The 144,179-nt window shown below is 41.2% G+C and overlaps 2 protein-coding genes across 3 annotated transcripts in view; both read left to right on the top strand.

Annotated features, from left to right (window-relative positions):
• LOC112115976 (leptin receptor gene-related protein) overlaps positions 1–3,991 on the top strand; it is a 9,274-nt gene extending 5,283 nt beyond the window's left edge. Inside the window, exons 2-4 of the mRNA XM_026655462.2 lie at positions 1,121–1,196; positions 2,093–2,279; positions 2,930–3,991. Of these exons, the coding sequence (XP_026511247.1) occupies positions 1,121–1,196; positions 2,093–2,279; positions 2,930–3,046 (380 nt within the window). The 3' untranslated portion in view covers positions 3,047–3,991. The remainder of the gene's footprint in view (positions 1–1,120; positions 1,197–2,092; positions 2,280–2,929) is intronic.
• A 46,835-nt stretch (positions 3,992–50,826) lies between these two features.
• LOC113407234 (leptin receptor-like) lies at positions 50,827–109,904 on the top strand. Of its 2 annotated transcripts, none has more exons than XM_026655486.1 (19): positions 50,827–50,909; positions 60,007–60,065; positions 63,774–64,082; positions 65,015–65,138; positions 72,859–73,064; positions 78,210–78,355; positions 79,113–79,257; positions 83,408–83,701; positions 83,880–83,997; positions 90,509–90,708; positions 95,171–95,319; positions 95,604–95,763; positions 95,854–95,936; positions 98,210–98,426; positions 100,034–100,216; positions 101,164–101,259; positions 102,089–102,191; positions 103,420–103,495; positions 104,463–104,991. In XM_026655486.1, exons 2-19 carry the CDS (start codon positions 60,026–60,028, stop codon positions 104,478–104,480), a joined length of 2,667 nt encoding a protein of 888 aa, XP_026511271.1. In that variant the 5' UTR covers positions 50,827–50,909; positions 60,007–60,025; the 3' UTR covers positions 104,481–104,991. The 2 variants fall into 2 exon arrangements, with proteins under 2 accessions (XP_026511271.1, XP_026511270.1); XM_026655485.1 differs by lacking the exons at positions 50,827–50,909; positions 104,463–104,991 and adding exons at positions 52,557–52,570; positions 109,083–109,904.
• The last annotated feature ends 34,275 nt before the right edge of the window (positions 109,905–144,179 follow it).

Raw genomic sequence — 144,179 nt, 5'->3', positions numbered from 1 at the left:
CTCATCACCCCTCGATTCCCTCCCTGCCCAGTCACGATACTCTCCTGAGCCGTGTCACTCTTGATTCCTCCCACCTGGAGCCTGGACACTCCGATTCCTCCTTTGGAGCCACAACATCACCGAGTTCCCGTTCCCTCCTCCCTGAGCCTCGTCGCCTCTCCCTCACTGGGTCGCCCTCCCCCAGTTCCTCCTCACCTCACTCTCCTCCTTGCCCCCTGAGTCTCCCTGACATCCCTGATTCTCCCGTTCCTTCCGTCCTGGACACCCGTCCATTTCTCCCCGCTGTTCCCCCTCGCCTCCGAGTCTGGACACCCCCAGTTCTCCCTTGCGGCCCCCTCGCACACCTCTGATTCTTCCCCACCCTCCCTGTCCTCAAATCTGGTCCCCCTCAGTTCTCTGGATCCTCTGTTTCTCGTTTTGCCCCCAGAGTAGCTTCCCAGCTCCTCCATCCTTCAGCAGGTGTTCCCTGAAGTGGCTGACATCTGTAAAAGTTGTGAATAGTTTTGAAAGGCTTGAGGTGATGTTACAAAAGCCCATATCCTCAAAGATCAGGATCTGATGATACTTTGGCCTTTTTTAGCTTGGGGATAATCAGAGAGACTTGTTGGTTTCATTTTTTGCTTTCCATGCACTCTTAGGGTGCTACAGTGTGTGGATTGCAAACACAGTAGGGAACAGTTTAAAGTCCAATAAAAGCCTTATTTGTGTTACGGTGTGTCTTGATTTCACAATATATAAAAATGCTATTATTAGATTTTAATGAAACTTTAAAAAGAGTAAAAATCCCCTAACTTCTATTTTGAAGCATCAATAAGTTGTTGCTATGGTCATTCAAGGAAGAATATAGTATCAAGAGCAGAAAAGGTGAAGAATAAAAATCAAACGAATGAGGAATGCACTTGTCTGCTACAATGATCATTAGTAACCAAATCACACAATGAATTGAAATAATGAATCACTTTGCATTGCAGCTGCTGATTCAAGTCAAGGCCAGTTTTTACTGACTCTTGGAGAAAGTTTTGCTGTGACAATGTCAGGGTGACTTCCTCTTAAAGTTATAATAATTATTGTTTTGTTTTGAGTTTTCAGCATAACAATCCATTTCTTTGCTCTTGTACAGCCCTTGTTGGTTTATCCTTCAGTGGAGCCATTGGTCTAACGTTTCTTATGTTGGGATGTGCCCTAGAATATTATGGGTAAGAAATAATTCAGTTCAAAAATAAAAATTGACTTTGTTCTAACTTTGTGTTCTTGAACTGCCCATGTCAATACGCATATGCAGTCTAGTTGTATGTCGGTCCCATATAATTTGGAGTATGCACATTTAACCACTGTTTTATTAGCTAAAAGATAAGTTTAGTAGTTGTTAACTAAGAATTGTGGACTCTGATTGGATGGCTTTGTAACCCATTTAGCTTTGCATTTATGATTATTCATATTAAGCCTACTATCCTAGAACACCATTGTAAGGTCCAGAACCAACACATAATTGATGTTTAACTCCTGTAAAAACTGGACTAAAATCATTGTATACTGAATCTCGGTTGGGTAGAAATATAGTATTGTTTAATGAGTCAGTAATTTTAACTTTGTAGAAGTATTTTTGCAGTAGATTTCTCTAGTATTGATTTGATTTTAATCAATATTTTACTGATTTTATTAAAATAGTAATACGGAATTAATGGAGTAGAGGTGAATTTATCTGACATGCACAAGCAGCATTAAAAAAAATACAAATGATATTTAAATTTTCCTAATTCTAAACAACAACCAGATGGTTTATTTTTGAAAAAATATATAAAAATAACTGTAAAATTCACTGAGTTTTAAGATTAACTATTAGATATACACTTTTCCAATAGTGACTGAAGGGCAAAAACATTAAACATGCTTACATATCAATTGTTTTCTGATCATCAAAAGGCTAAAAAGTAGGTTATTTAGTAGAAACATTGGTCCTGATCTTACAAAGACACACACACTTAATTTTGTGCATGTGAAAATCCCTTTGAAATCTATAAAGTTGTCTGTCTGATTTGATTTCAATGTGAAAAGTAACTTTGTTTTCTTTTTGGGGCTTTTTCTCCCACAGTGTGTACTGGCCCCTGTTTGTCTTGATATTTTACATCCTTTGTCCCATTCCTCACTTCATTGCAAAAAGAGTAAGCGATGACACTGATGCAGCTAGCAGTGCCTGCAGGGAATTGGCCTATTTCTTCACAACTGGAATTGTTGTTTCTGCCTTTGGAATGCCTATAATCCTTGCACGTGTTGAAGCGGTACGTTCTGCTGACTTTCTTATTATTCTCATTCTAATGTATTTTGAAATGCTCTGTATGAAGGACACTATATAAAAACAAATTGTTTTAGCAATTGTAGGTTTTTGACAGTAGGCAAAACCAGAAATGCCCACAAGAGGGTACTCTTATCCCTAGCAACATCTCCTAAGAGCAAAATATTTTTAAGACTGGGGCATGGGATTGTTTGGCTACAAAAAGCTATTGCTATTTATTTTTGCAAATTATTGTTCATTGATATTCCTTGCCTTGATTTTATGGAATATCTTCCAATCTGTAATGCATAGAAGCTAGGAGAAAGCATTGAGTTTGAAAGAATTTTCTGTATCCTGTATTATTTGTTCTTTTTGCCAAGATGATTCTGCTTTAAGATAATTATTTAGTTCTGAAAGATAGTGTATTGCAGAAGACTGTCTAATGAAGGGAGAATTTATAAGTATAATACTAGTTACTTCAGTGCTTGCTAATTGAATGCTTGAACTGAATCAATTGTTCGTTGGTCTTTTCTCTTATGCTTTTAGCACCCGTGTGTGATATTTCATTTAGCTTATCTAATGCATGAAAGTAACACAGATCTGTACACGTCATGTAAACCAAATAAGGATTTTTTTTCTTCTCATCTTGTATTTCAGATCAAGTGGGGAGCCTGTGGTCTTGTGCTAGCTGGCAATGCAGTCATTTTTCTTACCATTTTAGGCTTTTTTCTGGTATTTGGTAGAGGAGATGACTTTAGCTGGGAGCAGTGGTAGGACTTCACTATGATGTTGGTGATATGCAACATACATGTTTATATACTGTATATATGTATGTGTGTATGTTGGAATGTTTGTGCCTGCACATGTAGCCTTATGCTATCCGAACATAATATGCTTTTTTACACTTGTATGTCAGCCAAATTAAGGGGAAAAGAGCCTTCTGACAGCTTTTTAAATAGGTACAGAATAAGCTGAAATCACAATAGCTAAATCTGTCCTTAAATCTTTGTTTACACAGTGTGCACTATTTTATTGATTTTTAGTTTTTAATTTTGATATAATACTATTGGAATGTATGTTGGGAGTCAGCTAACATAGCTGACATTTTTAACAGCATAATCAAAATGGGCCTATATATTGACTGCACAGTTTAGTCTCCTGGTTTCGCTAACTTGATTAACTTCTGTTTTGTGACTAGAATGGAACAAATATTTGCCTTTGTATTCAAATAATTGTAATTTTCAGTAGCTTGTTCTCTCAGTTTAAAAAAAAAAAACCCATTGAATACCTATAATAGCTGCTGCCAAGTATCTCTTGTTCAATCCACAATAAAGGGAGAGTGAGAAGTATTGGATGTTCTAGGAGGCTATGTTCTAATTTCTCTGCATTCTCAGGCTCACCTTTGTATTAATGGCCCATAGTGCACTACCAGAACCACATCTGGTCTTGGATCTCACTACAACAGGTAAAGGGAAAGGAGATTCAACAAACACCCTCCCCTACACTCCTATTCAGCATTCAACAAATAAAAAAGGAAAATATTCTGTTTTCATCCCACTCTAGTTGTAACCGTGGGTGTATGTTGGGGGTAATCTGATAACTCCATTTTAATGTCTTACCGTGTTATAAACTGACATTACTTCTTACCGTATATACTTGTTCATAAGCTGAATTTTTTTAGTAAAAAAGGGAAGCATCAGAGACGGGGGTCGGCTTATGAATGGGTATAGAGAGGTACAGCCCCTCCCCCCAACAGAGGGAGCAAGGAGAGGCAGCACAGCCAGCAGAGACAGAAGGGAAGAGGCGGGGCCAGAGTCTCTCCGCTTCTGGCCACGCTGCTCTCCCCCCAGCCTCTGAAGCAACTTCAGCTCCGGGGCTGGCAGGCTGCAATCGTGTCACTTGGCCCCACCCCCCAGAGCAGGCTGTGGCCATGCCGCCCGGTCCGCCAGAGCACGCTGCGGCCGTGCCACCTGGCCCAGCCCACTGGAACATGCTGCGGCCGCACCGCCCGGTCTGGCCCACTGGAGCAGGCTGCGGCTATGCTGCCCAGCCTGCCGGAGCAGCTCCAGCCAGGCCAGAGACATCCTCCCCTGGCCTTCCCCAGATAAGGTGGGAAGGGATGGAATGGGGAGAGTGTGGGGGTCCCAGGTTAGGGGTGGGGTCATGTGCGGGGTGGTCACAGGTTACTCCCCTGACTCCCAGCTTCTCCCCACCCCCCAAAAAAATTTCCCCACCAGTTGCTGTCCCAGCCCGTCAGGGTAAGTAGCTGACGCGCCTGGACACTGTTTACTTAGGTTTACCTCCGTGCCTGCGGACGCTCGAGGTAAACAAACCATCTCGGACCACCAGCGGCTTATCCCGATGGCCCGGGAGCCAAAGTTCACTGACCCCTGAATTATAGGGTCGGCTTATGAACGGGTTATAAAAATTTTCCGTTTTTACTTATCCATCTTGGGGGGGGTCAGCTTATAAAGGAACCGGCTTATGATAGAGTATATACGGTATGTATAGTTTCCCCACCAAAGAAATATTTCAAACTGCTGTCAAAGTTTATAATCAGAATGCTTTGAACACCTCTGTTGTGTTGTGAGTCAAATGCCTGAATTACAAAGAAATGAAATGTTCCAGTTAGACATCTTTAATACAGCAGATGCTACAGGATTCGGCATTGCCTCAGGTCTTGTCAGTTTTTTAAAAATACTTTTACTCACACCCTTACTTTCAACTCTTGTAAGAAAAAATGGTAATATTCAAACAGTACAATATTTTTAAATGTCATTATTCTAATAAACATTCATATAATCACACTATTATTATATTAGCACATTTTACTACTATGAGATAGTGAATCCTTCAGATTGTGAAGGAAGCATTTAATTTTGTAGAGGTTCATTCTGGCATGACCTTAACTTTAGAGGCATATGTAATACATTTCAGTACACCTGAAAAGGAGCAAGGAACCAGTAACTCTAATTTATTTTGTCATAGAAAAATAGGTGCATCAAATTATGACATTTGCAATTAGAAGAAACTGAATATTTAGATTGGATAGATATTTTAACCACTAATTTTGTGGAATAGCAATTTGAGAAGAAACAGTTTTCATGCTTGCATATTTTCAGCTTATTCATTCGTAACTGAATGTTTCCAGGCTGTGATGATCTGGAGAATAAAATACCATGAATAAATATGTAACAGCCATGAAGAGAATTGATGTGATGCTATCTCCCCTAACCTAGAAAAATATCTGCACAAGCATTGATGTCCAAAGTAACTTTTCACAATTGACATCCTGTGGATTTCCACACAAATAAAGGCTTGAAAAGTAATTACTGCTATGTCAGTACTCTGAGACTGTGGACTTTGGTTTATCCTTCTTATCAGTGAAAAAAATGTAAACTGAAAATATTTTTGAAACACAAATAATGCAATGTACTCAAATTTCACTTTGCTGATAGGAATATGTTGCTTATCATATATTTTGCATAGGTATAGTTTTAAATTTTTTTAGGCACAAAACCGTTATTTTATTTTCCAAGTTGAGACTGCACTATATTGATGTGATGAAAGTTTCCACAGCACTGACGATTAGATGCAACATTTGCTATTTGCTGCATTTTCAGATTGAAGGAAACTGAAAATCATTGAGTGTATCTAAAACACAATTTTTCTTGTTAGTTTTCCTGGCCTCTTTAAAATGATCATTGCGAGGCTTCACTGTAGGACATTTAGCAGAAGAATATGATGTCAAACATCAGCAAACATTCTTGTGTTTTTGTTCATGACTTTCACAATCAAGGCCACTATCCTTATGGGTAAAATTTGTTGCACCATGCTGATTTTAGTGTAGAATGTTATAATTGTAAACTATTACTCAGGGAAGTTACGTGCTCAGATTACGAGTTGAGCTGTTTGAGGAAAATTCACTTTGGTTTATCTGTTTTGCCTGGATTTTGAAGAAGTAATTTTTTGTATTACAGATTGCTGTTCTTTAACTCCACCATTTAGTTGAGTGAAAAATAAGAAAAGGATAGTTTAAAGTACAAGTGATGTCGGTTTCTGCAGATAACTAAGCTTGTGGGTTGCCCCATTAAATTTAATGGAACTAATGTGAGTAAATGATTGGTCCCTCGTGATTTAAATGAATGTTTCATATTTCACTCTTTGGACTTGATACACAGAAATGAAAAGGATGTACTAAACACATTTCTAAGTTACCACTCCAGAGTTTTCTTTAAGGTGGTGGTGATTTTTTTCTTTTACTCAGAAAGGGGGGTTTGTTGTATGGGCAGGTGCTCTATGGAAATAGAGATTGTGAGACATTAACTGTCGATATCCCCTTCTTAATCAGCATGAGAAACAATCTTTTAAAAAGAAAACAAGCCTCCTACTGAGGCTGCTCTAATGCTTTGAAGACTTTTTGTGTTGCACCTAGATGCCATCGGGGTGGGTTCATTACAAATCAGTAGATAGCTGTTGGGTGGAGACAGTAAACATTTTTTTCTGAAAAATTGCTACATACCCTAATTCTCACTGTCGGTTTCCATGCAATTATCATCATAGTTTTTCCTTTTTTAAAAGCAGTTGAAATAATAAAGTCAATAAAGAGTTTAAATCTCAGAATTCTCTTCTGGCCTCCTTAAATCTAAATTTGCTTGAATTAATCTTTAGTTAAATTATCAGCAGTAGGAAGAAATAGCCTTCAGTTTATTTGTCAAGAGCTGTGCCCATTCACAAGAGTCTGGTACACTGACAGCCACTACTAGGCATAAGAGCATCCATTTATTGCAGTCTCCTTATAATGTTTTTTCTTATATGCTAGTGAACATATATGCAAAGTGCCTTAGCCTCAAGATTTATTGTAGGTTTGAGAAGGCATAGACATAAAAACACTATTTTGCAATCGGATTGAAAAACTATCATCACATAATATATATCTTTACTGTTGACTAATAGCCTTTTCTGTATTTCAAAATACAGTACAACTTTTGTAACGTTTGTAAAATATTTCTTTTCCATAATTGCCAGGTTACTGAAATTATTAATACATTTGTAAATTAAAGCAGTCTCAACTTTTTTCAAGTTGTCTAATAAAACTGCCTAAATGTAGATGACGCTCAAGTTGTCCTGTGTCTGTCTTTTGTTGGTTGTGTTTTGAATTTTTTAAAAAATTCTCTGCCTTTTATTACACCTAATGAAGAGAGAGGCTAAGAAACAAAAGCATAATTAACGTTTTAGAGCAAGGATAATGAGCTGCCTAGATGGTCAGTGCTGATGGGATCAAAGCATGGTGAAACAAGTTTCAAAAACCGTATTCTAATTCAGATAGGAACAGTTCCCATTATCTAGTAAAGGTTCCTGCCTAGATTAGAATATGCGTTTGGAACAGTGTTCTGCCATGCTTGCATTCTGTTGGCACTTGCCACCAAAATTATCTTAAGAACGCTGTTCCACTGCACCTGAGTTTAAACCACGTTCTAGCATGCTTATTAAACCTGGTGAAAATGCGGTGGAGGTGGGCCCTCCTGGAAATTAGTCTTTCCTTTAGTGCTTATCACTAATATAAATTGAGTGCTCTGTAGAAGTGTTTCCTCACATTCTTCTCCTATTGCTCTAGCAGAGGAACAGCTGCATGAGTGGTAGCAAGAATGTTGACTGAGCGCTTGTGTTTTTACCACTGTATCCGCTAACCCCGCTCTCAACAGCTGTGCAACTAGCTTGTTTTGAGCATTGACTTAACTTTCCTCTGCCTCGGTTTCTTCATCCATAAAATGGTAACAATATGGAGCCGGGGTCTACAGAGGCCTAAATTATTTTTTTATAGACCACTTTGTACTCCTAGACTAATTGTCACCACACTTTATGGGACTCTCAAAGGATATACACAGTTCATTATTTAATTCACTAGTGAGTAAGCAATGTGCCTGGGTATATGTTAATACTGAGAGAACATCTGTTTCCCATCAAATGGAAGCTGGTTCCAGATATTCTTTCGGTAGGTTAGTCCATGTTGGCGCTCAACTTCATAACTGCCACTCAAAGCTTGTGTGGAGAACCTTTCACAAGAGGACTCCCCTCCCTTACAGATATTGAACATAAGAATGGTTATATTGAGTCAGATGAGTGGTCCATCTAGCCCGGAATCCTGTCTTCCAACAGTGGCTGGTGCTAAATGCTTCAGAAGGAATGAACAGAAAAGGGCAATTATTGAGTGATCCATCCCCTATTGTCCAGTCCCAGCTTCTGGCAGTCAGAGGTTTTAGGGACACCTAGAGCATGGGTTCCATTCTTGTCCATCTTGGGTAATAACCACTGATAGACTTTTCCTTCGTGAATGTATCAATTTTTTAAAAATCCAGTTATGCTTTTGGCCTTCACAACATCCCCTGGCTCTGAGTTCCATAGTTGACTCTGTGTTGTGTGAACCATGTGAACTTTTGTTTGTTTTAAATCTGCTGCCTATTAATTTCATTGGGTTCTTGTGTTACATGAAGGGGTAGATAACACTTCCTTATTCACTTTCTCCACCCCTTTCGTGATTTTATAGATCTCTATCATATTCCCCTTTTGTTGTCTCTTTTCTAAGATGAACAGTCAGTCTTCTTAATCTCTCCTCAGATGGAAGCTGTTCTATACCTCTAATCATTTTTGTTGCCATTCTCTGTACTTTTTCCAATTCTAATATTTTTTTTTCTTTTTTGAGATTGGACAACCAGACCTACATGCAGTATTCAAGGTGTGGGCGTACCACAAATTGAGATAATGGCATTATATTTCTGACTAATTCTTTTCTATAGCAACAGGAACAGTGTTCAAGTATGACCCTTGATTAACATGAAAGGAACAATGTCATCTCCAATTCAATCTGCCCCCAGTTCTACGGTGGCGAGTAGAGAAAAGACTGGATGGATCAGGATTGGGAAATAGGCTCGGGAGCCTTTCATCTTAGTAGGAACTGGTTCCTCTCTGGGTAAAGTTGGTGAGGCTTTGGAAGGGGATTCAAGCCTTGGACTGCAAGGTTTTAGTTCAAATCCAGAGTCTGGTAGGTAAGAACTAAAAGTATTTGCCAGGTGTCAGTTGTTCAGGGGCCATTGTGTGAAACGAGTTGCTGCGGCCTGACAGTTCCCTACATACAGAAGTCTGCTTCACGGAGCTCCCATGAAAGTTAGCACTCAGTGGGAGCCTTGTTGGCAACCTTAGCAGAATGGCCAAGGACTGAATGGACCATGGATGCTACAACCCTTGACCACCATAGGAGGCTACTGCAGGTCATGGCTGAGGCATATATCTTGGGGGTAATAACTTAGCTTGTGCTGTCCCTGTGATAAATAAGAGAGCTTTAGGCTCCAGCTGCTGTCAGTCCAGCACCTTTTTGCAGCACTAAGTTCACTTGCATTTTTTTTTTTTAAATCCACAAGGCTTGTAAAAAATGAATGTCATTATTAACATAAGTGTAGCTAGGTGTGTCGAACACCATTGTTGTAAGTTCCACGTATGCTGCTCTGCTGCAAAGGGTGGCCATCCATTGCTTATTTTAAGATCCATAATTTATTCAGTGCCAAATGTCTTGTGTCCTGAATCAAATCAGTACAGGTCACACTGCCCCATATTTCAGCAATAATCATACATTGTGATGCAGCTGTATTGTGTAGATGGCACAATTTGGTGGTGTTGCTTAAAAATAAGCTTTCCCTTTATTTTTCACCTATATTTTGTTGAACCCGGGTGGTCAGCCTACTTTAGAGTTAAGGAAAATAAAGGGTTAACATCTAGAAGAGAGATGGATGGCATGCTGGAAGGCAGTTTTTAGGCAGCAAGTATTCTATGACTTTTAGTTCATTAGTCATTTCTTTTTCTAAATATCACTGTATCTGTTTGCTGTTCAGGCTAGAAAAGCTCATTCTTTAGTTTGAAAATGAATCACAGAAACCTGGAATTAACCATTACAGAGTTTTAGCTTCTTAGATATTCACTGAAGCTTTAAAAGGAGCATGAGAGCTTCTTCTGTCAACCTAGCTACTACCTCTTAGTGAGGTGGATTAACTACAGCAACAAGTGGAAAGAGAGGGCGGGCAGTGTGTAAATGTGTTAGCATTTCAACCCTGAGGAACAGGTTTCAAATTGTGGCATGGATCACAAGGGATAAGGAGGCTTCTGATCTCACCCTATTTCCTAGTGATCATTTGTCCACTTTACAGAATGTTACATGTCACTGAACAATCTTACATGACTGACTGCCTCTGAACACAAGAGAGTTAGGCCTAGAATTAGAAGGGTTTTGCAGGCCATGCACTAGGCACAGTAGCAGAGCTGTCTACATGGAAAGTTGAACCAGTTTAATTTAAATAATCTTCTCAGTTGAGATGGTTAAACCAATGCAAATCCATGTGAGACTCTCATTTCAGTTTCAGTGGTTTATTGCAGTTTAGCTTAAACCTGTTCCCAATTGACCTAAATTAAACTGAAGAGAGACACTTTGGAATAAGAGGGGATCCACAGAGGAGTTTGCACTAGTTTAATTATATCCATTTACATTCACAGCTTAGATTACACTAGGAGCAACTTTCCTAAGGCCTGAGAAAATGTTCCTGGTTCCTGCCTCTAAATAGTGCTGTTACTTTCTCAATTTAATGAGCAATAAATTCACACACAGAAGTTAAGCAAACAATCAAAAACAAACACACTAGAGTCAGCCACATACTGTTATTTTTATATTAAACTAAAATGATGTAAAGCTTTATAATGATTCCTAGAAAACTGACCTTAATTGTTTACACAGAATGATTTTAAGATGTGGCATTGTTGGCTCTGTCGTAATTGTTTTTGATCTGTGATACTGCATGAAAAGACTATTTTATTAAGATGGGTTCACACAGGTGCTAGCAGCTCATTGATTAATTTAAATGGCTCTTAAAATATGACAGGTGCTTAATGGGGGTGAGTGATGGGAACAGTGCCTCTTGATAAAATATGAAAAGAAGTGCTGACTGGTGAATTGTGGCTACATTGGAATTTAAGGACCAATTAGGCATAGAAGGAAGTATTTGATGATGATTTTATTCCATAGTTTGTGTCTCTGGTTGCTTTTACCTTCCTGATGAAGTTTGTTTTTAGCCATAGAGCAGGGTAATTGGGAAAGCAGAAAAGAAGGATTTTGAGGGCAAATGTGAGCCTGCTGGAAATCAGATGTTCTAGTCCCACAAGGACGTTTGGATATATTAGAGGTAGAGTGGAAGAGAAAACAATAGTGACTCCAGTATTTCAACAGAAAAGCAGTTTATTACTAGGGCAGAATAGCAATGGAAAAATACCCTTTCAATCTATATATACAGTCAAAGTACTACCTAGAAAACATCCTCTTTGCTTAGATAACACAGCTATCGCCAGTTACAGTCTCCTAGGCTGCAGAGCAGCTTGCTTGGAAGGCTGGTGTATTTTAGCTGCAATCCTGTACCCTTAACTTTCCATCTGACCTACAGAAAGAAAGTGTCTTTACTACAGAAGCTCAGTGTTATTAAATGGTATTCACGCTCTGGGGCAAATAATTCCTTCCACCAAAGGTAGGTTTATAATGCTCCGGAACTCTAGGCTGGCCATCCCTTGCTGCCCCCTACTGAGTCTGATCTGGCATGTTGAAAATGCATCTCTCTTCTTTTTGGCTTCATTCTGCTTAGGGTTCAAGCTACTTCACCATATATCGTGCAGTCTGTAGCCCCTCGTTCTACTTATAGTTGGCTTTCAAGTACCATAGAGTTCAGCCTGATTCCTCTACTGAAATTTCAATACTTCTTTGTAGATTCACTGCAATAGCAGTGGAGTTCTATTTTGTTCTGGACTGGTAAGTGCCCAAATTAATCTCAATCTACTCCCTTGGAGAGCTCAATGCAGCTATAAAGGGACCTAGGTGACAGTCAATGGGCTTTTGGCACCTAAATGCCTAGATCCCTTTTGAAAATGACCCTTAGAGTTTGCAATGCTGAGCACAGCAAATGCCTCAACACCTTTAAAAATCTGGGCCCTAGACTTTTAGGACACAATCATGGTGCTTATTCTGCTATCCTTGGTCCCATTCTAGTAGCTGACCTCTACCTGAAATTGTACATGCAGCAGTTCTCTTGATTATGCATAGATTTTCTTGATTGTGCTTCTACTCCTGTCCTGGCTCCATCCCCGAATCACCTGTAGCTCCTTATTTCTCACAGTTAAAACTTCTTCTGGAGCTATTACTGCTATTTTGGAATCCTCACAGACCAGTTCTAGATTTCCACAAATGTTCTGGACACCAGGTAAAGCTCTTGAAATCCATCTGAGCCCAATGGTTAGTTTCACATAGACTGACTGACCATACCCTGCTACTTTGTTCTATAAGGGCCATCAGTCCTCGTCTTCATGGTCGTAGATGTCTCGCCCGCTTGCTTGCCTTCAGTGTTCAATTGCTTGTTAGGCCATTTGTGAACCTAGGAGGGTAAAACAATTGGGAAAGAGGAAGGGATTATTGGTTCCAACAGAACATTTCTGAGGAGAACATGAGAGAGGTGAGGACTAGGGTTCATTGCCCCTTTATACAGTCTCTGTTATTTTTGATGCTAGGTGTGGCTGGTAGTGCTATTTTATGTACAATACAATCTTGCTAATCTGCACTCTTTCCCCATAATCTTCACACCAAGAATAAGTAGAGTGAAGTCTGAAAAGTAAGAATTAATTGTTTTGTACACTAAGGTTCTGTGTGGTATTTTCACAAATAAGTTAAATGAAACTACAGTGATCCAAGTCCATTTTGTGATGCAGAAGCCTTCATTTTGTTGGCTGTTCATTTACTAACTCACTCATTTGCAATGGCTCTCCTGGTCATTAGTATAAATTACTAAGGTTTTATTGTATTTATTGCAACTACTCAACAACATGTTTTCCTGGGGAATGGTTACAATTAGATGAACTGATTCAGATGTGAAGTAAAAAATGCCAAGCATAAATGGTGGATTCTCCATCACATGAAGTCATTAAATCAGGATTGGACATTGTTCTGAGAGAGATGCTCTAGCTCAAACAGAAGTTACGGGCTTAATGCAGAAATTACTGGGTGAGGTTCTGTGACCTAATATGCAGAAGGACAGATTAAATCATAAGGGTAGGGTCCTTTCTGGCCTTAAAACCTAGGACTATGAACTTTATTTTGTGTTCTCTGGCTTGGATTTCACTTACCACCAACTGAATAAGGTTAGTGTTATTTTTTTGGTCCATATAAATGAATTACTGTGCTTGGGGTTTTGTTTTTCTATTTGAGGAATTGGGGAGAAGTTAAAGGGTATTTATCATGCTACACAAAAGCTTATGCTTGGAGTTAGAGGATTGATTGTGACATTGATATGTTTCAGTTACCCTTTGTTTTGACTTTTTAAACTAGTACTGAAGTTTCCTTATTCATTGAATTCCTGCCTAAGCTTGGTATTTCACAACACAGTAGGAAACTTTATTCCCAGTCCTCCATTTAAAATAACTTTTTTGAAAAGGTCTTGCACAACATAAAAACAGAAGTGGTGGTAGCTGTAATGGTCAAATCCTCAGTGAGAATTTGGCCATTGATTTAAATGAAGGCAGGATTGAGCTGTATGGGCCTGATCCCGTATTGTGCTGTGCACCTTCAGATTGGGCCCTGTGTGTGTGTATTCCTGCTACTGCCTTATAGTGAACGTGTTAAACGTGCCCCCGCGTGACTGCCTTCTAATGGTTGGACTACAGAAGATAGACACACCACAACAACTAATTGGAGAGCCTGGTGGTTTGTAAAATTGAAGTTGCAAAATATTGTGTGTTATATGGTCTTTGTTGCTAGCAAATCAAAGTTACTGTATGACGGGGGTCAGCAACCTTTCACAAGTGGGGTGCTGAGTCTTCATTTATTCACTCTAATTTAAGGTTTTGCATGCCAGTAATACATTTTAACGTTTTTAGAAGGTCACTTTCTATAAATCTATAGTATATAACTAAACTATTGTTGTATGTAAAGTAAATAAGGTTTTTAAAATGTTTAAGAAGCTTCATTTAAAATTAAATTAAAATGCAGAGCTCCCCGGTCCAATGGCCAGGACCCAGGCAGTGTGAGTGCCACTGAAAATCAGCTCGCGTGCCCGCCTTTGGCACACGTGCCATAGGTTGCCTACCCCTGCTGTATGATATGGTACACTCTAATAGATCTTAATATTTAAGCTAATATTAAATTCCGTTCTTTTGCACCTTATTATGTGTCCCCTTTGTCTCTGAAGTTCTGCCATGGAAAAACTCCATCTCTGTTCCATAACTGATAAGCCAGTTCATGACAACTAAAGAGCTGATCTTGGAAAATTCAGGCATCATAGTGTTTAGTGTCTTCAGTAGTGTCAGTGAAATCAATGGGATTACTCAGGGTAGTAAGTATTCTGGCTGGAGGCAAAAGTTTTCAGGATTAGAGCCGCACTTTGATTCTTCAGCCTTAGGTGCTCTATTCTTTGAGGCAATCAGTTATTTAACTGCTCACCTTATTTTTAAACAACATTTTTAGACCAAAATTCTCCACTCCCCAAGCTTAGCTCTGATATTCTGCTTTTCCTACATATGTAAAAATCTTCAGTGGCAGTAATGAGAGATCTGGACATTTTAGGGAGATCAGACTATCATAGGTAACATCCCACAGGTGGGTGTCAGAGAAGGATTTTACCCTTAGTTTGGTTTTAAAGTAGTAAAAACATTTACAGTGTAACTTAATCTGCATTTTACTTTGGAATCAAAGCAAACTGTACAAAAATAAAATATTGATGGCCTGGGGCATACAGTTATGGTATAGTATTGTATTAACATATGTACCCTCAGGCATCTTATTCACCATCCAAAGAAGAAAAGGCTGAACCCTTAATTAATCATTCAAATATGCCCCTATTGGTAATGTCTGCAGATGAGATTAATTTAACCTACAGAGGTTTAGTTAAAAGAATCTTGATATAAAACAATCCCTAAAATGCACTCTGTTTAGTAGTGGTCTGAAAAATGTATGCAGTTAGTTATCCTCTAGCACTTATCCTTTTAACTGAGACCCAGATTTTCAAAGGTGCCTATAGATGCAGATAGGTAACTTGTGGGATATTCAAAAGCACAACTAATTCCATTGAAATCAGTTAAGTGCCTAATTTGTCCTGATGTTTTTGAAAATCCCACTAGGTGCCCATCTGTACCTAAATTGTGTTCTTAAGGCTATTACAGGTAAAACTGTATTCCAGTCAGATTACAGATGTTTAGGTGCTCAATTGCCACCTAGAAGATACATACTGGGAGGCAGGACATATGTCTTCCATCATATCTGAGAGGCTGTTGGACAGGGTGCTCAAGGGCTTCAGACTTCTTTCACATGGTTTATGGTATCAACAAGTTTCCAGTTTGAATGAAAAGGCTGACAAATGGCAATTCAGCTTCAAAAAGAGCTCGTTTACAGATCCCGTACTAATCATTGTGGCTGTCTATGGATTTGACTCGCCTCATGTTTCTAATTTATAACTTGTGTCTAGTAGAGAAAGGACAAGAGTGTTTGCTGTCCCTCAGAAAAAAAGAATGACTTTACCCACATGCATACTCTGAGAAACCCCTGAATGAGGATTCCTCTTGTTCAAATTATTCACAAGAGTATTGTCAAGCTTGAAATGAACAATAGTATTGTCAGTGTTAGGCCTAAAATTTCCAGAAGCTTCACAAAGTGAGCCTTGTAAAATTAGCTTTAAAAAGCAAGCTTTGCAAAAGGAAATAGACTTGCGGTCAAAACACGCTGCAACCAGATAACACATTATGCTGACTCCTATAAAGTGAGATAAGTTGTACCCTCCGGGCACAGCTTGTCTAACCCACATTAACCATATTTAAAACAATTGGCTACAAGGAGATAAGTAAACATAAATTATACAGTAAAAGCGACAGCACAAACCACAATAAGAATTTGGCTTACCCTGATTGGTTGGTCTGTTTTGGAACATGGCCGACAGATAAGATAAAAAGAACGAAGGCACGGGACTGTGTGTGTGTTTTGGTCATAAGGGAAACTTGACCCACACCTCCTGAACCAAAGGGACGTGCACTTCGCGACCATCTGTACCTGGTCAGTGCGGAAAACGGCCGACTGAAGGGTAACGTATTTTTCGGATGAATGCAGGGTAAGGTTATGGAGTAAAGAAGTCTGGGTTGCTCGAGCTGATTTGATCTCAAGTTGTGTTGACACTACAGTATTAAGAATAGTAGTGTCGGGATAATTTGACCTCAGGTTATATCAATACTGCAGTGTTAAAAATAGTAGTAAGTATCTGATGCATAATATTACATGTACTTGTGCTTGCCTTCAGTATAATTTGCCATTTATATTAATCCTTATTTAGTGCTGGTCTTTAATTCTTCTTTTCTTATTTTGTCTGTGTTGCCTTTATAGTCAAAAGTCATTAAAAGCCTTTTTTGAGGAATAATCAGTTGTTTTAGTTTCTCTTATACGGACCCTGCTCAACCTCATTACATCTGTGTTGGGTGGTGGGAAGTAGTGATCACCCAGGGCACCATTGGGGCCCTGATGCGTGTCTCCTTCTTCCTTTATCTCCGCACCTCTAATGAGAGAGATATAGATGCACTGGCAAGTCCAGTTCATCCATTCAAGCTCAATGGACTTTCTTGCTTTTCTTACCCTATTTTTTGCTCATTAGTAGCAAAGACACTATAGGGCAGGTAGGGGCAGGCCATGGCTTTTTGTGTAACTTGCTATGGCTATCTATATATGTAAATGTGTTCCTCTGTTTTTGTTTTTTGCAGGATAATCTCACTTCATTAAAACTCAGGCTTGAATTTTCATTCTGCCATAACTACATTGAATGAGGTTATAAACATCTTGTCTAGATAGATACTTGACCATAGATTCGAGAGAGGCACAAAAGGGCATGTAAAGAAGTTTCTGAATACTAATTGTAATCAATAGCTTTCCTCTAGAATGTTTTGGTTAACTGATGGGTTTAGGTAGCAGGATAAGGCTAATACCCTGGAACAGTGGTTCTCAAACGTTTGTATTGGTGACACCTTTCAAATAGCAAGCCTCTGAGTGTTACACCCTCCCCCCCTTATAAATTAAAAACACTTTTTAATATGTTTAACACCATTATAAATGCTGGATGCAAAACAGGGTTTGGGGTGGAGGCTGACAGCTCATGACCCCCCATGTAATAACCTTGTGACCTCCTGAGAGGTCCCAACCCCCAGTTTGAGAACCCCTGCCCTGGAATGTCATCTTCTGTAGATCATGTGGTGCTCCCTTTTAAAAATGTATTGTGGCCAAGCAGAATCTAACTGGGAACAGATTCAGAGATCAGGCCCTTGTTTTAATTAAAAAAAACAAACTGGAAATGTCCCTCTTTTAATGCATATGATTTTTTTGATAAACTGTGTGAACAGGATATTGTTTAACTTATATTGTACATAAATCCAGATAAGTGGTTGATGAATGAGGCCTTTAATCCCTGTTTATATAAAATGTCCACTACAAATCATATTTCAATATAATTGGCATAGTAAAAGTGTCCAGAATAAGATCACAGATTGATTATCTTGTTCAGTAAAGCCCCTTGAAACTAATGGAAAGACACCTGTTGACTTCAATGAGCTTTCGATCAGATCTTAATAGAAAACTGCTGCCATAATTTTGTACATATAATTCCACTTTTGGGACTAGACAGTACTTAATGTACCAATGTAACATCCAAAATTTATATAATTGCCCAGAAGTCTCTAACAAAATATCCTTCAGGACAGATAATGTCAAGGATGTGTTTGCAGGGGCATAGCCAAACCTGTTCTCACTTCTTCCTTTAATGTGCTCCCTCTGAAACAAACCCTAGTGGGGAAAATATCCTCAAGCTTAAAGAATTCTGTATAATGACTCCAGGATGAGGAAGAAGTCACCTATTATCGTTATTCCACCACTGGAGAACATAGACATACAACAGCATTGGAAACTATATGGATGCTGCCTCTTTTGGTTTTTTTCTGCAGCAAGTAATCAACTTTAAGCCAGTGCAATAGTTGCCCGATATTGAGAGAGTTTGGGCCTAATTCTGCCTTCAGAAGTTACTGAGATGCCACCATATCTCTGAAGGCAGAATTGAAATCAGTGAGGACAAACTGGCAATCTGACACTCATCGACTTTAAGGTCAGAAGGGACCATCATGATCATCTAGTCTGACCTCCTGCACATTACTCTTGGGAGAATTCTGCACCACTACGTGCACACATAATTGATGAGCCATGCAAATTTTAATTTTTTTTCTGCAGAAAAAAGCTTCTGCTGGAAAGTTGCTAGAGTTCTGACTTTTGCTCACCAGAGGGTGCTATGGCAATGGAACAGAGCAGCAGCTCCAGGCCAGCTAGGGAAGAGACAGAGCCTGCCTTCTTCATAGCACCTGTTGGGCTGAGTCAGGAGACGGGATATGGAGAGACAGACAGCATGGGGCTGCTGCGGGGGTCAGACAGAGGCTCATAAGGGCTAGTTGGGGAGGACAGACTGGGGCAGGGGCTGAATGGGAGTGGAGGCGCAGGGCCACATATGGACAGGGGACGGGGTGTCTGGGGGTGGAGGGACATGTGGACAGAGGGTGCAGGGACACATGGGGATGGGCAGATGTGCCTGACTGAATGGGAGAGGCTAGGGGTCAGTCAGGGTCTGCATGGGTGAAGCTCCTTAACAATCCCTACCTGTCTCTCTTTCTCCCCCACCCCAAAAAAACCCCTGTTGCATACTTTTCCCACCCATACCCAACAATCCTCCAAGTTCACACCCAGGCTCCTTCCCAGCAATTACTTCCCTCTCCCTCAGCTCCTCCCCCAAGTCTTTGCACTGCTTCTGAGGGGTGTGGAAAATACATTTTCTGTATTCTAGTTTAAATGAATTATTATTCAGAGTTCTGTATTAATATGCCTGGTAAGAAATCTATTTGTCAAAACATTTCCTGAATCTTTTTTTGTGTGGTCTGTATTGTTACAAACATGCTCACTGACATGTATTGAAATAAATGACCAAAAATAATCAAAACTGGTGTGATTATATTGTGTTATTTTGACAAATAAAATACGCAGAATTTTAAATATTGTGCACAGAATTCATTTTGTTGCAGAATTTAATTGTGTGGCACAGAATTGCCCCAGGAGTAGCACATTGCAGGCACAGAACCTCACCCATCCACTGAGCTATGGTGGTAGGACTCCTCTTGAATAAATTAGGCAACCTGACCTGTGGTGGCCTGAGTCAACTTAATTGAAGTCAGTGGGCTTTGGATTAAGCCCCCCTTACAATATGTGCTAACTACATATGCTAAACAACCTGTTCCACCTTTCATTTTGCTGTGACACGGGGGGTTCTTTTCCCAACCTGCAGAAGAGCTCTATGTGGCTTGAAAGCTTTTGTCTCTCTCATCAATATAAATTGGTCCAATACAAGATATTACCTCACCCACCTTATCTCTCTAATCTCCTGGGACTGACATGGCTACAGCTACACTGCATCCATCTCGTCACTGACTATTTGAGATCATGTGACTAGTAAGGACATCAATGCATCATGAGCGTAGTCCAACTTCAATGCTGATCTTTCCATTGACTTCCAGGCAAGTTGGCTTTAGACCCACCAACACTGATTATATACACGATATAATGGAATCATTTGCCTGCAATATAGAGGGGGGAAAAGGCAGTTACTCAAGTTAAGGTTTCACAGAGGACCACAGAGCAGCGGAGATATAATACTCTACCATCAACAAACCAAGGGGGGGTTATGGCTGTGTTTTCAGAGGCAGGTGTATATGACTTTTTCAAAAGCCTGTTGTCTGTAAGACTAATTTTAGATCCTTTTATTATGGTATTATATGGTATAGAATATGTTCTACATTATACTTAAACAGGCATTTTGGATAACATTTATGATAAGTATTCCCATGTTTAACATTTTCACTACAGTTTTGTTCTTTGTCTGAATGTTTCAAAATACTTTTGTCATCTCTAATTTGGTTTTCTCTGAATTTTTAACTTTTTAAAATGTTCTGTAGTTAATATAAAAACTGGATGAGCTGTTATTTTATATCTCAAAGTACATGGCCTGGCTCTGTGTGTGTGTCTATGTCTAACTTTAGTGTTAGCATGTGATCCAGCTGAAAATACTGGTGTCTTCTGAAACTTTTCAGGCATGGGATTTCTCTTAAATGCATTTATTTTTTGACTTGATGTGACAGAAGGTTTATTTAACTTAGTTCCAACTTCAGCTTCTGTTATATAATGCTGCTGCTGACAAGTGATGGATGAATAAGTAGCTAATAATAATAACTCATGGCTATGCATATTACATTTTCTTCAGTGCCAAGAATAATTAGACTAATAGACAAATCAACAAAAAGTAGACTTTCAGTATCACTTCCCATAGGGAAGTACTGAACTTTCTTATTCTTTGTAAAAGAGTTTAAGTAAGTAAATCAAAGGGCAAAACCCAATGTTTGTTCTTCCATTTGTTCTTCTGACACCTAAATGGACATTTTATTGTATACCTCTCCACTAAGTTATGGTGCCAGGTATTATAAGTTCCTGAAACTAATTTTATTTTCAACATTAAATCTCTTTTGTAATGTGAAGGTAATGAGGAAGTCTGTAGGTAAACTCATTATGAGGATCAGTCAATACATGTTTTCCTGTAGCGTTTCTAGTAATTGAATTAACTCAATAGCATTTCCCTGGCTTTCTGCAAACTTTTAAATTGCAGTAATAGACATTTATTATTATTGTATTTTTACTTAAATAGGATGCATGGGAACAGGTTTTAGGCTATTTTGCTCCCATTTAAACATCTTTGGTTCAGAATTCCCTGCCAGAAATAAACATCTTGAAGTTACTTTCATTAGTTGTGGTTGATAGTTGATTTTTCCCTCCCCCACCCCCCGGCTCCTCCACACACAGTGAGACAGGAGCAGGTGGAATGACAAGTGGCAAAGCAGAAGAAAACCACAGGTAAGTGTTGGTAGAATTATCAGTGGGCAGAATGTAGTTGGCATTAATTTAGGTGCCAATTAGTATCCCAAAAATACCCACTGGTAGCCTGGTTCTCTTAGTCCTTAAGAACAAAGCAGGGGTCAGGAATATTTGCAATTCTCTAGTATCTTTCATCCAAGAATCTCAAACTAACTTACAAATAATGCATTTAAGCCTTTCAACATTCTTGCCCAGCGTCCCAAGCCAGCAATAGCACCTGTGATTCCTGTGTCTGTGTCCCTTGCTTTTATCCACTAGATAATGCTTCCTCTCTGGTTGGGAATGTGATATCTGACTTGATTATTCAGAAATGAAAGGTGAGTTCATAGGTGCTGGAACTAAGGGTGCTGCTGCACCCACTGGCTCAAAGTGGTTTCCATTATATACAGGGTTTACAGTTTGATTCAACTCAGCAACTCCACTGTAAAAATTGTTCCAGCCCCCCGGATTGGGTTTGTACCAATGTGTTTCATTTTCTCATTAGCATTCAACACCATTGATATAACATGACAGAAAGAGGGGGAGGGGAAAGTGATGAGAAGAAATACCTGTGATGTGGTGTGGGTTTTTATTTTAGTGTGTTAATGTAACTGCTACTTTCAGCTTAACAGGCTGAGAGAAGGAGCTCTCCTATTTAAGCCCTGATTCTGCAATTGGCTCTGTTTGGATGAACCCTCACTGAAGTAAATGGGGCTCCATATGAGCTCAGGGATGTCCATGCATATTCAGTTTCAGGACATTAAACGGCAAGCTCTTTGGGGCAGCTATGAGGCTATCTCTGAAGCATCCAGCACACTTGTGGTGTGCTACACGGTATGCCTGGCTTGACTCGAGTAATTCAACAAGGGGTGGGGGTGGGCTTATTTCTTGGGAGACAGGATTAGGGAGGTAAATAGATCAGCAGGCTGGAAATACAATATCTGTGCTAACTAAGATCGGTAAATGGGTCACGTAGGCTATGAGACACACTGCCTGAACTTGCCAAGATAAGGGTAGGGGGGACCCCCGGGAACCATTTACAATGGACAAGATAAGCCTGAAATGTAAAATGAGGTAAAGAGTAAGTCGTGCATAGACATAGCATGCTGTACAGGGATTGGTTCCTACAAAGTAACTAAGCTAGTCACAAAATGTGTAATGCAATGTGTGTGTGTGTGCGCGCACACACACACACACAGGAAGAGGGTTTGTGTAACTCTTTGGATTTATATACCTTGCATCCTCCCCCTATGCTTGAGTCTGATCAACTCAGAGTAGCTTTGCTGTATGCAAAATTAAAATACCTGAATGACAAAATCTGAAGTTGAGCTGAGCTCTTGGGAAGCCAAGTGGAAAGAGGTCTCTGAGGGAATCCCAATATACACAAGGATATTAATAAAGTAGTGACTTGAAAATGAGACTACTAAAATTAACAATGAATAGGGACACTTTCAGTGAACACTTACATTAGTTGCTTTTTTGGTCACCTCTTTCATATACATTGCTATATCTTGTTTGATTAGAACACTCTTCTGGAGCTACACAAGTATCCTCTTTCTAGGATCTATTTATATGTAGCCAAAATGTCCAAAATGACTAGTTCCTAGTGACCTTTTTTAAGTGCCTCAATATTTGGGTGCCCAACCTGAGATACCACAAAGTGGCCAGATTTTCAGAAAGTGACGAGTGCCTGCCCTTTCAAGATGGGCACCCAAAATCACTTGTCCCCTCTGAAAATCTTGGCCATCTACTAATACTCGCACCATGGAATAAATGAGATCAAACTGTATAGTGTTGCTGAATCTTAAAGTTGCCTCTTAAAGTTCTGCTCTCCAGTACACTGTTAGAGTGTCAATCTTTAATATATCTATTTAAATTGTATTTGAAGTAATTTGCTATAAAGCATCATCTAATGAAGCAACAGGACAAAATCCTCCAGAAGCCTATCATAAGATGTATGTTGGAGTAATGCTATATTAAAGATGACCTTTAACTAGAAAAAGACTCATCTCACTTAAATCAAATCAGACTTGCATTTGACACATTTCAAGCAGAGACCTTTTGGTTACAACACCTGATAAATAAAAGGGGATCACGTTATTCAGAGAGAAGAACATCTAAAGGGCAGAACCAAGGACTAGGATCTTTTAAACAAGATCCAAGAACATAGGCTACAGGTGAAATACTGCAATATGTTTTGTAGTTGAATTTTCTCATGCCTTTAATGTGATTTCACGTGGATGGCTCGGATGGATTTGAATGCAGTGTCTACCTTTGCAGGAAAGCCCACGGGAGGAGGGGGAAGTTGTTTGAAATTTAAATTTCACCTCATGGTGTTTGACCTCAGCCAGAAGGGGGGGGGGGTGTGTGTGTGTGTGTGTGTGTGTGTGTGTGTGTGTGTGTGAGAGAGAGAGAGAGAGAGAGAGAGAGACCGTCCTGTGGATTCTTGGGGTTAGTGGGGTTATCCCAACTGACTCCATCATTAACGGCAGGGCAGGAGTACAAAAGAGCTTAAGTCTCTGTGGTGCTCTCTGAACTCCCATTTTCCTCTAGCATCAAGATGCCTTTTGGGAACTATTGACCTCCATGTGTGTGAGAGGCTCAAAGAAGGGAGTTAATATTGCTTGAAGCAGCATTAACTGCCATGTGGGTTTCCTGTTGAAATGGAAGAATACCACCTAGAACCGCTGTTCCCCAGCGCAGTCTGCCTCAGCGTATCAATGCACTACCATATACCTGTGGAGCTTCAACCATACAGTGACGAGTGCGCCTCAGATGAGCTTCCACGTGGCTGGAAGCACGTTCCAGGCACCTTCTTTCTAAATATGCTTCCAGCTTTTTTCTACCTACTTTTTCCTCTCTCCTGTCACAATTTAGGTTGAGAGGAGCATCAAGCCCATGATTATTAAAACAGAATACAGTTGATACAGTACCTAGTGGCATATTGCCTACCATTTGTCTTCAGCACTCCAATTGTACTGTGACGTAAACATATTGGCCAAAATTTTCAAACTTCAGTGCCTAAGGTTAGACACTTAAATTGTTACTTCATGTCCCTGTACCTCTCTTTTCCGCTCTATAAAATGGAGATAATGATACTGACTCCCTCTGTAAAGAACGGTGAGATCTACAGATGAAAAGTGCAGTATAAGAGCTACGTATTACTAGTTACCTGATAGCCTCTTAAAAACCAAGCTATTTAGGTGACTCAATACGGATTTCGTTGTGTCACAGGGTTCACTCACCAGAACAGCACCTTCTGCTGGCTGTCTCAGGGATTAGCTCTCTCAGCCGGAACACCCTCTCCTACCACCTTCTCTGCCAGCAGACCCGCCTCAGTCCAGGAACCTCAGCATCCGCTTCATGACTCAGCCTCTGGTGTCACCATCCACATTTGCTCCCCTTCCAGGGTAGTGGAGATAGATATCTCAGGCCAGTCCTGTCACTTCCCTAGTGGACAGGGGGACCTGGGCCCATCCACGACTCTGGGTTCTGGCCCAGCGACCCTCTGGATAGCAGCCTCCTGCTACCTCTCCTTAACTTCTCCACCAGTGCTGCTTCAGTTCCCTGGGCCACTTCCCTGTGGCCCCAGCACCATCTTCACCCTCTTCTCAGACCCTCCAGCCCACAAGTCCCAGTAGCCAGCCAGGAGCTACCTCTTGCTCCCCAGATCCCTGCCAGCAACTCCTCTGTCCAAGATGCTATCTTCCTACAGCTTGCTAGGAACACAGTTTGCTTTCCTTGAGCTCCCTGCAGCAACTGACCCTGCTCTGCCCTGCAACTCCCTTTTATATGAGTCCTCTGGACTCAGATTGGCTGCTCCCTGTACAGCCTCCCTAGGCTGCTTTTAACCCTTCCTTTTCTGGTGTGGGTTGAACACCCCATTACAAGGTGCCTAATCTTAGGCACCCAATTTTTTAAAATGTTGGTCACTGAACCTTTTATAATTTAATTGTAGGAAATCTCTTCAGCATTTTGTTACTAAGTGCTTTAAATTTGTGGGGAAAAACTCCAAATCTGTACATAAAATGCCATGATCTTGCTCAAAAACATTTGACCTAATTTTAAATAAAGATCTGTTTTCATCATTGCATTGACTCTGGAGCGAGTTACGCAATTATGAAACACAGCTAGAACAAAGTTTGCTCTCTGTACAGTTAGCAGACAATCTATTATAAAGTGGAGCAAAACAGAATGAAGGTCTGATAGACCTCAAGTAAATAGGAGGCTAGAAAGTTGCATTAAAACAGATAACGGTCACTTGAATCACTTGAAAACTACAATGGTTGTTTAACCAGAACTACAAGCCATAGGATAATACTTCAATGTGCTTGGATACTACAGTGATGGAAGCCATGTAAGTAACTGGACAGACGTATGACCTGGCACACGTTCTGTGTAACTTTAAGTAGCATGTACTTCTGGGCGCCATATCAAAAGTGAATTACAAAAAGGGACACATTATTAGCAGTATTAAACTTTGTATTCATTCCAAATAATATGAACCATATTTTTAGCTGGTGATAAAAAAGCAAATGCTCTATGTAACTTTAGTGGCTCCAGTCATAGTTCAGATAAGCATAAACATATTCAGCATGTATATGCACGTTATATAATATATGATCTGTGCAAACCTCTCATCAGTAACGCATTCATCCCAGCCCCATGCCAATAAGAGTTTACATTGCCTAACATATTCCAGTCATGTTGATAAACTCACAAGATTCCCCAAAGAGCTTACAGTCTAATCAGTGTACTTATTTGAACACTGACAATGGGCTCAGTACTGTATGAGCCACAAAAATAAACTACTTTATCTGAAGAGTTTAGCCTTAAAGATACAGGGATAAGAAGATGCTCCAGGACATTTGGAGGGATGGAGTTTAAAAAAAAAAAATCCAAGTTAAGTATTAATTCTGAGCTAATTCTCCTTCCTCTCCACCCCAGCATTACATGAGAGATGATGTTTGATATGGGTAATGTGGAAGAAATGAGTCATCAGAATGGATTTGAATAAGAGAATGGGGAGGGTATCTTATGCACAGGTACACTCTGTGCCTTCTTCCAAAAATAGGAGTGGGAGAAGAGAGAATGTTAAAACTGGCCTTATTGGCAGATCAGAGGGAATGATGCAGGGACGTAAGAGATATGAGCTGAAAGAGATGCTCAGCCAGAGTTGTGCAAGGCCATGAATATGAGGTCTAGAAGTGATGCATTGCACAAATGTTAATTTATCAGTTTAGAATCTAATTCAGCCACAGGTTGTTAGGCTTGATGCAGGAATCACTGGGAAAATTCTGTGGTCTACATTATGAAGGCAATCAGACTAGATGATCATAATGGTCTCTTCTGGCCTTAAAATCTATGAAGCATCAATTGAAAGACTAACCTCAGTCAATGTTCTTTTAACACTATACCTAAGGCTCAGAAATGAAATGATAATGTGATCCTTTCATGCTTCAGACATGTTTAACTGAGTGTCTTCAACCATCTTAGAAGTTCTGGTACTCCTGAATAATCCCATTGATGTACTACTATTACTACTGACGTTATGACCTAATGGAATAGATTAAATCTTCCTTTTTCTATTTTTATTTTTAAAATCATTAAGGACTGCTACTTAGTACTGATTGAAACATCATATTTTATTTTCTAGATCAAAGTCTCTCCTTGTTTATGTTGTAATGAAACAGCACGACACTTTTTAAACAAGAAAATAAGATAAGCACTCAGCTGCTCCTCTCTTTACTACGCTGTCTTCAATAGCCTTGTATTAGCCTGGAATTATTTTCTAGGGTATTGGAACACTTGCTCCTCTAGTTACTACTGTGTGCTTTAGTTTTCCCTTCCTTGTCATTTATTCATGAGTGTACAAAAGGGTAACTCATCTGAATAGGGCTGTACAAGTTGTTCTCAAAGTGAGAAGAGGTTTTCTTGTTTGTCTGATTTACAAAATAGTCACTTTTTGAACAGCCTGTGAAATCTTGTTCTAAAATGGGTCCATTTTCATTCAGAAATGGTACAGTTTCAGGCTCCCACAAAACAAAAAAATGTTTAGTATTTTGTTTGGATGAAGACCAGCTTTCACATCTGGGGTGAAATCCTGTCCTCACTGAAGTCAATGGCAGAGCTCCAATTGACTTCAATGGGACCAGAATTTCACTACTGAAATATTGAATTCACTGATGAGAAACCCAGCAGGTTTGGAAAATTTCACAAGATGCAAAGCTTCAGAGCTCCAGAAAGGCCAGGAATAAAACTGTGACTAGTTCTGCATGACATTTTATAAAATATTCTGTCATTTTCACTCACCTACTAGATGCTATACAAGATGCTTGTGAAACTGAGTTCCTGGGCAACTTTTATAAAGCTCTTTCTGGAGACTGGGTTTTTGTTTTTTTTGGCATAGGAAATAGCATTTACCTTATTTTGGTGCATATTGTTGAGGCTGGATCTTATTCCAGTAGAGGATTATATGGTTAATAGATTCAACAATACTTTTTCCTTTTAAACTCATGAGCAAATTGTACTTTTGACTTAGTTACAGCTAAAAGGAACTTTATGTGACCAGCAATGTTCCTTCTGTGCTACTGAACCATTCATGCGCATTTTCACTATAGTCTGAATAAAGCATACATCAAGAAGGAAAATGGGAGGGAAAAACAACTAGTCCATTGGAGACTGTTCTGTCTGGAGTTACTAATGCTGCTTATCCTCACTCATTCAATTATCTGCCTCTGCTCTCTTATATTGTCCAGTAGCTAATTCCAGGCAGGTAAGTGCATGATCTACAGGCGTTTTTACTGGAATCAGGAAGCCTGGCTAAAACACCAGTAATTTTTTTTACATTATATAAAACTACATCATATTTGTTCTATATTCCTCTTCTTCCCCTCTCCCCCAATATTCCTCTCCTGTTTCTTTTTTTCTCAAGACCTCTTCTTCTGTTCAGAATGGACCACTATAGGGAGCACACATGCTCTATTAAGCGTTGAGCACATTTGTACAAAACAGGAAAGTCTTGAATTATCTTATTCTGTTGCTGTAGCTTGGAAATTTATAAGTGGCATGTGACTCATAAATTGGCCTCGAAGCAGAAAGGGAAGCATTAGGGGAAAACCCTGAAGAAACTGGCCATGTGCATCGTTAGAAACAAGCAGTGGGAATTGGAATTTTAGCTTCCTTTTCTGTTTGGATCCAGATCTGGGTGTGGAGCTGAATAGTTGGTGACATCTTCTGCCATCTAACTCCATTGGTTTCCATGGAGTTAGAACAAGGACGAATCTGACCACGGTATCATCCTAACTTGCGCTGACATCATGACTTAAGCAAAGCAGGCTATATTTTTCCAGCCCTAAATAGGGATGCCAGAGGATAGGAGGCAAATAGACAGATGGACAAGGATCTGCAAGAGCAACACTAAACAACAGTTAAGCAAGGGTGACAGGACGTGCTGCTCTTCGTAGTATTGAGCAAAACAGTGATGACGCAGACTGACAGGTGTTTGGCAGTGTGAATATAATGGACTGATGCAGGTAACTGACAATGGAAAAGTATCCATAAGAGTAAGGGCAAAGGAAAATAGAGGTAGCAAAAGGGACAGTGTGGACCAGAAAGTGCGGAGATCGCATTACAAGTCATCCCATGTTGCTACTGCAATGGAACAGGCATAGAGAGAGTCTATTCTCCCAAAGAAATATTAGTAATCATCATTTTAACATGCTTCCCTCAAGAGAAAACCAAAGCTAGAACTAAAAAGCCATAATATTCCCAACTCCCCCTGAACCTGGTCACACCTACCCCCCCAAACCCCTCTAAGACAGTGGCTCTCAATCTTTCCAGACTACTGTACTCCTTTTAGGAGTCTGATTTGTCTTGTGTACCCCAAGTTGTGCCTCGCTTAAAAACAGCTTGCTTACAAAATCAGACATAAAAATACAAAAGTGTCACAGCACACTATTACTGAAAAATTGCTGACTTTCTCATTTTGACCATATAATTATAAAATAAATTGGAATATACATATTGTACACTATATAGAGCAGTATAAACAATTAATTGTACGAAATATTAGTTTGTACTGTCTTCGCTAGTGCTTTTTATTCCAATATATTGGAATTGGAAAAGATTCAGAAAAGTGCAATAAAAATTATTAGGGATAGGGAACGGCTTCAGTATGAGGAGAGATTAATAAGACTGGGACTTTTCAGCTTGGAAATGAGACGACTAAGGGGGGATATGATAGAGGTCTATAAAATCATGACTGGTGTGGAGGAAGTATTATTTACTCGTTCTCATAACACAGGAACTAGGCGGGGGCAGTGAGTTATATGGGCTCGTGCTCCAGGAATATTCAGGGCCCGGCTCCATTAACGTTTGGGGTCGAGTCTCTCGCCCGGCCCCACCTGCCGCCCCTGCGAGCTTCCCCCAAAGCTTCTCCTGGCCCTGCCTGCTGCCCCGGGCAATTTAAAAGGGCACGGGGGGCCCCGACCACCGCCACCAGCAGCGCAGCAAGGCTAAGGTGGTTTCCTGCCCGGCCTCACTCCGCGCCACTTCCGGAAGCAGCCGGCACGTCCCTGTGGCCCTCGGAGGGGGTGTGTCTCCGTGTGCTGCCCCCGCCCCAAGCGCTGACTCCGCAGCTCCCGTTGGTCAGGAACTGCGGCCAATGGGAGCTGTGGGGGCAGTGCCTGCGGGCAGCAGCACACGGAGACCCCTGGCCTCCCTGCCTAGCAGCCACTGCCAGAGGGGTGTACGGGTCGCTTTCAGGAGCTGCCTGAGGTATGCGCCACAGCCCTCACCATCTCCCGCACCCCAACCTAGCCTATAGACCACACCCAAACTCCCTCCCAGAGCCTGACCCCCGCACCCCAACCCCCGCTGAGATCCCGCACCCAAACTCCCTCCCAGAGCCCACACCCCTCACCCCTCCCATACCCAAACTCCCTCCTAGAGCCCGCACCCCTCCTGCACCCAAACTCCCTCCCAGAGCCTACACCCCACACCCCCTCCTTCACCCCAACCCCCAGCCCAGAGCCTGCACCCAAACTCTCTCCCAGAGCCTTAGGCAGGTGTGTGTGTGTGTGTGTGTGTGTGTGTGGTGGGGGGAGGGGACTTGGACCCATTCTGGGCACCTCCAAAAATTATAGAAACCTGCCACCTCTAGAACTAGGGGTCACCAAATGAGATTAATAGGCAGCAGGTTTAAAACAAACAAAAGGAAATATTTCTTCACACAATGCACAGTCAGTGTGTGGAACTTCTTGCCAGAGGATATTGTGAAGGCCAAGACTATAATAGGGTTCAAGAAAGAACTAGATAAGTTAATGGAGGATAGGTCCATCAATGACTATTAGCCAGGATGGGCAGGGATGGTGTCCCTAGCCTCTGTATGCCAGAAGCTGGGATGAGTGACAGGGGATGGATCACTTGATGATTACCTGTTCTGTTCATTCCCTCTGGGGCACCTGGCATTGGCCACTGTTGGAAGACAGGATACTGGGTTAGATGGACCTTTGGCCTGACCCAGTATGGCCGTTCTTATGTAACCTATTGTAAAATGAGGCAAATATCTAGATGAGTTAATGTACCCCCTGGAAGACCTCTGTGTATTCCCAAGGGTATGTGTGTACCCCTGGTTGAGACCATTGCTCTAAGGGTTAGTCATTTAAAAGAAAAGTAGCCCAAATGTATCTTAAATTGTAATGTGAGTGGTAAAAACCTTAGGGACAAAAATGTCAGTTTTTTGGCTAATAGGTTTGCCTTTAAAACAGTGAAATACAAAGGTTCACATGGCAGATTGGTTTTCTGTATCTCGGAGGCAACGTAAATACAATCTGTGATGTAAATGTTACTATAGTAACTGTTGTTTTTATTTAAAAGGCCCAGTAAAAAGACATATGAAACCCATATAACTTGTTGATGTGTAAATCAAACTGCAAAGCCCATCAGCCAAATGTACTTTTTTGCTCTGCATTGTGGTCACGCTGTAGCTTCCTCGCATGCATGTATTATCCATACTGGAGTATCCGGTCCTTTCTTCCACCCCTGTTATCTATTTTTTTGAGTTGTACATTTCTAATCAGCGGTGCTTGAACAATTTTTATAGTGGAAAGCCATTGAACCAAACTGTAAACCCTGTATACGATGGAAATCACTTCAAGCCGGGGGGTGCAGCAGCACCCCCAGCACCGCCAGTTCCAGCACCTATGTTTCTGCAAAATGGTGAAATGGCCAGTCTTAAGTTCATGGTGACAGTCACCTGGGGCCAGGTTGTGCCCTGGTCCTATGCACCCATGTGGGGGCACAGAAAGGAGCAAGGGTTCCTCCCACAGCTTGTGTCAGGGTTCCCCAGATCACTGCTCTGGGCACGTGGCATGGGGAGGAACAGGGAGGAGGGAGTGTAGGTGCTGTACTAGAGATGTTCACCACATGGAGCAGGAGGGAATATATTGCACCCCATAAATTAATGTCATAAATTCCTCCCTTGCCTTCTATTGACCCAGCAAAGCAGGGGAGAACTGGCAGGCATTGCATTTCTTGAAGCACCAAGCCTTCCTTATGCATCTCATCCTCCTGTGGTAGTGCAATATCATACCACCCCTTACTCAGTACAGTGCCTTAAACAGCACAATCTAGCCCTCCATTTGTACGCATCTCTGCACTGGAACTTTCTACCCTCTCAGATTTCTGGGTGGGGGAGGTTCTATTCTGGCATCATGTGTGCATTGCATGCTTCGTTTTCTGTCATAACTTACGCAACTCTGCACATGTTTTAATGAGAACCTCCATCATGAGTTAAATAATAAATTTGTGCTCAGGCCCTTCTATGTAGAAAACTTTTCCAAGGATTTGTGAGTGTCGAGTGTTTGCCTAATAGACTGAGAAGAACAGGTAAGTGCTAAATTTTTACTTTCCTTGTTGCTTCACTCTTGTATACCATTGTTACTTCTGTGTTGGAAGGTGCTGCTTCTCTGATTAGAAAATCAGTGAGCTGTTAGCATGTGGCCAGGGAGTTTTGGCTGAGATGGAAAGAGACGTGGGAGGCAAACAATAAAATACAACCAGGTTTTGTGTAGCATATTTCCTGTAAGTGACGGGAAGTGTCGCAGGGTGAGCTGGGCTTTTAAGGGGTATGGGGGCAGAGCTCAGCCTCCCTTGTGTCAGGCTTAGTCTACCTCCCCAAGGGATGGGAATGACACTAGAATCAGATGGTGGGAGTATGTGACTAAGAACCAGGCCTGCTGGGAAACAGAAAAAGTAGCCCAAGTTCCTGAGTGAGGGATCAAAAGAGATTCTCTTTAGCACCCAGGTGGAGGGGTTGGGGAATGGATCCTGCCAGAAGCAGGAGCCAGCTAGGAATGCTGGAGTCTGAGAGAAAGGGCTGCTGGGTAAGAAACTCCAGCTAGGAGGACTGCCGAGGACTATGAACCTGGAGGGCGGGCTCTATGGAAGAGGATGCCCTGATAAAGGACTGGAATGCTTTTGAGCCAAGAGGGAGAGCTATCTGGATACTGAAGCCCATTTATAAACTGAAAAGGCAGACTGAGCCCCAGGGAAGAGGGCTGGAAGGCTTTCAGTATTGTATGGTCATAAATCATGCCCAAAAAGGGAATGGTATTGAGAACACCTGTAGTGTGAGGTCTCTTAACTCAGGAAGGAGAAACTGAGGCCGTGGTAGAGTCTGAAACCATACTGGGTAAGGACACTCCCTGTACAGGTTAGTTGTAGAGAGCTATAAATATTAGAAAAAGAAGGAAAATTTAAGAGTTAGAGGCAAGAAATAAAAAAGATATTTTTCTCCAAGATGTGAAATCGGCTAGAAGATAACTGAAGATATTACATATAGCAAGGCTGGCCCTGGTGGCAGGAGCTACAAAGGAAAAAGCTCTTGGATCAGCAATGGCAAGAGTTTGTTATGGGGCAGAGAGAATCTGAGGATCTGCATCCACTGGGAGGGAGAACAAAAGGCAACAGGATGCTATGTTCTTGAAGGAGACTATGAGAAGTAAACAGATGAGTTGTACACAGGACTGCATGTAATGCTTGTGTTCTGATCTAGTGCAAAGAAAAATAAGTTTGACTCCATAGAAGTATAACTGAAAGATAAAGGGTGGATTGACTGTCATGACCAGGATGTGTATTAAAGATTGTAAGGACAAAACACCTAGTACTGTTCACTTCCCTCAAGCTGAGTAGAATCATACTATGAGAATGCCTACAGTCTGAGATCAGTGCCCCCATTGTGATAGGCACTGTACACATGCACTGCAAGAGAAAATTCCTGCCCTGAAGAGATTGCAATCTAAACAGACAAGACTGAGGGAGGGAATATTATGCCTATATTACAGGCAAATAACTGAGGTGCAGAAACTAATTGTGACTTCCCCCAAAGTCACAGCAGGAAGTCTGTGACAGAGCTAGGAACTCAGGCATCCAGTCTCAATCTAGTGCTTTACCCAAAAGAGCATCTTTCCTCAGCATAATATAGTACACTATACATGCAATAACCCACAAAATTGTATATGTTACATATACATTTATAAAGAAGCAAAAGATGTATATTCCGAGTTACTTTGTTTACAATAACTTTTCCAGACATTTAAAAATGTAATATGTTGACTAAATTGCGACATTGACCTGCAGGTACTACATTTTTCTTCTAATGATGATAAGATGACCATATTGGTCCCTTCTGACCTTAAAGTCTATGAGTCTATGAGTAACATCCACTAGCAGGAGTGGGATGCATGCATCCAGAAGAGGATAAATGCTTAAATAAGGAGACTGTCCGGTTTCTGCCTTTTCCGTTTCGTTTCTGCCTTTTTTGTTTCTTTAAACATATAATCCAAAATATACTTATTTACTAAACTTGAAACTAGTTTACCTGGGTACAACTGAAGCGTGGTGGATTAGAAAGCTAAACAACCTAGAGGCTTGATGCTGGCTATTGACTTCAGTTATTAATTTGGGAAGAAAGCATGATGCAAAACTGGGAAATTACAGTAGTACATGAGTCAAACATATTACACTTGTGTCATGAATAGTTATCTAATTCTATGTTATCCTCTGAGATTCCTTATGCGTCTTGAATCATCACTCCATTACTTCATCCTTTATACATATTTTCTTGCCTCAGAAAACGTAAGGTGATATGGCAACAATAGCTTCTATTACAATATGCATTTGTGTATGTATTTAGGGCTCTGTCCTATTATTTTTTTTCTCTGCACGCTAAAAATATCATGTTTGGCTGCACACAGTTCTGCCCAGTGAACATCCCAAAAATATAGCTGTATGTAAATGTCTCGGGGAGAATATTTCTTATATTACAGTGGCAGTTAGTTTGGTTTTTTTCCCCGAGGGGGGGTGGGGGTTTTTTTTTATCAGGCTTTTATTAACACTCTGCCAGATACCTCTTTCTAACCGCGCCCTCTGTTAGTGACTGTATTCAATGTGGAATAATAAGTCAACCTTGGGAGACTGGTATCATGCAGCCGTGTGTGAGGATATATATGCAGTTTCTTAAAACTAGCGAAAAGTCAGATAAGATGAAGGTTGGGGAAGGAAAAGGTTCTTGCAAAAGCTCTGTCCAACATTTCCTCACTGTTTCCTTATGCTCCCCCTGACTGTCTGTATCCACCTGTTGTCTCTTGTATTGTATTTCATGTGTTTGGAGCAGGAACTGTGTTTGTACGGTGCCTGGAACAATGGGCTCCTGGTTCATGCCTGGGACTCCTGGCACTACAATTATTATTACTTATTTGTATAAAAAGGCAGAGTGGAGATCGAGTAGGTTTACCTCATTCTAAGAAAATTCCTTGCTCAGTGCTAGAAGAAAGTGACTTTCAGTAATTCTTTACTCTTGACATGACAGTGAATGTACTTATTTTTTAAATGCTAGCTACAGCAGTAGCCTGCAGGGTAAGGATAGGATGACTGTGTATTGAACCTGCAGGTTGCAATGGGGTATATGCAGTTCCTTTTTACCCCTCAGTTATACAAGGAACAGCATGTGTAGCTTTACCCGGCATTCTGCCAAAGAGGCTGTGATAAATGTGGTGATGCTTAGTAATAAATCTTGATCTAGACCCCAAAATGTGTTTTTTTTTTTTTTTTTTTTGGTAGGATACCTGAGATGGAGGGTTGGAACATCATGGGAAGAAAACAGTTTTATGTTTCCTTACTGTCATATGACTGGGACGTGGGCGATCAGGCCTAGAGGTCAGAGCAGAGTCAGCGGTCAGGAATGGGAGTGGAGGGTCAGAGCCTGGCATAAGGCAAAGCAGGAACAGGGATGGGAATAAGCTGGCCAGGAACAGGAGCTATCTCAGCTATGAGCAAACATTTTGAGCTGCAGCTGCTGGGCTTAAGAGCCTGTTTGCATTTCCAACCATCCAGGTGGTATAGTTAATTAGGTAGCCTTGTAGACCAGCTGTGCTCGGTAGGTGACCTGGAGTATGGATCTACTGCAAGCCCTGATTCCTAACACCCACCATATGTCACAAGACCCTGTGATTGGTCTAACTGCCAAACAATGGACCAACCATCACAGGGGCATTATCTTAGGTGACCAGGCTGCCCAACTGAGAAAAAACAGAGCTGAAAGAAGGCTTCACACGTAGGCCCTGTAACAAAAAAGCATTGAGTGATATGGTGATTGGATTCAGGCACACTGGGCAGGGGAAGGAGGCTTGGAGAAAAGGGAATTTTCCTGTGTGTGGGGGGGAGCAGAGAGGGGTGCATACTCTCTGGAAGGCAAACTGAGACCAGGCTAGGTCCCAAGAACTCCAGCGCTTGCGAAAAGAATGGAGGTGGGCCCTGTTCTGTTCCTTTAACTTGCGGGAAACCCATTTAACTCAGGCTACATCTACACTTAGAGCAGGGTGTGTGATTCCCAGCTCGAACAGACATACTTGTGCTAGTTCCCATAGTGCGCTAGCTCAAACAAGGGTAGCCTCGCTGCGATAGCATGGGCAGTGGTGAGTAGCTACCTGCCCCGTGGACATACCCATGGAGTCCAGGCAGGTTTGTACTCAGGGGGTGGCTAGCCTGTGCTGCCATTCACCACGGCCCAGGGGTGCTAGAACAATTTTTATAGTGGGGGTGCTGAGAGACATTGAACCAAACTGTAAACCCTGTATAGGATGGAAACCACTTCAAGCCAGGGGGTGCGGCAGCTCCCAGCACCTCTAGTTCCAGCACCTATGCCACTGCCCATGCAACCAGGGATGCACTACTATTTTTAGCATGCTGACTCAATGAAAGCTAGCGCAAGTAGGTCTGCGCCAGGTGGGAATCACAGCCCTAGCTCCCAGTGTAGCTGTAGCCTTAGTTTGTAGTGAAGTACAAGGTTAGATGAGCCTAAACATGTGTGTACGTTGGTGGTGGTTCATTTTAAATTTAATTTTTTTTCAGATGCTTTGTTCCATTTGCTAAATAAGCCTAGTTGCTTTAAGAAGGTTCTTTAACACCTTTGTATAGCTCTGGTCACAAGCTCCCACAGGGAAGAGTTGCTCATGTTCCACTGGATCTCCACAGTAATAACCAGTTAGCATAGAGGGGGGTGTTGTATCCAGATCCCAGTCTGAGTGGGAGAATTGTGAAATTCCATCCCAAAGCAGGTCGGGCAGGAGGCCTAGCATCTGATCAGATGTACTCAGAGAGATCAGAATAGAGACAGAGGCGCAAATAGCCCCCATAACCGTGACAAGGGCAGAAGTCATCAGCAGACAGCATAGGAACTGCCTGGATTTTTTTCCTGGAAAATGGGTAGTAGTCCTATCCTAGTATAAATACGTTATGCTGACACTCCTAATGAGCCAGAAGCTGTTGCCTACATGCAGCCTATTCTTTTTCAGTGTTGAAAAATGGGGCAAGGACATGTATGTAAATTTCAGACTCCAAAATAAGATTAACAGAAATCTCAGTCAGTCCAAGAAATAGAACAACAGGGTCCTGATCCTCATTGAGACCTATAGATGCTATTGTAATACAAAGGTGTTTATATAACTATGATGGTCATAACAATTGGATATGGGGAAGTGCACGAGATGTGGCCTACTGGGTCCCTATCTCCCTGCTTCTCCGCACCGGATGTGCGTGCATGCACATATGGGATTTGGGACCATGAATCTACTGGTCATGTCCCTTTCACAACCATGGCCGGCTTAGATTTCCCACCTCCACTCTGAGCAGCACTAAATTGTTCTGGAGCTCTATGCCATGCTGTGTAGAAAGGTACTTAGTTTTTTTGTGCGAGCTCTCTACTTCCCCACACTCCAACCCACATAGCAGGAATAGCATCATCAGGCAAAGCTTTCTGCACCTGGTGTAGCTTATGAGTGCTAAACCGTAATCCAGTCTAAAAGTCACAAGACACATGGATAGCAAATGCGGTGAGGTATGGATATGAGAGAAAGAGCTGCTATCACAGTATTGCCAACTCTTTTGTGGTTTTGTTTTGTATTTTTGTTTCCTTGAAGTCTCAGCTCCTGGGGCTTTTCTCTCTCACCAACAGAAGTGGGTCCAATAAAAGATATTACCTCACTCACCTCGTCTCTCTAATACCCTGGGACCAATACGGCTACACCAATATTGCATATTGCCTTAGTAGACATACCTGTATAAGAGGGGAAAAAGACACCTAGCTATCTGGCTTAAAGGCTGAGAATATATGGATTAATTTAGTGGTGGACAGAGGGGCTAGAGTTTACTAAAGCTACACAATGGGATCTTCTTTCTAGAAGCACTCATTCAGTACCCACAACTCTAGCTGGAGTGAATGGGAGCTGCGGGTGCTCAGCACCTTTGAAAATGAGGCCCTCGATTTTTATTATTTCATAGGTAATATTTTTAGTTATCCAGACCTGATTTTGATCATGGTGTCTATGTGAACTATAGGGCAGGGCAACTTTCTTAAAATTTATTTTAAGAGTTTTGAATCCTTGAGCAGTAAAAATGAAGTAATCAATCACTAGCAGGCCCAATCCTGCTATCACCAAAGTAAAACTTCCATTGACTTCAACAGGAACAGGACTGGATCAGCTCCTTGTAGAATTTGGAGATCTTATTTCAAGCCTGTGTTGTTGAAAAGTTGTTTCTCTTGATAGTGGCGTAATAAGTTTGAGAGTGAGTCAGGGTTTGAAGGTCCCTACTTTGCTGCTAGCATCTCTGTCATTAGTAAACTGTGATTCATTCCTGTATGCCTCCAGGGTGAATCACTGTCAATGAGGGGTAGACAGCTAACGATGAATGATTCTGTCCTAGAAGGTAAACAAATGTGCACTTGGATACCAGCAATTGTTTCTTAAGTTGAAAGTGATATTTTTCATTCTTCTTTAACAAAATGACTCGGTTAGATATCCTTCAGTATAGGTGCGGGGGAGAATCCTGCTCTCAGTTATGAGGCTGTAAATCTGGATTAACTAAGTTGAAGTCAATGGAGTTACACTGGTGTCATTCTGGAGTAAGCGAGGGCAATAGCATTAAGCTATTAAACATTGGCTGCAAACAAAAACATTGTGTGTAAGACATATGACATATTGGCTTTAGGAACCTGGCATGGTACAGTGAGCCAGTTAGAATGAGATGTTCTGCTAACAAACCAAATAACATGATTGGATTTTCCATATAGTTTTCTACTCTTCATGGGTTCAATCTTGCAGTCTTTACTCATTCCTTATTTAGGCAATACTTCCATTGAATCCAATGGGAGTGTTGTCTGAGTAGCAACAATAGTTTTAGGCTGCAAATGTTATAGTGTAATCATTGTATATAGTACACAAATTTTCCATCTGAGGATTTCAAAATGCTTTAAAATATTAGAAAGTAAAGCCACACAACACCTGTGTAGGTAACTAATTACCATCATTTTACAGTTGGTAAAACTGAGGCACAAAAGACCAAAATGGTGCCTATAACTAACGATCTAAAACTTGGCAACTAGGGCCAGTATTTCCGAAGAAGTCCAAGAGTGTTAGGTGCCCAAGTTCCATTGACAGTCAGTGACAGTTGAGCACTTAACTCTCTTGGCTCCTTGGAAAAGCCCCACTCAAAACCCATATTTAAGCATTGAAGCAAGTGCCTCACTTGAAACCAGAGATGCTGAGTGACCACAGTTTCCACTGACTCCAAAGGAATCACTCTCATTGGTGTAAGCAAGAGGAGAATCAGCTCCACTGCATGACTCTGATCAGTCAAACAGTAACTTCAGTGGGACTACTCGTCTGCATAAAAGTTTGCAGGATCAGGGCCCACGTGAGCTTGGAAAACTTTCCTGGGAAGCAACACAGAACTTTGGGTGTTTTGGTTTAAAGTTGAGTTGACATTTGTTTATTGCCACATTCTTACCTATTTTGCCCAATTGGAGCTCCCATTTGCTCTGTACTAATGGGACACATTAATACTCAAGGCTGAGACGTTTTCTCAAAGTTGCCTAAAAGATTTGCATCCATGGGAAATGGGGGTCCAGATCTTCTAGGTGCTCTGAAAAATCTCAGACTAAAACTATTTTTGGTTCTTTTCTGGTTTGTGTAATTCCAGGCTGTCTCATGCATGAAACTAAAGAAGTTTTCAGCAAAAAAAAATGAATTTCTTAGGGAGACTCTCAGCCTATGCCCACCTCCCTGGCAACTGTCAGTAAGGAAGATGAGGATTCTTGTATCCAATATTTTAGTCTCTCTTTTCCCCAAAATAACGAGAGGAGGAAAATTGGAAAAGATCTTAAGAGGAGCTGTGGAAGAAACCGTGGTTGATTCTTCTGTTCCTTTCCTTCCTGTTTCTGTGGATGCCTGGGAGGAAGCTAGGTTTCTTCTCCTGCTAAACTGGATCCTCCTCTTCTCCCCTAGCTCCTATGTGAATAGGGATAAAAGAATCCCCTACCTGAGCTAGAAGTATATCCAAGCCTAAACTCTACTCCTGTTTCTAACGGGAGGCCTAGCCTACACCCGTACCTGGATCTGAATACCACCGCCTCAGCACCTCTCTGTTCAGCAGGCTCAAGAGCTGCTCCCAGTTTCCAACCTCCAGTGTCTAAGTGGGTTGAAAATTAGGGCAAACAAGTTTTCTGGTTAATACATGTTTGTAGAATAGCCTCTAAATATATTTCTCAACACTTTCCATGAGGTGTCAAAAACTCTTTAAGAATACGACTTTGCTAACATAGCAGATCGGATGCTACAGCGCAGATAACCTTTGACAATCAGGTTTCCATTTTTCATTAGATCCTTCTAACCTTTCCTACATAAACCAAGTGATTAGCTTGTCCATATGTGTGGCTGTCTTTGGCCAGAATTTGATGGATTTTTGGAGCAAGGTGACAAGGAGCTTTAAGCCTGTTGAGATGAATATCAAATATATGAATTATAGAAAATAATGGATTTCTTATATGGAAGAAAAAACAGAAATTCCGTTTTGTTGATGCTTTTTAGTTACTTTAAGTTATCTTAACTCTGTAGGTCCCATCAAGATTTACTTGTACAATCTACACACTAAACAGAATAAAATTCCTAGTCAAAAGCCACCACTGTGCATTTAATTTCACAGATATATTTGATAGTGCTAGATCCACTGCCAATTTGCAGATGATACAAAATTACTCAAGATGGTTAAGTCTAAAGCTGACTGCAAAAAGTTGCAAAGGGATCTCACAAAACTGGGTGGCTGGGCTACAAAAGGGCAGATGAAATTCAATGTTGTTTAGTGCAAAGTAATCCACATCTGGAAAACATAATCCTAACTATGCATACAAAATGTTGGGGTCTAAATTAGCTGTTACCGCTCAAGAAAGAGATCTTGGAGTCATCGTGGATAGTTCTCTGAAAACATCTGCTCAATGTTCAGCAGCAGTCAAAAAAGCTAATAGAATGTTAGGAACCATTAAGAAAGGCATAGAGAAGAAGACTGAAAAATATCATAATGCCACTATATAAATCCATGGTTCACCCATATCTTGAATATTGTGTGCAATTCAGGTTGCTCTATCTCAAAAAAGATATACTAGAATTAGAAAAGGTACAGGGAAGGATAACAAAAATGATTAAGGAGATAGCACAGCTTCCATATGAGGAGAGAGTAAAAAAACTGGGATTGGTCAGCTAAGAAAAGAGACAACTAAGGGGGGTTATGATAGAGGTCTTTAAAATCATGAATAGTATGGAGAAAGTGAATATGGAAGTGGTTATTTACCCCCTTCACATAACACAAAAACTAGGAGTCACTTGATGAAATTAATAGGCAGCTGGTTTTAAACAAACAAAAGGAAGTACTTCAAACCGCTTACAGTGAACCTGTGGAACTCATTGCCAGGGGATATTGTGAAGGCCAAACATACAACTGGGTTCAAAAAAGAATTAGATAAGTTCATGGGGAATAGGTCCACCAATGACTATTAGCCAGATGATCAGGGATGAAACCCCATGATCTGGGTGTATCTAAGTCTCCAAGGGCCTTCTGGACTAGACGACAGAGAATGGCTTACTCAAAATTGTCCTGTTCTGTTCATTCCTTCTGAAACATCTGACACTGACCACTGTCAGAAGACTGGAAACTGGGCTAAATGGACCATTGGTCTGATACAATATGTTCTTATCCAGTACATTTAAAAAAAATAAATCTTGCTCAGTTCTACTTTCTTCTGGTTAAAATAGGTGTATTTAGTTTGACTTTGCTCCAAAACAATCTTAGTCTGTGTTTGCATTTTCCCACAGTTGCAACTTGGGGCCAGTTTGTAATACCAAATAAAGACACAGGACTGTAATGTATGTACAGCCTCGAGGAATAATGGAAGATGAATCCCTCAAGAAAGGGCATGCATTTTTGGGCAGAACATGCCTAAACTCCTCCTGCGCTATTTCTAATCTGCACTGGGGATTGCTGACAGCAACTCTGAGGGTTCATGAACATTTAAATAAATGAGTCCAACCCAATTATTTGTCATTGCCTTCAACTCCAAAAATTATCTATCACAAACTGGGTTTCTGATCGTGCTCCCATTGTTAATGTGAAACCTTGATTAGCTGTACAGAATTGCAGGGCCGGCCCACAACATTTTGGCACCTGAGGCGGGGAGCTCAAATGACGCCCCCATGCCCCCTCGCTTGGGCCAAAACTTTGAAAGGTCTCAATTCTGCCTTCTTCCTGTTCTACTCCTCTCATGGTACTGCACCATTAAAGTCATTTGTTCCATATGGCTGTTGTCAGGTGTGCAGTCCAGAATAACAGACCAATATCTTGCTGACTTCAGATCTGCCACAATCTTCTGTTTGACTTTTGTTGCCAGTACCTGTATGATCTCATTTTGAATTGTTTCTCCAAGGTAGTGGTGTGTGTACATTTCTTGGGTAGTGACTCTTCTTAGATGCTCCATCAAACTCAGCCATCAGCTCCACAATTTTAAGGAAGTTTCCATTGTTTGGCACATACAGCTGATCTGAAGTGCCACACGGTGCTAGGTTTTGGGTAGCAAGCATTCTCACAATGGCAATGAGCCTTTTCAGAACATTTTGCCAGTAAAGAGACTCTGATGCAATCTTCTCTTGATGCTGATCATCTATGGTGGCCTTTAACCTTAGTCTCATCTAAAGCTCTTTCCACCTATGGAATGCTCTCTGGTGATTTGCAGCCTTCTCATGGCTAGCCAGATTTTTCCAGTCCTCTGTTCCTGTAGAACCTAATGTGGCTGGAACATTAGACTGGAAGAGTTTGCAACAAAAACAGTATAAAGCATTCTGGGTTTTTGAGTACATAAGCCATGGCCTCTCCACTTTGTCACCATTGAGGATTTCACGCCAATAATGTGTTGGATGGAAACGTCTATTTTCATTGTCTTTGGGGAAAATGAAATTTTTCACTTGCTGTGGCCCATGCAGTACAAGGAAGTCCCTCAGGCTACTACTCAAGTGGGTCCACAGTCCTGGATCATCTAGACTTAAGGAAATAAACTCAGCAGCAGCTGTTTCTTGCGCCTCCACAACACTCTTCTCTGATCTACACTTTTCTTCAGGAATGTGCATGGTTATATCCATTTGAGATGGAGATATGGATGCTGCAGTAGCTGCCAGGTCACCTGCACTCTGACTAACTGGAAGATCAGGCATCTCCTCACCACTCACATCCTCACTGGGGCTGGAAGGCTCACGGTGAACATTTTGTGTCTATGTATCTCAAGAGAGCGCCTTCCTGCTTAGATAAAAAGCTTCCTTTGCTTTCTTTCTTTTTCTGAATGCTGCCCCAGAGGGGCTTTTTCTTCTTTCACTCATGACTGCTGTTCTGTGCCCGCTATAGTGGCTCTCAACACTCAATTGAAGGGGACAAATAAGCAGGCTGGTAGCAGGGCCTGAATGAGGGAAGATATCAGCATCTTAAGGGCCTAACTGGCTCCTACTACTTCAGCTGACTGCCTGTTCTCCTCAAGTGGGTTCAGGGAGGCAGCAGGAAACAGGAAGCTCCCTGAGAAGCTGGTGTTAATCAGTCCAGGCTCCTGGGGGTGCTAGAAAGGTACATAAGAGGTTCCTCCTCCTCTCTCCCCCTGCAGCTCCTGCTGCTTTCTGTTATTCCCTCTCACCTTTTCTCCTGCCTGCCTGTTATGTCTCTTGTGCCCTCCTTCCTCCAGCACAGCACTCCATCTCTGTGCATCTAGAGCAGAGAGAATACATATGCACCAGCAGCAGACACAATTTTCTACACTCTGGATCCTAGTGGAGCCGTCCCCCATCCCCCCCAGAGTCTGGCACCTGAGGCGGCCGCCTCAGTTGGCCTCATGGTAAGGCCAGCCCTGCAGAATTGGGTGCCACACACTGAGTACAAAAAACTTTTATAGCATCAAAATTATCTACTGAATTAAAATAGCCCATAGTAGGAAGTGCCCTTCTTTGCATTTATCATATAATGAAAATGGATGTTTCAGGGGGATCCATTAGATGGTTTGAAAATCCCACCCAACATGAAGCAAAATCATGTAGATGAACATTTCAGAACTAAACAGATTTTTTTTCTAAATAGAATGTTTCATCCCCAGTTTGGAAGCCACTCATGCAATACAGGTAAACTTAAAAAAAAAAATCTTCAAAGCAGTACCCACTGTTTTTCACTGCATACTTGTGCAAAAGAAATATGCAGTTATTAACTGATACAGTAAATTAACTGCAGTTGTAAAACAGAACTAATGAGATTTGGAATTACAACTGCCACTGCAATAAGTTGACTGAAATCCACTAGTATTGATGGTATCCAGTATCAGATGCACAACATAATGATTTGAGATGAAGCACAGGCCTCTTCATTGGAATTGCATTACCTGGCTTGCCTATGTACCCAACTACTTGTGCAGTGAGGGGGAGTAGAAATCATGTCTGGTGTATTTGTTGCACAAGGAATAGTAACAGCACAAGGCAGGATTTCCATTAGCAGAGCATTTCAGGTCAGGGGTTCTCTTCATTGCTCCTTTCAGCAGGTGCCAATTTCTGTCTGGTCATGCTGCTGTTTGCACCTGCTGCCGAGGGCAACATAAATCTGCACTGATTTGGGAGGCTAGAATTCCCCCTTAGTCTTAACCTCTCAAGGCCCTTGTTTGCTATGCACCTCAGAATGTTAGTTGGGCATATTTCCTCAAGTATTCTTGTGTGCCATGGAGTTAGGCTTGCTGGGTGCTGAAATTGCACTCAAGGCTATTTGCAATCAGTTTTGTGGCAGTGGACAATTACTTCAATGGAATTATTCATGGTGAAAAATACTATTCAACATAAGTAAGAATGGCACAATCTGACACTACATTTCCACAGCAAATATTACTACAGCATACCATTAACATAATATCAAGTATCAGGAGTAGGGTGACCAGATGTCCCAATTTTATAGGGACAGTCCCGATATTTGGGGCTTTTGCTTATATAGGTGCCTATTACCTCCCACCCCCGTCCCGATTTTTCACACTTGCTATCTCTTCAGCCTAATCAGGAGGTAGCCGTGTTAGTCTGTATCCACAAAAACAACAAGGAGTCCGGTGGCACCTTAAAGACTAACAGATTTATTTGGGCATAAGCTTTTGTGGTAAACCCACGAAAGCTTATGCCCAAATTAATCTGTTAGTCTTTAAGGTGCCACCGGACTCCTTGTTGTTTTCATTAACATAATATTTCGCTGAATATAGAACTATATTCATACTGCTCTTCCTGAGAAGGTCAGAGAGAACAACATGCCTTTAACTTCTGCTGCTTAATTTTGTGCAGTGCTTAGATACAACGATAGACAGCCATGCTCTCCGATTTCCAAAGGAATTGGTGTAAAGTATGAGATTGTTTGTATGTCACATCATTAAAAATATCATCAAGGTTAAATAGAATAAAGTGCTCTGAGACTTTGCTCTGTTAGTGAACCTTTGCTTAGAGCCAGATATTTCTTGTTCTCAGTCCCTTGTAAAGTGTAAGCGTAAGCCATTGAAGTCTTCTCAATTGCCTTGCAATAACACTTGGAATCTGGTATTTCATAGTGAATTCTTTGATGTGTAACTATTTGAAAGGCTGCTTGAGGCTTGTTCTATTTTATCTAATCTTTCAAGAGAGAGAGTTCAAGACTGAACATGGAGGCTGAGGAAGAACTGGTAAAAATATTTTCAGAAAACTTGTTTTATCTCAGTGTTACGTGGGGAATGATGCCATAGCTTTTCATATAGAAGTTTCAGGCCTTCTTTCTTTATAATTTGCTTCAACTCTTTTTTGGAAATATTATTACATTGCTTTATTCCCCCTGCCCTGTCTTTTTGTGAAAAGCTCTGGATTGTATTTTTACAACAACCATAAATTCTTTGCTGTGCAACTGATGATCTGTTAGTTAGACGTGGAGACTGGGAGCTAGGGGGACTTTGCCCCAACAAGTTAAATATTCTGTTAAGGGAGGGGAATAAGTCTTAAAAATTCCCCTTAGTTTTCACATAAGATGAAGATAAAAATATTTAAGGGCATGGCAGTACAGTGTATGCTGGATGGCAAGATAAAGGTTTCAAAGAAAGGGTAATGGGATATAAATATGTTTATAGAAAATACTATTAAAGTTATTTTAGTTAAAACAATAATGTAAGGGGAACTATAACAATAAAACATATTAAATACTAGAATTCAAGAATACTTTTAAAATAGAATTTTTATTAAGTGACGGTTGGTGACTATTTTAATGAGTACAGAGTCAGATAACACTACTCTGTGTACATGGATCATGAACTATGGAAAGTCAATAAACAAATTAAAATCAGCCAGTAGGTTTGTTTGTTTATATGACTGAAGTGGGCTTGTTTGTACAGTCCGGAGACACTGTGATATTATGTTCAAGCCCACTTACTAAGAAAAGATACACAAAGAGGAGGCTGTAAAATAGCTTGCAGTAGGTGGACAAAATGTGCTTTCCCCTGGCACACTGCTTTTTCTTTTCAACAAGATTACTTTTAAAAATAAAAGCAAAAATAATTTAGCAAAACATTTTTCCACAGCTCACCTCTCGGATTTGCTTCTCTCTATTTACTGCTTCTCTTAACAGTTGTTACATTATGTTTATGCAGAGAAAAAGTACAAGAACAAGCAACATCAAACATTAAAGTTCATATTACTTTGATGTCCCAGGAATAATATAGGTTGCTTTTCTAACAGTGTTGAATCTTTTATTTAATTCTGGTGCTTTGATATTATTGTATCCATTACTTTTGATTGGTATTAAGGTAGTACTACTTACAATATGCTTAGTAGCTGCTTTGCATACACATAGACACAGTTCCTGGTCCAAAGAGTTCACAATCCAAGAAGACAAGCAATAAGTAGGGGAGATGAATAAATATACAATTTAAAAGGTTAACATATAACCCACTATCCCCAACCATACCTCTTACCCAAGAAATTAGCCAGCTAAGAATGGCGATATGCATTATGCGAGAAGTGGCTCTTGAGGAGGAATTTGAAGGAAAGGGTGGTCTAGTTCAGAGAGGGTTTTTTAATATGATATTGGTGACAGGAAGAAGGATTGAAGACAGATGTGAAAAGTGGACAACTGGGAAGTAAAGGCTGGTATCATTGGCAGGAGGTGACATGATAACAGACAAGAGTGGATAGAGGTGGCAAAGTTGTGAAAAACGTAAGGTGAGGACAAGAAGCATAAATATGATGTGGTGAAAAAGGAGGGGTAGTGACTGGATTCAGAGAGAGAGGTGAGATGGAAAGAGTGATTGGCAAGGAAGGAACTTTAGCAGTAGTTGAACAGATTCCAGATATTTTTCCATGGAAGTTGTGGAAAAGGTTTAATGTAATGGAAAAAATACATGTATAAGCATAAAGACCTCAAGTACAATTTCCATACAAGACAGTGGCTTTAGTATTTATCTCAATGAAAATTGCGTTGTGTGATATCTGCCTACTGTTGATTTTTTTATTATTATTTGCCTTCTATGGGGTTTCTTGCTCCTTCCTCTGAGACATCTGGTGCTGACCAGATGAATGAATACTGGACTAGATGAATGATTGGACTAGATGGCCCTTGGGCCTGATCCAGTATGGCAATTCATATGTATGTTCTGATGATATATGGGTTAATAGAATAAATACCTATTTATAAAGGATACTATACGTAAAGACTACATCTTATGGGTAGAAAATAAAATAGAGTTATGTTTGGGTTTTTTTTGTTTTGTTTTGTTTGGTATCTTCATTTACATATCGGAGCTGGGGTTACTAATTGAAGGTGACTTCTAAATATAGCTATATGGCATGTCATTTTGATAAAGTACAGTGTATCTTCCACAGTGTATCATCATTCATTTTAGAACCAGGAACTATATATTGTATAATCTATAGGTTTTCTCCCCCTTTTAAATTTCAGCAAAAGGTGTGGGCATTACAAATTAGAGCATTTATAAAACCTACTATAACCATTCAAGTTAAATTCATAGTTAAATTCAGTTCTGGGTACTGAATTTTCTCTTTGCTACCAGTGGGGTTTCACCAATTTGAAGCAGAGTTGTAAGTAAAAAGAAAAAGAAATGTATGGATTGTTTCCACAAATGTCTGCAATATTATAGCAAATGTTATTAGTTAAGAGGCCGTAAAAGGAGAGATGAAAAAAGTCACTCAGCATCCAGACAGTTCATAGAAATGAGTGTTCTAGAAATTAATGGGAAAAAGTTATCTACATTTTTCAACCTAATGGCTCATTGGCTGAGTTACAGGCTAAACATTATTCTTATTTTTAAAACATTTTCTGTGGTCCAGAGATTAGTTCTAATTGGAAATCTGCTACAAGGGCGTTCTAAAGAACATCAAACCTGTTCTAGGCCCCAGATTTTAGTCCATATCTCTTTTTACATTAGTAATTGGATATTTGTGTATGCTGCCTGGTTAAAATCATTAACCAAAATACTTAAACAGAACATTAGTTTAATTCTTTATAAATGTTACTATGGATTCAGACAGCATTGATTCTTTCCAGCAGATTCTCAATTTAGGTAAAACAGACCCACTCTGCATTAGGAAAAAGATAAGTACTGTCAATACATTTGCTTCCTTATTCATGGTTAACACAGGGAAATACTGCAAAAAAATAATCTATGAATATTTACTCTTTTTTTTTCTTTTTTTAATTGAATTTGCTTTGGCCAAACTCACATTGTGTGGGTTTTTGTCCCTCTTCCTTCTACCCTCTTACTCCCTGCCCAGTCACCCAGTCCGGCATTAATGTCATGAATGTTTGAAGAAAGAGAATTTCAAAGATGAATACACAAACATTTGTGGACGCTTCCCTGTGCAAGCATTTCTGTGCTCATCTGACTGAGGAACAGCATCAATAGCATGTGTCTTAACTGACCAGACACTCTTAAGCAAATGATTACATTTTAAATATTAGTGTTGATCATTCTGAGTACCTTTCCCAGACCTGAAGAAGAGCTCTGTGTAGCTCAAAAGCTTCTCTCTTTCATCAACAGAAGTTGGTCAAATAAAAGATATTACCTCACCTATCTTGTATCCCTAATGTCTTAGGACCATACTACACCTCAACAACTCTGAAAGTATCTATTATTGGCAGTCAACTGTTTGTGATCAATCCTTAAGGAAATAAATATAAAAACAGAAACCTCAAAACCCAAAAATATTACCTTGACTTCATTTATTTGAATTTAAGTGTGGTTTCCTCACAGACATTAAGTGAATTCTAACCTCAGCTCAGGGCCGTAGCAACAAAGAACGTGGCCCCCTCCGAACATATGTCCGGGCGGGGCCCCTTACAATGCAGAAACTGGAATGCTGTATTTATTTTGCCACTTTTAGGGGCCCCCTTCCTTGCGGGCCCCCCTCCGGTCGGAGGGTACGGAGGGCGCTCGCTACGCCTCTGCCTCAGCTAGATAAACTAAAAAACCACAAGTCAGTGGCTCATAGATATTGGCTTGGATAGATGAAGTCAGCAAAAAAAAATCAAAGCCTTTTGCTTTTGCAGTTTTGACATGAAACGTTTCGATTTGTCAATTTGAAGCAACTTTTAATCGTTTTATTGAAATTGAACATTAGTTTGAAATTAAAAAAACCCAAAAGCTCAAAATGAAAAGCTTAATTGGGGTTCAAACTAAATGTTTCATTTGACCCCCAACAATTTTTTTTCTATTTCTCCCCCAGAATTGCCAGCAAGCTGAAAGATCAGTTATTTGCACAGCTCTAGCAAGGGCCTCTAGCCGCTCCCCCAATACCAATCAATAACACCAGTCTGTTAGCTCACTGGCTGACGTCTGGTGAAGATGGAGTTTGGGTTGGGAGGTTATATGCCAGTCACAGGGAGCGGGATTTTGCTGTATTTAGAGGAGACATAATACCTCTCCCGTTTAAAACAAAAGCTCCCTCGTGCCCCCTTTAACAGAGTGGGAAAGGCCCTGACAGCTGCCCAGGGAGCGCTCTGAAGTGGGGTGGCCCAGGGTTAAATGAGGTGCTTGTCTTCAGCCACCTCAGCGTGCCAGGCGGGCCGTGCCCAGCCGGGCGGGCAGTCTGCACGCTGCGGGGGAGAGAGCCGGGCTGGGTGTGACTCTGGCTGGTCCAGGGGCCGGGCTGGGTGTGGTCCGAGCGGGGCAGCCCTGGGACACGGCTGCTGGGTCTGAGCCTGAAGCCGGGGGCGCACAGAGGCAACAGCCAGCCCAGACGCCACCGGCAAGGGGCAGCGTGCGCGCTGGCCCCCCGAAGCAGGCCCGGGCTCGGGGGGTTCACGCTCCGGGCGCCACGTGATGCTCCCTCCAGCGCTTGGCCAGCGGCCGCTTCCTCCCGCCGCGGCAGTGGGAGCTGCAGCCGCAGCTGCTCCCGCTGCCCAGGTGGGGAGAACAGCCGCCGCCTGGCCCCGCCAGCCGCCTCCCTGCTCCTCCTCCCGGCGGCTGGACCCACGCCCCGCTGCAGAGCGTGGACTGAAGGGGCTTTGCCAGCTCGCTCCGCCCGGCAGCAGGCGGGTGGCTGGAGGAGGCGCCCCAGGAGAGATGGTCCCCGCGGGGTGACACGCGTGGAGAGTCCGGGCGGAGGAAGGGGCCGCAACACCGGGCTGAGGCGCCCGACCCCAAGAAGTCTTGACTCGGCACCAGCCCGGCTGAGTGCCCTGGGAAAGGTACGTGCTGGCCCCCGCTTGCTGTGCGCCCTGGCGGGAACGGTGGGCTGGGGAGGGCGAGCCCCACACGGCAGCGGTTCTGCGGGCAGCAGCCGTGTCAGGGGGAGTCCGTGCATTTAACGTGGTGTCTGCATGATGCTTCCCAACCTGGGACCCTGCCCCTTCGCCGGACGAGAGCGAGGTGGGGGGAAGCCATTCATTAAAAGAAGCTTGCTGCTGCTTCCTCAAATGAGGATCCGCCTGGTCAATGAAGCTAGGATTTAGGACCTACTTAACTTCTCCATATTCTAGCAAAACAACCCCCCCTGCAAGTCCCACTTTCTGAGATGGGCAACTTTTGTCCAGCTGTAGGACCGTTGTCAGGCAGGAGCTCCAGGTGATTGAATACTTCATGACAGATGGGACTCGTGAGAAGTGCAACTAAGGATCTGCCTTCTAGCAAACTCTCTACCTCTCTCAGAGAAGTCTGCACCACTATCTGTGTGGGAAAAGGTAGTCAGGGAGTTTGACACAGTCCTTTCAGCCATGCGGTAGCGTGCCCAGCCTGAGACTGAAGTCAGGATTGGGCTTGTTTAAAAATTCTAAGAACTATGATTACAAAAGAGTTGTTGGAAAGTAATATTGTACTTCTTAACCTGAAAATACCCTGCAAATATAGCCAGGTTCAAACCCTGAGTTTACAATAGATAAAGTATAATTTATGGGCACCACAGGTAAGGGTGGCTCTTGTTTATAGACAGAGTAGCTTCTATGTCTGTTTTTTGGCACTACTGGAATATGTGTATATCACAGGAGTTGGAGCTAGGGATGCTGCAACACCCACTGGCTTGAAGAGATTTCCGTTATATACAGTGTTTACAGTTTGGTTTAATTGCTCTCAGCATCCCCACTATAAAAACTGTTCCAGCACCCTGGTGTATAGTCTTAAAAACTATAATGGTATATTATCAGTAGTATGTGATGGTTCTCCTCCAAACTGCCTTCAGCCCCAGTTCTCTTAGCAGCCAATTAATGAAATGATGGAGGAGGAAAACTGAACTGTATTTTTATTTGTTTCACCAAATGTGAATTCAGCTTGCCTCGTTTTAGCTTCATAGCAATGAAAAGTGCAGCTTGGTGTTTGTGGAACAAAGACATTCTGCATTGCACCTTCTTGACCAGTTTGCTATAGACTTTCTTTCATACTTTCTTAAACGTTGGAGTGTGTAAAATGTTAACAAAACAGTCAGGGTCCACTTTGCTATTGAGTTTAATTCCACAAGGAGCCAGATGTTTGCCAACATGTGTTGAGTTCTCCTGGAATTAGTCCCAGCAACAGACGTTAACCAAAGAGATACATTTGAAGTCTGAAGTTGGCTCTCTCTCTCTCTTTCTTTTTATATGGCTTAAAAATACAAATATATGTATAGAGCCCATGATCTTATTTTCTATTTATAATCTATTAGGCTATGTTTTTGATTTTTTTTTTCTGAGTAACAATCTAAGGCAAAAGTAATGTGTTGCTAATATTGTAAAAACCACAGCCAATAAAATGACAGTTTTGAAATAATTTCAAAAGGGTATAAGTAGGACTTTTGAAATGAAAGTGAATAGATCTGCATATTTACTTTTTTGTTTGCAGTGTTGTAGCTGTGTTGGTCCCAAGATATGAGAGAGACAAGGTGGGTGAGGTAATTAATATCTCTTATTGAACCAGCTTCTGTTGGTGGAAGATAAAGATACAAATTTTTCGAGCTTAACAGAGCTCTTCTTCAGGTTTTGAAAAATAACCAGAGTGTCACCAGCTAACTACAAGGTGGGACAGATTGTTAAACATAAGGGAATAACACATGTTGCAGGAAACCACTTAATTTTAAGTGGGCAATTAACACCTCTGCAGTCATAGGAAAAAAGAGCATTAGTATGTTACAAATTGTTGTAATGAGCCATAGAACCAGTGCCTCTACTGAGACCTTGATTTTTAGTATCTATCAGAGTTATGAATTTAAATTCCTATGTTGGTCTTTTGAAGGCGTTGTGCTGATTTCCTTTGAGGACGAGGACTAATAGGTCAGATATGGAGTGATTTGCACTGTGAAAAGCATCCACTCATGGGTGATAGGGTGTCTTTGACTTTTATCATGTTTCTGTGTGAGCTCATTCAAGAGCGTAGGGGTTTGTCTGGTTTCTCCTATATACTTGTTGTTGCAATATTTGATGGACTGGATTAGGTGGTACACATGTGCTAGGCATGTGTAGGACCCATGGATTTTGAAAGGTGTGAGTGTGTGTGGGGGGGTGGTATTGATCACTGTAGCATAAGAGATGTGTCCGCAGGTTTTGCATCTGTTGTTCTGGCAAGGTCTGGTGCCTCTATGAGTTTGTGTGTCCTGGTCTGTGGGGAGCATGCTTCTGATGACGAGATTGGGGGGAGGTTGTTTGCAGGCCAGAAGAGGAGGTTTGGAAAAAATTTCAGGATAAGGCCCCCATCAAATATGGATTGCAATTGTTTGATGAGACCCTGTATGAGTTCCACTGTGGGGTGGTAGGTGACAAGTAGGGGACTGTGGTTGGTGGGGGGTTCTTTTTCTGTATTTTTCTCAGGGTATTCAGGTGGCCTGTTCCATGATGTTTTTTGTTTTTTTTGGTTCCCTAGTGTATTATGGCTAACTCTTCTTGCATCATGTGGGGCTTGCACACTACAAAAAAAAAAGGGGGGGGGGGGGATGGGTATCTGTACAGAAAGACCTTTCTTCTATGAAAATAGACTGTGATTATTTATAAACAAAAATATAAAAATATTTCTTCAGAAATAGCTTGGTCAGAAGTTACTCTGCTGGGAGTCACTATAAGTGTGCCCTGGCTTTTTACATTTGTCAAAAATGTCTGAACTTGGCTGCCTAAAGTTATACAGCTAAATTATTAATTTAGGCATATCCGTAAAGGTGACTTGATTTTTTTCAGTAGTGAACATCCACATCTCCCAGAAAGTCAATGGGAGTTATGCCTCCTCAGCATCTTAGAACAATCAGGCCACCTTGACTGTGGTGCCTAAATTCATATTTAGACCCTTAATTGTAGGCACCCAAATTAGAAAATGTTGGTTCTTGATTATAGAGCTGCGCTGCTCCTCACCTGCTTTTTAGAGGTAACTGACAGTTAGTCTGGGTTATAGGGAAAAGGAATGGAGGTAGTGCCGCTCTTTTAAGATGTACACATTCAGTGCTGTTTGCTCGTTAGTTAGCCACTGAAGAAATTTCTTAACAAAATTGTAATCTAAAAGTGACCTGTCAAATCAATTACAGGAATTGGCCAGAGAGAGCCCTTTATGTGATCCATTGACCTCTTTCTCCCTTAGTATTGATGGGAAAAGTATTGGGGAAAGTAGGAAAGGACCCATATGCAGTTTAGAGATATAAAATTAAAAATATCTGTAAGTATTCCAGTGAGAACTACAACTTATACGTGTGGATTTTTTTTTAAACCTGTTTCTGCATTAGATAGTATGTCAGTCTTCCACGAAGACAGTTAGTGTCTATGGCTAGCATGGTCCAGAAGGCCACAGACTCTTCCCCCCGCCCCCCGGTTCCTGTTAGGTTTAATGTCCAAATCACCAGAAAACAAGTCTCAATGAACATGCAGTAGACAGTTCATTAATCTGTGAATCACTGACACTATAGGAGCCATTAGGGTCCATAATGACAAAACAGTACTTAACATGAAATTTAATCCACTCATTACTGACAAACAAGTTATAAATAGCGCTTATAATGAAAACACTGAGAAATCCTTAACTACCACGTGCAGCTATACAGGAAAGCTTCAAATGTCAAATAGTTACAGCAGCTCTGCATAGAGGGAATAAAGTGAACGCATTCAATAGTGCAGAATAAAGTGCCGAAGGAAACATTTTGTGCCTGCAAAGAACAATAGTTACAATTTTCTCTAGTAGTTCTTTAAAATAACCAATATTTGTGAAACCGCAGTCACTTCAGTGAATTTGCATCATAAGCCGATGTAAACTATCGATTATAGAGAATATTTATTTAAGGCAGAGTAGAAAGTGCAAAAATTCTTTTATCAAATTTTGGCCTGGATTCCAAGGAGTGGAATGTTAAATGAGAGTTATGTTACAGCACTTTAGATGTTTAGGAAATGAGCCGGTGGCCTAATAAATAGGTGGCCTCAGAGAACCCACTACCATGTTTGGGACTAGTTGGAGCTCTTGTTGGCAGTCTTAGAAGAGAGGCTAAGTATTGAATGAACATGTAGGCTGGGTAGCCCTTTAGTTTCTTGAGGTTCAGAACTGAGGCACTTTGGTGAAGTGATGTGGGGTACTTGCTCTGTTGCTGACTGTATAGTACCTAGTGTATGGAGAAATGAAGGACCTTGGTCTTTATGACTAAAATTTTGGCATAATCCATAAGAAAAACTTTCACTAAAAATCAGTTTCACCACTATTTTCCAAAGTATTTCATTTACTCAGAACATATACAAAAATGAATAAATCTAATAAAAATCCAGTGGTTTGATTTTCAGAGGTGCTGACTGACTTCAGCAAGACCTGGGGGTCCTCAACGGGAGCTGCACATACTGAGCACCTTTGAAAATCAAGCCTGCCGCCTCTATGCATAAGCATTATTTCTAGGATGTTCTATGTTTTTTGGGTTTTTTTTTTAAAGTCTATTTAATATTTAAAAGCAGCTGTGGTAGAGTTTTATTTCTGAAGGCAGGGGCTGCTTGTGTGCTCACAGTATTATGTTCCCATTTCTCATTAACTAGCAGCTGTTAGATTTTTTTTTGTAAGCAAATGCAAGAAAACTGAGAAACTTGAAACTTGATATTCAGGTAATTATGTTTCTGCAGGGATCCGCCCTTAGAGATTCTTGGGTCTTCTGAGCCCAGCTTGGTCAATCTTTAGCCAGTTTAAATAAATCACTAGCAAAATAAAGCCCGGATCCTGAAGAACCTGGTCTTAGAAAAGTTGATTATTCTGCCTGTTTCTCTACTCTGGCAAGCCACAGAACATTGCACTTTATAAAGCCCGAGTGCCAACTAATTTATTTGGACAGAGGCCAAGGCTGGAAAATTTCAGCTTGAAAAGTGACTGAAAAGCAGGTGGCTAGACTAGAAATACTTAAAGCACCTTTGTGATAGTAGTCAGTAGTATTCCTGCAGTATCTGGTGCTGCTTTGTCTCTTGGAGATCATGACTTGTAGCATTTGTTGTTGCCGCAGTTGTTTGATTTCCCCCTGCTCCTCTCCGCTAACTAATTGTGGTTAGAATTATGTAAGAGACAATAAAAGATCCAACTTCAGGTCTGTGGCATTAAAAATTACTCTTCATTTCCAAGTAAGGAAGTAACAAACCTGCTTATCTCAGAGTGCTTATATTTTGCTCCCTATCTTCTGTAACTGTTATTAGAAGATTTGCATTTTCCCCCTTAACTCTTGTTAGTCCTCTTCATTTAAAAAAAAAAAGTAATTGTTTACACTAGGGGGGAAAAGGCACTAAACTCGGGGCCCAATCTAACACAACAGGAGCAGCAGCTGCTACCTTACCCTAAGTGTGCCCCTCTATGGAATCCCACAGGGCTCAGTCCTGTCATCCTTTTTTACCCAACCCTTATATCAGAGCTCTGGAGGAGTTCAGTGAATCTGCAGATGACCCCTAGCTCTGTTTGCTTTACAAATGTGCACAGTGCTGTTTCCCAGTTTCTAAATGTTATTGGAACTAAGATAAAGCAGCTGCCCAAACTAAATCCAAGTTAGATGGATGTGATGGTAGTTGGAAAAGGCAAACATTTTAAGGAACTGACTGGAGCTGTGACTTCATTTTCTGTCCAGGGCCTCTGTCCATTGGTGGTCATGTTAGTGCCTGGTCTCAAAGTCCTGTTTGATTAATCACTGGTTACCCAGAATGGAAACAGTGACCAGAAATTCCTTTGTCATCTTCCTCTAACCAGACAAGTATGACTTTTCTTCTTTGTTACGGATCTAGTTGTGGGGATCACCGTCAACCTGCTTAGTGTTCTCCTTAGGTTTTACTGTGAAAGCAACATGGAAGCTGCACCTAGTTCATCAAGCTGTGGTCTATGTACTAAGAGGGACAAATGAGAGCACATATCTCAATGATGCTCCATGATCTACTTTGAAGTAGCACCATGAGAATCGAATGCAACCCAGAGTAGGTGGCACTGATCTTTAAGCCCTTTAATGGGATAGGGCCCAGATATCTGTGTGTCAGCCTCTTCTCTGTGGCAGCTATTATTGATGGCAACTCTGTGACTGACAGTCCTCATGAGGAAACTCTAGGGACTTGGGTCAGGACCTGTTCTCTTGGCCGTGGAATTTCCTACCAGGAGATCAAGATGTGCCAGCGTCAAGATGAGATACTTTTATAGCACAATTGTGATAATACCTATAAAATATGGATAGTAACAATAATTATGTACTTCAGTGCAATATAAGTCTGATTTCCTGATACTGTACAACAAACATAATATATTTTCTGTGCTTCAGGGGCTGTTTTCTCACGCTGAGAAAAAGCTGGCCTACTAACCACAAATTCCTGGTGCATCTGTGAAAGAGGAACCCCCCTTTCCCTTTTGTGATCCAGTTTACACAGAAATATTAGTAGTTAGTGATTATATCATATAAAACATAACACCCCCCTATTTCTATCTGTTAGAAATAAAGAAAAGAATGATTAATTTTCATTCTAGGTCTATGGTAATTCTGGACACGTTTGGAGAAAGAGCTGTAGCTAGTATATTACTTCCAGTATTCATGTTCACCTATTAGAGGATGGACTAGTGGAGGGAAAAGTACTGATAGATAAGTATTCTATGTTAATATGACCCTACATTAACTCTGCAGAGCTATAGGGGAAATCCCACATGAGTCCCCAGAGTAAGCCCAGCTCAGCTGCTTATGGTTTGACAGATTAGAACAACACTATCAACCAGCAGGGTAAATCTTTATCCTAAGTAGAGGCAGTGAAACACTAAATCTAAGAGATCTTGGGCTCTCTTCTTTGATCATTAGGATACAGCCCAAAATGTACCCTGATTTTTCTTTCATCCAGTTTTAAATTGTACATCTTCAGCTCTTGTCACAGATGTAGCTGCAAACCAAAATCCTATGTAGTCAAGGTACTCAGTATAGAAGAAATGGCCCTAGTGGGAAGAGTACTGGCACCACAGACTTAATGAAGGGAGATAATCCTGTTGAAGTGTTCTGAACCTACTGGACTGGAGTCTACTTCTTTTGGGAATTTGATATTTCAAGTGAATCAATTGAACTAAACTTTTCTCAAGGTCAGTAGATGATCAGATCTGGATGGCTGATAAAGCCAGTGACTGATTTGTATTTATAATTTAGGATATAGAACTGAACTCTTGTTGAAGATTGATTGTTGATTATACAGGATAAGTGTGAGTCTGTTGTCTCTTAAGTCTGTAGCAGGAAGCCAGGCAACAGTGGGGGCTGGAGAAAGTTTTACCTTTCCACAGTGAGGCCAAAGAAGACCGATGCTAGCGTTAGCAATGATACTGTTTTTCTTTATTATAATAAAGTTCTTTGTTCCAGGGTGGATTTGATTTAAATCAAATTGATTTAAATCATGATTTAAATTACTAGTCAGGAAGACTCGATTTAATCATGGATTTCTACATAAAAGTGCATTCTTGTTGGTTGTTATAACCTTAATACATATTCTTCACAACTCAGAGATAGATGTAGGTTTCATTTTTAGAAGGTACACACTATACATTTTTAAAGTGATTTATTTTGAAAACTTTTCAGATTAGTTTTAGGGCTATATCAGAAAATGAATGATTGTTTGGTTATTTTACTTACCAAAGGTAATTGAAGCAGATAGTTCACCTCCTAATGACTTCATAAATATCTCCAATTCAACAGGTTAATCATTAATATTTGGAGGATTTTCTTGCCATGCTGTATTAGGAGGAGAAAATCACCAGACAGACATTTAAATTGTTTTATTTAACTAAAACAACATCATTATGTATTCTGGGTTTTTTTTCTTCAACAGGAAACATATAATATTTTAACAAAACAAGCATATGAATTTTTGAATTTTGAATTTAGTTAAACATTCAAGTTTTTTAAAACCTCCCCCTCTCTAACGGAGCGTGCTAACGCTGCCAAACAGCTGTTTGGCAGCAGCCGGGTGGGAAGCGCTGGGAGGTAGGCGGAGGAGCGGGGACACGGCGTGCTCAGGCCGGGAGGAGGAAGTGGGGCGGGGGCTGAGGGGAGCTTGGCTGCTGGTGGGTGTTGAGCACCCACTAATTTTTCCCCTTGGGTGCACCAGCCCCGGAGTACCCACAGAGTTGGCGCCTATGCAATCAAGTTGTATGAGTCTTAAACTGAAAACCCAAGACCTCTGTTGAACAATCCATATCTATGCAAATATAGTAGATATCTCAATCATAATTATAAATGTGTTTTGTAATTGGGTTTTAGTAGAATTTGTGAGACTGCTTGGTTAAAAATCCCAAACTACAGCTATCTTACATAGATACTAATCCATTATGTTTTAATTGTAGTATTTAGCTAAGTTAGCATGTGTATTTAATTGTAGTATTTAGCTAAATTCAAATTACTACTTCGTGGGTGAAAATGGATTGCAGAAATCATGGTGCTCAAATGAGGGCTGTATTTTGGAAATTATTATCTCACAGTCATTTTAATTGTGTGGATTCACAATACCTTGAAGAGGAAGAACAGGAAATAAGCCCCATGTGAGTCAGAAAATACATGAGGACTGAAGAGCGCTTCCTAATTGTAATGGTTAGAGATTGGCTGTTTGATATTTAATCAGTACTCTAAGCAGTGTTACTTTTTTGTTATGATGCTATCCGATCTGTCTTCCTTCCTGTAAAGGAGCAAACATTTATTTAAATAAAGCGCACTATTTTTTAAATTTAAGAATTACACAGACTCCTGATGTTTTCAGGCAATGTATTTTCATAAGTTTTAAAGAATACTCTTTTAGAAGATGCCAAGATCCAAGTAGAATAATAGACATGTACCTCTGACATGGAAATGATCTCTTCAGTCAGTTCTTAATTTGTTAAATTTTGGTTGTTTTTTAGATCCACTGTTCAGAACAAGATGTATTCGCATAAACTTTTGACTGTGTTTCTGCACTTGGGTAAGTTGCCTGAGACAATGATATTGAAACTGTTTAAAAAAAAAAAAATTCTGTAGCCATTGATTTGACGAAGTAAAAGCTTGATCTTGCAAGATGGTCAGTGCCCTCATTTCTCATGAAAATGTGGGCTGCACCGTACCTTACAGACTGGACAATAACTTTCTGATGATAAAACCAATGCAAGCGATAGCTGATCAATATCTAGTTCACAGCCATTTTTTAAAAAAATGTTTGATAGTAAACTTGCAACTGTAATACAGTTAGTTAATGTAGTTAATCAAGACAGGCTAGAACAGTCAGTATAACTAGTATTCATACAGGTTAGAATTTTATGGGCAATCTGGACAATACCAACAACTGAGGGTAAAATCCCGACTACCCTGAAGTCATAACAAAACTCATATTCACTTCAGTGGAGCCAGGATTTTACACAAAGTGTTTATTTTATTAGGTATGTTTTTGCACTAAACCAATCCCCCTGCTTCATATACAAGATTGTTGTAATGAGTGCTCGATTCATGGTAAATATAATAGTTCAAATATGAGGACTTCAGTTTTCCTTTCTAAAATAGAAGAAATAAACAGAGTAGATTAAATCAGACGTGCATAAATTTTGTCAGACCCATTAATGTTGGTATTTTCTCTGTAATTTTTGTTTATTTGGCAAAAGTCCCTCTAAATTTCCAAAGATGTTGATGAAAGATAAACCAGATATTTTAATCTAAGTTTCAAAAGTTGTATCTTTCAGATCTTTGCAGCAATTGTAGGTTTTCTTAGGATTTCTTCATGTCTTTATTCATTCAATATCAAATGGGTCACTACATTGTTGAGACTTAATTAATATAACCTAAAAATTCTCTGCATTTACAGAAGTATCTTTTAACAGGGCAACTGGAGTGCTCAGGGGACTTGCATTGGGAGACAGAGCTGTTTGTCTTTAGCAGGGTGGATTTGATTTAAATCAAATTAATTTAAATCACTAGTCAGGAAGACTCAATTTCATGATGGTTTTCTACATAAAAGTTCATTCTTGTTGGTTGTTATAACCTTAATACATATTCTTCACAACTCAGAAATAGATGTACCTTCTAAAAATGAAACCTACACACTATACATTTTTAAAGTGATTTATTTTGAAAACTTTTCAGATTAGTTTTACAGCTATATCAGAAAATGAATGATTGTTTGGTTATTTCACTTACCAAAGGTAATTGAAGCAGATAGTTCACCTCCCAATGGTTTCATAAATATCTCCTATTCAACAGGTTAATTATTAATATTTGGAGGATTTTCTTGCCATGCTGTTTTAGGAGGAGAAAATCACCAGACAGATATTTTAAATTGTTTTATTTAACTAAAGCCACAACGTTATGTATTCTGGATTTTTTTTCTTCAACAGCAAACATATGATATTTTAACAAAACAAGCATATGTCCCTCGCGTCTCACATTTATCTCCAGACTTCTTCTCCTTGTCCAGATCTATTCCGCCCCCAACAATCTTCTATTCATTGAACTTTTTGAAACTTTGCACTTTTAGAGAGAGGTAAGGGATTGACTCTGTGTACACAAATTTGTAAAGGGACAATAGAGTTGAGGTCTGTTATTTCTCATCTCTATATATTTATTTATTTACTTATTTAAAACATTTTTGCTGTTAACAAGCATGTTACCTCTGGAGACACAAATCCACAGTTTGAGAACTGCAAAACTAAGCATCTCTGATGGTATCTTCTAGACTGAGCACTGAACCCCACTGGGTAGATAGAAATATTATCCTAAATAATCTATACAGAAGCCTGTGGAACCCCATAAAATTGGGTCCCTAATCCATGAACTATTGGAACTCAAAACTTTTCTTAAACATTACATGAATATATTGTCTCATACTATAGAATTAGAATTTATAATCCCTATTCCTTGATGAGATATAATATATCTTAATTAAAACGATCTTTAGATAGGTGTTTTCCTCAAAAAGCATTTTATCAAAAAAAACCCCTGATTTAAATAAAAAAAAATCCAATTATTTTTTAAATCACTGATTTTTTATCCACCCTGGTCTTTAGTCACTGTTAAGTAGGTTTGTGTGTACAACAGCTTTCACTGTTGCTATTTGTGTTTACCTGTTCTGTAAATAAATTCCTATATCAGTGTCAAGTGAATATTTTTAATGCAGCCTACTGATTTATAAAAAAATATTATGTGTTTATTAAGGGATATAAAATATATAATCTTATGCTAAATAATATTATTGCAATTTTATTGTAGCTTATTAATTTCATTTACATTTTAATGAAAAAAATATTATAGTAATGGCAGGCACACTGATCTTATGGGATTTGGTTAGTCATGTGAGAATCTGCAGTGTGATTTGTCCTTCAAAATTAAGCTATGCATGTATAAAACAAACTGAAATCCCCTTTCAGTGCCAGCTGTAAAATGGGTAGCATATTAGCTATATGTCCTGCCCCATAGGAGTCATGTCCCTCATTTTGTTTTCGCATCATGGATTATGCACTAATATTCTGTTCAGTCAACTGAATCCTCTACATGGAGCCAGGAAACCTAATGAAGCTGATGTTTAACGAGGCACAGACTCTGCCTTGTTAAACAAGAGAAAATACCATTGAGGGTTCTGCTGATCAGAAAATGTGTATATCCAAAGAAATTGAACATCTCAGACACAGAAGTAATAACATGAGTTTACTTTTAATCACCTTAGAAACCTATTTTTCACTTTGCATTGGTTTACTATGCTAAAATATTTACATAAATTGAAATCAGATTGTGCCTGTGAAGGCAAAAGACACAAATTCTCTCTCTTGTTTTTGTTATTGTGGGGTCCATTTGCAAGACATTCAGTAAGAATGAATTTGTATGTAATAAACTGTTTAAAATATTCATACATTTTCTAGGCATTACACTAAAAACAAGGACACATACAAATCAGTTACGTGCATTTCAATAACTAAAGCTATTTTAATTCAAAGAGGCCTATTTATCATTATCAGAAGTATTATTAGCCCACTTCAAGCTCTGATCTATGAACAGTAGCCATGTAGTGTAATAAGTGTGCTCCTACATTGTATAGGGTTTTATTTTCAAGGCATCTAAGTTTGATAGAAAATATCACCTTTTACTAGATCTCATTTTGTAGAAAATGCTTCTTTTGGGCCTATTTACCTAACTGGCCATGTATTATTGTAAAACACATTAATTAGTAGGGTTGCCAACTTTCTAATCGAACAAAACTGAACAGCCCTGCCCTGAGGCCCCTTCCCTGAGGCCCTGCGCCCTGCTCACTCCATCCCCCCCCGTCGCTTGCTTTTCCCCACCCTCACTCTCTTTCACCAGGCTGGAGCAGAGAGTTGGGGTGCGGGAGGGGGTGAGGGCTCTGGCTGGAGGTGCAGGCTCTGGGGTGGGGCCAGAAATGAGGGGTTCAGGGTGTGGGGGGGCCTCTGGGCTGGGGTAGGGGGTTGGGGTGTGGGAAGGGTGAGGGCTCCGGCTGGGGTGCAGGCTCTGGGGTGGGGCCAGAAATGAGGAGTTCAGGGTGTGGGGGGGCCTCTGGGTTGGGGTAGGGGGTTGTGATTGGCACTTCTTGTCCAATATTTCTAATCACACTTGTTTCTTTAGAACAGCATCTGCTCTGTTTTCATTGTTCCAAGTAGTGTAACTCATTTCCTTCATTCTTTCTTTGTATTTCCAGATTTTATTCGAATGGCAGTTGCTCACTGTATGGTACATCAGATTCCAGCATCGAGCTTTATGCTGCCTTGCATGTCACCGAATGAGACTTCTGTCATTCCTTTGACTGCTGGTGTTGTAGCGAGCGGTCCTGGGTTGCACGGAGAGCATGGAACTGCTGAAACCAACTCTCTGGTGCTGGTGGCTGAAGAGAGTTTCCTCTGTTGCCTTTGGGGTGAAACACATGCAAATTGTTCTTTGTACACAGCAGGCATGGAAACAAAAAAATTTACGTCCTCAGAAATAAGTAGCTTAGCTCCTCAGCAAACAGGTAGGTTTGTAGTGTAGTTATTTAAAGTGACTTAGTAATGGACATCACGTTTTCTTTGTTTTTCAAATATTTTCCTAATACTATTATTTGTTTCCATTTGTGCCTGGATTGTGCGGGGTACTGTACAAACATAAATGAAGGCAAAATTCCTGCCCTGGAGAGCTTGCCATGTAGAAAGGCAGACAAAAGGTAAGGGAAAGGGGAACAACATGCAAATGAGGTAGAAGTGGTGAACGGCCACATCTTAATAATATAAATCCATGTTGTTAGCCATATAGGTAACTATCCTCAGTTGCCCCCTCCCCCTTACCTTTACCACTTATTAGTCAGCTAACTCCTTGTGAGCATCATGGTAGAATTAGGTCGTCAGAGGAATGTTGAAAAAATATATATAAATTGTAGATAAGGATGTAGACATTTTTAATGGATTTTTAGCTTGAGAGAGCAACGCTTGTCCCCACCTCCATCACCCACAGTGACTTTATCTTGCATCCTGACATTTGAAATGTGGTTGGTTATTCCTCCCGCCCCCGGCGCACAATGTACCTGGTGGGAGAAAAAAGTCAATATCTTTGTGTGAAATCCTGATCCTACTGAAGGCCATGCCAAAAGTCCCATTGTCTTAAGTATGGTCAGGATTTTACCCTGTATTTCTAGCACTGCCTCATATGTCAGGTGGTCTTTTCAAGAAGTAATCCGAATAATTGTATTGCTTTCTAATGCTGCATAGAGGTTGTAGTCATGAACTGTCGCAAAAAGATTAAAGAATATCAGAAACTTAACACACCCCATTTGCCCCTAGATGACCTCCTGAGGTCCCTTCCAGCCCTGATATTCTATGATTCTAAGACTTACTGGTACATTTTATTTTATTTCTTTAAATGTCTTTGGTTTCAATGTGGTTCAGAAAATGTTTACCTTTTTAAATTTAGATTTAAGCTGGAACATTCAATGTTGGACTAAAGGAGACCTAGAACTGTTCGTTTGTATCCTGAAATTGTCTAACAAGAAGTCGTACTTGAATGGAGAATTTAAGATTAATCTTTTATATGTTCTGTAAGTAAAATATATCGGAAGCTTCCCATTTATATGGATATCCTAAAGCACCAGTAAAGGTCCTATGGGTTTGTTGTCTTACAGTAGTATTTGTGATCTGAAACACAGTTATAGTATTAGTCAGTACAAGTGGATAATATACTACATACCCATTTGTTCTTAATTCCATACAGTCCTATCAAAATGTGGTCTAAAAATATCAGTCAGGTATATGTTCAGGGCTTGAATGGTTAACACAGGGTATTTCCTGTCCTTTCTGTCCTTTTCTCATATTTATTAAACTGCTTATTTTATTTTAACTAAGTCAAAGGCGTCCTCAATCAATATGCGACCCATAATTTTTTAAGGTTCAATGCTTGATTTTTAGCTCTGCCTGCTTGTGTTTTTGCCTCTTATCATATTCTTTCCTTAAGACATTTATTCTTCTTTGTCATTTTTAATACCATACCTAATATAAAAACTAGAATTTTTGATGCAGAGTTAACCACTCTGTAACCCTCTTACAGACACACAAGAAGTCACCACTGTTCCAAACATGCTTTTGGAGGGTAAAATATGTTCATCACCTAGAGCTTTGGTGTCTCTTTTTAATATATTTAAACTAAATGAATAAATCAGTGATTTAAATGTGAATGTTAGGCTACACTTCAAGAACACACTGATCTCTATAGGCTACTGCTGGATTGAATGGCATACATCTCTTATGCACTTTTGAGTTTCTGCATTCCCTTTTCATTTAATATTTTCAGACAGTTAGTACTCATGTAAGGAACCATGTTCTCATCTGGAAGTCCACCTGCTTCTGCTCTCTTGAGGTAGGGGAGTCTCCACTAACAATGGAGAGGAAGGATGGTCTTGTGGCTAATAGACTTGGACTCAGAAGTTCTGGGTTCAGTTCCTTTCTCTACCACAGACTTCCTATGTGATGTTGGGCAAATCCTTTAATCTCTCTGTGCCTCAGTTCCCCATCTGTAAAATGGGGATAATAGCACTTCCCTCCCACCCCTTGTTGTATCTGTTTAGATTGTAAGCTCTTTGGTGTAGAGACTGTCTCTTATTACATCCTAGTGGGATCTGACTCTTAATTGGGTCTCATATGGATACTATATTATAAATAGATCAAATAGACCCACAAAAGCTTATGCTCCAAAACGTCTGTTAGTCTATAAGGTGCCACAGGACTCTGTCGCTTTTTACAGATCCAGACTAACACAGCTACCCCTCTGATACTTGACTCTATGCTTTCTGTGTCTCAAGTACCATTACATCTAAAAATAGTTCCCACTTTTGTTCTTTTCCAACCAGGGTTCATCACTAAATAGAAAAATCTTAGCTGATGGAGATAGTTGAGTAGACTAGGCATGCCTAGCCCCCCTGGAAACACAGATTCAAATCCCAGCTGAGCTGAAAAGGCTCACCAAGGCAGATATGTTCAGAACTATAAATTCACTCTGTGCATTTTTCAAATAAGAGCTTAAAAACAGAGGCCCTGGATGACTAAAGGCCTCATGACACTCCCGTCCCCTTTTTAAGAATAGAAGGTTTTCCCTGGTGCTCATGGCTAAAATTTGGTCTCCTGCTGCTGCCATGTTGCATACTGTGTGCTGTTAGGCTCTCTCTTACCACCCACAGATGGGTGCATGTCAGTGGTGGTGTATTCTAATAGCTTGTGAAGTATTCTGGGATCAGCCAGTAGTAGTAGTCTACAGATAGGACATTTCTTCTCAAAGATATAAGATGGTCTATTTCTGCCAGTAATCGAGAGTTCTCTGCTAGCCGTGCCTCTCTGAAAAAAATCATCCGTGAAATGGGTGCACAGGCACAGCACTGCTTTGTGATAGGGGTGTGCTTCCACATCTGAAAGAGGAGAAAAATAAACAACTCTCTTACACCTTGTTAGTGAAAGTGATGAGTCATATAAGAGGTAGAAAATGAGGTGAGAAGAGCTGCAAAGACATCAAGACACAGTGGGAGCAAGGAGACACATACTGGAGCACCCCAGAAAAACCAAGAGCAATTCAGAAGGCTTCAAGTGCTTGATGAACTGATTTTTTGGGGCGGGGGGAGGCCAGAGGAATCTGCAGAAGAAACTCTCAAAGGGGCCAAGAAGACCTGACAGCCTATGGAGTATCCTGTGGAGCTTTGAGAGAGGCTAGAAAGATGAGACTTCTGTGTTTTGTTTTTTCCCCCTCTTAGTTTTGCAAAGTACAAAAGCATTTTGCATCCTTTTGCAGATTCATCCTGCAGTGCAGGAAAACATGGATTTTCTGATATTTTGCAAGGATCTAAAGTTTTATTCCAGTTTCTAGACGAAGCTCTTCCCTGTCTGGGAAATTTAGCAGTGTGTTAACAACTGCCTTGAGCTGCACCATTACCCAAGTTTGAGGTCTCTGTATGCTCTGCTCTCTTCAGTATCATTTTCTCTGGCACGTCAAAAAATTACTGTAATTCTTACCCTGAAAGAAATTTGTCAGCTTTCTACTCCAGATTCCCTGAGTAAGTTGATTTACACATCTCCTCCAAATTATCGACTTACTTACTGCTAATGCGTTCATTCTCCTCTCCAAAGACTATCAGTAGTATTTTTGCTATTGTTTTTGCCATTATAGAGCAAACTTATTTAACATTCCTCATGTGGTGGTAGTATTTTTTTTTTCTCCCAGGAGTGAAGGTCAATTATAGTTTTCTTTAGCAAAGCCTGATGTTCCGAAGGAATAACTGACTTGTTTATTTCATGGTTTGGTAAAGGGGTAGCTTCCCCTGTTGGCTCACTGCCTTTCGCATGCAGGCCAGAATAGTTTGAAAACAATCCCAGTTTTAAAAGTATGTTTTCATGGCATTTGTTTCTCTCTGGGAGGCCTCAATTCAGAAACAAGTGCCAATATTCTCATATTTAGGCCGTACAAGCAATGAAAATAATGGCCTTGTTTTGTTATAGGCTCCTCAATGGTTCACATATGGCCTTTGACAGCTCAAGTGTTTCAGCATTAAAAAAAGGATTTTTGATTCACCCACCCCCAAGTATTACAGGCTTGGTCTGACGTCATTAACAAAAAGTACGTCATGCTGTCCATTACAGAGCAGGTCTGAAGAATAGACGTCAGTCAAATAGGACTCTGAAAATATACTTCAGAAAAGATGCTAGTAACAAGCGGGCTACCAAGATGGAGATGAAATCATTGTCAGAGAGCTGCCTCTACCTTTTATGATACAACTTCCTTGGAAGGAGAGACCTATTTAATCCTGTAGCTTTCATAAAATCTTAAAAATGGAGGGCTGGAAGTGACCTTGAGCGGTCCTCTAGTCCAGCTCCCCTGTGCTGAGGCAGGACCAGGAAAACCTAGACTATCCCAGACAGGTGTTTGTCTAACTTGTTCTTGAAAACATCCAATCATAGGGATTCCACAACCTCCCTTGGAAGCCTATTCCAGATTTTAACTCTTTGTATAGTTAGGTTTTCCTTAATATCTAACCTAAATCTCCCTTGCTATGGATTGAGCCAATTACTTTTTGTGGATATGGAAAATAAATTATCACCGTCCTCTTAACAGTCTTCAAATATGTAATCAGGTTCCCCCTTATTCATCTTTTCCCAAGACTAAACATGCCCAGTTTTTTAAATTTTTCCTCAGAGATCAGCTTTTCTAAATCTTTTATCATTTTTGTTGCTCTCCTTTGAACTTTCTCGAGTTGTCCACATCTTTCCTAAAGAATGGAACCCAGAACTGGGCAAGGTACTCCAGGTGAGGCCTCATCAGAGCCAAGTAGAAAGGGACAGTTATCTCCCATGTCTTACAGTTGCGAAAAAGACTAATATTCTGGGACATAATGAAAGAAGTGTCATATGTATCGCATTGGTGACTCATTCAATTTATGATCCACTATAACTCCCAGATCCTCTTCCGCCTTGCCAGTTATTCTCCATTTTGTAGTTGTGCATTTGACTTTTCAAAGGGAGGGATAGCTCAGTGGTTTGAGCATTAGCCTACTAAACCCAGGGTTGTGAGTTCAATCCTTGAGGGGGCCACTTAGGGATCTGGGGCAAAAAGTCAGTATTTGGTCTTGCTAGTGAAGGCAGGGGGCTGGACTCGATGACCTTACAGGGTCCCTTCCAGTTCTATGAGATAGGTATATCTCCATATATTTATTTATATTTATTTCCTAAGTGAAGTACTTTGCACTTGTCTTTATCAAATTTAATCTTGTTGAATTCAGATCAATTCTCCAATTTGTCAAGGTTGTTTTGCAATCTCTCCCAGGGTGGTGTCCTCCACAAATTTTGTAAAGCATTTTACTCTCTCCTGCACCATTATCCAAGTCATCCAGATTGTAAAGGGCTGAACCTTGCTTAGTCTCCCTCCATGCTGCTCTTCATCAGCAAGTCGGCAACACAGCACTTGGGTTTCTACTCTGCTGTTGGCTCCAGGCCATAGCTGTTCTTTGAACAATCTGAACATAAGAACGGCCATACTGGGTCAGACCAAAGGTCCATCTAGCCTAGTATCCGATCTTCCAACAGTGGCCAATGCCAGGTGCTTCAGAGGGAATGAACAGAACAGGTAACCATCAAGTGATCCATCCTCTGTTGCCCATTCCCAGCTTCTGGTTCTGAGATTGCACCAGCCTAGTTCCTTTAATACCCTAGGATCAATTTCTTCAGGCTCTGCTGACTTGAATACATCTAATTTCTCTAAATATTTTTTTAATCTGTTCTTTTCCCTATTCTGGCTTGTGTTCCTTCCTCCTTGATGTTAATATTATTGTGTAACTATCTGGTCACAATTAACCTTTTTTAGTGGAGATTATAGCAAAATAGGCATTAAATGCCTCTGCCTTCTTGATGCCATCTCTGGTTAGCTCTCCTTCCCTGCTAAGTAGTGGGTCTGTACTTTCTCTTGCTCCTAACATATTTATAGAACCTCTTCTTATTGCCTTTCTCCTGCCAGGTGGAACTCATTTTGTATCTTACCCTTTCTGTTTTTGTCTCTACATGCTTGTGCTATTTTTTTTGTACTTGTCCTTATGAATTTGTCCATTTTTCCACTCTTTGTAGGATTAACTTTTGATTTTCAGGTAATTAAAGGACTCTGATAGAGCCATAAGACCTCTTACTATTCTTCCTATCTTTTCTTCACATCAGGATAGTTTGCTATTATGCCTTTAATGTTGTCTCCTCAAGACACTGCCAGCTCTCCTGAACTCCCTTTTCCCTTGGATTTTCTTCCAATGGGATCTTACCTACTAGTTCTCTGTTTCTGAGGGTCTGCTTTTTTGAAGTTCGTTGTTCTTATTCTACTGCTCTGACTTTTCCTTTTCCTTAGAATCCTGAAATCATCATTTCAAGGTCACTTTCACCCACATTGCCATTAACCTTCAGATTCACAACCAATTCCTCCCTCTTGTTCAGAATCAGGTCTAAAATAGCTGCCCCCTTGGAAAAGTAAAATAGCAAACTCAATATGTTCAATTAGTTCTTGGAATGTACTGGGGAACAATGTCTTGTTTCAGAAGGTGGAGGAAATTTCCAACAGATATCTGAGTAATAAAAGTGTCCCCATTACAACCATGTCTTGTGTTTTGGATATTTCTGTTCTAATAATGCCTCATCCACCTTCCTCTCCTGATTTGGTGTTCTATAGTAGACCTTTGGCATGACATCACCCCTGTTTTTTCCCCCTTTATTTTCACCCAGGGACTTTCAACTGGTCTGCCTCTCACCTCTTTCTGGACTTCAGAACAAGTGTATATATTCTTGATGTATAAGGCAACAGCACATCCTTTTTTCCTACCCTGTCTTTCCGGAACAAGTTATATTCCTCTATACAAATATCCTGGTCATGCAGTGATGTCAAATAAGTCAGAATTTAGTTTATGGCTAATACTGCCAGTTCTTCCTGTTTATTCCCATACTTACCGCATTTGTGTAGAGACATCACTTCTTCACCCTTTCTCTCAGGGCCCTGTGTTCACTGCTGATATGCTCAAGGTCATAGAAAGGCACTCATTTGTGGTGAATTGTATAACTCACCTGTGGCTTTGTTACTCGTCATGCCATTAAAATAATTGTACTAGACAGTCATGCATTCTGTCTACCACTGAATGTATGCAGTGGTTCACTTGTAAAGTTTCTTCCATTTTAAAAGATACTCTGTTTCAGAGAGATTTCCTACACTTAAAATAGGAATACTGCTGATATTGCTCAAAATGGAAGAAACCTTTGGGCTGATTTCCCCTGTGTAACACTAGTGTAAATTGCAGTTATTAGGGTTACATGAATGTAACATGCAAGGGAGTGGAGAATTAGGTGTTTTAAGTGCAACTTGTGTGTGTGTGTATGTAAATGTATGTATCGAGGGCCTGTGTAGTGATGTGTACATTAGATATATTGACTGCCCTCTCAAGTTTGTAAAATGGGTTGTCTTGATGCCATTTCTTGAAAGTGACTCAAGGAACATTGTTACATATGCTTTAGAAGTGTGATATAATGCCTGTCTGAATCAGGTACTAGTAAGAATTGAATGAGTTTTGACCTAAATTGCAGTGTGACAGCACACATCTCCATTTGTATGCACCATAAGACTTCATATCAACAGTAATATATTGTACAGCTGATATATTTCTATATGCCCTAAATATTGCATATGTTTCCTTTAAAAAAATTCTGAAAGCATAAATGTATTCTTCCAACACTGGAAAAATTGATCCAACTATTTTTGTTAAATAAACATCTTTATTTCTTGTTAGCAGTTCAAGTGCTTTCTGTTGAAAATTTTGGAAGGTTTTATTAAACCATATATTTTTTGTAATAAGACTATCTTCATTTGTATGCTAATCTCTAAAGGAAAGTATTCCAACATGTGAAAAATTCATGAAAACAAATCTGGAGAGTTCAGCCAGAAGTAGTCTCTTGGGCTGCACTTCAGTTTAGAAAGAAACAAAACAGAATACTAAAGAGTTAGTTACTAAATACTTTCCACGAGCCAGTCCAAAGCAATAGTACTATTAATGCCTGGGATTAAATGAGATTTGCTTTGCTAAGAAAAAGTCAAATTATCTACGAAATAAACATGGTATGCCTTCAAAGTAAACAATGCTTCATCATCTTGGAAGTAATCACGTAAAGTTAGATTTTTAGAGTACATTCTTTGTGATTTGTATATACAATATTTATCAGTTATAATCGAGTGTAGTTGATAAGTAATTTAGAAACATATCCTAAGCATGGACCAAATTCTGCAGCTTGTTGCGCACACAAAATTCTGGTTTTGCCTGAATAACTTCAGGATTTTTTTATTATTATAACACTTAACGATAAATTTTGGAAGAGATATAAAAATTCATGTTTAATCAGCATCTGACTATTAGGGATTGGGATGAGACCTTCATGAGTGACAGATTATCCCACAGCTGCCAAATGGAGGGTTTCTTAAACCTTCCTCTGATGTAGCTGGTTCTGGCCATTGTCAGAGACAGGATACTGGAGTAGATGGTCTGACCCAGTCTGGCAATTCTGATGTTCTTGGATCAGGCCTCAGAAATATCTTTCATTAGGCTCCTTCTCCGCCCCCAAAGGTACACAGACTGATCTGTCTCTTGTGCTTTGCTGTTTTCAGTACTATTTCTACTGTTTAATCCAAAGTGGTGAATCTAATGGAATATGCAGAAGATTGTCCAGGACATGATGCTTTTTAAATATTGATCTATTTTTTTTCCAATATAGATCAGAGTTGTCATTGGAAGACATGTCTACAGGTTCTCTAAAAGGCAATTTCATGGTTACTCCCTGCAACTGCAATGGGTCTGACAAGTACGAATGTCACATACCTTCACTGAAACTCAACTACACTTATATTACATGGTTAAACATCATAAATGGGGTAACACTTCTTCAGTCACCTTTAATGTCAGTCAGACCCATAAATATTGGTAAGTTTTCAATTTATTGTACACCTTTTTTATAGAAAGCAATAACAGGAAGTCCTTATTTTGTGACTAGTCAGTTTTTGCAAGGACTTCAGCTGTAGCTATGTTAATTCTTCAGGGTAACTTCTGCAGGCTGATGTGTATCTCCCTCCCCCTTCCCCCCCACCCCCAGCCTTCCTAGTCTCTGCCCTTCTTCAGTGCAAATCTATGTAGAAGGAGGAACAATGTCTTGGGGCACCTGAGCATTCACTTTGAATGCAGGAAGGTAGATCAATATGTGGAGAACAATGGTCTGGTTCATAATTATTACCTAATTTGTAACAGAAAATAAACTTTTTGCTATTTGCTGTAAAAATAAACCTGCAAATTCTCATCAGCAGTATTTGCATATACTCTCTCACTCTCATTTTGACACTTCCTTCATTAAAGGTACAACTTCTGCATTTTTAAAAGTGGAAGATTTATTTCTGCTATTTCACCAGCCTATCAGCTCAGTGAAATCAGATGACAGATACATTTGATGTTACTTTGTTGCCATCCAGTCTGCATAATTAATGGTTGATAAATATTTTCTGACTAGTTGGGACGTTTTTAGCTATAATGAAAAACTGTTTGTTTTTTTCTTATTAATGTTACTTTTTGGAAAGCAGAATTAAAAACCTTTTGGATGAACACTTCATCTTAGTTGCAAATGAAATTAATATTTTTGGAGATGAGGTGATTATATTGATGATTACATACTGATTTCATTTGAATTATGTCAATAGGATCAATTTAAGTTTCACAGCTGCATCTGCCAATATTAAAGGTGACCACAGATATAATTCATGAAATCTGTTCTAAGCAATAAGTAAGGTCAGAAGGTCATTTTTGAAATGTATAATTTTTAATAATAATATGTTCTGCCATTAGTGAGCTTGATAAAAGGAATAATGAGTTTTAAAATAAAAAGATGAATATTAGCTAAGTGAGTTGTTTGCTTTGCACACACAAGCCATAGCAACAGAATACATGGCAACAAAATGAGAAAACATTGTCTACCCATGCAGCCACTTAGATTACAATATGGTAATGTTCAGTCTTTTAAAAAGAGTGCTTCTGTACTACCATAAAGAAATTGTCATCAAAATGGCAGAATAAAGTTTTTAAAAGCAATGGACCACATCCTGAATCCTTCACTCTTGCCCGTCTCCACTGAAGCTAGTCAAAGTGTGGACTGAATTAGAGCTGCCACACACAGATCGCGAAATTTGGCCCTAACTATTTAGTTTACACTGACTCAAATATTGATACATTTGGGCTAGGTACTGATAATGTCATCAAAGCTAAGTAGTTCCTTACTCCTTGAATACTCCTATTGATTTCAGTGAGACCACTTGTAGCATAAGCAGATCAGAAAATGACCCCCTTGTATTTAAGGACCCAAGTCTGTAATCTGATGCATGCAGGTGGACTCCTGTTTTTGACCAGAGCTCCATTAAAATCAAAGAGGCTGCATGTGGGCTCAGGGGGTCTGCGCATGCAGATCGAATTGCAGGATGCAGTATTGCCTTTAATATGGCCTTCTGAAGCACTGACTACAAAACTCAGAAGTTCCTCATTTCCAGGTTACAGACACAGGCTTGGCTGTTTACTCTAAACTGAAAAATACCATTTGTGATGGGTTCCCTCCGATGTGCCGCCTGAAACTGAGGTACCACTGAGCCCGCCTGACCCACCAGCCTGGGTTCCCTTTACACTGTACTGCTGTGCAGCCTGCCAAGCCCTCCCCCAGGCTTCAGCCTGCACTTTACCAGCACACATACAGGTAGGGACACACCCAGGTGCAGAAACACCCAGACGCTGAAATCAGCTCTGCATGGGAAGGCTCAGCTAAGGAACTGCCCTGTGCACACCCCCTCTCTAGAGGGTAAGCCCAAAATTATACTGTCTTGCACTGCACAGAGATCTGTACAGCGTAAGCTCATGAAATTTGCCCCCCTCCCTCAATGTGAAGAGGAATATACATAGCTTTCAGCCCCAAGTATGATTTCCATACACTGGTTTTAGACAAAACAAAAATAAGTTTATTAACTACAAAAGATAGATTTTAAGTTCTTATAAGGGATAGCAAAGCAGATTACCTAGCAAATAAAACAAACACGCAATCTAATAGGGTTACCATCCGTCCGGGTTTCCCCGGACATGTCCGGCTTTTGGGTCTTTAAATAGCCGTCCGGGGGGGAATTTGTAAAAAGCTAAAAATGTCTGGGATTTCCCCCCGGACGGCTATCTAAAGACCCAAAAGCGGCTGACAGGGCAGCCGCGCCGGATTGAGCCGCTCACTTGGGGCCGCTCCGGCAGCAAAAGCCCCTCCCCCGCTTCCCCCTCCCTCCCCTGCAGCTTCAGCACGCCGGTAGCAAAACGGGAGCAGGAGCTGTTTGTGCTGCTACAGCCCAGAAAGCCACCCCCCTGCCCATGGCAGCCGGCCCTGATTGGCCAGCCCCGCTCCCTCCCCCGCGCTGGGGGCGAGTCAAGAAACAGGGAGCAGGAGGGTTGGATGGGGTGGGGGTTCTGGGGGGACCTGTCAGGGGGCAGGGGTGTGAAGAGGGATTGGGGCAGTCAGGGGACAGGGAGCAGGGGAAGGGTTGGATGGGTCAGGGGTTCTGGGGGGACCTGTCAGGGGGCAGGGGTGTGGAGAGGGATTGGGGCAGTCAGGGGACAGGGAGCAGGGGGAGGGTTGGATGGGTCAGGGGTTCTGGGGGTGGCCTGTCAGGGGGCAGGGGTGTGGAGAGGGATGCGGCAGTCAGGGGACAGGGAGGGTTAGATGGGTTGGAGGTTCGTGGGGGGGGGGCAGTCAGGGAACAGGCAGCGGTTGGATAGGCGTGGGAGTCCCGGGGATCTGGCGGGGGCAGGGGTGTGGATAGGAGTCAGAACAGTCAGGGGACAGGTAGGGTGGGGGGGGTCTCAGGAGGGGGCAGTTGGGGACAAAGATAAGGGAGGCTTAGATAAGGGGTGGGGTCCCGGGGGGTGATTAGGGGCAGGGGTCCCGGGAAGGGGCGATCAGGGGACAAGGAGCAGGGAGGGTTGGATGGGTTGGGGGTTCTGTAGGGGGCAGTCAGGGGGGCGGGAATTGGGACGGAGTGGCTAGGGGGCGGGGCTACACCCCCCCCTCCCCCGGAGTGTCCTCTTTTTTGAAAGTTCAAATATGGTAACCCTAAATCTAAGATCAATGTACTAAAGAAATTGGATATAAATAACAAATTCTCACCCTAAATTTTGTTTTAGGCAGATTGCAGAGATTCTTGAAAGCAAGCTGCTCTTACTTGCAGTTTAAAACTCTAGATATTCCTTTTACAGGCTAGAAAACCCTCTACCCTGAGTTCAGCCCATCTCCCCTAGTTCAGTCTTTTGTTTCTCAGGTGTTTTCCAGCAGGCTTCTTTCTTGGGCGGGGAGTCAGTGAAGAACAAACAATGATTATGTCACTCCCCTGCCTTAAATAGCTTTTACATGTGGCGGGAACCCTTTGTCTCCCAGTTTGTTCCCATGCCCGGTCAGTGGGAAAACACTGGTATTCCAAAATGAAGTCCAGTATTCAGTGACTTGGTCATATGTCTCTGTAGGGCCATAGCAGCCATGACTCGGAGGCTGTTAGTAGCATCCTTTGGAAGGCTTTCAGGTGGGAGATTAGCATCTTCAAAGACCTATTGTTTTCTCTAATGGCCCTTCCCAGCCAGCCATCTAGACTGATTGCATTCTGTCTAGGGGCTGTTCCCCAGGGGTAAACACATTTGTAATAGATGCATAGACAATACTCCTAACTTCAGATACCAAAATGATACATGCATACAAGTAGGATAATCAGATTCAGTAAATCATAACCTTTCCAATGATATCTCGCATGCCTTATCTTGCGCAAAATACATCATAATTATTCCATACTCATACGATGATAATATTACCACAAAGAATATGGGGCATAATGCCACACCATTTATTAAAGGCGTTTATCCTGAGTGAGAGAACCTCAATGTTTTCTTAACAAATGTACCCAAAAAGACAGGCCAACCACAGTCATCACTGAACAGCAATAAATAAATTTACTCAGTACCTGGTAAAAGTAGAATCCAAGCTTCTTGATTTTTTACCCAGCATGATTATTATTCATAAGTAGTTGTCCATTTCCTCCCTCTGGAATGTCCTCTTTATCTCTGTTAGAGTCCTGCAAAGCCCTCATTTTCCTTCACTTCATTTCAGCTCTCCTATAAGGCCACCTTTCATAGCCAAAATCCTAGTAATAGTAGAATGGATGGGACTACTTTACAAGCCGGCTCCCATTCAGCAAAACATTTATGCGCGTGTTTGAGTGCTTTGTACAATTGGGACCCTGGATAGCAAGAAGCTGATTCTGGTTTAAGGCAACTACTAGACCAGGAGTGGCAGAACTTACTGACCCTCCGAGCTGCATATGACAATCTTCAGAAATTCGAGAGCTGGGGCACGTCTGCTGGGGCTTGTGCCTTCAGCCCTGATCCCCAGCAGGCAAGCCCTGAGACCCCCAGATCATCTTTCCCCCAGATTTTTGCCAGGGTTTGCTGGCTCTACTCAGTCACATGATGCTGCCAGGTCCCCTCCCTGCATGGCAGCTGCTGGAGCCGGCAAGTTGGAAGCTGCGGTCGTGAGGAGAGGCAGCGGCAAATAGCTGGGAACTGCAGGAACAGCCACTGCTTTTGCTACTGCCTCTCCCCACAGAGTTAAAGCAGTTGTTTGCTGCTGCCTGTCCACTGGAGCTAATACCTTGGAGCTGCAGAGAGGGGCCACTGAGGGTAAGGGTGTGTGACTCAAACTGGTGGGGGCTGAACCTTTAAATTGTGCCTCCCCCCCCCAGCAGGCACCAGTCATCTCCGCAACAACATGACCCAATAGTTAACCATGTTTGCTAAAATACTGCTGGCTATTCCGTTTTAAGAGTAATTTAGGCTTCTATTATTTGCTGTAAGTATATTTAAATCAGAGTAGAGTAACTTCTAAAAACATAAAGCTTAAGGACAAGACTTAAAAGAGAGAGAGGTCACTGATTGAATGGTGGTGAATACAAACATCTCAGCCAGCAATCCTTGACGGTAACTGGAACATAAAATAGAAGCTTGGTTTTAATATTTTTACAGTAAAGCCTGAACCTCCATTGAACCTGCGACTAGAAATGACAGACAAAGGACAGTTAAAGATCTGTTGGTCCAACCCAGTACTAACACCATATCCGCTTCAATATGAAGTGAAGTTTTCTGGGAACGCTACTCAAAACGCCTGGCAGGTGAGTGTACTTGTTCTATTGGTATTATTTTATTTATTTATTTATTTTTATTGAAGATGAAATCATTCTAATGTTGTATTTAAGGAGACTCTGCTGCAACTGTCTGTCTAGATTCCACAGTGGCCGTGGTCTACTCAAAACTTGAGGGAAGAATCAATCTCAGGGCAGCTATTAGTGCTCATTTCGCCAAACCTGCTTGGGTCAACAGCAGACTTTGAATTCAGGATCTATAGCACTGAAATTATTAGCCTTTGCTGAATGAGCAAAAGGACTAAGTTGCTTAGCTGGAAGCAGTAGCAGACTCATAAACCCATATATGGAGCAGCCACGAGAAAGGGACAAAGACCCGCCCCCCTCATAGTATGGGTTTCACCTACAGACCACTAAACCCTGTCAACAGGTAAATCCTGGTCCCACTGAAGTCAATCACAAAGCTCCCATTGGCTTCAGTGGAGCTAGGATTTCTATGTGTGTGTGGTATATAGTTCTATTAACGAATCACTTTTCCCACTGTCACAATGCAGCTATCTCGGGGGTGAAAAGCAGCATCTATTTAACAGCACACAACAAAATACTGTAGCTGTTTTCTGCTGGCGTATGTAACTTCTAACCTACTTGATTTAGATGTGATAAAGTTGAATGCTTTTGAGCAGTCTTACTAACCCTCAAAATAAACAGCTTCTTTCCTTTGATTTCTCTCATTTTTCTGAAGTGGTGCAAAATAATAATGTTAATGGCTTCTGATCTAATTTAACAGGTGGTTGAGATTGTCATAGAAACCTCCCTCATCATAGGCAATATGCTGGTTGGTTCTTCATATTTAGTTCAAGTACGGTGCAAGAGTCTTCATGGTCCAGGATTCTGGAGTGATTGGAGCACACCTTATAATTTAAACACAGAAGGTATGTCCTCTACAATAATTTAAATAGCCATTGTTAGGACTGGAAATAAATGTGTGCATATATTATTTGATATGTATTACACATGGATAAAGCGTCTATATGCATTCTACTACAAAATCCTACAGCACATGTAGGCAACAAAAGTGCATAGTAAATACTATAAATAGTGCAACAAAATTTGGCTACACTTAAAGGTTCCATTGTCATTATGCCAACCCAAAACAGAGTATTCAGAGGAGCCTCCTAGTCTTCAGTGAGGAGCCTTTACTAAGTTTAAGTAATGCAATTTAAACTCAATTTTTTAGCAGACGGTATAAGTAAATCTGTTTCAGAACTGGCACAAACTTGCATGTAAAATTCAAAATTACAGAAGTTTATTACACACATCAATTAAGCGAGTAACTTGAGTTATGAAAGCACAGATTCCTGACATGTTGCATGGTAGTGGCTCCTCTGAGGCCAATCAGATGGGTTGAATCAAAGGGGGTTCCACTGAAAGAAAATACCTTAATGCCTCTTGTATTCTGTTGTTAAAGTCTACAGTGAGAGAGAGAATTTATTTGGCAAGTCATTATCCATTCATCTTGATCGCTCATTTATGTTGCCAGTGTTTCCAAACTCAAATGTTCAAAAATCATGAGTCAGCCTCACCAAAAATCATGAGATCGGCTTTAAAATCTTGAGATTATGTAAAAATAATAGATTTGGTGTTCTTTTTATTTGCCTCTTCTTTTTGAGCCTTTAGGATGCATTGGGGTTACATTTTGAAGCTTTTTCTGCAGCCAGAAGGGCCAGAAACTTTACTTACTGTTTAAGAATGAAGGCAGAAATTAGCAACACTGTATTGTAAATTGTCCTGTGTGGTCAGTCTGGGGATGCTGACAATTTTCTTGCAGTGTGTTTCCCGTTCTTCCCTTATTTTAAAAGGAGATATTTCAACCTGTTTTGCTAAAGTTATCCTCCTAGGAATTATATAAGTGTATGTGTGTGGAAAGAGGGAGACAGAGAAAATCAAGGTCCAGACACCCCAAGGGGAGACAGGGGTCTGAAACCCAGAAAATAAGCACTTGAATCAAATGGTTGTAGCCAATGTTCTTGTGTATACAAAACATGTCAAGTAAGATCTTTTATGAAATCTTGTAATGTCCTGAACTTGATAGTCATTAGGAGATTTGTATACAGGTTCTGGTTCTGAATGCATGCATGTATATATGTGTCGCAAATTGTAATTGTAACGATAGTAACTACAGCATCACCTCCCTGTAGTGTGGTGAGGCAATCTGGCAAGGCCAGGCCAGGTATTTACAGGACACCGGCTCCAAACACCTAGCATTGTCCAGCCCGGAAGAGCCAATGGCAGACCATTAAAGTTAACGGGAAATATTGAAACTGAAAAGAAAACCCACGGCTGGGAAAACCGTGCTTTGTATAACCAGGAATTTCCATAGTCTGAGAACAAGGGGGGGGAAATAACAAACCTGCAAATGCAGTTAAAAGGGAAGGTATTTGGAGTACAGGCTATCTAGAAATAGAGGACTAGAGTCTAAGCAGGGTGCTGTCTGTGAAGCACTGGATCCCTTCTAGGACAGAGGGTACACTTGGAAAATGTTCTGGGGCAATAGGTAACTTGTGTTAGAAAAGGGAATTGAGCTAATGTAAAAGGGTAAAGCCAGAGATTGCGTCTTTGTTTTCTGTGTAACTTGTATGTGTTTGTTTTTCCTCACTATTTTATCTTTGAATCTATGATTTTTCTATTAAATAAAGTTTTTGTTTATTTTTACCTCAAGCAGGTCTCTGTTGTGCCACAGTGTGGAGTGTATGTGCCAAAGTGAACTGATAATTGGGGGCAAGTTTCACCCCTTCAGGGGTGACGAACCAGAGGGGGAAAGTCTGTGTGTCTGGTAGTTAAGAACTCAGGGAGACGGATCTGCAAGGACTCGGGACCAGAAGGGATTGTTGAGGTTACCCTACAAGAATTAAGTAGGCTGGTGGAAGCCAGGGTGGGACCTAATCTTTGTTGGCTGGCTACTGGTGTCCGAATATCTGTGAACGGAGGTTCACGCTCCAACCACTTGCAATAACAGATTGTAACGGACTCAAAAGCAAGGGAGCAAAGTACAAGTTTATTATTTTCTTCTGTTTATTTTGGGTTAAGAGAAATAGAACAAAGAAAGGGGAAAATGAGCCAGTTAGAATCCTTGGACACAATGGATAAAAAGCATCTTGGGAGCTTATGTTAGAAATATGGTTTACCCCACAAGGGGAAATCAGCGGAGGATCTGAAAAACTCACTCATGACGTATTTTGAGCAGAAGGAGAGAGAGGACGCAGGGCTGGGAAACCAGCAAGACTTTACTTCCCTACAGGAGAGGGCCACTCTGGTAGAGCTGACCAATTACCGATCTGCAGAGACAAGGAGGCGTATGAGCACCAGGTGCAGATGGCAGAGCTCAGAATGCCAGAGAAGAAAGCCATCAAAGAGGCAGAGGAGCAGGCCCACCAGAGATGAATGAAGGCGATCCAGGCAGCCCAGGCCAAAGAGGAGACAGTGGAGTGGGCCCATTAGTGTGCTTTCCACTAACACTGGTCAAAATGTTCTAAACTGGGTGCCTCAAATTAAGCACCCAAATAGCTAACCTGATTTTTTCAGAGGGAGTGGTCTTCAAAAAGAGTTGGCATCTTCTGATTATTAGGTCAGTTACTTAGGTGTGTAAATATGGAATTAGGTAGCTAACTTTAGGCACTCACATTTGGAAACTTACACTGTACCTCTATACATGGTGTGTGTGTGTGTGTGTGTGTGTGTGTGTGTGTGTGTACATACGTACATGCCTTCAGAGAGATTGTATGCACAGATAAAAATACAAATATGTACTGTTCATGGAAAACACTGAGATTCAGTAGATATTCTCTCTATTTAATATTCTATTGTAGGATATTAATTGTATTAAACACATTTCAATGGCCAAAAATCATGTTGCGATAAGCATGATGACAACCTTAAAGAAAGTAATTTCTTCTCTGCAGGGAGCTCAAATTTGCCTACTCTCCCAATGGCTAATGTTAGCATTAACCAATGGAAGAACAGTAAAACCAGCAGGATAGTTGGTAGCAATAAAGAGGCTGCTTTGCATTCATGCAAGCACATTAACACTGGGAGTACAAAATGCTGAAACCAGGCAGTTATATTTTTATACAACTGATTAGCATTATGCTCTGATCTGTATTTAATCGGAAAGTCTATGCTGATGACAAAGAGAGAGTGCTTTGCACCACTGTTCTAGAGACTGTATTTTGGAAGCATCTTGGTCCATTATGAGTGTAATTATTCCTTGAGATACTAAGGAGAATTGTTCAGTTGATGCATGTCTTCAGCTTATTATATGCTCTTTGCGTAGGTCCAAATAATGGATGGATTTTTCAAAATAAACTTTAAAATATGAATCTTCTCACCATGATGTATGCATTGTTAACTGAGAGCACATGCACCTTTTGTGGTGTGTGATTGTACAATATATTTTGTATGTGTTTTTGCGTGACAAGCGCTCTATAGATGGGCCTGTTCTATATTGCAAACTCTTGTCACAACACTGAAATTATTACTGTTTTTTCTAAAGTTTGAAAGAACGCCTATTGACAGAGGCTTTTTATGTTCAAATCAACACACTGAAGTATAATGTCTAACTCTTCATGCAGCTTGCGGTTTCCCAGCGTTTCCTTTTCACTTGCCAACACAGTTGCCCATCCAGTTGTACAACTGCATGTTTGTGTATGCAACACAGGTGCACCCTCCTGAAAATGTACTCCATGTGTAAGATTATATAGTATGTTATGTGACCTTGCGTTTGTTCCATCTCATTTATTACATCATGAGTAAGGATATTAAAGGTGAAAGTCCATGCAGATATAAATGTTCAAATAGATATAAATAATGATAAAATAAGTCATGGGGGTCTCTTCTGCTGCTGTCCCTGTACCCATGTAACACTCATTAAATTGTAAGAGTTGGACTCCTGTGTTTAGGAGCAAGATTTTGATAGAAATAAGCATTTTTGATTGTCCTATAATTTTGTAAAGCTACCTTTTTGTGTGAAGTTTCATATCGCTTAAAGATTCTTTTTCTGTTTTTTTCCCCCTTTCCCTGTAACAGATGTCATGTACTTCCCTCCTAAGATACTGACGAGTGTTGGTTCTAATGTTTCCTTTCATTGCCTCTATAATGATAAAAACAAGATGATTTTGTCGAAGAAGATTGTTTGGTGGCTGAATTTAGCAGAAGAAATCCCAGAGAGACAGTATACACTTGTGAATGATCGTGTTAGCAGAGTTACTCTTTTCAACTTGAATGCAACAAAACCTAGAGGAAAATTCTTCTATAATGCATTGTACTGTTGTAATCAAAACAGGGAATGTCATCATCGATATGCTGAATTATATGTAGTAGGTAAGATTCCGGATGACTTCACTTTTTTTATAAACTTCAGTATACTTGATATTTTCAAGTCAGAACATTTCAGTTTATGATTCCAAGAAGGTTTTTGCAGACAACAGTGATTTATAATTTTGTCTCCTTAACAGTTGTATCTTTATTTGTATTAATATTTTTAATGTGTTTTAAATAGATGTCAATATCAATATCACATGTGAAACTGATGGGTACTTAACTAAAATGACTTGCAGATGGTCCGCAAACACAAATACATTGCTTGTGGGGAGTTCTTTACAGTTAAAATACTACAGGTGTGTATAGTTTTTAATGTATTATATTTGTTTGGAAACTGTTACTTTGGAAATATTAATGCAGTAATAGATGCTCCACAGAAGTGAATATAAAATCTGAGCCATTGTGGATCAAACTTTCACCTAGTCTTCCAGCTGGCTTCCAAAATGGAACCCACAGGTTCCAGCAAATCTCACACGTGTGCACAAATTAGGTGATAAGAGCTCAAAGTACCCAGTGTGGGTTGTATTTGCACATTATTCAGCACCTGCAAAACTTGTGGACACAATTTTGGAGGCCAACTTTGAAAATGTGGACAAAACATGTTCAAAACTAAAGCAGAAAATATTACTAAATAACTGTGCTATGAGAGTTTGGTTTGATTCCACAGGCAGCAGGGCTGAGTCCTGGCAGAGCAAACGAATATACCTTTTAAGCCTTCTGTTTTCTTTCAAACTCTGTTCCGGTTTTGCAATACAAATGCCCACCTTGCTTTGCCACAATGGATTTTGATTTGTATGGCTTTTCACAATGGGAAAATTTGCTTGAATCATAATTTGTATGACTGAGTCTAGTTGTTCATGTATATTAAATTACACCCAACTTTACACATACATGGTGATTAAATATATGACGGCAGAATTTGGCTCACTCCAAAAGAAAAAGATCTTGTTCAGAAGGAGGTTGTTACTTTACAGTTTTAACAGCTTTAATGGCTGGAGCAGTTTTCAGTTTGCTACTAATATTCATGGTCTAATTTTCAGAAGGTTTGGCCTGGCCCTTGAGGCTTATATTTGAACTGGAAGGTACATGCAAGCTTAGGACCAAATTCTGATCTCCGCTATGCCAGTGAAGAAGCCAGATACTGGAATCTTCATAGATGTTCTTTGGTGTAACAAATTTGGTCTCTTGCATAGAGATGTTTGGTCAATAGAATTCAAATCCCTGCTGCAGAGCTGGGGAAGCAAGGTTCTGTTCAGACCCAGTTTTCCTCTTGTTCCTGCGGTTTCCCCCTTATTTCCTAATTCAAAACAATTCTGACCATCCACACTAGGTAGGGCCTAAAAGGTGGGTTTCCTACTTGCAGAAGTGGAGACTATTTCACCATAGAAGTTAGAACAATGCTTCGTATATCCTAAACCCTTTCCCCTACATCAGCTTCTCCAGCCATTGGTTCTTCTCTGCAGTCATGGTTACTTTTTCCTGTCATCCCCTGGTACCAAATAATTTCAGAGAACGTCACATGTTTTTGTCTCTTCCTTAGGTCCCCAAAGCTTTCATTTTTGTCTGTCCTTTGGACAGAGTAGCAATACTACTAGGGGGAAAATGTGTGGTATAGTTGATGCACCATTCATACCTATGTGCCAGGAGTGCCCTATGAAAAGGTCTCTCTCACATCGTCTAATAATTTTAAACACAAAAGGTTCCTATAACTGCGCTAGTACTTGGATAAATAAAATGGAAAAACAAAACCTCCCTGAGCAGAAATCATTGGATTTATTCCCTACTGGACTAGATGGGATATGTGAGAATCCTTTTGGCAAAGAAGCTTAAATCAGCACTTACGGTCCTGCACACACTTAAGCCGCGATTCAGGAAAGCTTAAATGCTTTCTTGAATAGGGATGGATTTAAGTGAAGAGCTTTCCTGAATTGGGCCCCACAGTGTGAAGTGTGAGTGGTTCCACTGAACTCAACAGTATTTGTAGGATTGGACCATAAATACTAAGTGATGGGCACTATAGTGAAGCCTTTGATGGATGGAACAATAAACAAAACCCTTAGGATTTCATATGGAAACCTTTTCTGGGACTATATTGTGACTAGTTGACTCCTGGGCTAAATGTTGCCTTGACTACTTGCTAGAGTCACTTATGTTGGAATAAATACCTTTTCATGCTCTTCCCCTTTCTTTCTCTCATCTTTCCATGTTGGTCTCAAACATGTCTGATAAATTTGCCTGAGAGAAATGGTGTTTCCTAATATCTATAATCTCGTTATAGGTTGATGCGTAGGTCAGGCATTGACACTAACACGGTGTGTAAGTGCATGCCGGCTTTCTTGTTTGTTTGTTTGTTTTTGTTTTGATTCTGTTGAGGTTTTATTAAAAAAAAATATAAATCTAAATGAGAAGAAAACATTTTGTATGAGAATAACTAAAATAGAAAATAAATTTTAAAAAAATCTGACTAATGGCAATATTTCCAGGTTCTTTAAAACAACAGACAACTTTGTTATTTTCAACATTTGCCTGCAACATTGTGAACAAGAACACACAATGTACCTGGCCAGCAATAAGCTAGAAACCTAAGTGAAATTGACCACTTTGTTTTCACTGCCCAAACTGAATGAAATGCGAGGTTTAAGCAGCCACCATAAATATTTAAGAATAAACTTTGATTTGAAAAATTCCTTCTGTTTTAATAATCTAAGGTGGTGATATTAGAAAGACTGTGAAGATAATTTAATATATAGAAATGGCTAGGTGGTGCTTATCAGTGTCCTTTTGGGGGTATACGAGGCCATCCTGAAAATTGGAGTCTAAAGGTTAGAGTTAAACATGCTGTATTTGCATCATTCCTGTTTTTTTGCTAGAAGAATGAATCTGTTGAGCTAGTTTCTATTTTCCTCACAATCACTGATGCAATTAAAATGTGGCAAATAAAATCCCATTCTACACTCTAGTATGATGCAATATTTTGCTCTTTCACTGTTTGATGGGGCTGTTATTCCACCTTCCTCTACAAATCAGCACCGCCAACAAAAACAGCACACACCATCTAATAAAAATCCAGAATGATGGGGTAAATCTTCAGAACAGAATGTAGCGATTTAATATGCATTCGTTTTATTGACATTAACAGGAGAAATAACTAAATGTACCTCTTAGAGTCCAATTAAATAACCAGTTACATCTCTGGTGGGTAGCTCAAAAAGCCTGAGCTGCACAGGCCTGGATCCAAATTCTAGTATCTTAGGGAAAATTTGAAAACATTCCTCTTTTTCATTAGCCACATTAGCATTTTGCACCACCCCCACACCCAGTTCCCACTCTGTGATTCATCTGAATCTGATTGCTAGGTATGGATGCTGGCAGCCTGTCAGGATTTATTTTAACACTACCTTATCGGGTAGGTTTCTAAAGGGGATTTCATTCTCATGGAGCTTCAGCCATGTGTGTCCAGTTAGGCAGAATCGCCCATCACACATCAATCTGCCCTTTGGGAGCCAGACCCTCAGCAGGTACAAATCAGCATACGCTCATTGAAGTCAATGGAACTATATTCATTTGCACCAGCTGAGGATCTGAACCAGGATGTTTACCTCTAACACATACTCCTCAAGTTTTCTGCCATCAGCGTGTCCACTTCCTGGCTCTTTTCTTACGGCTTGTTTAACTTTTAAGCTCAACCGAATTAAGGCTACATTAATTCTGACTGAGAAGGTCCATACATGGGTTTAATGGAGTTTAACAAATCCACTTTAAATTCACACCTATAGTTAATTTGGATAAACTTTTCTGTGTGTCCCCATGTAGACCAGCCCTTAGCTGTTTTCTCTTGTTGCACTATGTCCCCAGGAGGTCTTCCAGTGGGGAGACCAACAGCCCCTCTGCTCCATTCCCCACTCCTTTTATGTATTGCAGGCCGAGGGAACAGGGCTCCAATAGAAGAAGTGGAGTGGACCTGGTGGATTGGAGTTACATGATCAACACTTTTGCACCACAGGCAGGAGGGGCAGAAGGGACAGGAAGAGAAAAGAGATGGGAAGTACAGAAGAGGAGGGAAAGGGAAGGTATAGGACAAGAGATCTAAAAAGGAGTGAATGAGGGAAATACAGAGATGGAAGGAAGTGAAAGAGAATGGGAAAGTTAGGAGGGGTCTAGAGGAAGGGGAAATGGATGGAGAAGGAAAGGAAAAGGACATAACTAAGAAGGAAGGGAGGGGTAAAGGCACAAGGGGTGTGGAAGAGGGAACCAACGAGGGAAAAATTCTGTCAGACATTTCAGGTATTAGTATTCTACTTTTTGTGGGTCTTTAAGCCACCGTGCAGCATCAAAAGGTTGAATAGTGTGGTCTAATGCACCTTATACATGGCAATGAAGAGCCATATTTTGATATTCTGTATTGTCCCAATGGCCATTCCAGTTAGTGCTTTTGCTATGTCCTAAATTCACCTCCATATTCTCGATTGTCTTTACTAGAGTAGGAGAAGAACTTACTTCCCTTCCTACAGTTGAACAGGTAGTTGGGACATAGAAGGAAATCTTCTGTATAAGCGTGTCTTACATACTTGGTGTCCGAAATCAACAAGACAGTTGGCTGTAGAAGGGCTCTAATGGGGCACAGAATCACAGGGTTGTATTCTGAAAAACGATAACTGAGTAAGCACTGACCACCACACTGGCTGGAGAAGCTCTCTCTCCCTTATTTTATTTCTTTATTTTAACAAATGTTAAGTTCTTATAAAGTGCTCAATTGATAGCTCTGGAAACGGAAGTCCTCCATGTATCCAAAGAGACTTGGCTAGGGTGATCCATGCATTTGTGATCTCTGGGGTTTATTATTCCAACTCGTATCTAGGAGAAAAGCCACACTCCTGAGAAAAGATCTCAGTGGCATCAAATGCAGCTGCCTATATGCTTAGCAATACCAGTTTCTGTGAACAGGTCGTTGTTCTCTGTACTGTTTCCCCATTCAACAGAGAGTCCAGGTCAAGATGTTTTGTCCTGATAGCTAGGGCCCTACCAAATTCACAGTCCATTTTGGTCAATTTCATGGTCATAGGATTTTAAAAATTGTAAATTTCATGATTTCAGCTATTTAAACCTGAAATTTCACGGTGTTGTTGGAGTCCTGACCCAAAGGGTGGCAGGGTTGTGGTACTGCGACCCTTACTTCTGCACTGCTGCCTGCAGAACTGGGCCCTCAGTCAGCAGCCGCCATTGTCTGGCCACCCATCTCTGAAGGCAGCAGCGCAGAAGTAAGGAAGGCATGGTATAGTATTGCCACCCTTGCTTCTGTGCTGCTGCTGGCAGGGTGCTGCCTTCAGAGCTGGGTGACAACAAGCAGACACCCCCGGCAACTCTCTTTTGGGTCAAGAACCCTAGTTTGAGAAACACTGGTCTCCCCCATGAAATCTGTATACTATACGATAAAAGTACACAAAAGACCAGATTTCACGGGAGAAGACCAAATTTCACGGTCCATGATGTGTTTTTCATGGTCATGAATTTGGTATGGCCCTATTGATAGTCAAAGCTCTCTGTGCGATTGGCCCTAGCTATTAAGGAGGTTGGCTCTTTTTTTATGATCATGACCTCCCACCACAGCTACATTCCACTGGCCCAATGAAACTGTCATTCACTAGGGAGAGGCTCTTGAGTGCAGGCAACAGAACTGCCACAGGCGCTGGAACTAGACAATGAAGTTCATTGTCACGGGAGGAGAGAGAGCCCATGCACACTCAGAACTAAATGTGCAAATCCTATTTTGACTCAACTTTATCTCAGTAATTCCATCACTTCTCCCGCCCCCTCCCAGCACACGTGTGCGCACACACTCACCCCCCCAGGAACTCTCTATGCCATTTCTTCTGGAGGCTGGGAAGGAAGGAGGAAAGAGATTGTTCATGGTGCTTCAGTTTTTAAATACATGGGAAGTGGTCAGAGTCTACAGAAATGGGAGGAGGGAGTCCTATAAATCCCTACATCAAGTTTAAAAAAAAAAAAAGTGTAAACTCCTAACACTACACTGCCAGCATTCTCAACTGTGCTCTGGAGGAAATACTTCTGGAGCTCAGAAGGTAATTCATTATCCACGGGGCCTTTCAGGGCCTGATCCAAATCCCACTGACTTCAATGGAAGGACTCCTATTGACTTTAGTGAGCCTTGGATCAGGCCCAAACTCCTTTACCTCTCTGCCCACACTACCCAAAAAGTTGCCAGTTAATGAGTGGCAAATGTGTAGGTGATCAAGTGCTGTGAAAATCCTGTCTTCTAGGTCAGCAACTTATTTTACATAGGCCACAACAACAGCCATCGGATAACTGCTTTCAGTCAGGCGTGGGCTGGGTTGGAAGTGGTAAACTAGAGGAAAAATCTTTGGTATCTCATTACCATATTGCCTTGAGCCACGCAGTGCAATTTTAATTAAACCAAGCAAACCCTCAAACGCTAAGAATAATTATAATAGTTCTAATTTTGTAAGCATGGCTAGAACACCAAGAGGATAAAATATTTTTTCCTGTGTTTAATTGAAAGCATCATTTCCTTTTTATGTTTCAATGTTACTTTGAAAAGGGTGATCCTCTGTTGTAATTTTGGAGAGGGGAAGGGAAGTGCGCAGTTTATAAAGAAATGTTGTTATGACTTTGGCTTAAAACATGGCATGAGAAGTTCAAGATTTCCAATCAATATTATTTCTAAGCCTCAGCATGACAGCGTTCTTAACGTTTCTTTGGAGTTTTATTCATAACAGAAACAGCTCTTTGTTGAAAATTATTAATTGAATGTTTTCATCTTTTTTTAAGGAATAGTATCTATTGTTCTGACTTTCCAAGTATTCCTCCAAAGTCGGAGGCAAAAGAATGCCATTTACAGAGGAATCATTATTACGAGTGTACATTTCAGCCTATTTTTCTTTTATCTGGATATACCCTGTGGATAGAGATAAAGCACCAACTAGGAACACTTGAATCCCCACCAACCTGTGTCATTCCAGCAGATGTGGGTATGTCAAAAGATTTCTTTAATATCTTTTTCTTCCAGTAGTGGTCTTGGACAGCAATGTCTTTATGCTGTAGGTGGCGGTGTTCTTCATGACCTTTTGGATAGCTCAGATTCTGGAATGAGCTGCAAGGTCCTGATTGTAAGACCACTGAAATCAACGAGACCCTTTCCATTGACTTCAGTGGGCTTTGGATTAGGCCTTATCTTCGCACAATACGTTTTCAGCTGAAAGAACCGGTGTTTACTTGTTTATCAATTTATGGCTATTGCAGAGACATTTACAAGAAAGGTTGGATTTAAAGAAAGGTTGTTAGTTTTTGGTTTTGTGGGGTTTTTTGTAATTCATGGCACACAAAAAAGTGCATTTTCAATTATTAGTGGTACGGGAAGGAAGGAATCATCTCCGACCTTACCTTGAAGTCCCTCCATAGCTCTGCCTCTCCCTGTGTGCTTGCTCTTATCTGATTGTGTTGTCCCTATCCTCTGCTGTGCCAGTGATGTCAGTCTTGTTTGTCTGTTACCTTCTGCTACAAATGTCTCTGCACTTTCTTCCATGCTGCCTTTAAGCATGGAACTGCTTGCCTGAATTGGTCCATAAAGGTTATTGACTACTTCTTCAAACCCTCCTCCAGACACCCCTCTGCTATGATGTTTACAAGAAATTACCCAGGCACGGATGTCTACATTTTGTGGCTGCCCGGGGTAGCTGATGTCCTTTAAATAAATAAAAAGATAAAAATAAAAAAATACAAAGAAAATGAAGTTTAGCTGGAGCCACTAGGAATCACCGAGCAGTTGGCTATTACTTCTGTAACTATAATTCTTATTTCTCCTTCCCTCCTTTTGTTTGTCAGACTCACTTGTTGCACCTTGTCTCAAATTACACTGAAAGCTTTTGGAGTTAAAGATTGTCTCTTATTGTGCTTGTAGAAGGACGAGCACAGTGGGACTAAAATCCTGACTGGGGCCTCTAGGCGCAGTACAAACGAAAATAATAATGCTAACCTGAAAGAGAATTGATCACCTAGTTTCACTCACAGGCTGAAGATGTTCATTGCACAGTGTTTCTTCTGATGTATATTTCTAAACAGACCCCAACTAATATTTCAGGATTAGTACTAAGGAGAGGGAATAATTACAAATCCACTTAGAAATGGTGTGGTAAACTCATGTTGGAGTGACTTCAGGGACCATGGGTGAGTTGGGCCCCACGGATTTGAAAGTTTGACTTTCACTCAAATGTTACAGGGTTCACGTTTGCTTAGAAGAGGCTTTAAAAAAGGAGCAGAAATAGAAAAGAGGAGAGAGACTACTGGAAAAATAAACTATAAATACTATACACAGAGGCACTCATTCACCTCAGTATAGCTTTTGGGGGAGAGTACGAATGTATCCCTGCATAGCACAGAGTTCCATTCACTAGAATAACTTGTTTTTATTGTGAATTTCCCTTACAAAACACTTGGGTTTAAATTTAAGGATAAAAGTTTCACACACAAGAACTAGTTTTGCTAAGCCAGGGCCTGATCCAGATCCCTCTGAAGTCACTGGGAGTTATATTAGGCCCCTAAACAATGCCTCAAGAGGCTTATAAAACCTCAAACCTTTTCCCCTATCCCTAATTATGTGTTACCTACTCCTTTAACAACTGATCTATCCCTAAATACCTGTTGAAACTACCTGTTGAATAGGGTTTTATTCCTGTTTTAATATCTATGCTGTGCATCTGTATATTTTCAGATCTTCTCTTAATTCTTTGCTATGAAGGTTAATAATTCAGATGCTCCAAAAAAGTTTGCACTCAAAAGTGATACTGGGGAACTGAGCTTTTCGACAGTTCTGCTTTGGGGGCTCCAGTTTTGGCATGTGAGAAGAAACTGGCAGTGAAAACTGATGTTTTGTGATTGACTTCTTTCTGATTGCCCGGCCAGACTGACATAAGAATCATAAAGAGTCTGTGCCTTAAATTTCTCCTAGCCTTGAATTAAAAAAACCACCAAAATAGCAAATTAACCCCCACCAATGAATAAACATTTCTGTGAAGGCCTTGTGGCCCATATTATTACCTTGAACAGTTCATTGTACAGTTGAGGTCCTAGACTCCCTGGTAAATTAGATTGTTGATCCAGCAAAACATTTAAACACATGTAACTTTAAGCATGTGTGTGTTCCCATTAAAACCAATGGGATTCTTCATGTACTAAATTGCTTTTGCTATTTCAGGGCCTTCCTAAGGTTTCCCCATAGCGGCTTTGCAGCAAGCGGTATCTCTTAAGTGGATTTTTTTGATACAGGTGTAGACTGCAGGTTTAGCTAGGGTGACCAGATGTCCTGATTTTATAGGGACAGTCCCAATTTTTGGGTCTTTTTCTTATATAAGCTCCTATTACCTCCCGTCCTGATTTTGCACATTTGCTGTCTGGTCACCCTAGGTTCAACAAACTTTCTTCTGTAACACTAACAGAATACTTTGCTTAAACTTGTCTTGAGGCTACAGGCCAAACCAATGTCTGCTAGGAGTTTTCAGGAATGGTGCCTTGCAAAGTCCAAAGAGAAGGTTTACAGTTTGGACTCATCTAAGTCTTAAGCCCCATGTAGGTTTTCCAAAGGACAAAAGAAAAAGAGTTTTGCAGGGGCAAATTTGTGCTTCACAAAATTTCTGCCCAAATATTTTTCACACAGTATATGAAAGCAGAACTAGCATTTTCCCACCCATCTCTAGTCAATATTTGGAACAAGCACTTCTCTCTTTTTTCCAACTAGACTGCTAAAGCACAGCAAGAATAGAACAGAGTAAAATATTATGTTATGGGAGCAGAAGACCAAATCCACACAGATAGTAAGACTTCAGCATAAATTAAACCAAATCTTCCATTGCGAGCTAAAATTTAAATGGAGGGAACAATGACCAAAGGAATTGCCCAAGGAAAAACCCCAATGCATTATGGCCATACCTCTTCCCTAAGGGGTTTTGGGACGTAAAAATGTGTTTTACATTTTGCTTTTTGTACTTAGTTTTCCCAAGCACTGCAGAGAGCAATGAGTTAACGAATGATAGTACAGTGACAGTGTGGGCTAACAATGTGGCCATTTTTGGAGTTCACAAATAGTTTTGAGCATTCAAACATATTTAAATGAGTGCAGTTCAAGGAGGTGGTCCTTTGTGGTTCAAAAACACGATTCACTCTTTTCATCCTGTTTTGACAAATGTGTTTGCAGATTCTGTTGAAGCTGACGTTAGCAACACTGACATATTGTAATCCTGGCCTTCGGTGCTCTTTCTCAGATATGCATGTACCATTGCACATCTGTGTTGGTCCTGTACTTGTATTGCCTATACAGCCTGCCAAAAGAATCTTGCACTTGCCAATGCAGCAGCTGCAAGTTACTAAAGTAATGTAAGTTCTTAGTGGGATCTAATAGATCAAATATCCATTAGTTTTCAGGCAGAGGAGAGTACTTCTAGTATACACATTGTACATTGAGGCGTGCTGGCAAATGAAGGCTTTCAGATATACTTGGCCTGAAGAGTTTTTAAAAGTCTGAGTTACACACTGATCACTCTAAACACAGTGGAGATAAGATAAAGCTGTTGAGCTACAGTGAGTGAAGCACGCTCTGCACCGTACTACTAACAAAGTGGTCATTCTAGTTCTCCTTACCCTGTTGTTTTCTTCAGCTTTTTTTCTTGCTTTTTAGTAGGGTTGCTCAAAGAACTTTGAACAAAACATTCTCTTGTTGCAAAATGGGGCTTTGTTGAAATCGAAATTTTCCATAGGAAAAGAGCAATTTTGGCAGAGGTTTCCATTTGGAAAATCAAAACATTGAATTTCAAGTTGACTCCATATTAGTTTCTGCTACTGCCTGAGCCACTGCAGTGCATCATGGGAGTTGTAATTCTGGGTTACTCATGCCCCCATTTTCCCCTTTGGGCCCCCAGTCCCTAGCCCTACTTCATCTTCCATGATGCCCCACTGCAAGCTCCCTGTAGTAGAGTCTCCAGGAGGTAGCATGGCACCTGAAATGGATGCAGACACCAATGTTGACTTGTCCCCACATGAGACAATGATAAACCAAAATGAAATGTTTTGACATTTCTGAATTGAAACTTTTCTGAATTTTTCATTCTGTGGAAAGTTTTGATATTTCAACTTTTTGTCCTGATTTGGGGCAATATCCCAGGGACAGATATTCAATTTGTCAATTACAATTTAGTTACATCTGTAGTGAATGAGTAAGCGAACCTGTATGGTGTACTAGATGTTAAACTGAGAAGATTTTGATTTGATAAGCCAGAGAAAATCTGGAATAACCCCTGATATCAGAGAAGAATTTGCATTGCTGTAGCTAAGATCGTGATGCGGTCCAATGTAGAGGGGAAAAATAGAATATTAAGCACCATTGGCTTCAATTAGAAATTTCAGACTCTACATTTCAGTGGCTTTTTCTCTTCAATTTTCTAGTGAAGCCGTTTCCTCCCTCTAACGTTAAGGCAGAAATCACCAAGAATGTTGGGCTGCTGAATGTGAACTGGACAAACCCAGCATTTCCGAACAGCGATCTTAAGTTTCAGATTCGGTACTCTGTGAACAGGGAAGAAATATTATGGGAGGTACTATTATACTTAATACAAAATAATGTTTTCATCCTTGCAGTGTTTGTGCATGCAAAGTCCATGTCAATCAACCAATGTATGTTGAATTCATTCTATATGATAAAGTATTTTAGTTTGCATTAGAATTTATTTTCTGTGGCAAAATTATATTAGTGAGCTGTCTTTCATTGGACTCAGTGGCAGGAGGTCTGAATTTACCAGTTCGAGAAGTTAAGATCTCAATCAGATGCCTAGAAAACTGTGTGGTGTTCCGATTCTAAGTATTTTTAATTCTTTTGCAGATATTTGAGGTTTCAAATGCACCAACAAGATCAGTCATGATAAAGGTACTGGACCTTTGTGTTGTATATATTGTTCAGGTGCGCTGCAGTGGACTAGATGGATTAGGTTACTGGAGTGATTGGAGTAAACCAGCGTATACCATTGTACAGGATATTCAAGGTGCGTGTAGTTTATAAATACACTCTGAAGATTATAGTTTTATGCATGTGTGACATTGTTCTCCTTCTTAAAATGGATGTAATTTTGCAGCTCCCCTGAGAGGTCCTGAATTTTGGAGAGTTATTAATGAAGATCCCATAAGGAAGCAGAAAAATGTTACTTTAGTTTGGAAGGTATGAAGAATTGTATTTCAGCTTCTGTCTCTCACTGTCTCTGTTTGGATGATATGGATGATGCCACAGTTTGATGGCTTTGTGGGATGCATGATTCAAAAGTGTTGGTGGAGTTATTGGAGGTGGGCATCAAGCAAGCACGTGCGGTCCTGAATGACAGACTCAAACATTCATTATTCATGGTCCTTTTATAGACAGAATAGTTAGGCCACAGCTTCATTAATTTTACCACCTCTCACTCAGCAGCGCTGTCAGGTAGTAGAGGTTCCTAAAAAACATTGGTGGCCATACTGCAATATAATCAGACTACAGTTCTTATCTCTTTTCCTCCCATATCTTTCTCTCTTCTCCTTACTTCTGTCTGCAGTTCTCTCTCCCTTTTCCTTATACACTGAAATCTTTTCTACCATGAGCTGGCAGAGCTGTTTTTCTTCCCTACTCACCAACAAGACATAGTATTCTATTAATAGGACAGAATCCTTCCCTCTGCTGTGTGGTTGCTCTGGATGGTTATGAGGTCACAGTGACTCTCTGTTCACTCAGTCAGTCAGCAGCCGTTTTCATTCAGCAGCAGGGCAGGATTCCAGATTTATAGTTCAACAGAACACTTGGTGGTGTCCCAGCTAACTGCCCTGGTTGTCACACCAGAGGCCCATCTTGGGTGAATAGGATCTGACCCTACCCTAAGCGCAGTTACCTGGGGCAATCAGTAGCACAGGCTGGATGGGGTATGTGCTGCTCGTATTCGTTCATCACCCACACAGCCCATATGCACATAATCCCCACCTCTCAAAGCAAACAAGTCCTTTTGCTCTGCTAAAGAATCACTGCATGGCCAGCTCCTCTTCCCAGCCTCTCAGCACCCAGGATAGGAAGGACAGTATTTTATCCAGAGAGTAAAGCACTCACCCGCCTTCCTGTTGGGACAAATCTTGCCACCTGGGCTGCACTGAATCGCAGCAGTTTGGAGGAATAGAAGCTCCAATATCATATGTATAAATCAAATCATGATGTCTTAAGACTTGACCAGGCAATACACTATAAAATATAATTGCAAAGATGTACTGTTCATTTATTTTAAAAAGTTTGTTTTTTTTTTTTGGTAAATATTGCACTTGAGTCTGATGCTTGGCTACATGTGCCAAAAAAACAAAGGCTTCAGCTGGCTACCTGCAGGGGTCAGGAAGGGATCCCCAGTCCCCTCATTTCCCCCCCACCCCCATGTATTCTGGTGTGATGTATTTTGTCTCCTTCCTCTGAAGCATCTAGATGGCCACAGTTGGAGATGGGACCATGGACAGGGTAGGCCAGAGCTCTGAGATGACACTGAGAATTTTCTCTTTCCAAGGCTTGGCTGGCTGGTTCTTGCTCATATGCTCAGAGTCTAACTGATCACCATGTGTGGCATCAGGAAGGAATTTCCCCCAGGTCAGATTGGCAGTAACCTTGGGGATTTTCACCTTCCTCTGCAGCATGTGGTTCGCTTTCCAGGATTATCTGGGTATACCTCACGTATTCATTTCCCTGCCATTGCAGGACCCTCGGGCATTGTTGCACCTCAGTCCCTCCTATTCTTTGCCTGTGGCACAGAATCTAGTCTCCTTTGGGCTTATTTTGGTTGTGAGGCCCTTCTGGCCTTAAACTCTATGACTTGGAGTCTTTAAAAACAATGAATGCAAGTTATATTGAAAGATGTTAGTCTCCATTTGCCAGATTCTCAGAAAAGGAGGCCCAAGGTCTGTGTGCAGAATTGTTCTAGCACCTGTAAACCATCCCCTGTACAATTGCTATGACTCTACATGCAAATTGTGTAATTGCACATGCAAATGATTAGTTAGGTGATTGACTGACTACCCTTATTTGCACATGTAGTCATAGTAACTGTGCCTGCAGCCTCGCATGCATTATTGCATCTGGTCTTGAGCCTCCTTTACAGAAAATACGTCCCCAATTTAGGATCATGGCAATTCCTTCTGGCTCTGCATCCTTTAAAAATAATAAGATAAAACAATGAGTTACCAGAGCAAATTAAAGGTTTGCATTTCCTCGATCACACTTGTCTTAGGAGCTATGGTAAGTAGAGATGTCAGGCGTCAGTGATTATGGAAAAACTTTAGCCTGTTTAAATGGACAGCAATATTTTAGGTATAAGGAAAGTAGTCTCACTGATGGGTATCATTTAGGGTCCTGCTCTCTCAGAACTAGAAGGCTGTTCTCTACTGCCCAGGGAAAATCCAACCCAGCCAGCTAAAATATACTGATGTTTCCTGCAGCCATTGATGAAGAATTACTCATTATGCAGTGTGTGCGGATATATTGTAAAGCATCACACTTCAGAAAACCTCACTTGGACTGAATATGTCACCAATGGCACTACCTACACATATCCATGGACGGAGGATGCAGACACCATTACAATTCTAGCTGTTAACTCAGTTGGAGCTTCCTCAATGAATTTTAATTTAACTCTGTCACAGCAAATGAGCACAGGTAAGAATAACAGGTTAGTAATAACACTGATGCATTCAGAAGATGTTTAACATTCGGAATGCCTACTGTGCCTTTTGGCAGTTTTCTTTTAACAAAGAAATCTTTATTGACAAGGAAAATGTACATCTTATGTTGACTTTCTCTGCTATTATAGGAATGAAAAGCTTGAAACGCCACATTTTTAACAGAACTGAAATTTCCCAATATTTTGTTTCGGCAATGCCAAAACATTCCCACTGCAGGAACGTTTTGGTGGTTCTGAAATGAAATATGCATCCCAGGACCCCTGGCTGCTCACCTCGGGGACTGCTTGGCTCCCTTGGCTGCCAACTACCTCGCCAGCTGGGGATTCATTTCCCTGGCAGCCTGCTGTGTGAGTATGGGGGACCCAGAGAACTGGATAGCCTGGCAGCCTACCCTGTGGACTGCAGGGGAACTGGAGATCCCAGGAAATTGAGCAGCTTGACGTGCCCCAGCTTTCTGAGAACCCGCGGCAGATGAGCAGTGGGAGAACTAGGGAGCTAGGTGGGTTGGCAGGAAACCAGGCTCGCCGGCCGGCCTGCTTCTTCTGTCAAGACTTTTGATGAAATCAACGTATTCCTGTGGAACATTTTGATTTCCATTGACTCAGCATTTTCTGACAGCTCACTTACTCATTATTGACTTTACACTTCATAGGAGCACCCTCTTTGTTGATTCACCCAGACTCTGCCTTGTTAGGCGGTAGTCTGTATTTAAATGTTGTGGGAAGCATTACTGCAACCTATAGGCAGAGCTGAAATTTTGTAAAATAGTAGTTAAAAGCATGTGCTTTTTATGGGTCAAAGTCTGGTTGATGGTGTGCATGAACATACCTCAGAAAGGCTGCAACTAGCAGCAGGAGCTCGAGATGGAAATTGGCCACCTAGGTTCTTATCCCTGTTCCATAGAAGAGTGTAACAGCACTTGAGCCATAGATTTATGCTCTGTTTTGCTAGCTACATTTTGATGGTTTTTAGCTATTATGGTATGTCTCAACTAAGGGGTGAAGGTTTGAAAGATCGAGGTAAGAACCAGGAATATTGCTCAAAACAGGAATATTGCTTAAGGAGAGAACTCGATGCGAAATGTGGTGGGAACACAACCCACAGATTTGATCCGTTTAACACCTGGAGCCAGATACTCAGGGCTTGTCTACATGGTGGGCTAATGTGCTCTACAGGGGTGTGATTTCTCAAGTGAACTAACGATTTTCACATTAATCGGTCCACGTAGACGCTGCTGGTGTGCTTTAATGTAGTGCTGTTACAAACAGAACTACGTTAAAACACACTAGGGTACCTTCAGTGTGCACTGGCAGAATCTGAATAGACCAATTAATGTGCAACATGTTGGTGTGCTTTAGAAATCACACCTCTGTAGAGCGCATTACCCCACCATGAAGACAAGTCCTGTGCTGGTGTAAAACAATGTCACTTCATTGACTTAAGTGGAGATGCAAAAATAAACAACAAAGAACCTAAACCATTATAGTCTTTTTCTTGGGATCTGAGATGCAGCACGTGTAACCCAACTCTGATTTGGTATAGCTGATCTCATTTTAATCATGTTTTTTACTGTTTTATCAGTGAATATCGTGCAGTCACTCAGTGCTTATCCAGTAAACAGCAGTTGTGTAATTCTGACCTGGACACTTTCACCTCAAATGTATGTGATAACGTCTTTTGTTATCGAATGGAAAAACCTTAATGAGGAAGAACAAATGAAATGGATACAAGTTGCTCCAAATATTAGCAAATACTATATTTATGGTGAGTTTGTACTTGAAAATAAACACACATGGTATTTTTTACCTGTGTTACAGTGTGGTGAAAGGTTGTACTTTCTGGGTACATGAATCCAGCCTCTTTGTGGTATCCTTCTCTTTTTCAATGAAAGAATAGTTTGAGTGTTAAAGATTGCTCTTGGCTGTACTGGATCTTACTTGTCAGTTGAGGGTCAACTATAGAGCTAATGAGCGGGGCTGATACAGAATTGCTGACTGGTCCTTATTGCTGTTAAAAACCCAGGCCCTGGTCCTGCATCACCTTGTGTCACATAGGCATTGGTCCGCAAGGCCATGCACACCTTAGTCGCTGCACACAAAGGCACTACAGCCTAGTCGGTTCAGATCTGCGCAAATCTCCATATAGTATACTCTGGGCCTGACCCTCCTTTCATTTGCACCTGCTTTATGCTGATATAACTGCCTTGATCTGAATGGAGTTGCTCCTGATTTACATCCATTTAAGGATCATCATTACCATATTGAACTTGGGAAAAAGTATGCTTCATCTTTGTTACATCCTGTATATGTGTGGGTTTGTATTTGGCTAGTGAGGAAGTGATAAAGAGGAAAGCTCAGTTATATATGTTATGCTAACACCGATATATGCTGAATGTATGTTAAATATAAATATTACATATATCTACTATTTATCCAGACTTTACTATATGTGCTTTGTGGCTTTAATATTTATAACTTTTCATCAAAAGCTAATAATTCCATAAGAAGAAATTGCTAATATATCCAAAATAGATTGTTGGGTCTACATTTGAATCCAAAATTAAAAGGTTTAAACTAGAGGAAATCGCTGTTTTTTTCCTGTGGGCTTGCCTTGAGCCTCTGTTGCATGAGATCAAAGCCTCTCTAGAGGCTAGTATTTTATAGTCTTACTAAATTGGAATTTAAATCAAAAGCCTGATTTCTTCTTTCCAGATCATTTTATTCTTATTGAGAAGTACCAGTTTAGCCTGTACCCAATATCCCCTGAAGGAGTAGGCAACCCCAAAACGACTGATGAATTCATCAAAGGTGACCAATATGATCTTAATTATTTTTTATTAAGCAGCAGCTGGTTAGTAAAAGTTCCATTTGGATATGATATGGACTCTTGCTCATGTTTTTTATGAGAAACATCAAGAAAACAGTGGTGAAAACACAGTGATTGAAGTATAACTGACCCTAGTCAAGTTGGTATAAATTGGCATAGCTTAGTTGAAGTCAGTGGAGTACCCCCACCAACTTCTCCTGGCACTGTCTGTACATTTAATTTAATACCATAATGCATTTCAAGATTTCACCCACGTTTTCAAAAGGGACAGTGTTCTGCAGGGAAGGGGCATATGTTGGGACAGTCCCAAGGGGTTTCTGAGGTCCTATATTCCCATGGTTCTTCTGTGTATGGGCTACTCCCTTTGCTTTGTTTGCCGTGGTGATGATTCTGAGTAACAGGGGAACAATGGACAATCCCACAGAGACATGGGAGCCACTGAGTTTTTAGAGAACAGCAGTACTTGTGGCACCTTAGAGACTAACAAATATATTAGTCTCTAAGGTGCCACAAGTACTCCTGTTCTTTTTGCGGATACAGACTAACACGGCGGCTATTCTGAAACCTGAGTTTTTAGAGTAATTTCACCTCCTATGTATTTGTCCACACGTCAGGAATGACACAGTACAACTTACTTAAGGGCATGTATAACCTACTAATGTACAGTCGAGTAATTTGTTTCCGATTTGTATGCATACTGATCATTATCTAAACGGTTCTATTTATAGATATTTTTAATTGCAATAAAGTTAGGACCGATGACTGGAAAAATATTGCAAATAGTGTGAAACAGATTCCTTTCGTTTTCAGATAGGAGTGAAAAACGGAATGATGCAGGCCTCTATGTGATTCTACCAATAGTTATTTCATCCTTCGTTTTGTTGCTTGGAACTTTGCTGATCTCGCAACAAAGGCATGTTGTTTATTTTCACATATGATTCCCTAAATGTGCTTATAAGAAGATACTGCAGCTTAAAAAGTGTGTGCCTATAGAAACACTCATACCTAGTTAGCTTTTGGCACCATTTATATATTTGAGATGTACATTATCTGAAAGACAGCATAGTCTAGTGTGATGGTTCTCAAACGTATTTGATTGCGCCCCCCTTCTTTGTGTCTGCAGTAGTTTATCCCCCCGCACTAGACAAGTAGATATACCGATAAAAAATAATCAACATGCAACTCTCACTACATATTAAAAACTATAAGGCATTGATTCAAACAGAGCCATTTAAGTATAGAGTAATGTCACCTTTAAGTGAGATCCTGCTTACTGGCATCACACCGTTGTTACTAGTGTGATGGGTGTGCCTGTTTTCTGAAGCAGAGCAATTCCATGAATTGCACGAATGAGCCAGTAACCCATTGTAATAAAAGCAAAAGCAAAACTGCGATCGTGGTCGATGCTTACAATTAAATGTGCATGCCGCATCGTAGCAAACGGATTAACGTACAGATGGCAACGACTTTGTATACATTTGCTAGGCAAGCTTAGCAGAAATCCGTCACAATGCAGAGCGCCATCAAGAGTCAAATGCACAGCCCCGTCTGCGGACTGATATGTCTGGAGGAATCAGCTTTGTTAGTTATTCACTGCTGTGGGTAAAATGAGCGCAGCAAGCTTCCCCCTCACCCCAAAGCTCCTCATGCCTCCCCCCCCCAATACAACCCCCAATTTGAGAACCTCTGGTTTAGTGGATTGAACACAACACTGGGAACTAGAAATTTCTGAATGCCCATCAGGACCGGCTCCAGCATTTCTGCCGCCCCAAGCAAAAAAAAAAGAAAAAGCTGCGATCGCGATCGGCGGCAATTGGGGAAAAAAAAAAAGCCACGATCGGCGGCGGCAGTTCAGCGGCAGGTCCTTCGCTCCTAGAGGGAGTGAGGGACCTGCCGCCCCCGAATTGCCGCAGGTGCTGCCCCTCTCCCTTGGCCGCCCCAAGCACCTGCTTGTTAAGCTGGTGCCTGGAGCCGGCCCTGATGCCCATGTTCAGTACCTTTGAAAATCAGGCCATTACCCTGTCTCTGCTTATGTTCTTGTGCTACCCTGATAGTGAGCAGTTGTATATTTCTGTCTTGAGCACTGCCATATACAATGTGTATATTCAGCACTAAATCAATACTTTGTCTAAACATTTCAGAATGAAGAAACTGTTCTGGGAGGATGTTCCAAACCCCAAGAACTGCTCCTGGGCACAAGGAGTTAATTTTCAAAAGGTATGGGGTTTCCATAGTGATACGTTTTTTTAATATGGTTTATGTGTTTCACACTCTTACATTCAGTTTAAAGTGTTAAACTGTTAAGAATTATCCAAATAATCAAACACAAGATCTTGAAGCCACTGAGAGTGGCAAAATGCAGTTTTCTTCAGCTGTAGAAAGCTGACAGTTGGATGTGGGCTAGAACCTCGGATCAAGACCTATTTTGAAATTCATGGGCAATCTTAGGGTATGTTTACACTCTGTGTAACCCAGTGTTTCCAAGCCTGTACTTGAGCATCCACACGGCATTGTAAACTTGGGCTTACAGTTGCTGGACCCAGGTCTCACAGCCATGTTAATGCATTCACACTGCTTTATGCGGACCTTCTGTCTCTGGTCTGCGGCATGAGCTGCGTCCACACTGCAAAAAGATAGGGCTTGGACTCGAGTCAGAGCAGGACTTGGGCTCTGACCCACTCCTCCAGCAGCGTGCCAGGACACAGGTCCTGTATGTTTGCTGACCTGAGTCAAACTGATTTTTGTGTGGATGGAAGTGGGGGCTAGGACTCAAAGTTGAGTCAAAGTCCAGGCTTAGTGTGAAGTAGAGCTAAATCCTGCAACCAGATGATTAGTTGTATGACACCCTTTGATGTTGGGGGGCGGGGAGGGCACATGTGCATACCCAGGGCCAAATTCTTTGCTGGTGCAAACCGGCTCAGCTACAGTTGTGCTGTGCCAATTTACAGACTTAAATGGACATGCACCAGTTCAGACTAGCTGAGAATTTGTCCCTCAGTTCCAGAATTTGACACTTATTCTGTAATCATTGAGACAGTAACTTAAAAATTCAGGATTATTATTTCAAAAAGAAAATGCATCTAATGGACCCACGACTGTTTAGATTTTTTTCAAATATTTAATTTTCATTCCCAGTGAAGTTTTCTTTTCTCATCTTTTATTTTATTTCATTTCATTTAAACAGAGAATGGACATTCTTTGAAGTCTAATCATGATCACTTCCTGCTGAACCATTGTGCCAGCTCCCAGACTTCATATACAGAATTGTTACAAGATTTTTCTGTTTACATTCAGAAGACAGGAAACACAGATACAATACATGATGATTGATTTAAAGATAGTCCTGGAAATAGTTTTGTTCAAAACTTAAGATGCCCATGCAAAATCAGGGACAATTGCCATATTGCAACCTAGAGCAGGGTTTGCTACACATGTAGGCAAAAATCTTGCTTTAAATCACATTTTTAACCTTTGTTTAGTGACCTGTTTATTAAGGCTCTGACTTGCAAAGGGCTGAACACTTTCATCTCCTAGACTTCAATAAGAGTTGAGAATGCCCAGCACCTATGAGGATGGAGCCATAGAAGCAGAAATATCAGAATGGTCTGAGATTCAGCTAGTTAAGTGCAAGACTTGCCCAGTTATCAACTTAAAATAGTTTTTTAACAGAGTTATTGGTTGTTTACCCAAGAACTAGCCTGATTCTGATGCTGAACAGCTTTGGGAATTTCCACTGACTTCAGGCATATTGAGGAGGCCAAACCCAGCCTCTGGATGTGCACAGCACCCCCATTAAGGTCAATGGGAGCTGATCACATGCATCTGAGTGCAGAATTTAGTCCAAAGAATTTGCAGAAATAATTTAGAGTGTTCATTATGCCTTAGTTTTCTCTGACAAGGACCATTGTCCATATTATGTTGTGTAGACAGGTACTTCACTCACTATCATTTAAATACATAGCTATTCCCACAGCCACTTTAATAATAGTGTCTGACATTAGGGGTGTGTGTGTGTGTGTGTGTGTGTGTGTGTGTGTGTGTACACAAATCTGTTGTTACCCTTAGTATGGCAACTTCTGCTTAGTGTAATCTCCATTTAGCATCATTTCCTGTTTGTAGCTAACCTATTACTTATTATATTAAAGTCTTTTCTTTCTTTTTTGTTTAAAGTGTTGCTGTATTGTTAGAATGCAAAGAATATCATTTAATATTAAACAAAGTTCATTGAAATATATAATATAGGGTCTGGTCCAAAGCTCCCTGAAGTCAGTGGGACTCTTTCCATTAGAAACATGGAGTGGTGGACCAGCACCACAGTGCTGCTATACTGACAGCAATGGAGAAAATGCTTTACAGTTTTGAAAAGTATCAAATATGGCTGTAGGGCTTTGAACAAAGATTTGTGCATTGCTGGAGGAAGTGTGTGAGTTGCACAGAGACCTTTTTATTTACTTAATTAACTTAGCTATATATAGAAAGGGAAACTTATCACCACCGGCCCAATAACTCGCATGTTGGATCAGGGACTGTGGGCCTGATTCTCCTCTCACGCTGGTGTAAATCAGGAGTAAGTCCATTAAGATCAGTGAAGTTAGACTAATTTACAAACAGCCAAAGGAGAGTAAAGGATTTATACTCCTATGACATTATTCCATATTCTTATGTCCCGTTGGGTTCCTAGCTAAGGAGAAAGAAGTTATGCATGTGAATATAAAGTGTATTGTGCTGAATGGGAAATTGAAGGGTCATGTGACCTTTGACAGCTTGTACTGCAATACAGTCTATATATTTAATGCATGCTTCCTTCGTACACTTTATTAATCTCAGTGAAAAATGGGTCACTTGGGTATGTCTACAATGCAATAAAAGACCATGGCATGGCTGCAGCTGGCCCGGGTCAGCTCACTTGGGCTTGCAGGGCTTGGGCTGTGGGGCTAAAAATTGCAGTTTAGGCATTTGGGCAAAGGCTGGAGCCCGGGCTCTGAAACCTTGCAATGCAGGGGCGTCTCAGAGCCCAGGATGCAGCCTGAGCCTGACTGTCTACACTGCAACTTTTAGCCCTGCAGACCATGCCCTGTGAACCAGTCAATTCACCAGACTCTGAAACTCGTTATTTTTATTGCAGTGTAGACGTAACCATACTGATGAGCACCGTTGTGCGTCTCTGATTCCATGTGCATCCAAGGCCAGGGTCTATACTCCTTTGAAAATAGAAGGAATTTATGCAGCTGGGGCTAGATTCTTTCCTCATTTATGTGAATGCAATTTCCAGTGGGAAAAACGAAGTGCAGAACTTGTACTATAACTCTCATTAGCTTTGATACCCACGGCCTGAATAAAACTTCCACATATCAGCACTAGAAACCTCTAACGTCCTTATGTCTGAAGCCATGTGTAACTCTTATTTTCTTTTGATACGTCTGTCAGAATACAAGATTAACTAGATTCAATAATTGGTTACTAATGTGTGTATTTAATATAGTATGTTCTGTGATTGATACTGCAAGGCTGTATTTATGGAGTATTAGTTTAACAAAATATTATCATTTTTAACCATTAATGCAGTACGGCATAGGATGGGTAAATCCTGCGTCTGTACTGCAATCTTGCAAAATGTACACATGTGCTTAATGTTAAGATCATGGGTGATCCCACTGAGTTTCCAGTGAAATGACTCTTGTACTTAAGGATAAGGATGTGAATAAGTGTTTGCAGGATTGGGTCATAGGGTCTAATCCTGCAGACCTTACTTATCTAAAGCTCCAAATGATTTCCAAGGGAGATATGGCTGAGTAATGACTACGGCACTATCCCTGAAAAGATGTATGCACATGTTTAACTTTACATAGTGTGAGTAGTCCCATTGACCTCAATTATTATTCCCAGTGAGTAAAGTTAAGCAGGACCTAAGGACTGCAGGATTGTGAGGGGAGCATATTTTGTAGTCTCCTTGTGTCTGGCAAATGAGTGTGAATTAAATTTTACTCTGTGCCACTTGAGGCCATGAGTATTCCCTTTTGGTTTCATAGAATTATGTTAACTGCTATAAGATATTTTTGCACAAATCATATGACACACATGTTGAGAACATATTTTACAGTGATATTTACACATGTTACTCTGTCATTATTTACATTATATTATGGTATTGCATCTTTCTCAGGAGATTGTATATTCATTGTATTTGTATATTCATCTAATATATTTTACTTAGTGACATGTTTGATTCAGCAGAAAGTGACATTTACTAATTGAAATATCTATTTTAAAAAGTGGTATTTGATCATTTAATTTTTGATATTTGATAAAAAGTGATAGGCAGTATTCTTAATGTGATCCTGTAGAACTCATATCCAGAGTTATGCTCATGCTTCAGGGCCTAAGTCAACCTCTAGTTATTGGTGGTCAGTAAGAAACGTGTTTGCCGAGAGGTCCACAGCTGCCTACTGTGGGGTTTCTGCTCTGAAGTATCTTATACTGGCCACTGTTGACGAGAGAATACTGGACTAGATGGACCATTGGTCTGATTCATTACAACAGTTCCTACATTCCTACCTGGATTCATAGGTGATCTGCCTTAGGGAAGGATAAATTTCAGCAAGGGACATTCAATATGAATTAAAGACATTTCTTGGTATATGCATTGTAGCAACTGTCTGCAGCTCATTTCAGTAATCAGTTTGCTAATTTTAAATGTCATATTCACAGTACTTTTGAAGTCCATGGGAGTTCTGAGCATGCAAGCAATGCAGAAGCTATCCCAAATCAGCATTTAGGCTACAATTCAGCAAGGTACCAAAGCAAGTGTTGACATTTAAATATGTGAGTAGTTTAAAAACATGCTTAAATACCTTGCTAAATCAGGGCCTTAAATGCTATGGTGATGGCTATTCTAGGTTAAACAAACACCCACTAGCCTAAGATAGATAAAATTGTACCATACCTTCTTATAATGTACACCGGTCTAAGCATTATGAAATATTCCTCGTTACTTTGGAAGGTTTCCTGCTGTGATATAATATCTGTATGGTTTATTAACATAAATACAATCTGTTGTTTTTAACTAACTGTTTTTTATTTGTCTTAATTAAACTCATCAGTGGGTATACACTTTAAAGTGAACTTTTCTTAGCAGTAAATAGGAAAGCCAGTTTCCTATTATCAATTTATACTGCGGTATATTTGAAATGTTTATATATATTTCCCATCCTTTATGATGTAGGATAGGAGGCATTTCCCTAAAATAAGTGTGTGTGTGTAAATTTCAAACATGCAGTCCTTACTTACAGGTGAAGAGCCTACAAAAATTATTGGATGGTAGGATTTGACTCTAGATAGTACAGTATAATCATAACAGGCATAGTCATTTCAGTTTTGTAAATTATTTTGATTCATTTCTAATATGCCAAATTGTTCATGCAATTGAAATAAAATGCCAAAAAATCCTGTAGCATATAAGGCTTTATCCTGCAAAGCACTAAAGTACTAGCTTAATTTTAAGGACATGAATAGTGCCATTGAAATTAATGGAGTTTGCTGAATTAAGCCAGAATGCTCAGCACCTTCCAGGATCAACCCTTCCCTGCACACATAAGACACAGGCATGTGCTTGCTTTCTTTATCCCCAATTCCCCCCTTCGATACCCTGCCACATAGCAGACTTAGGTTTTGTTTGTTTTTCATCAATGTACTTTTTATATTAAAATATGCTAGTTTTCATCTGTGGCTCTTAAGTACAGTAACTTCATATTGAAATAAAGCTATTCAATGATAGATGAGCATTAAAATATGTCTTTTCTTCTAGCCTGAAACTTTTGAGCATCTTTTTATCAAGCATCCTGAAGCAATATCATTTGGGCCTCTTCTTCTGGAGCCAGAAATAGTTTTGGAAGACATCAATGTTGCTAAAGCATTGAAAAGTGAAGACAAGCAAGATTTATTAGCAGTTGATTCAATGTTCACAACGATTCAAGACTCTGAGCATGACTCGGCTTGTTCTAGCAGCCATTTCAGTAACAGCCTTTTTGAGAGTTCCCATGATGACAAAGTCAGTGAAGGAATTACGAGACAGTCCAATATTAAGTACGCTACAATTATCAGTAACTGCAAATCAAGTGGGCTTTATGAAGAGCAAAAGAATCTAAGTGGTTCATTTAATGGATGCTTCCTAGGTGAAGATTCCTTAGTTACAGATCCTTTCTCTAGATCATGGGAGGTGGGAAATCAGGCATTTCTAATATTACCTGATCAACATCCGAGCCAAGCTAGCAAAACTATATCCCTTTCTGTTGTTTCTTCTGAGGGCTTTTCAGAACCTTCAGACCATGATGACACTTTCAGTGATGGAGACAGTCCTGAGAGGAGCCTTTATTACTTAGGGCTAACATCAATTAAAAAAAATGAAAATGATATTTTTTTAACAGAAAATTCTAGAGTGATGTGTCATCTTCACACAAATGGTTTATTCAAAGACATGGGGTTTCTTCAGGATACTTCTTCCGATTTAAATCCCTTTATCAAAAATAGCCTTAAATATGAAAACTCTGTTAAAACCTTTGTACCATACATGCCACAATTTCAGGCCACCACCATTAAACTACAAGAGACAACAGAGACCAAAACTTAAGTCATCACAGCATAGTCCCATATTTCTACCTGATTGATGCTGTTAGTATTTTTTTTAGAAGGGCCAATATCTTCCCCATCCACCCCACAGGAAACTCTCAAGAATAGTGAACATGTAATACCCACATTTTGAAGTTGGATGCCGCTCCTACATTTGACTGACATAAATCAGCACTTCGGCTCCACAGAATTCCACGTATTGGCCTAATTTAAAAACCTCAGATTAGGGCTTTCAGTTCCTCATTTCGTTGTTTCAAGTATTTGGTACTTAATTAGCTATTTGTGGTGCCTACTCTACATGTTTCTCTGACCGTGTCCTGTTGCAGACACTCAAATGAGAAAATTGGTCTTGAAAGGTCTTATGACAAGGATTGCAAAGGTGGCATTTTATTTAAACTTATCATTGTTAGGCCAGATCCTAGTCTAAGGCCTTTCTTGGCACAGGCTTTTGGCAGCTTTATAGCAGTCCTGGACCACTGGTGATTCCATCAAATGTGCATGGCTACCAAGCCCCTCCCTTTCTGGGAGAGGAGAGCCCATTGCAACTGAGGAACGGGGTGATGGCACTGAAGAAGAAGTGCCTGCCCAACACCACACCGCAGCAGACAGCAGTCCCAGCACACAGTGCCAAAGGACCCATCTGGCAATGGAACCACAACTCTCAGTAGAGGTAAGGATGCAGGCAGAGGCCAAACACCTCTAAAAAAGCTCTTTGAGGAGGCAGTGTTTTCTCTTCCCCAACTTCCACCTGCTGCAGCAGCGAAGGGTTCAGGGTTATTGCAGGCCTAGGGCTGGAGTAGCCCATGCTTCCCCAGCTGGAGGGGGAAGATGAAAACAGGCTGCACATAGGGAGCATGGCCTGCCTGATCTCTCCCCATTGCACGAGCAGCTCTGTAGTGCCTAAATGCAAAGGTGGAAAAAGTCCTCTTGAGGACAGTTCTGCACAGCAATGGTCTGTCCAAAGTAGAAGCCACTTGTTCAGCTAACTGGTATGGCCAGGATTTCACAGTGGGGAGGAGTGCACATGCGTGCGCTGTAATGGCCTGAGGCGTCTTGCTGGAAAATGTTTTCGGCACATACGCAGACTCCCAGAGCAGCCAAGCAAAAAAAAAGGGGGGGGGGGGGGGGGAGCGGAGAATCAGTCACCTAAAACAAACAAAAGGTGGAGCAGCAGCTGTACAATGCCCCCAGGCAGTTAGCAGCTTGTGCAACTGCCCTGTTTGCTCGCCTCTAGAACTGGCCCTGTGTGTACGCACACCTGTTTGTACAGCGTTCACCACTTAGGAGTGCAGCACCCATCCCATTTATATATGTGCATATAGTATAAGGAGAGATTATCTTCATCTCAGGCTGATGTGATGAGAGCTCCCTCTCCAGTTTAAATACCTTTATGTATAAAACAATGCTCCTATAGAAACCAATGCATCCATTAGCTAAACTCATTTGTGCCGGGTAGTGTCATACACAAAGCCCCAACATATTTATGATGGGTAACAGTGAGTATACACTGTTCGTTCAGGTGGGATCTACATTAAATTAAATACGTAAAAAAGAAGACCAAGCTTGTAGCAATGATTACTTTAAAAAAAAGTACTTGGCATCCTTCAAGTAAATCCTTGAAAGTGAGATGTTTATCAATATAGGGGGAGGGTTAGGCCTAGCTCCCCTTACACTGTCTCTTTTAAATAAAAATGAAGGCATCTACTACTGGGAGTGGATAGTTACAGGGAAATTATATCTGTCAATCAAGGGAAAGTGTGTTAAGTAGTAAAGCATCGCCAAAAATAAGAGAATGTATCAGTAGCTAGAGATATATATTTAGTGCAGTAAGATAACAGGAGTCAGACTTCTTGTGGAAGGCTTTATAGCCTCCCCATTTTTGTGGGTTTTTGCCTAGGCAAAATAGTGCACCCGGAAATAAAATAGGCACATTTTTGGAGGCCCCTTTTGAAAATGAGGCTTTAGTAGTGAAGGTACCACAATAAAGTACCATTTTTTCAGTCCCATTTCATGAGAGCACATTATAGAAAATGTTAAGAAGCTAGTGTGGTCAAATGGCAAACTGGTAATGATTGGGAGCCAAAGGGTCTTTCCTATATTTTTAATCCTATTGGGATTAAGATTCTCTGTATGAGCTCAGGCAAGTCACTTCACCTCTTTATGTCTCAATGAACCCAGCTGAAAAACTGGGTAAGAAGCAGGGTCTCTGAGGAAACCGGATGTTGCGTCTCACCTAAATTTTCTATGATAAATTACAAAACAAAATAAAAATCCAAACCTATTCTTAAACCAAATATGTATTTTCTATTCTATAATGACTATTTTTATATTGAGAATTTTTCAATTAATTATTTTGAAGAACTTCTGAGCAGTATTCAGATATGTAAGGGTATTGAGTTTAGATATTATTCCAAAATTTAATCTACCCAAAAGCAACATAAGTGATTTAAAAACAACAACAACAAAAACTTTGAGCTGTGTAGTAGAACTTTATTTAACCAGGAACAATAGGAAATGCTATAGAGTAAAAGGGCTCTGAGCAAATTTTTTACGTTTTCAAAGGTAACTACTGATTTTGGGGGTTTCTATTTCTAGATGCCTGACATGACACTTTAAAGGGTTCTGATGTTCACAGGTTGGGGTGCTTTGTGCTTTCTGAAAATCAAGTATCTCAGATTGAGCACCCAAAATCACTAGTCACTTGAGAATTTAGGCAATCAAAGGCCTGTTGCAAAGACCACTGAAGTCAATGGAAAGACTGCTATTGATTGCAGTGGGCTTTTGGTCTGGCTCATTGACATGCCATAAGGATTGAATCTTCTATGTGGTGTTAGACACTGGAATTTAAAGATAACATTAGTAAAATAAATTAAAAGCTCTTACTAACATCCATGTAAATGTATCAGTCGCCACCTGCCCAGTTAGACAACACATGAAGAATGAAATTCATCCCTTCCTGCACAAATATCTCACCACATGGAATTTGTGTGGAGAATTTTCCAAGAGGGATGGCATTCCATCACTTGAGTGGCGAGCAAACCTAGGTATTGTAATGCAGCCCTTCTGACTGCTATTCCTGGAAATCCTGGATCTTCCTTCATCACTTCTGAAGGCCCCAGGCAGTGAAATTGGTATGGTTCTGCTATGCAGAGGGAGCCCTGCATCGGTTCTACATGCATCCTAGAGTACGGTGGAGCCCAGCTCTGTGGGGACTCCCTATGTGTACCTGTGCAGCAGGATTTGAGGATGAGGGAAGGGAGGAGCAGTCGCAGGACTGGCAGAGCCACAAGCCTTTGTTTCCTGTTAATCCAGATGCCGAAATGTTCTGAGCTGCTGCACCCTCAGCAGTGGATTAACTGCTACAGAGCAACTGTATCACCCACTCCATGGCATGGAGGAAGGATCCTTTCCCACCCCAAAAGAATTCCCTGCCACAAGCCGGGCTGCTCTGACTTGGTGCTGGAGGCAGAAGGGATTCAGTTCATTACGAAGACTGAAATAACAGACATTTGAAAAGATGGGGTATCTCACTGAGTTTCATTTTGTTTTAAACTCTGGGTATTGTGCAAAATTTTCATATTACCAAAACTAGCGGGTAGCATTTGAAGTAAATGAAGAGATCACTGCAGTTTTGCAAATCCTGATGTTGATCACTGCTATGAGGCCTTGATCCAGCAAAACGCTTAAGTGCAGGTGTATCTTTACGCATGTGAGTAATCCCATTGACTTCAAAGAGGCTAATACGAGCTGAGATGTCTACCACTGATCTTGTTTGGATCACTTTGAAATAACATGTCTAAGTGTCACTGCAATGAAAAGTTCCAGTGTGGAAGCATCACATGTGCCATCTTGCCCTTCTCTCTACAGTCTCCTTAATTTCCCTCCCTGCAATGCCTCTAAACTCAGAAACACTGTGCCTTACCATTTATACGTTGTTTGGCTAATCCTGCCATCCAATGGCCAGTGTGCTCAAATTGAAGTGCAGGCTTGGAAGCATTTGGGGGGCCTGATTTTTCAGAAGCGGAGAGCGCCCACAGCTCCAGTTAAAGTCATTAGGTGTTTCAAATACTTAGTGCCTCTGAAAATCCAGCCCTTAGTCTGGTGTGCCTTTTTATGGTCCCAGCCATCTTCCCCCTACCCAACCATGCATAACAACTGGTCATCCTTTAAAAACTAATTGCTTCAGTATTTGCAAGAATTCTGTACGACTAGTGAAAGGAATACTGCAAATTCTGAGGGTGCCTCTGTTTAATTAAGGGAGGAAAGGCGAGCTGGTATGGGCAGTCGCTGTACAATTTATACAATTTTTAATCCCTTATTTTGTGTGTTGAATGTTTAATCCCTTCTTTTGCTAAAACAACCTCCAAACCACCTCTAAATTCCTATATTTTTGATAGCTCAAAAGTGACTCTTTCCCTGACCTTGTGGAGTAAGGCAGAAGAAATCTCTACCATCCCATTTTACTACATGGCATCTTTAGCATCATCTGTATAAAACATTAAATCCCACTCTTTATCTCTACACTCTTCTGTAAAAAGGCAACACCTGCATATCCTGGATCCACCATCTGCTCCCCTCTGTCTCTGTGCTCCTTTAATCCCCTGTAATTATTGCTGCTAAGGCGAGTGGGGTGTGCCATTTCTTTCTTTGACAGTGAGGATTAAGAGCTGGCAGCAGTTATGTAATTCTTTTCTTGAAATTACTCTTAATGAGTCTCCTTCAATCTTTCCTCATTCTGTTGTACTTTAACAGAAATTGGATATCTGGCATGTGTCACCTCAGATAATTGTTTTTAAATTCACCCTTTCTACATTAACCAACAGCCTCACAACATTTAACATGCCTGCAGTTGGCAATGTATTCATTTTAAGAGTGACCAAAATCATTAGTGTCTATTAATTATAAGGATGGACAAGCAGATTTTATGCATAAGCAGATACAGTTACAAAGTAATTTTGGAAGGATGATTCACCACATTAGCTCAGAATTCAGAGAGCTGTAAAGGGAATGGCATAGAAATTCAATGGAGAGCCTACTGCTATTGTTTTCTTTGATGGTTTGTTTGTTTGTTTTTGCTTGATTGTCTGTGTTACACTCTGTACAGGAATTCTGGCCCAGTCAGCTGAATGATCACACATACTTAGCACACATGATCACACATACTGTGAATCGGCAACTGGTAAATCCATCTAGAGGTCAATTGTAAATTTCAAATAGCTATTTGTTCTTGATCTCAGGGTGGACGTTTGGTCATCAGAGATTTGGGGCCAGATTCACCTCTGTAAGTGAGCACAACTCCACTGAACAGTGGAGTTGCACCTGCTTATGCCAGTAGTGAATTTGGACCTTGATCTTCTAAGTGCACATCTGTTGGCCCATACTCTAAATGCTGTGTTGAAATCATATTTGCAACCATGGTTGTTTTGAGGGGGGAGGGTGTTTCTGGATCTCATTTGCATGTGCAACAATGGAACTTAAATACCCTACAAATATACATATATCTTAACATGGGTTCAGCAGCTGGGATAGGGACATATAGGAAACTGAAATCCTGTATTGGTTGCATTGGGCCAAATCTCCCGCCATGTTTAAGTTTAAGGAGTAGCTGAAGTAACACCACACAGACTAGTATAAAACGGCTCTGTATTGAGCCAACCGTGGCCTAGTCCATGAGGAGAGGTGGAGAGAATCAGAATCACAGAAATATAAGGCAGGAAGGGACCTCAAGAAGTCAAGTCCAGCCCCCTGCACTCAGGCAGGACGTAGTAAACTTAGACCATCCCTGACTGGTGTTTGTCCAACCTATTCCTATAAACCTCCAATGACAGGGATTCCACAGCCTCCCTTGGAAGCCTATTCCAGTGCTTAACTACCCTTATAGTTAGGAAGTTTTTCCTACTATCTAACCTAAATCTCCCTTGCTGCAGATTAAGCCCCATTACTGCTTGTCCTAACTTCAGTGGACATGGAGAACAATTGATCACCATCCTCTTTATAACAGCCCTTAACATATTTGAAGACTCATCACATCACCCATCAGTGGGAGGATATGTCCCCACCCAGATGTGAGGGGCCATGAAACTGACTAACATGGAAAAGAGACAAAATGCTATAGCAAATGTGTTTCCTGCTCCATATTTCTCCTCCTGAGCAGAACTTCATGGAGTCTGACCCCTCTAGCCTAGGGAAGTTACTGCAGGCCAAGGATAATAGGAAGATGGGGAGAAAGAGGTGGTCAGGAAGAGGGAGCCAGCCATCATCCTGTGGGGAACTGGGTGAATGGGACCGGGAAGGAGGGTGGCTGAGGGAAAGAGTTCTTCTTTTCTGCCTTCTTCAACTTGATAACCTCCATCTTCATTCACTGGATGATAGTATCCCTCAGTCACCATATATGGATCTTGGGTAAGTGGACTCCTGAACTCCACCCCAGTAAAGAGATCTCTTAGCACTTAGGCAGCCATCTATATTCGGAGGTAAAAAAGAGTCCCCTCAGGATGAGTGGAAAAATCATGGCCGTGGAGCACAGGTGTGCTGCAGAGATCCTGAGGGCACTATACCATAGATGTACCATAGGCTATGACTTGGCCCAGAAAAAGTTCAGCATGGGTACTGGCAGTAAAATACTTTCCTATCAATATACCTCAACTTTTGCTAAGAATAATTCACTTTTAAGTCCCTTCATTTGCCAATGCTGAGACTGCCAGTAAGATTGCAAATTCTGTAGAGTGATTTTTGTGGTATGGTTATTTATCCATCAGGAAAACATATCAGTTTAAACTGCCTAGCAAACAACTAGGAGGAACATATATGACTTCTGAAGTAAATAACTATAAATTCTAGAACTAAAGGCTTGCAAATTAATTTTGAATAGCATTCAAGAGTATAGACCAGTTATGTTAAAAATATATTAATTAATCAAATGTGGTGTTATTACTGTTACGGGTCATTTGCACTTAAAGATTAGGTGTGCATTTTATTTTTTTCTTGCAATTGATGTTATAAGTAACAATAATTGTTTAAAGTAACAGGAAATTGCTTTTTCATGTATTCTGTATATTTGTGGCTTATTAGTCTGTTCAGTTTGAGTCATTGTTTTGTCTAATTATCCTTGACTTTGAATGTATGCAATAGAATGTTGGGTGGGGGGATTCCTTGCCAAAGCTGTGAATTAAATTTTTTATGTGGCTTTCACTTTTGGAATATTTTCAGTTATTTAAGTAATTATTTCTCGCTTCTCAGAATGTAACTTTAAACAGTGCTTTATAACAATAGCAGAGTAATTTTGTATTTATTTTTGTGAATAAAATGTTTATTGTTGAAGTTATATTTAAATACCTGTGTGCTTCCATACTTGCACAGTATCTCTGCTTAGCTTTTGGAACCAACAATTTCCAAGGGACAATCAACGTATTCCATTCCATTTCCCTTTGCTGCTTGAGCACTGATGGTATTCTTTAAATGGAAGAGAAGAGCCTTTAGAATTTTACTTTCACAGCTTACACATCTCCCTTAACCTTGAAAATGACAGAGGTCCTGTATTATATATAACACTACCAGAGTATAATCTAATCCAGTGGCTGTGGATCACTTCTTAATATATCCTCTCATGGACACCCAATCTTGAATCCTGTACTTCTTCTGTGGTAACTATACTGCTTGGTTATATAGAGAACGTCACTAGATGGCAGAATTAAGGAAATAAGATTTAAAGAAACAAAACAAAACCCTACCTGGCTTTATTACAGTGGGTGAGGATGTTTGGTTACATCCTCTTATTTCGTATCTTCTGCTTTTAATTTCCTTTACCTGGGTGCAGGGTTTTACCAAATCTGTCATTGCCTTCTGCTCCCACTACTCCAATCTCTCCAGGTCATTTTGCTGCTTGGTCCTAGCCTCCACTGTGTTTGCCACCTTTCCAAGTTTTGCACCATCCACCCATTTGGTCAGGGATGAATTTACACCAAAAGACCCAAAATCAGCTGTACTGGATGCAGAGAGCTGCTTGGATTTGTTTGATTTACCTCAGTTGCTCAAAATATTTTCCAGAAACCTTTTAAAGAGTCCTGAACAAGTCTACATCCAGCAGGAAGCAGCACTAGGTGAAGACCAACGTGTGCTTTCCCCAAGTTAGAGAAGCACCTGGGAGTGCTCCATGAGATAGCAGTGGTCCATGGACTGCAGTTTAAGAATTTTGGCTGTAATCATATGCTCCCTGCAATGAAATCACCACATATTTTCCCCTAGATGTAATATGAGACTCAGCACACATAGCTGTAGGATTATCAAAATGGGCTTGTTTGCAGCAACTGGGTAATATATTCTGCAATTCTTTAGTCCTTAAACCCCACTCATAATTAGTCACCTCCCTAAAGGCTTGACTCAGATCAATACGTTTTGATTTCAGTGATGCAGAGCTGAAGAACTTGGCCTTTTGCCCAACTGGCTGATTCAGTAAGAAATGTGATGAAGTGAGGATGGACATTGAGAAATAGAAACATTCTTTTCTCTGAGTCACAGATGGAGAAAAGTCCAGAATCAAGCAGAGGTGACTACTCCAACATATGTCCATGTTTTATTCTCGAATGGTGCTAGTGGTCTTTATGTTCTGACCACAAAAACTACCCTTCACTGTACAGGATTTTTCAAGAGAAAAGTTATTCTTCATTCCTCCTTTTGAGAGATTATCATATGGCTGCCATGTTTAGCCCACAGATGAAGTTCAAATGAGAAATTCCTTTATAGACCACTCAGGGCCAAATGGTGGCCATCCCAGGTGACACAGGGAACCCACTCTCACCTAGCGTACCGCCAACATTCTACGGTTCACTGTCCTTAATCATGCCTAAAGGACATGGCCAAATGAGGTGAGGAGTGGCCATGGCTCCACTGCTGCTCCTTTGGTAAACTGTGGAGACCAATGCTATGGGGAGTATAGGCTGTATCTTTTTTAAAAGGTGTAGTACCTATTCTGAATATACCCCTACAGCACCTTGGAAACATTTTTTTGTGCTTTTGCCTTATGTAGGCACTACGGTTCCAACCACCACTGCTCAGTTTTTCACCCCCTTGCCCGTCCCGTTGTGTCTCTGGCTAGAACAGAAGCAGTATTTCTGCAGGGAAAAGCTTCATCTTTTTGTTTAAGCAACTTGCTAAGGTCACAGGGGTTCAATGGTTGCAGTTGGGAATAGAGCCCACGTGTCTTGATTCCCAGTCCCCTGATGTAAACAATACAAGAGAAGTAGGTGGATAAATACCTCTTTATGCATCTCTTTCTTGACTATTACAATCAAATAAGACCTCTCTCCCTCAGGCAGGTTCCTGTATTCCTGTGGGTCCTTTTAAGAGAAGGCCAATTTACAAATACTGTTTTCAGTTCACATGTGCTACTCCACTCAAGTCAAAGAGGTTACGTGTGTGTATTTGAGAGCCAAACTTGGTGTCATATGTATAATACATGCAGTATTCCTTAGGCACCAAGGAGGTCAAAGATGCTGGTGGCATGATAGCTGTAACCTTAGTAGGTTTGCTTTGCCTTTTTGGCATTTCTCTTTTCATTTGAAAGTCTATTATAATTATTCTATAATAAGACATTATAACGTTTTTTAATGTAATCTAACAAATGCATTTGTTTGGACAAAAACTGAGCTATTTTTTCCTTTTCTCACATAGTAACACAAGTTTGGGAGTTTAGTGCAATTATAGATAAACATGGCTAAACAAAATTACCCCCTGAGGGCTCATAATGGACCCTATGCATCTACTGAAGGGTCACTTAGGTGAACCTTGAACCTACACTCTTATTCATCTTGCCTTGTAACTGAAAACAAGCAGAAAATATATAGGAGAGAATGTTTATAGCTCCAGTTAATCATTTTTCTGACAAGTTTCTCCTATGTGTGTTTTATTATATTGCCATCTAGTGGCTGCTTAATTCACTCTGTAGTGCACACAGTTGTGTGTGAAAGAAGAAACCCCCATAGAGACAGTGTAAAGTATTTCACATTTTGCAAAGCGAAACGTTTCTTTTTGCTCATGAAGGGGAGGAGGACATTCTGTACAGTCATCTTTCCTTCCAGTGCTGTGAATCTCCATGCAAGACTTGTGCACTGCTTAATTCAAACTTACTGCTTGACTGCAGTTAAAGCAGTAATTACGCTGGTTACAGTGGTGAAAGTCCAAAATGATTCCCTACCTGGCTTGACCAGAATTACTCCACTGAGTAAATGAGATCACCAGTCTGGCCCAGTATGCTCAGTAGCTAATGATGCCCAGGGACGCACATAACTAAGAGTGATTGTCATTGGGCTGAAACATCATGTGCTAAGGAAATTATACACACCTCTTTATCCAATTCTGTTTTTAAAAAGATATGCACATTTTTGGAAGTGTAGGAAAGCCTTTGTGTTCAAAGCAAGGAGGAAAGAAGAACATGAGTCATACCAAACTTTAAAATGTTATTGTATTGAAAGTTTGCTGTGGACAATATTTTCCCAGCCTTTGCTTGTGGAGGAGGCATACCCCTCTTCCTGGGCCTATCTCTAATATAACCATCTCCAATTGAGGAGTATGTTAGCTGACTTCAATGGGTATATGAAAAAGAGTTGTCATCTGTGTGCCCAGGTGAAAGCAGTGGGAAGTGGAGGAGAGATGGGGGCCAAACCCACCTTCCCACCTCCCCTAAGTATGGAGGATTCTCCCAGGCCATCCTCCCACAGTGGAAGCTCAGTCGCTTCACTCATTTGTGAGCAATGTCACTAGAGATGCTTCTCAGGCCTTTGCAGCTACATGCCAGGAGAATGGACAAGATGGTCTTATTAGCGTTCTCCATCTCTAACTTCTGCGGTCCGTATAGTTCCCTTGCATATAAAGGTGAGTGGGATGAGAACACTTACCTGAAAGCTTGCGCAGCAGCCAGGACTGAGTAGCAGCACCACGTCTTCCGTGCAGATAGGTGATGCTGCAGGGGAGCAGCTAGGACACTGAATATGGAAACATGGACCCACCGGTTGTAAAGGACTGAACCCCGCTGAGTCTCCCTCCGTGCTGCTCTTCTTCATCGGCAAGCCAGCAACTCAGCCAGCTTGGGTTGCTATTGTGCTCCAGGCCATAGCTGCTCTTTGTGAACTCTCTGGCTGGACTCATGAAATGCTGAGGGATGCTAAGGCTGCAAAGATTATTTCCTCTCTCTAACTCTGTATCCAGGCCTGCATGTGTGGAGCAAAGTGTCACGCTGAATGACTGTTTGTTTCAGTTACCTGGCCCCACAGGGGAGCTTGTGCAGGGGAGAACATAGTGCAGGAGAGACAGTTGCCTCTGCACAAAGTCTGGGTGGTTAACGTGGGTTTGCTTACGTTGCGCAGGGCAGGTCTGCCTATAGGCACATGTTTCTATGTAGGAGAGGAGAGGTAGGCTGGGTAAAGTGATGAACTGCATCATTCTAGACACTCAGTGGTAAATATTAAGAGTGTTACCTTTAGAGGGGTGCCTGAACAAGAACCCTGGCTCTTAGCACTCCTAAATGTGAGCAATGTTTGGACTTGAACTTCACAGATCAGACCTCCTGCTTAGTTGTCACATCAATACACTACCGTTGTTGAAAACTCCATGAGTGGGTGCTAGGGTGACCAGACAGCAAGTGTGAAAAATCAGGATGGGGGTGGGAGGGTAATAGGAGCCTATATAAGAAAAAGACCCAAAAATCAGGACTGTCCCTATAAAATCGGGACATCTGGTCACCCTAGTGGGTGCAGAAGAGTACTGGTCTGACCTTTCAGAGGACAAAAAGCACCTTGAGATCATGTTCTAAGAACAATTTCAAAGTCTCCCATTTATTTTGGTGAAAAAGCTGGACCATTTTTTGAGCACCCAGTCTCACGCTGTATTAGTCATTTGTTTGTCATCCACTCTCATACACGGTACAATGGAAAAGGATTGGAATCTACACCAACCCAGCCTCCTCTGCATCAACTGCTGCTGTATTCTCCCACATCAGAAAACATCTCCTCAGAAAATCTTGATTGGCTTGACTCAGAAACCTGCTATTAATTTCTTCAGCAAATGGTTTGTGGGGGAGGGAGGAGGAAAAGGTGTGTGTGTGCTGGGGAGGGAAGTAGAAATCCTCTACTGGTAAAAGAAGAAAAATCAGGGTTAATACAAGATGGTAGTGTCTTTAGGCTGAAAATTAGAAACCCAAAGCCAGTGAGATTGTTCCATGCTGCTAAATTGACCACTACAGTTCTGTGGATGATGGTGACAAGACTAAATGCTGGATTTCCAGTCCCCCTTCCATAGGACAAGATTGAAGAGCTAAAGAGATGCTCAGTCAGTGAATGGAATCAGAAAAGACAAATTAATCACCAATGCCAGACCATTGTAATCTCATTATTTTGTGGCTGGCTGAATCCATCTAATACAATTTCCTCCCTCTACCACCATGCTCTGTGCTAGCTAGGGAGGGTATTTTTCTCTTCCTTTCCTCTTCCCCTCTCTCTCGGCTGCCTGAAGGCAAGAGAGTCTCTTGGTCTCCCTTGTGCACATGCCTTATAAAACAGTCTTTAATTACATGACCACATACTATTTTTTCTGCAGGATCCCAGGTTTATTCAGTGCACTGGGCAGATCTGCTGTGGGGACAAATCAGGATTGTGTAGGACCCCTGCCTTGTTTGTTGAGGAAGTTGGAAGGTTTATACCTACTGTGGTGCCTTGGAAACAGCAGGCCGAGGCCCAACCAAAGCTAAAGGCCTGCACGTTCAACTACAGAGGAGGAAGCACCAGGCCACAAATGACTACTTGGGACAACGAATGGGGGGGGAGGGGGCGGAACCCACCAACAAGGAATAGGAGTTAAGGTCAAAGGTTAAAAATCAGGGATCCAAAAGGGGACATCGAGCAGAGGACCCCTCACCGTGCCCACTGCTCTTCAAAGGTGTGTAAGGAGTCAGTGGACACCATCCAGAGGAACTCTACCCAAGGTGTGACTGGAGAAATGATCGGCAATAAGCCTCCACAGACAGAGCTCCCTCACCCCTCCTCACCCTGGAGCTTCCTCCTCCAGGTCTGGGGGATGGCCTTCTTGGCCATTGCTAGAAGGACATTGATGAAGCGGTCTCATGACTTCATGGGGCCATGGATAGGGTGTGCAAGGATAAACAAGGGAGGGGGGAAAGTGCAGCCAGAAGCTCAGTAAGAAGTTCTGGAGGAGTTGGAAGCAGGGCTGTAACCTGACACACACTATGCAGACGTGATGGCTGAGTGCCACAAGGTCCACCCAGGTCTTAGAGTCCGGTGACATGAGCCAGGGCTATGCTCTTGCCGCAGAAGGGACAGGCATTGGGGGATTCCATGACTGTGCCACATTCACACCCATGCTCATGCCTCCATGAAGGAGCCTCCAGCAGTCCATGGAACCAGAGTGGAGTACAGGCTGGCCCACTGGGACTCCCCACCATCCACAGGTGGCAGCAGCTCCTGCCACTTGGTGTGTGGTGGGCCATGAGGGGGTGGAAGTGGATAGTAAGAAGCACACTTGCGGTTTGGAAATGGACCAGCTGGATGGTATTTAGCCCACTCAGGTGGCATGTTAAGGGCAGGCAGGGAAGTTTGTGGGGCAGGGACTTCTGATGACAGGCTCTGGAGGGCCAAGGGTCAGGGATGGGCACGAAGCATCCTCCTGCAGGACACGCTCAAGAGACGTAGGGGGTCAAGGCTGCCCTCACCTCCTGGAGAACAAACAAGGGGCATGCATGGTCAGCAACCCCATGCACTGGCTGAATGCCACAGGGTCCACCCAGGCCCTCTGACTGTACTCCAGGAGGTCTCCATCTCATCACATGAGCCAGGGCCATCCTCTAGTGCAAGGGGCAGACAAACTACGGCCCACGGGTCACATCCAGCCCGTCAGACCATTTAATCCGACCCTCAGCTCCCGCCGGGGAGTGGGGTTGGGGTTTGCCCCACTCCGGCGCTCCAGCTGCGGAGCGGGTAGACTGGGACAGTTACCTCCTGTGTCTTAGATATGACAATCCTGTTAATACCCCAGAATTATATTGGCCTTTTTCCACAACTCGATCACATTGTTGTCTCATATTCAATTTGTGATGCACTATAACTCCCCGTCCTTTTTAGCAGTACTACTGCCTAGCCAGTTATTTCCCATTTTGTAGTTGTGCATTAGATTTTTCCTTTGTAAGTGAAGTACTCTGCACTTCTCTTTATCTTGATTTCAGACCAGTTTTCCAATTTGTTAAAGTTATTTTGAATTCTAATCCTGTCCTCCAAAGTGCTTGCAATCCCTCCCAGCTTGGTGTCAGCTGCAAATTTTATAGGCATACTCTCTCCACTCCATTATCCAAATCATTAATGAAATTATTGACTAGTACCAGACCCAAGAACGGCTCCTGTTGGACCCCACTAGATGTCCCTCCCAGTTTGATTGAAAACTATTAATAACTACTCTTTGAGTATGGTCTTTCAACCAGTTGTGCACCCACCTTCTGGTAATTTCATCTAGACCACATTTCCCTAGTTATCTTATGAGAACATTGTCTGGAATGTTGTCAAAAGCCTTATTAAAAATCAAGATATATCACGTCTACTGCTTCCCTCTTGTAATGTGGTTCACTCATTGTTGGGACACCTCCTTGTGGCCATGCCTGGGGATTAGCTCCTTTCAGGCCAGATTCCCCACACACATATTCTGACAGTTACTCATGCCATAGCCCCCTTAGCTTTCCAGGGCTCACAGTATTCCCTCTAAATAACTCAGCCCTCCTCTGAGGTCACCTCCCTTTCCAGGTATTCAAATGGCGAATGGATCTGCTCTCCACATGCCATGCCAGACAGTCTTCCAGTCCAAGGCCAGGTCCTGTACCACTTTCTCAGTAGCTGGTAGGAGAACCTGGGCCTGCCCACTACTCTAGGTTTTAACCCAGAGACCCTATGCCCAGCAACAATGATTTGTTCAAGCTCCTACCATGTTGCTGTTGCCCTGGGCTCTTCCTTACCTCTCTTCTTCTTTATTTTCTAGCCCTCCTCTGGGTTTACCACTGGAGCTTCCTTGGCTCCTTGGGGCTAGTTCACCCCTCTTGGCTTCTTACCACAGTCTGTAATCCAAGGCAGGATCCCAGAACCTACTCTCCCTCTAAAACTCCTCCTTGTACCAGGCTAAATCCTCTCCACCCTAGGGGGTGATTGTGGAGCTCCCAGCTACCCTTTTCCCCAACCACCAACTTCCTCTCTTTATAGGCCTATCCCAGCTCCTCCCCCAAGCAGGTTTCATCAACCATTAGGCCTTATCAGTCCCTGGCTTTGCTCCAATTGGCCAATTTTACCTGTTCAGACATTGTGTGGGGTGGACACCCTAGCACAACCCCAATCCTCTAGGCCAGTAACCCTATCAAAAAAGGTAATTAGGTTGGTTTGGCATGATTTGTTCTTGACAAATCCATGCTGGCTATTCCATATAATCCTATTATACCCTAAGTACTTACAAATTGATTGTTTAATAATTTGTTCTAGTATCTTTCTGAGTATCTAAGTGAGGCTGACTGGTCTATAATTCCCTGGGTCCTCTTTGTTCCCCTTTTTAAAGATAGACATGATGTTTGCCCTTCTCCAGTCCTCTGGGACCTCACCTGTCCTCCAGGAGTTCTCAAACATAATTGCTAATGGTTCTGAGATTGCTTCAGCTAGGTCCTGAAGTACCCTAGGATGATTTTCATCAGGCCCTGCTGACCTGAATACCTCTATCTTATCTAAATATACTTTAAAGAGACTCCTCTTTTCTCCTTTTAGATACCTTGTTAGGTATAACTCATTTTGCGCCTTAGCCTCTCTGATTTTGTCCCTACATGGTTTTGCTATTCTTTTGTACTCCTCCTTTGCAATGTGTTCATGTTTCCACTGTTTGTAGGATTCCTTTTTGATTTTCAGGTCATTAAAGAGCTCCTGATGGAGCCATATTGGCCTCTTACTATTCTTCCTATCTTTCCTTCACATCGGGATAGTTTGCAGTTGTGCCTTTAATAGTGTCTGCTTGAGAAAGCACCAGCTCTCCTCCACTCCTTTATCCCCTGAGATTTTCTTCCTGGGGACCTTACCTACCACTTTGCTAAAGTCTGCTTTTTTGAAGTCCCATGCCCTTATTCTGCTACTCTCAGGCCTTCCTTTCCTAAGGATCATGAAATCTATCATTTCATGATCACTGTCACCCATATTGCCTGCCACCTTCACATTCACTACCAATTCTTCACTTTTGGTCTGATTCAAGTCCAAAATGGCTGTCCCCCTGCTTACTTCCTCCACTTTCTGAAACAAAAAGTTGTCCTCAATATATTCCAAGAACTTATTGAAAATGTTGTGTTTTGCCATGTGACTTTTCCAACAGATGTCTGGGTAGTTTAAGTCCCCCATTACTACCTCTTCTTGTGTTTTGGATATTTCTGTTAGTTGTTCTAGAAATGCTTCCTCTTCCTGATCTGGTGGGGTACAGTAGATCCCTATCATGACATCACCTCTATTTTTTTAATCCCTTTTATCTTTACCCAGAGACTTTCATCTGGCCTGCCTCTCACCTCCTTCTGGATCTCTGAACAAGTGTATATATTCCTCATGTATAATGCAACACCTCCGCCCTTTTTATCCTGCCTCTCCTTCCCAAACAAGCTATACACTGCTGCACTAATATTCCAACCATGAGACTTATCCCACCAAGTCTCTGTGATGCCAGGTAAGTCATAATTCAGTTTATGTACTAATACTTCCAGTTCTTCATATTTATTCCCCATACTCCTTGCATATTCCTCCACTGATTTCCCTCGTTGCTCCTATGCAGGGCCGGTGCAAGGAAGTTTTGCGCCCTAGGTGAAACTTCCACCTTGCGCCCCCCCCCAGCCCTGCGGCAGCTCCCCGCTCTGAGGCGCTCCCCCGCGGCAGCTCCTCCCCCCTGCCCTGAGGCGCCCCCCCGCGGCAGCTCCTCCCCCCTGCCCTGAGGCGCCCCCCGCGGTAGCTCCCTCCCCCCCGGGGAGCCGTGCGGCAGCTCCCCACCCCAGCTCACCTCTGCTCCCCCTCATCCCCGAGCACGCCGCCCCCCGCTCTAATTCTCCTCCCAGGCTTGCGGCACCAAACAGCTAATTGGTGCCACAATCCTGGGAGGAGAGAGAAGTGGAGCAGCGACGGCGTGCTCAGGGAGGGGGTGGAGCAGAGGTGAGCTGGGGTGGGAAGCCCTGCTGCAGCTCCCCCCTCCGCCCTGAGGCATCCCCATGGCAGCTCCCCACCCCCCCAGCCTGGGGAGCCGTGCGGCACCTCCCCATCCCAGCTCACCTCTGCTCCGCCTCCTCCCCGAGCACGCCGCCCCTGCTCTAATTCTCCTCCCAGGCTTGTGGCACCAAACAGCTGATTGGCGCTGCAAGCCTGGGAGGCAGGAGAAGTGGAGCAGCGACCGCGCGCTCGGGGAGGAATGCTGTAAAAATAAAATTGGGGGCACCGCTTTTTGGTGCCCCCAAATCTTGGAGCCCTAGGCAACCGCCTAGTTCGCCTTAATGGTAGCACCTGCCCTGCTCCTATGACCCTATTGTAATTTTCCACGTCCTCCTCAACATCTAGCCCTGTGTTAAGGACATCTCTTTTATGCTTGCCTAACATTGGGCTTTTGTCACCTGCTCCCTTTGAACCTACTCTAAAGCCCGCCTCACTAGATTGGCAATTCAATAGATGCAAAGATTCTCTTCCCCTTCTGGGTCAGGTGGACCCCATCTCTTTCCAGCAGATCTTCTTCCTGGAACCAGCATCCCACAGTCAAGGAAGCTGAAGGCCTCTTTTCTTTCAAGGTACTTTCTCTTTCTTTCAAGGTACGATATTTTCCCAGAATCAAAGTACATGATGGCCAGCAGGTGGCATCATGGAGTAGAAAAGAAATAAAGAAATAATGCTTCCTTGTTAAACTTGCATAGATTTTAGCTGGTTTATCTGTAATTTAAAGAATCACACAACTGATTTATTTCATTTTCAGGGCTAACTTCCCATAAGAATCAGACAAGAAAAGGCACAAGTTTCAGATATTTTTGCTAGGCAATGACAGCTCCTTCCCTGAGAAATGGACTTTGAATTTCTGTTGCAAATAATAGTAAGATCTATTCTACGTGATTAAATCTTAGCATTCTTAGTGATTAAATCAATGTTCCATGCACATCTATGTAACCAGGGCCAGTTTTAGGTGCGGGCAAGCAGGGCGGCCAACCTGGGTGCCAGCGTCCAGAGGGTGCCTGTTGTGAAGCAGAGAAACTGCCAGCCAGCACAGCAGGGGTGAAACAAAGCCTTTGGGCCGGCGAGCCCCCCCCCTCTATATCTGCAGCCAATCCCAGGTCTGGAGGGGGGATAAAAGAAGAGAGCCTGGCTCACTTCAGGGCTGATTGGTGGAGAGGCAGGAGCTAGCTGTCTCCTTGCCTGAAGGGACAGAGGACTGGCCTGCCAGCCAGGGCAGCCACCTGGAAGTAAGCACTGGTTTCCTAGCCAAGGGAGTCTATGAAGGACCCCTCAGCATGGGAGGTACCTGACTGAGCAAGCCCCCGAGACATTATGGGGCTTGCCCTCACCAGCTTGTGGCTGCCTCACCCGAGGGAGACTGGGACTGCAGCAAGGTGCTGTCTGGACCCCAAAGGGAGTCTTGTGGAAAGCAAGCTACCTGGTAGATTGGACTAGAGGGAACATGCCCTAAACTGAATGGACTGGTAGGAAGTAGCCCAGGGCAGTGGATTCTGACTCCCTGCCGGGAGGGACACCAACCCCCCTGTTCAGGGGTTGCCATACACAGGGCCCGGGCTGAGGCCTGTTGGAGAGGGGCTGAGTACCTGGCAATCTAACCCCTAGGCTGCTCAGCCACCCAAACCCCATTACAGTGCCACACTGCTGGATGGGCTGGATGTTTTGTTCCACTGATTGGCTGTGGGTTTGTTGGTTGCTTGCGAGGGAGGCGCTGGCAAAAATGTTTTCTGCCCTGGCTGGGAGAATGGCTAGCGCTGTTCCTGTACGTAACTCATTTTATTTAAGAAAAGTACTGCTCTTTACAAGACATACTGATAGCGCATGGCCAACAGATAAGCTACAAGACCCTAGAGCCTAACCAGTATGCTGACAAGAGAACAAATACTGCTCTGAGTAAAAGAGAGCAATAGTTACACTGATCACTGCTGTCAGAATCTTTTTTCAAAATGTCTGAATAAGTGTTTTAAAGACAAAGTCGCTTATCAAATAAGTTGAAGACTAGGCAGAAAGGGGACAAATGAGAAGTCTGCTAATTTTAGAATGGTTAATAACTGGTATTATTAATAATCATATTTATTATGTGTAATGCAGTGATGCCTAGGAGGCCCAATCATGGACCAGGACCCCACTGTGCTAGGTGCTGTACAAACACAGACCAAGACAGAAGGTCCCTGCTCCAAGGGGCTTATGCTCTAAGTAACCTATCTCCCATTAGTTACATTAATTGCTTTAAAATTTAAAAAAATCTTTTGATACTTTTGCTGTTTGTATTAATAGGAGTCTATGAGTACTTAGGCCTAGGGCTAGAAGACCTAAACCTGAGTTTTGCTGTTCTGCTCCTGAACTCCAATCCAGGGACTCTTATGTACAAGGAGAACCTTGAAACACTCCATGGGCCTGATCCAAAAGTCAATGGAAATATTCCCCGTGACTTCAATAGGCTTTCGAGCAGGCTCTATATGCATATTATTTTGTAAAAATATACAGTTCAAGAATGTACTTCTCGAATATTAAAAATATAGCTAAGTGGAACATTAGCTACTGATGCTTCAGTTTAAATGATTCCCATTACAGGACATCCTATTTAAACTGAGGACACTATTCCAATAAGATTTGGGAAAGGGAAACCCTCCTCATATGGGAATTTCAGAAGTATCCTCTGAGGTTGAAAGGGAAAAATAATTTTCCAGTCCTCTTTCTACTGGACATGCGAATGGGCGTTCATTCGGTCAAGTCTTGTAAGAACTGCATACTCACTGATGTGAGTGTCAATTGTTCTATACAATAATAAGAACATTTTGTTTACAGCACTTGATCCATATGCTGGAAGCTATAGTTTTCAAAAACTCAGTTGCAGCATTTTTTCACAATAGAACTGCACATTAGGAAGACCAAAAGAATATGCAAAAATGATTTTCTTTCAAGGTGAGTCCAAGTGGAAATATGCAACATGCTGGATAGTGGAAAATTGTCTGGTTTTGGCCGGTGTCATTCTGTTAAGTCACTTTTTAAAGGATAATTAATTGTCTGTGTGAGACTCCAATTGAGTACTACCCATCAGAAGCTTCTCATGCCAGAGCTGTCATCAGGAAAGCAGAGAATAGGATTGAGAAACTCATTGGAAAATCAGTTTTGACAGTTTATGGAATAATGCTGTCCCCTACTGGAATGGGGTGAATAGAAAAACAAGTGAGGAAAAGAAGAGGAGACAAAGGCTTTGTGGGTGACTTTAGTTGTGGCGAAAGATATAAAATGGCCAGCTTTGGAGAATTGGGTCTCCTGGTTATCCGTAGAACAGGTATTACTTACACACTGGCAATTGCCAGTGTGTATCTATCTTCATTTTCAATGTGCCCATAATTGTAGCATCTTTTCCCTCAATTCTTAATCACGATAATGCCCTATGTGGCTCTGCTCGATACTTGTGGGGTCACTTGTGAATGCAAATGAACAGTTTGTTTTCTACATCTAGTTCATTTTCTGTACTTTTGGGTCCGATTTTTCAAAAATCTCAGTGGGAGTCTTTACCTGTGCATTGAATGAATTTGATCTTGTCAGACATGGAACCTCCTGATACTACCGAGCTGCTTTTCAGAGGAGAAACTCACTTAAAATTGAAACTGACCATTTGTCAGTTTATGCACGCTTGTGTGAAGAATGGATGTGACCAGAGAGCAAGTGTGGACTGTTACTGTTGCCAAATCAAAGCTGGCAAGCTAGCAGTGAGAAATTTATATAGAAATGGGCAGGAGACATGGTGCAGTTTGGAACTGTTTGAAGGAAACATTTCAAGTTACTCTAAGCACTTCAAGGTTGGCACAGATCTGGGCCAGAACAATACTGGCAATGAAATGGTTAGCTGGGCCTCTGCCTGCCTGATGATGTGTCAGGAGAATGTTCTAGATACATGATGCTGTTCTTTACAGAATAGTTTGCAATCGCTTTCATGAAAATGCTTACAGAAGAGGTCTAGTTTGTAGGTGACTGACTTTTTAATGATCTGAGCCTGGACTGTCCCCTCTCTTTTGGAATTAAGAGAACCCATCTTGAGTGGTTCTCACCTGGAGATGTGGATTAGTGAGCAAAAGTGCCACCTCTTCTTCTTTATTGTGCCCATTCCCAGTTACCCAGTGATAGCTCTTCCAGCTGGAATGCCTGGGAGGAGAGAATGTTTGTTTGTAAAGTTGGGAGCTGGAGAAGAGAAGCCAGTCCTCATGTCACTCTCCCCTCCCAAAGACAGTGGCTAACATGACTAAATTAATGTTGCTTTGGCGTTAATGATGACGTCAGACCAATCTTCCTCTGGGAGGTGAAGATCTGACAGAACTCTGCGAGGTGAACTTGTTGAATTCCCACTGACACAGTAAGATTTGGAGCTCTCAGATGCTCATTGTTTTATCTGAATAGACAAATTACTTCATAAAATCACCTCTAAATGTGGGGGAAATATTGTAGATTTTATTTTTTTTTGGCTTGTTTTCCTGTTCTTCACATCATTAGGACTTTGAAATGTGCTATCATACAGATACAAGCTGCATTTTATTTGCATGTCACAGTAATGTTGGGCTTCTTTTGACCTTTTTCTTATTGGCTGGATTTAAAAAATATATGTTGAATTAGAGGCTGTTCTGACCATGTTAATTTGTAACAGACTGCTCTCAAAACCACTTAGAGCTATCTTGCAGAAGCAGCTGCTCTGACAATGTTGCATTAGCAGGGTTATAACTGCATTAGCCTTTACAGAGATCTAAATTCAATACATCTAAAGAGATATTTTAATGTAGATGCTTCTTTGAGACACTGCACATGGTGCTAGTCCAGGAGAACAAGAAAGTGAAAGTGACCAGAAACACAAAACAGTATCGGGTCACTGTCCATGATGGGTGAAATGCCCCAAGTGCTACAGAATCTGTAGCACTAGTATAAATGAAAGCATAATTTATCCTGTAATTTTTAATTTGACAGTGCAGCATTTAAAACTCTCTCTCCAGTAAAGATGTGTACTAGATTATGCTCCCAATTATTCCATTACTGTCCGTCATAAAATAGCTGGACACATAGAATAGTCTATCTGCACTTCACTGTACTAGTACTTAATTTAAGGGAAAACACTGGTATTTAAGAGAGCAGAATGTTTTTGTTGCACAATGTTTTATGTTGGCAAAACAAATACTTACGATTGTGCCTGAGACCCAAAATTCAGATTGTCATTTGAATCTGTTCTTTCCCACAGTTCAGGGGTGGTTGGGGAGTTGGTTGTGCTCATCTCTGTAAATAGCTGCTGTCTGTGTCTGAACTCTTTTTGTAATCATCTGTTTTTCTTCCTGAATTACTTCTGTGATTCAGGACAAAGAGGAGTGGCTGCCTCCACACCTAATTCGGGCACTGCCCCTGAGCCTGTCCATTTAATCAGCCAATGCCTGACAAGATGTGTCCTGGTAGACACTTACCATATTGCAACATTTTACAGTCATCAGATTGCCTATTCATTGCACTCATTGTCTATTATAAGGTACCTGTCTGAACCTCTGTAGTTAAGAACAATTATATTCCCTCTTTCTGATGGGATCTAATATGAGTCAGGATGAAAATTGGCAGGGTTTTTTTGGTTCTTTTCAAAATCTGCTTTACATTTTGTTGGCCAGTTATAGTGAGAGACAGACGTTTTTTGCCAACTTGAGATGCTTTTTCACACCTCTAACAAAACACTAGGCTTGGGTTTTAATAGGATACTTTCAGGGTATGTTTTACAGTGTTATTTTTTTTAAATAGTTGATTGTGCCAAATTCATCTTTGGTGTAACTTCACTGAATAAATTAATTTGACCCACTGTTTGCTGTAATCCTTTAGAAGTTTAATAGTGAATTCCCTGTCCAAACAAAATTAAACCATATGAATGCAAGTTAAAGGCCGGATCCTGCCAACACTTATGCATGTGAGTAACTTTATTCACATAAGTATTTCACAGGCTTCAGGAGACCACTCATGTGAATAAAGCTACGCCTATAGGGCCATTCAATATCTTAAAAATAAGTGTAACAAGATATTGTCACACTAAAATCAATGCACTAAACCAATAACTAAATATACCCTCGTTACCTATGTTACTAATAACAGACATCATCATTAAAAGAGAAAAACAATTAAAAATCTGTTTTACTTTTCACCATGAACATGAACCCAAACAAGAATATATTAGCAAATGTGTCACAACACCTTCAACTGTCCCAATGACTATGCATTATGGATGTGGGGTTCTCTTTTGGCTGATCAATCCACTCCAAATAATGCTATGAGCTACTGATATATATTTCATCAGCATTAGCTGGATTTGCGCATTTTTACTCTCCCAATATGCTGGGTGAAACCACCTTGAAGCTGATGGGCATAAGTGACACCCTTCATTTAGGACAAATGTAAAAAAATAATCAAGCTCCTTGATGGAATTAGGTAGCTGAAACAAAAGGAGCCACCACACAAAACAGGGCAGGTTTGAGTAGAAACCTAATCATGTGGCCTAACAGGTTTCTTTGGAGACTAATATAACAAATACACGCAGCTGTGGCTTTGACTGGTGAATCTATGTGCGTTTGTGTGAGAAGAAGCAAAAATATAGAAGGACTAAAGAGGCTCCAGACACAGCTAGAGAAGCCCTGGTAGCATGACCCTGAGCAAAAAAGCTAGAGGAGAGAGAGCATTTGAGCTGCATACTGGCAGAAAGAGGCTTGGAACTGTGAGCAAACAAACTATCTTGTGGTGTTGATTTGACCTGTGTTCAGGGAAACAACACTTTGTACATTTTTTGTAAATAAAGTTATTGCATATCAGAAATACCTGACTCCATCAATTTCTCCTCCAAATGGAAACAACTTGCTAGACCCTGAAAATTGAGTAACCTAGGTCAAAAAAGAATAACAATATTATCACTTAACCAACGTGGAATATGTAATATTAACCAGGACTGTGGAATCCCTAATGGAGGATCACGTATACAAAATAAGTAGCTTCAAAAGAACTCAACTATATTATCATTGAGGGCAAAAATTAGTCTCTTAGGGCCAAATTCTGCCCTAAATGACATCTGTGCAAGTGCAAAGTCTTAAATGGAGAGTGTAAGTGAGGGATTTAGCATTTAATATTGCTCAAAGTACAGCTATCTGTCTGTTTAATATAAAACAATAATATTCAATGAAATTAAGTGGCATTTGCTAGATGACTGATGCATATTAAAATGAAATGTTTCCTAATGGATAAAGAAAGATGCCTTGAATGTCAGGGCATTGTTGTTTGTACATGTACTCATTAATAATAAAATCAGTTCATATAAATTAAGATTAATTTGATTTATTTTGATCCTTTAGTAAAATACAGGGACCTGGTGCCCTGGCTCTTTTGTGAGAGAGATATTAGACATATTGTTAAAACCAATTTTTTTTTTCCACAAAATCTACCAACATCTAGCCAATAGACCAGCTTTTCCACCCACAGCTTTATAAACTGGGCTACAAGCTCACATACAGAGAACCAGCTCTTGGTTTTAGGCTACTAGCCAGCTGAGTTCCTCACCCCCATATTGAGGATTAGCATAATTCACCAGCATCTTTCTCAACCAGTATGTCAGCTGTGACCCTGCTTACTCTTTGTCCCTCTCACGGATTTTTGTATCCATATTAAGCATGGATGAGGCAGCTTTCTGAATCTGATGGTCTTGTCAGCTAACGACACGAGGTAGCTGAGAGGCAGGCACTGAGAATGTCAGCAAGAGTGCTCATGAGGAGAAGCTATGCACACTTAGTGCACAATGTAAACAAATAATAAGGCTGTGGAGGAATTACCAAACATTCTGGCTAAATGACAAAAATCTGGTCCTTTGTAAGTATGCTGCCTCTGAGAAACAGTCTCTATTCTATCATCCAATCACCTGATCGTGCCTCCCAAAAAAGGCTAGATATAGGTCAGAGAAGAATGGGACAAGGATTCAGATCTATGGGGTAAAACTCCCACTGACTTCAGAGTGCGCAAGATCAACACCTTTGTACACATTCAGTATTCTATTCTTACTGCTGGCTTATAGGCTCCTGTAGAAAGAGAAGATAGGTGGAGGAGCAAGACAATATTTAAATCTTTAATAAAAAATCTTGCCACAAAAACAAAGAAAAGAGTTGCCCACACCATAAAGGTGCCTCCTAAACTAATGAACTATTAAAAAAACCCAAACATTCAAATATTCCAAAATAGTGCATAAAATAATGCAAAAAAAATCACTCAACTCTCCTGTTGTTGAGGCCTGTTTGTACTTTGAACATCACTTTGAAGCTTCCCTAGTATGACAGTCCCGCTTAGCAACTGAAAAGTGTTTATTTATCAAACAACCCTGTTACATTAAAAAAAATCAAACCGTGAAAAGTCATGCAAAACCCCCCATAAAACAAAAAACACTGGCATATTCAGTTGCTGTTGCTCTATTATTAATAATTTGTTTTATCATAGTGCCTGGGAGCCTCAGTCGTGGACCAGGACCCCATTGTGCTAGGTGATGTACAACACAGAACAAAAAGACAGCCCCTGCCCCAAAGAGTTTATAAGCTAAATATAAAACAAGAAATAACAGATGGATTATAGGCAGCCTGATGGTCTGTGTTGGTCAGCATGACAAGCAGTGGTGTCTGCACACCAGCAGCTTAACCATTGTCAAGTTTTTGCAGGTATCACAGCAAAGGAGAGTTTGAAGGAGGATCATGCAATGGTTTTGGGGATGTTTATGGGGTGCTCCTTCCAAGTGAGAGGGGCAGCATAGGAGAAGCTACAAAGCAGCTTGTTTGACAATGTAACAAGTAAGCGATGGTGGCAATGGCATCATGGGCTAATCAGAGGGAGGAGCTGACCTTTTTGACACTGAATGAAAGATGGTATGTAGGATGGGGATAGGCTATGAAGGGCTGCGAAGAGAAGACAAGTAACTTATGTTTGATACAATAGAGAGGAAGCCAGTGGAAAGATACAAAGAGAGGAGTGACCTGATCAGAGCAATGGGCTAGGACAGTGGTTCTCAACCGGGGTACGTGTACCCTGCAGGCACTCAAAGGTCTTCTAGGGGGTACATCAACGCAGTTAGATATTTGCCTAGTTTTATAACAGGTTACCTAAAAACACTAGCAGTCAGTACAAAGTAAAATTTCATATCGATGATGACTTGTTTATACTGCTCTAAATACTATACACTGAAATGTATTACAATATTTATATTCCAATTGATTTAATTTATGGTAAAAATGAGAAAGTAAGCAATTTTTCAGTAATAATGTACTGTGACACTTTTGTATTTTATGTCTGATTTTGTAAACAAGAAGTTTTTAAGAGAGGTGAAACTTGGGGTACACAAGACAAATCAGACTCCTGACCGGGGTACAAGATGTTTAGAGCCTGGATGAGCATAACTGTGTGGATGGATAGGACAGGTTGTATCTTAGAGATATTATGCAGAATCGGCAAGACTTAGACATAGCCTGGGTATGAGGCCCAAGAGAAAGGTACAAGTCTAAGATGACCTCCAGGTTATGGGCCTGAGTGACAGGCAGGATTGAGGAGTTACACGTGTGAATGCATCTCTTTTCCTTAACCACACCACTTCTCCACTCCCCTTCATGATCACATATAATCTCTCTGGCAAATACAGCCATTTGTATTCTTTCTTTTTATTTGCATTTCTATTTTAATAGACCCAAATTCTAGGTATCTTTGCCACAAGTTCAAAATACAATGACTCAAAATAAAACAATCAGATAACCCACCACCATAAATTTCAGTCACTAACAGAACTCCAGTGGTGACATTCTGGCCTCATGGAAGTCAGTACCAAAACTTCCTTTGACTTCAACAGGGCCAGGATTTCACCCCAGATGTCCTTTGTTGGTCAATATTTCCAGGTTGCCCAGTTTCAAGTAAATTTCATTTTAAGTTTGTGGGTTCTTGCAGACCTCAAACCCTGGGTTTCTGAAACCATGCAGACCAAAACTGGTAGATTCTGCATTGCCCTATAGAACAGCTGGGGTAACCATATCAAACTGCATTTCCTTTTAAAAAAAATTAATATACTCTCATGTATTCATTTTTATTAAAAAGCAAGACCTCCATATGGTGCTGCTACCTTTGTGCAGCACGCAGCAGAGGCAAAAATATTATTCCTCGTTTGATGCTTGTTCCTGCTTGGTTAAAAACATCCTTATCTTCCTCTGACTCCTCATGTTCTCTCTGGGGGGAAAAATCCCAACAACTTTGCATAAATTAGAGGTGCCAATAGCTGAAATGAAACAACCAGCTCGTTCACCGCTATAAAACTGAGCTCCCAGCAAAAGGAAAGTGCTTGTGTACATTAAGCTTTTGTAAGGGTGGGAGTGGGGAAACAGCTGCCTCTTTTTTTTTTTTTTTTTACGTGTGACCTACCTTATTCTTTCTCCCTGAAAGCCCTGAAAATATCCCGTTTCCTTTCCCTCCACCTCCTCGACAAAAATGTGTAAGATGTTAGCACTCTTGATTTTTCTAACTACTCCCACATATTTTATGTCATAGCTTTCCTCTCCCAGTGAACTCCAGACATTCTCTCCATACCACATATCTCTTTTCTAACTTACCCCAGTCTTTCTTTTATCTCTCCCACCTACCCACACCAACATCCATGGGTCTGGAAATTTTACCAAATACCTATGAGCCAGAGGACTAAACCCACGAGATCCAAATAGAGATGAATGATGAGGGGGAGCCCCTTTTCAGAGGGAATGCCCAAGTGAGACCAGTCAACCCCACCACTCCAAGACGGCTACAGGGAAAGGAACAGAATTCCTACCAGAGGCTGTCCTATGTGCTGCCACTTTTCACGTCAGCATCAGCTAGTAGGTGACTGATAAGTTTTTGAATTCTCCCACCTGACTGCTGGAATGGAGAAGGAACATCCTTTCTCTCACCTCTCCCATCCCAGAGCCTCTTGGATGCTTTGAGGATGGTTGGACTGTTAGACAATTTTCCATCAAATTGTTTGATGGAAAATTGGGGTCTCAACTACATTAATTTTTGTGGTGAAAAATTATCTTCCCACAGAATTTTGATTTTTTTTCATTGAAAAACCGAACACAGAATCACTGAAATATTTCAGCCCAAAACTGTCATCAGAACTCTGAAATATTTTAATTTGGTGCCATATGGGAGTTGTAGTTCGGTTGCCTCAAGGCCTTCTTCTCCTCTCTGGACTGGGCTAGCTGGCTAGACTAAATCTCCCATGAACCATGGCTGTGGACTCCCATGATGCATCACCCCCACTATCAAAGAGGAAAGACCAAGGAGCATCCTAATCTGACCAGGAAGCCTGGCCTATAGAAGAGAATGGGAGCTTGAGCCATAGGACTACAACTCCCAAGAGGCACTGCAGCATCACTTTCAAATTAAAATATGTTGTTGTTTAGCCAAAATATTTCTTTTCAAATTTCTTTCAAAAATTGAAATTTTCCACAGCACCCTCTCACCTCCCCATTTTTCACTAACTTTAGATGGTGGGGACTCTCCCATACTTTACACACACACACACACCCCAGCCTCATGGCTGCTGCCAGACATTTGTGCATGCTAGTTTGTGTGGGGTTTCTCAGACACCAGACAGTGGTTTGTTGTTGTAGAGTTGCTCAGAAGAACTAAACCAATGAATATTTTAAAAATTGCAGTATATTTTTTAAAGTATTATTTTAGTAAGTGTTCTGCAATTTATTTAATAAAAATACAATTATATTTTATTATAAACCAAACTAAATTCCACTAGTCCAAATAAATGAACCCATTTGGTGGTGGAGTTGCCTTGAATGTTATGATCATACTTATTTGCATATTCGCTTATATGCATGATTTGGAAATCCACAGCAGGTCTCCTAATTCATTAGTGAAAATGAAAAGATTCTGATGTATTGCTTCTGATTGAACTTTTTGAGAGGATGGGAGGCATGTCCTGTACGTTACTAAAACGGATGTTTTAATATGTTTCTCTGAAATGGATGCCATCCTCTTGTCCCTCTCACCTTTCTGCACAGCCTAATTTGTATTCTATCACAGCTCCCAAAATCAAAGATAGCAGTTGTACTACTTCCTGCACCAAAGGTGGACAGTAAGCGTCATCCCCCTATCATAGGAGTATAGAGAGCATTTGCTATACCCCATTTAACTGCACTGTACTCCTATACATGGACTTCATCAACATATTTCAGCTGTACTGTGATGGATGGATATAGATGGGAGACCACATGCTCTCCATTGGCCTCCCTCCACTTCCTTTCTTTTTCTCTCCTTACTGTCCTTCCCCATTCATGCCGTATGACTCCGTTGCCTTCTATTAATCCAGGGATTCTCAAACAGGGAGGTTATTACATGGGGGTCATGAGCTGTCAGCTTCCACCCCAAACACCACATCAACTCCAGGATTTATAATAGTGTTAAATATTTAAAAATGTGTTTTTTAATTTGTAAAGGGGGGGGTGTCACACTCAGAGGCTTTCTGTGTGAAAGGGATCACCAGTCCAAAAGTTTGAGAACTACTGCATTAACCTCACCTTTATTCAGAGGACAGAGGGCTAACAAGACCATTTTTCTGCCATGGGCTCTTTCTCCATCTTGAATTGAAGGAGATCTGGTAGGAGAGAGGATTGTCTCTGCTTCTGCCTGCCTCTCCTCTTACCTGGTGGTGAGGGGTCTCCTTCTTCCAATCTCTCCAAGGTGGGAAGGGGAATCTTGTAAGAGGCCAGACTGCAAGGTGGAAGAGCCAAATAAGGGGACACGTCTTTTCCCATGAAGTTCTGCTGCTGCTCCACCTGCTGGTGGGAAGGTTGGGAGCCCAAGAAACTGCACAGTCAGGAATCAGCTTCTCTATTGATCCCACCTCCAATTCTCCAATATGGTGCAAGCTCATTTCATTAGCCAGTAAAGAGGGGGAGCCCTGGGGAGGTGAGTTGTCCCAACCCAGAGAGAGAGAGAAAAGCTATTCCTCTTTTTTTATCAGAGAAGTGTGGGCTGTTCTTTTACTCATTTCCTCTTATTTTCAACACTGCTAATACTAACTTCATTCAAAAAACAAATTTTCTTTGCTACTTTTCTATTTTAATAGAAGACACATATAATCATTGCAGTGTTTTGACAGTGCTTTAATGTAATCAGTTGTTCTGTTCTATTCTGCACAGGTTCTTACACCATGCTCATCACCATGGTATATCAGCTCCTTCCAGTAGCGCCTTAAACAACGTGACTAATATCTGTCACAAGTTTGTTCTCTCATCCTCTCCCTGGGGGAAGGAGTATATGTGGTAGGGTGTCTTGTTTTGGCAGTGGGTTTTTTAATATACATGTTGCTATGTATTTATGGTAGAGAAAGCAAGGTCAAAGAAATGTGCCTTGCACTTGGAGCAGTAAGTGGTGAGGTTTGTGATGGTCCTTAGTTCCTGTGGGGAGTTCATTCCACATTCTCAGATTGCCCCCTGAAAAAATACTGTCTCCTGCACAAGCTTTAATCTTATTATAGGGAGTTCTATTGAGCCAGAGAAGCGAAGTTGTTGACCACAGTCTTCATCCCAGAGCTGTAGAGAATATTTTAGGTAACCTGGGCTCAGGCCCTAGAACACCTTGAGGAAAGACCTTGAACTCCATTTGATATTGTATAGGAAGTCAGCATAAAGAGTGGAGGACATTTTCCATGCATTCACAGTAGCCATTGTTGCTGAGGAAACATGTTGCGGTGTTTTATTCTAGTTGGAATTTCCTAAGGGCTGAAGGCTTCATGCCCAGGTATATCATATTGCCATAGTCCATCTGAAAGGTGACGAAGATGTGAATAACTGAGGCCAGGTCATCATCCACCAGGATGAGATGGAGATTCTTAGCAACTGGAGATGGTCGAAACCGTTACTCATGGATGCTAGTATGTGCAAGTTTAGCACTGATGAGGAATCCAGGAGCATGCCTAAACTATGGACTGAACTGATCGATCGCAGTGTGTTTCTTTGATCAAAGGAGACTGCACCATACCTGAGAACTCTTCAGATGCTGTTCTCTGCCCACCAACATCACCTCTGTCTTCCTCAGATTCAACTTCAGCCAATTGTTCTTTATCCGTGAGCCGATCTTATCCAAACACTAGCCCGTCTTGGTGGTAATTGTATGTGGTGAAGGATAGGTAGAGCGCGGTGTCCTTTGTTTATTGCTGGCACTTGAGTCTGTTGTCTGACCAGTTTATCAAGTGGCTGCAGATAGACGCTGGAAAGGACCAGAGAGAGAACTGATCCTTGTGAGACTCTGCAAGTGGGGGGAGTCTAGTGGTGGAGGTGCAGCAGTGGTGAAAGCAGAAATCATTTCTTGCCGGTACTGCATTCATGGGAGGGACACAATGACCGCACATGATCCTCTATGTGACTCCTCCATGCCAGCCCAGGGCCCCCACGCTCTCGCCATCCCCTCTGACACGCTACTTTGTATACACTCTGATAAACTCAGGACAGACAGCTGCAAGGAGGGAGTAGAAAACAGTCGCAGAAGGTTAAAAGGCCCTCCTCCCTATCAACTGAGGAGGGGTGACTACAGGTCAATCAGGTTCACCTGAGATCAATTAGGATCAGCTGGGAGGGGGTTACCTGAGGGTCAATTAGGATCAGCTGATTCCAACTAAGGGCTGCCTGAGACCTTTTTAAACCCTCCCCTGTTGGGAGAAGTGGCGGGGGAGAGAGAAGGAGTCAAGCTGCAAGTAGGTTAGGAGCAGCAAGACAGCGAGCCTCACCAGGAGGGGAGGCTGCATTCCCTCCCATAAGGGAGAAAAACAAGCCCAAAAGACTGGCTGACAGAAGGAATGGACTGCCCCTGTGCAGCCAAGAGGGACCGTTTTACCCAAGCCCGTCTCGCCAAGGCTAAAAACAGCTGAGGCTGGTGAGACCGAGAATATGTCTTGCCACAATACAAACATCAACATGCTTAACTACTCAATTTCCCCCCCAAATATGTAGTATTTGGTCTGTTTATATGGAATATAGAAGTTGGGTGAGGAGCCATTTCAGCATATATATATGACTTATTAAAAGTCAAATTTTAAATAGCACTGTATCCTAAACTGCTTTATGGTATTGTACCTAAACATTGCATTTCAATGGGGGATTCAACTTCCTTTATAGGAACAGACTCCTGAAACTCTTACCAGTCCACAAAAGTGGTCCATAATCATGCAAATAGTCCAATTGTCTTCAGTGGGATTGATCAAATGATTAAGGATTACAGGATTAGGTTCCAAGTTTGTAAATTGTTCTGGATGAAACTGACAATGCCTGAGCTGTCAGATCAGAAGGAGCTTCATTCGAATAAAGGTGGGCAGATGTGTGATAAGTCTTAGTACCGTTGCTAAGATGAGGAACATATTTTCAGCAAAGTTCTTGGCAGATTCCTGAGGCAGCTGGTCTAAGGCCGTCAGTGTCCAGCATTATAATCTTCACTTATAGTTCTCTCACCCACAAAGCTGGAAAATGAGGCATTTGTTTTCTTTGTTTTGCTGCTCCAGTTCCAGTTAACAAAATGCATGTTAGACTAGTTTGGCTGCAAAGAAGAATTCTGTGTACACTGAGGACAACACCTGATTCCTGTAAGGCTGCAGAACTGGGCTGACATCCAAATCCAAACATCCTCTGGTCAGTGCAAGCAGAGACATTCCTCTAATGATTTGGACTTGATGTGATGCCGTATGAATGTCATGGATAATTCAGACCAATGGAGAGAAACAGAATCTAAAACACTGTTTAAACACCTTTCGTCCTCCACCACCTTTCCCCTCTTGAGGACTCCTGACCAACATAACAGCAGAATACATATGCTAACAAACTTAAACAAAGCCTTTGTTTAAGTTTGCTAGCAAGTGTATTGTGCTGTTAAAGCCATTTAAAGAATGAATGCCCTCCCTAGCTGTGTTCTACTCCTTTAAGGAGCAGAGCACAGCCCCCCCGCCAGAGTGGGGGCTAGCCCCAAGTCTTTCTGGTACCCCGTACCCACTAAAAATCTCTTGCTGACACTGCGTACTGGAGGGTAGTGCCCTACTTGCACTCCTGAGGTGCAGTTTCCCATCACTACTCGGAGGGTGCAACTCTCCAGGAATGATTCAAACCATTTCAGCACATTATTCTGGACTACTGCCACCTCTCTCAGATGAGAGAGTAGTATTTGATGGCTGACAGTGTCAAATGCTGCAGAGAGGTCTAGGAGGATGAGAATGGATGTCTGCCCTCTATCCACTGACAGAAGGAAATCATCCATCAATGCCAGTAATGCAGTTTCGGTTCCAGGTCCTGGCCTGACTCCAGACTGTGCTGGGTCTAGAACACTAGCTTCAATTAGATGAGCTTGTAGCTGTCCTTTTGCTAGTTTCTCTATGAGCTTTGTTAGCACGTACATATATGTTAGGTGTAGTGTATACCACATTCATATTGTGCAAAGCATGTGGCAAATTATGCTAACTGAATTTGTGTTATGCTTTCCCTACAGTTCTGTTCATTTACGCCAAGATATATATCCCACAGTACTTTGCAACAGCAAATTCAGCATCTTGCACAGTTGAATATAAAACCTGTCAGAGACCAGATGCATTCATTCTTTGTCCTGGTACAAGTTGGGTGGTACCTCCATGGCCCAACTGGTTTGGAATGTGGAATCTAAATCAAAAGATAAGAAAGATACATCATGGAATAAGAAAAACAAGGTAAAAAGCTGATGGGTGAATTTTAGTCCTGAGTGATGTGTAGAGTGTTTTCAGCCTGTAAACAGCCATACTATGAAAATGGCTAGTTTGAATGCATACTTCGGAGTACACCTTCTGCGTAAGGTGATCTGAATGCTGTGAGAAAACTGCTTCTAAGAAAGATTGGTAATGTATCAAGTCTTTCCTTTTTTTTTTTTTTTTTGTACTGCTTTCTTTAACTAATAAAATTTGGCTGTATTAGTTGGTCTCTCAAACATTCTCA

Source organism: Terrapene carolina, unplaced genomic scaffold, assembly GCF_002925995.2.
Source record: "Terrapene carolina triunguis isolate 2854851 unplaced genomic scaffold, T_m_triunguis-2.0 Scaffold210, whole genome shotgun sequence".
NCBI classification, from domain to species: domain Eukaryota; kingdom Metazoa; phylum Chordata; order Testudines; family Emydidae; genus Terrapene; species Terrapene triunguis.
Note: the sequence above shows the minus strand (reverse complement) of the source record. Positions and strands in the feature narration are given on the sequence as shown.

Bases quoted from the DNA above. Each gene is read 5' to 3' on its own strand.
- LOC113407234 (XM_026655485.1), top strand. The intron at 101,260-102,088 runs GTGACCAATATG...TTTCGTTTTCAG, and splicing joins GACTGATGAATTCATCAAAG to ATAGGAGTGAAAAACGGAAT. The intron at 103,496-109,082 runs GTATGGGGTTTC...CTTTTCTTCTAG, and splicing joins AAGGAGTTAATTTTCAAAAG to CCTGAAACTTTTGAGCATCT.